Source organism: Myotis daubentonii, chromosome 8 (genome assembly GCF_963259705.1).
Source record: "Myotis daubentonii chromosome 8, mMyoDau2.1, whole genome shotgun sequence".
NCBI lineage: Eukaryota > Metazoa > Chordata > Mammalia > Chiroptera > Vespertilionidae > Myotis > Myotis daubentonii.
The window spans coordinates 75,699,380-75,842,121 of record NC_081847.1 but is presented as its reverse complement, the minus strand read 5'-3'; the positions used below and the strand labels follow the sequence as shown (position 1 = coordinate 75,842,121).

Genomic DNA, 142,742 nt, shown 5'->3' with positions numbered 1-142,742 from the left:
ACCAAGTCTCAGCAGAACAGGTTTATGGCATTCTATGAGCTTGGTTTGACAAATTAGTATGAAAGCTAAGAGAATGATTGACATTTTTATGATAGAGAAAGTATTAGAATGAAATGAGACCATAAAATAAAATTGTAGCAAATGACTAATAAAGAAGGGGCTCAAGTTAATAAACAGTCTTTCTATAATTCGTTTTATTCTGGTGAATTGTGGCAGTAATTGCTGATTTATGACAGGCGGATTCTGACCAAATCTAGCTCAGCTTGTGATAAAGAAATATAACTCAACGTTAGACACAAAATATAGTGTTGTGGTTTTTTTGCACCAAATGCCATTGAGGCATTCAGAAAAATGTTAAAATACCTTTCATAGATGATTTTTCTCCAGTAAATTTTAGTCACACCAAATATGCAATAAACAAAATACAGTTATTTCCTCCATAATTAAATTGACTAAATGCACAAGTTTGTCACATTAATTAAGTAGCACTCACCCAGATGCAAAATTACATATAGCTGGCTATCTCTTGGGCTTCAGGTGGTGCTTTTATTAGTTCATATATTTAAACATATACAGACTATAATTTGCCCTGAGCTGTTTCAGATTTCTTAATTCTGCAACAAATGCTGTGTTATAAAAAAGGAAAATTTAAGTATAATTTGACCTTTCGCTGGAGCTCATAATTAAGTCTGGTGTAGCATTTTTTCAGTCAAATGACAGCTCTGTCTGTATAAATAAAGCTAGATCCCAACTTCAAAGTAACAGATAACCTTGAACCTTCAGAGAAAAAGCATGTTTATTTTAATCTGTTTAAGCCTGGTTATAAATGATTTTTAGGACATAATGGTGCAAAGACCCAATATTCCCAGAGACTGATTATATTTGACTCTAATGACTCAATGATAATACAACATAATTAAACACACGGGGCATGGATGTCTTTGAAATACACTCTCTGCAGGGTAGATTAAGAGAAAAATGAAATTTCTCTTTTTCTTTGAGGTGTGATGCTGGGGTCCAACCCCAGCAGGTCCAGGGGTCCCCAAAGGTGTGGACGGAGTCGGCAAAGAAGGAATGACATGGAGACAGCGTTCAGTTGATCAGCAGCCTAGCCAGGATCTCTAGCCAAGTTCTGGTCAGGATCTCCAGCCAGGTTCTGTGTCCACATTCTCTTGCTAGGTTCTCCAGCCAGGTTCTCCAGGTTCTCCAGCCAGGTTCTGTAGCCATGTTCCTCGCTAGGTTCTCCAGCCACGTTCTGTTCAGGTTCTCCAGCCAGGTTCAGTCACCAGGTTCTAGTCATGTTCTCTTGCCATGTTCTATCCAGGTTCTGTAGCCAGTTTCTGTCTCTAGGTTCTTCAGCCAGGTTCTCTCGCTAGGTTCTGTCTCTAGGTTCTGTGGCCAGTTTCTGTCCAGGATCTTTTGCCATGTTCTCTCCAGCGAAGTTCTTCTGTCTCTAGGTTCTGTGTAGGTTCTGTCTTCTAAGTTCTGTCTCCTGTTGTCTTGTTGCATCTGTATTTATACCAGTTGATTCAATCCTATCAATCTCTATTACAAATGTTAGGGCGTTTCTTATCTCCATTCCAGGGAGTAAAGATTATGTAGCTTAAGCATGATTGTTCATAGTTAAAGTGATTAATTACCCGCCTGGCACTTAGATGAGGGGTTTTATTCCCTCCCTAACTTCAGGGGAAAATCCCTACCTGGGGAAACAACCTTTCTCAGAGAGGAGACCTTGGTTAAAACACATAGTGCCAAGAAGGTGAGCAAACATTTTAAGAACAGTATGCCATATATGCCAGGTCCTTTGAAACAGCAAGGATGGACCGGCTCCCGGCAGTGTGATTTTAAGAATGTAAGTCTGGTTTTGAAATGTTTGGCGAAACCATCCCCTTATCTCTCTCTCAAATCCCACAGGAAGTGAGTTTTCTCACAGACTCCGAGTTGGAGGTTCTGGAGTCTAATTCCTGACTCAGTGGGATCTCCTCTGTGTTGCTCTAAGCTCCTGCAGCCGCCGAGGCCGCCCTCTCTGTGTGTGAAGAGCTGGCTGCTGAGAGCAGCGTCCTGATGTTGTTAGTGTCTGAAACCATGTCTCTGTGGTAACCTGCTTCACAGTTCTTGTTCAGCCCCGTTTCTGTGATACAGCCCCTCTCACCCCTAAACATTACTCAAATCCTGCAACTGTTGCTCATATTACACGTTTTTCAGATGTCTCCCCATTCTGGATACCCTATCCGTGGCTGATTCAAATTTGTCAATACCAGTTTTAAAAGATAAATTATAACTCTTGGCCAATGTGTCTCAGTTGGTTGGGTGTCGTCCCCAGACCAAAGGGTTACCAGTTCAATTCCCGTTCAGGGCTCATGCCCAGGTTGCGGGCTTGATCCCTGGTGGGGGGTGTGCAGGAGGCAGCCAATCAATGTTCTGCTCTCACATCGATGTTTCTCTCTCCTTCTCCCTCTCCCTTTCTGTCTCTCTAAATAAAAAATCTTTAAAAAGATTAAATCTGTACTAATAAAAGGGTAATATGCTAATTAGACCAGACATCTTCCAGACGACCACCCGGACATCCTTCCTGACAAAGCTGGGCCCAAGCGAAGCCTCCGGACCATGGTCCTGAGCACCAGCAACTGCGGCTGTGGCCCGGGAGAGGGAGAAGTCACCTGCCTGTGGTCCTGGGCACCATCGCCTGTGGCCCAGGCAAAGCTGCCCACCCACAGTCCCCTGCAGCTACGGCCGGCCTGGGTCCCGGATGCCTGTGGCCGGCCAGAGGGAGGGAAGCCTGGGTCCTGAGTGCCTGTGGTCGGCCAGAGGAGGTAATCCTGGGTCCCAGGTGTGGGGCCAAGGCAGAGGTGGTTAGGGGCCATCAGGCCAGCAGGGGAGCAATTAGGGGCGATCGATCAGGCAGGCAGGCAGAGGTGGTTAGGGGTGATCAGGCAGGCAGAAGTGGTTAGGGGGCAATCATTCAGGCATGCAGATGGGTTAGGGGCTATCAGGCAGGCAGGCAGGTGAGCAGTTAGGAGCCAGCGGTCCCGGATTGCAGTCGGACATCCCTGGAGGGGTCCCAGATTGGAGAGGGTGCAGGCAGGGCTGAGGAACATCTCCCCCTGCACGAATATAAAAATTATAAATTTGAGTCAATAAACATTTATTGAACACCATGTGTTAGGTACATGCTAGGAATCAGGTATTATAAATAGATAGTTCATACATGTATAAAACAATAGCCCTGTCCTACAGAAGTCTCCAGTCAGGAATAGAACAATTCTGCACCTCTCCATGCTTCTCTTTCTGCCCCACCCCAGTCTCCCTTTAAAGGGGAGATTGCACCTGTGGTTGGGCAAATCCAGGACAGTCATTGGGCCACGTTTTACTAGAGGACTGAGTGGCTGAGCCTTAAGAAGATCACCACCCATTTGTGGTGCCCTTTCCACCTTCCTGTTTTATACCAAGGCAAGACTTGGAGCCTAGAGATAGGTCAGCCACCCACTGTTTTACTTTAAGTGTCTGTTCAGGTTCAGTGGACTCAGTGCCCACCTGGGCCCTCTTCTCTCTCTCTCTCTCTCTCTCTCTCTCTCTCTCTCTCTCTCTCTCTCTCTCTCTCTCCCTCCCTTCCTCCCTCCCTCTCTCCACTGGAGGTAGAGGTGGGAAGAGTAAGAGTCCCACTTTGACTTTAAGCCAAAGCTGCCAATTCCAACTTAATTTTCCTAGTTGATTCTACTCTGTAGATTGTGGATCAAGGGCATTGGTCCAGATTTAATCCTGGCACTTTATTTTCATTTCTTATTGTTCTTTACACACAGATTCCTCAGTCTGAGCCCCACGAGGAGGGGGAAGAGGATAAGCATGATACAGGCATTCTTGGGACCCTGTGCCTAATTCCAGCAGATGAACACAGACATGGAGTTTCATGGGTGGGAAATTAGGGGCGAGGAGATGGTGAGGCAGGTGCAGTAAGGACTGAAATTTTCAGCAGGTGCAGTGGGAAGACTATGGAGGGAGATCGTGTCCCATGAGGAAGATATTCTGGGGAAACAGGAATATGTTCTGGAAATGGGGAGATCTCAAATTTGGTTCAATCATGTAGGAGAGGGCATGGGGAGAAGAATGCTGGAAAAGAAGCAGGCCGATATGGAAATCTTTGACTACCAAGCCAAGGTTTTACACATGACTTGGTAGGCAATGAGGAGTGGATGAGGGTTGGGGCACAGGGATGTGGAAGTGGTCCCTGTACATACAATGACGGAGCTGTCTGTATGGGTAAGGAAGAAGGGAAAGGAAGGCTGGAGTTATTGGACTGAAGTGGTCTGTTTGCATGCATGCATCAAAGCCCAATAAGACACAAACAGGAGTTTGCAGCCAAGAGTATAAGAACTTATTAAGGAGGTGGCACCATGCCCAGAGAGAGTCACAGGTGAGTTAATGCTCAAAGACCTGGTTCCCCAATGGCTTCCAAGGGATGGATTATGTAGAGGGGGATTCATTAATCATGGTGACTAAAGGAGTTAGGGCTGTGGTCTCTACTGATTGTTTGGTTCTAGGACAGGGAGTAGTGGATCATTGCAGCTGGTCTTGATGTCAGCCACGGTGTTGTTCTTTCTGACTTTGCAAGGATTTGTTTGGTGAGGTCATTCCGCTGTCCTGTTCTGGAGCTAAACACAACTGAGGCCTTGGTGTTATCTTTAGTTTTACTGAAAACTTTGTCTCTGTGGTCACTAGGCCCAGGATCTTGTTCCTAAGACTACGGGATACTAACTAGAGCCTCACTGTCCTAAGGGCTTAATAATTAAGCAAAGGAGAGGGAGGTGGGTGAGTCAGGGCACTATTGAGACGATTTGAGTCCAAGGAGGGGGAAAAAATAAAAAGAAAAGTCTAGATGAAAGAAAATAGGATTTCGGAGCAGTTACACCGGCACTGCCAGGCCAGAGAGGAGACTGGAGCGTAACACCAGAGGTGGTGGTCCATGAGAGGCAGTGCAGTCCCGACTTCCTGCTCTCTGGAAAGGATTGATTCAAACCCAGGTTAGATTCAATTTTTTAGCTGCTGCGTCAAACTCTTGGTTGACATGGGGCCTGGCATTGACTGAGATTACCAGGTCTTCCCACACACACTCAGGAATCCTTCAGACCTCCCCACACTCACAATTTACAATTCATTTGGAGGATATCTGTGTAAAGCCTGACCTTCATCCTTGCGCAAATCAATCATTTTTAGTGTTAACTTGACATTACTGACTCCCAGCATAATTGTAAATCTTCACCTTGTTGTCTATCACTTTATTTCTTTTTCCCAGCTCTGTTTTGCCATACATGAAATAACCACCAAAGTTATTGCTAAAAATGTTGACAAGATAAGGATGAAGACAGACCCCTAGAGCTCTAATTGGAAGACCCACAAATAGCATCACAGCCATTGATCAGCAGACTGCAGAAACATTGCTCCCCTGGAGGCAGATCCACCCAGCAGCCTCATCCTGCCCCTCAGTTAATCGTTTCACTCCATATAGACCTCACAGCGATATCAAGGACTAAGCCTTCCCCTGGCTGCAGTCTCTCTAGAACAGTGGTTCTCAGCCTTGGCTGCACATTAGAATCACCTGGGAATCTTTTTAAAATCCTGATTTCTGGGCCTCATCCTCCGGAAATTCTCTTTCTTTGTTATGGGGTGGGGCCACAGCGGCAGCAGCAGTCAATCAAGCTACCAAGGACAGGGGTGTCGGAGTGAGCACCTCCTGCCAACCCAGAACCTCTTGGGTGGGGCCACAACATTAGTAACAAAGAAACAGAGTTTCCGGAGGATGAGGCCCAGAAATCAGGATTTTAAAAAGATTCCCAGGTGATTCTAATGTGCAGCCAAGGTTGAGAACCACTGCTCTAGAATGAGCAAGATCAGAAGGAGATTCATGGGACACCATTGTTCTGCTACTTTTGCAAAGACTGTTCTTTCTTATTCGTATTTATTCTTTTTTTTTTTTTTACATCACCGCCCACCCTGTGTACTCGCTTTGCTTTTGTGCTTTTGGGGTGCAGTGTCGCTGGGGGCGGGGTGGGAGTGAGGGAGTCTTATTTTTATTTTAAAGATATTTTTCCTTTTCTTATACAAATACTAGGGGCCCGGTGCACGAAATTTGTGCACTGGGTGTGTGTGTGGGGGGGAGTGTCCCTCAGCCCAGCCTGCCCCCTCTCACATACTGGGAGCCCTCAGGCGTTGACCCCCATCACCCTCCAATCGCAGGATCGGCTCCTTGCCCAGGCCTGACGCCTCTGGCCTGGGCGTCCGGCCTGGGCAGTGGGGACCCGCAGCTGCAGCGGCCCCGCGATCATGGGCTTTGCTTTAGGCCCAGGCAAGGGGCCCCTAGCTCCTGGGACTGCCAGCTTCGACTGTGCCCAGCTCCCATCAGTGGCTCCACCCCTACTTCCTGCTATCACTGGCCAGGGCGGAAAAGGCACCTGATTCTCCGATCATGGCTGGGGGGCAGGGCAAAGGCGGCCCCAGGGCCACCTTTGCCCTGCCCCCCAGCTCTTAGCTCCCCCCTGGGTTTCCAATCACTGTCAGTGGCAGGGGGCTTCTTCCTGCTTTCCCTTTCGCCTCCCAGCATTGTGCCTACATATGCAAATTAACCGCCATCTTGTTGGCAGTTAACTGCCAATCTTAGTTGGCAGTTAATTTGCATATAGCCCTGATTAGCCAATGAAAAGGGTATCGTCGTACGCCAATTACCATTTTTCTCTTTTATTAGTGTTGACAAGAAGAGGAATTGCTGCCCTGACCGGTGGCTCAGTTGGTTGAAGCAGCATCTTGTACGCTGAGAAGTTGTGGGCTCAATTCCAGGTCAGGGCACATACCTAAGTTGTGGGTTCCATCCCCATGGGGGCGTACGAGAGGAGACCAATCGGTATTTCTTTCTCACATCAATTCATTCTTCTCTCTCTCTCTCTCCCCCCCCCTCTAAAACCAAAACCAATAAACATATCCTCAGGTGAGGATTAAAAGGGGAAAAAGGAGGAATTGCTGAATGGTATAGTAGTTTTCCATAGAGGCTACATCAATTTACATTCCCACCAACAGTGCACGTGCATTCTCTCTTCTCCAAATTCTCACCAGCACTTGTTATTTCCTGCCTTTTTGATAACTGCTATTCTAACAGGTGGGAGGTGGTATCTCATTGTGGTTTTGATTTGCATTTCCCTGATGATTAGTGTGGTTGAGGAACTTTTCATATGGCTGTTGCCATTTATTTCGTCTTTTTTGGAAAACTCTCTATTAGGTTCCTTTGTTCATTTTTAAATCAGATTCTTCTTTTTTTTTTTTTTTGCTATTGAGTTGTGTGAGTTCTTTATATATTTTGGATATTAACTTATCAGATATATGATTTGAAAATATTTTCTCTACCCTGATGGTTGCTTTTGCTGCAGAAACTTTTTACTTTGATGCAGTTCTACTAGTTTATTTTTGAACTAGTGTTGCCTTTGCTTCTGGTGTCAAATCCAAAAAGTCATCGCTAAGACCAGTGTCAAGGAACTTACCCCCTATGCTTTCTTCTAGGAGTCTTATGGTTTTGGGTCTTATGTGTAAGTCTTTTCTCCATTGTGAGTTAATTTTTGTGCATGTGTAAGACAGTGGTCCAGTTTCCTTCTCTTGCATGTGGGAAAGCTATCCAGTTTTCCCAACACCATTTATTGAAGGGACTGTCTTGATTCTATTGTATGCTCTTGCCTCCTTTGTCAAATATTAATTGAGCGTAATGGACATGACCTAATCAGGCGAGCTCTTTAAAAAGACACACAGAGCAACAGAGATTCTCTTCTGTGGGCCCTGATGAAGCCGGCAGCCATGCTGTGAATGGCCTGAGGAGCGTGGCCGCCAATAGGAGAGCACACCTCCATCCTACAACTGCCAGGAACTGATTTTGCCAGCAACCTGGGTGAGGCTGGAAGTTCATTCTTCCCAAGTTGAGCCTGTAGATGGGAATGAAACCCAGCTGATGATACCTTTATTGTCATCTTGTGAGACCCTGAGCAGAGAACCCAGCTAAGTATTTCTGGACTCTTAACCTGTGGAAACTGAGAGATAAACGCATGTTGTTTTAAACGGAATCCATTATGCAGTAGCAGAAAGCAGATACACAAAAGCAGAGTGAACAGTACAATGTCTTGCTACTCAAACTACAGTCCATGGACCCACGGTGCCCCCAGTATGTTCATTCTGATCCATGAAGAGTTCAGTACGGGACTTGAGAGTAACATTGGGAAAGTTTCATAGCGGTTTGACATTGCCACGACCTCCAACTGCACATCACTGGCCTCATCTCAAGGAGCAGGATGTAGACCAGCTTGGATTTGTCCAGTTTACATGATCAGTTGTGAATGGTGTGACCTGTGTATACCAGACACACGTTACAACACATACAATTTTAAGTTTAGTTTGGTGGCTGAAATCCAAAAGAATAAAAATGCAAGAAATGTAAGCATTTTTAAATCTTTATAACTTGTTATTTTTAATCATGCTTTCTTTTAATTTAGCAAATTATTAGCTAAATTAGGAAAATAACAATCCAATGATTTCTTTTTAACCCTAAGTTATTTTGACCCCATATTTCAATGACCATGGCTTAATGTAGCAGAAAACCAACCCATAGGACAAATAAAGCCAGTAAAGAAGTTTTCTTTGTAGCTTAAAGAATGCACAAATCTGTTAATGTGGCAATTCTCATATGTGTGCAGTTTGGACATGATGGTGATATGAAGAATTCTTTTTGATTTTGCCAATAAACACAGCTAGCTCTGAATAATATACAATTATGAAAGAGTACTTCATTAACAAACGTGGTTTGGAGTTTAAGTTTTATGTAGAAGAAGTTGTTCTGATGGGAGAATTTCTGGAGCAGTCACCTGGATGGAGGAGCTTGTGAATTGATGCCCTGCTTCCTTCATTGACAAAATCTTGCTACAAAAATAAAATAAAATAAATAAATAAATCAGGTGAACTAAATAGTGCCCTTAGTGATGAATTAAGACTCTGTGAATAACATAAAGGCAAATGCATTAAATTAAGGGCCCTTCTACTTTTATGAGCTATATGTGGAGTCGAGTGGAGCATAATGATCTCTTGGTGCCTGGTGGGGCACAATGCTTGTTGGGGGAGAATTCTGTTGGTAAAAATGCAGAACAAGCCCTAGCTGGTTTGGCTCAGTGGATAGAGGGTTGGCCCATGGACTGAAGGGTTCTGGGTTCATTCCGGTCAAGGGCATGTACCTTGGTTGCAGGCTTGATCCCTAGCCCTGGTCCATGCAGGAGACAACCAATCGATGTGTCTCTCTCACATCTATGTTTTTCTCTTTCTGTCTCTCCTCCTCCCTTCTACTCTCTCTAAAAATTAATGGAAAAAATATCCTTGGGTGAGGATTAACAAAACAAAACAAAATGCAGAACAAATTCATCATGTTTTTGTAAGATAAGAAATCAATACTTAAAGATGTGAATTGGACATCCGGACTTGCTGCTTTGTCTGATATCTTAGATATTTTTAAGGATGTTAAAACTTCCACTTAAGGGAGGAAAGCAACAAAGATCAAAAAAGGCAAAAACAAAAAAAGGGAATGTCGACAGATTTCTATGACGTGTCTCAACAATAATCAGGAATGTAGGTGCTAGCCTGTTGCTGTACACTTATACACCTGTGACTTCGGATTTTATTTTCCATCAAAAGATAATGCACATGTAAGAGATCTATGGCTCTGGAATCTATTCTTTTCATAAAAAATAGGTCTAATTCAAATTGAACGACAGCTTTACAGGGTACATTGATGGCACTGGCTACTGGTCAAGGACTGAAGACGAATTTTGAAAATGCAGCATTATTTGCTTCACTTTGGAGAGAAGTTAAAAATGAATATCCTGAGCTTGCTGAAATCACTTTAAAGTCTCTTCTGCTATTCCAGTCATCACACCTCTGTGAGGCTGATTTCTCTACTAGAAGAGTCATGACAAGGAAACAAAGGACTGTTTAGGGGAACATTGTCCCTGTGAGCAGTGTTGGCATCAATCCACACTAGGTCAGATCAGTTAACAAGCAAGAAGCAAGTTCATTTGTCACATTAAAAGCTTTAAATATTGATGTACATGGTTTTTGTTGAAACTTTGTGCAGAGGCATTTAATATGAGGAAAAAAATGCTTATGCCTTCTCTCTGATGAGTTATGATTGTGGGATGACACAAAGTTACAAATATAACAGCAATTATCCTATTCATCACTTATATACGCACATTCAAAGCCACATGTGGTTGAAAGATTTTCTTTTTCCACGAGATATGTTGTTCTGATTATTTTTATTTTTAAAAAATTTTACTTATTTTTTAAAAGAGAGAGAGACAGAAACATCAATTCATTGTTCTGCTCATTTATGCATTCATTGGTTGATTCCTGAATGTGCCCTGATGGGGGATGAAATCCACAACCTTAGCATGTCAGGACAATGATCCAACCAACCAAGCTACCCAGCCAGAGCCTGATTATATTTATTGAAATATAATTTATGTGTTGAATCCAATAAATATTAGATTATATATTGTATGTCTGTTTTTTTCATCGTTTCTTGGCAATTCACTTTTATTGTATTTTATAAAAGTACTAGAGGCCCGGCACCCAAAATTCCTGCATGGGTATGGTCCCTAGGCCCAGCCTGTGATCAGGGCCATTTTCCCCGGCTACCGACAGCCGGCCCCGCCCCCCGCCACTACCCAAGCCCGGTTCCCCATTCACCATCGATTGATGGGAGCCTGCTGGCCGGGGGAAGGGACCAAGAGGTGGTCAGTGTGCCTCATAGTGACTGGTCAAGCAGTCATTCTGGTCGTTCTGCCCTTAGGGTCAATTTGCATTTTACCCTTTCATTATATAGGATTGGTGTATAATAAATTGGAAATTAAAAAAAAAATCAAACCAGTCCTTTCCCAAATAGATGAGCAGCTACCTGGGTATAAAACTGCAGGGAGTATGCCCTGGCTGATGTGGCTCAGTTGGTTAGAGCATTATCGATACACCAAGATTGTGGGTTTCATCTCAAATCAGTGCACATACAAGAATCAACCAATGAATGCATAAATAAATGGAACAACAAATAGATGTTTCTCTCTCCCTTCCTCGCTTTCTAAAATTAATAAATTAAAAACAACAACAACAACAACTGCAGGGATCAACTTCTCCTCTACAAAGGCCTACCATTCAGAGTCCTTGTCTGCGCTGTTCGCCCACTTCTATGTTTGCTGGAGTAAATCCCAGACATCATATCATTTTACATGCAAGTACTTTAATACTTATCTCTAAAAGTAACGACTTAAAAACACGAACCATAATATCATCACATTCAACAAAATAAGGAACTCCTTGTGATATCCAATATCTAGTTTATATTTATTCTTCCCTGATTATCTCAAAAACATATTTGTATTTTTTCCAAATCAGGATGCAAATAAATGCCACCCATGGCATTTGGTTGTGACTTAGCACATCTCTTTTCATCTGAAGTTGCTGCCTCTCTTTTTTTAAAGCGTTGTTGGTTGAACCGGCGACATTTGTCCTGTGGAATTTCATTTCTGGATTTATTTCTTCCTAGAACTGTCTGTGAACCTGTTTTTCTATCCTTAATAGTTCCCTTTCCTGGACATTAAAGGCTTGATTAGATTCAGGCTTGTTTTTCTTTAAAATTGCTTCCTAGGCATGTGGGGTACGTCCTATCGCATCACCCCAATGGGCATGTGCATGTGATTGCCCACCTGTAGTGACGCTAACTAACCTGGATCAGTGGGTTTACTTTTCCACCTTGATCCATTCATTATTTATTCCATTGACTTTTACTGAATGGTTAGCAGCCTTTAATAATTGCTACCTAGATCCATTTTTCATTGGGGATTTGCAAAATGGTGATTTTCTAATGATCTCATTGCTTCATTTATTAGCTTGAATACTTTGTATGGAAAGAAACATTCCTTCTTCATTTGGTTATTTTGAAATATAATCTGCAGAGGAAAACAGGATAAAGATATTAAATTCTTCCCCTTCCATTATCAATTTTCAGAATAACAAATTTGTGCCTTATCTAAGGTGATCAATTAATTTAGTTTTGGATTTTTTTTTTTACTATCACTATGAACTCATGGTTTTTAATATATTTGATATGTTTCAAAACATATGTTTTCAAACAAATGACATGTTTATTATTACTCAAATGGTCCCATCTTTGGGCAATGAGAGCCCCTTCAAGGTGGCTCCTGGTTCTCTTTTTGTCATCACCCGGTCATCTTGGAGAGCTCCTTGTTTTCAGACATGACAAGCTGTCCCAAGTTCATCTGATACACTTTTGGCCCCAGGCCTAGAATCAGCCATTTCTCTAAGGAACCCTGGTTCTGTTTAGAGGGAGTTGGCATTTATGGGCTACAGTCTGTGTTCTACATGTCTAATTTCTTTTTTTTTTTTCTTACTCCTCACCTCAGGATATGCTTATTGATTTGAGAGAGGGAGAGAAAGGGAAGGAGGGAGGGAGGAAGGTAAGGAGAGAGGTAGGGAGAGAGGGGGAGAAACATCGATGTAAGAGAGAAACCTTGATCAGTTGCCTCCCATATGCACCCCAACTGGGGATCAAACCTGAAACTGGGTATGTTCCTTGACCAGGAATCAAACCCACAAACTTTTGGTGCGTGGGACGATGCTCCCACCTGGCCGGGGCTACATGTCTAATGCCTTTAGTCCCTGTTCTCCTGGACTAGAAGAATTCACCAAGGACTGACTATATTAGAGTTTGGGGCTAAGGCCATTGCTTTGCTTTGAGAGTCCATGTATGTGTCACCAGAAAATGACACTTGTACCACCCCTGAAACATCTAAGTGACTTCATTCAGTCACTCAACAAATACTTAAGGATTGCCTATCATATCTGTTGTCAGGCCTCAGGGCATCCTAGTCCTGCTGTCATGGAGATAGCACACACATGCGATGGGGTTCCGGGGCTGCCTTTCTATAGAGGGTGGTCTGATGCACTTGGACACAGAGGCCGGCCTGCAGGAGGTGAGGAAGGATGCCCGTCTGAAGTCTGTGGGGCAGAGGGAGTGGCCGGTGCAGGGGCCCTGAGTCAGGAATATGTGATGTGATTCTAACACTGGAGAGACGAACAAATTCTTTACTCCCCAAAGTTTCATCTTTTTTACCAGTTACAAAATATTTTCTCACAGTAAAAATTTTAAGCTTATGGCTTGCCTTTCAATGGTGATCTTTTATATGGTGACTTTTAGGCCATTACTTCCTGATGTCTTGCAAGATATCCCATCTTCTCCCCTCCACCCCCAATCCTCATATTCTTAAAAATAGTTTTATAATTCCAGAAGTCATAGGCCTTTAATGCAGAGCGCTTGCAAAGCACAGAGGGACAAACAAAACAAAACATAGAACAAAATAAAATTCAAACAAAACAGAAGCCATCTGTTGCCCGGCCACGCAGAATTACCCTCTGTAATATGGCAGTTGGTAGCCTTCCATTCTTCCACAAAATGCTGCCCAGCTGGGACTCTGGACCCTGCTTTCCGGCTTTCAGCGCGGTCCTCAGCGGCTGCGAGTTCTAGCTTTTATCTGCTCAGTACTTCTTTGTCAGAGCAGGGGTTTCTTGCCGAGCTATGGCTTACACCTGCTGACTTGAATTGTCCCTTTAGACTTAGGGGGCACCCCCAGAGTGCCCTGTATCCCCATCTTTCTCTGTCTCCAGGGGACACGCCACTGGGTCCTGCCATTTTCACATCACTAACCAGTGCTTGCTTCCTGGTCAGAAGTGACAAGGAGAGTCTGTCCTCACTGTCACCATTTCTCCTTCGAGCTGAGAGTGAGGGGGTGGGGACAGGGGAGAGGAGGCAAGCAGGACTTCAAAGGCAACAGTGGAGCCAGAAATTAATCAATTCTTCTTAAAGAAAGAATTTAATCAATTCTTCTTAAAGGAAGAATTAATTTTAGTGTAAAGCGGAATTTCATTGACTGAGTTTGCTTCTCTCCCCGGAGGCTGTGTGTGGTGTTATCACAGAGGATGGTCTTTTGGTCAGTCTCATCACCAGTCCTCTGAACACTTGCATATGTGAAACATTCTTTTTTAAAATATGTTTTTATAGATTTCAGAGAGGGAGGGAGAGGGAGAGAGAGAGATAGAAACATCAATGAGCCCTGGCCGGTTTGGCTCAGTGGATAGAGCTTCGGCCTGTGGAGCAAAGGATTCTGGGTTCAATTCCGGTCAAGGGCACGTACCTCAGTTACAGGCTCCTCCCCAGCCTGGACCCTGGTGCAGGAGGCAACCAGTCAATGTGTTTCTCTCACATTGATGTTTCTCTCTGTCTTTCCCTCTCTCTACTACTCTGCCTAAAAGTCAATGGAAAAATATCCTCGGGTGAGGATTAACACACACACACAAAAAAAAAGAGAAGAAAAAAGAAACATTAATGATGAGAGAGAATCATTGATTGTCTGCCTCCTGCATGCCCCCTACTGGAGATCAAGCCCACAACCTGGGCATGTGCCCTGATGGGGAATCAAACCATAACCTCCTGGTTCATAGGTCAATATTCAACCATTGAGCCACACTGGCCTGGCTGTGAAACATTCTTAACAAATTTAGACACATGAGGGAAAAATGACCAAATGAGAACAAATAGGTACCAGGTGTTAGGGGAAACAATTCAACATACAACAGGTACCTTGATACTAACAAAAATATCTGGGCATTGCCCCAGCCGAGTGGCTCAGTTGGTTGTAATATCATCCCGTATGCCAAAAGGTTGTGGGTTTGATTCCCAGTAGGGCACATACCTGGATTGCGTGTTTGATCCCTGGTTGGGGTGTATGCAGGAGGCAGCCAATCAATGTTTTTTTTCTCTTTCTCTCTCTACTTCTCTCTCTCTACCTCTCTCTCAAAAAAGAATTAAGGAAGGAAGGAAGGAAGGAAGGAAGGAAGGAAGGAAGGAAGGAAGGAAGGAAGGGAGGAAACCTTGGTCTTTTTGAGAGGCAACACAGCACAGTGGTTAGGAGAAGATTCTGGCATCACCGTGTCAAGCTTCAACCCTTAGCTTGGCCGCTTCTGAGCTGTGTGATCTTGGGAAAGACAGTAGGCAATCTGTACCTTAGTTTCTGCATCTGGGAAATGGGGACAAAGCCATAGAAGCACCGGCTCCTCTGGGGTTACACAGGAATCCTGTGAGTTGACAGGTGTCCAGCACTTAGCACAGTGCTGGCCCATGGCGGGCGCCCTCCTGCATTAGCTGTGTTTATTGACCGTGGTGTTTACCTTCCTAATCTTCACAACAACCCAGTTAACTATGTATGGTCATCACCCCCATTTTACAGAGGGCTTAACTGAGGCACAGACTGGTTGATAACTAGTCCAAGTCACATGCTGGAAACTGGCACAGCTGGCATCCAAACCTGGGTGGTCCCGGCTCAGAGCCTGCTCTTCACGGTGATGCCTGCAAGAGGAAGTGCCAGGCTGCTTTTGTGGGGGCGGATGCTGGGCAGGTCCTGGGGTACAACACAAGTGCCACAGTGGAGCACGGTGTGTGGAGGTCAGAGAAGGCTTCCTGGAGGAGGGGACCCTGAGCTGAGTCAGGCCAAGGGAGTTAAATGGAGGCAGCCTCGCTCCCTGACAGTGTAGCCTTCTCTCCTCACTGGCTAAAGAGGGCTGCTGTGGAAAGGAAACCTTCACCGCAAGTGGAAGCGCCAGCGTTAGCATTACACACACTCCTGATAACAGGGGCTGCTTTCGAATCACACACCCGCCTCGTGTTATTATTATATTCACTCCCAGGAGCAAATACAGCACTTTAAAAATACAACTACACAGATGGTGACTAGACTTAGTGTGATGATCACATTGTTAGGTATATAAATGTCGAATCACTATGTTGTACATCTGAAACTAATATAATATTGTATTCCAACTATACATTAATCAGATATTATTTAAAAAGTGAAAATAGCCCAGCCAGCATGGCTCAGTGGTTAAGTGTCGACCTATGAATCAGGAGGTCAGGGCACATGCCCAAGTTGTGGGCTTGATCCCCAGTGTGGGGCTGCAGGAGGCAGCCCATCAATGATTCTTTCTCATCATTGATGTTTCTTTCGCTCTCTCCTTCTCCCTTCCTCTCCGAAATCAATAAAAATATATATTTTTTTTAAATGAAAATACACGGACACAGGAAAGAACAAGGTTTCTAAAGGTGCTGCGGGCGGTTTCATCACCGCCTGTTTCCTGCAGCTCCAGCCGCGCCGTCTCCCTCTTTCCCCCCGGACTCGCCTGCCACAAGCCTCATTAAACGTTTGGAGATTTGCAGAACCGCAACCAGATTTGCCGTCCCCAGTGCGGCCTTCCTTCTTGAGCGATAGCAGCAACGATGTTTCCCTCACGCTGAGCACACAACCCAGGCCGTGTGATTAGGGCCGTGGGGGAACTCGGCTCCCGGGATCACGGCCGGGGAATGATGCCGCGGGAAGACGGCGGAATTTCTCCGCCGAGTGCCACTGAGCCGGGCGGGTTGCTGAGACGAGTGCTATCAGCATGTCATTGCATAAAGTGGACGTTTCCCCCCGCGGTATTTAATAATTTATACTGTAAAAAGACAAGTAGCTGTCCAACGAGCTAATTAAAAACACCGGCTGGCACAGATGAGCAGTGCGGTTCTTAGGAAAGTGTCCGTTTGTTACCCTGACAGCTTCTAAGAAGAGAATGTGTCTGTGCCCCAGGTTCGCAGACACGACGCGGCCGCCGCGGGAAGTCCACTGCGGAGAACAGATGCGTCCATGAGCCTCTCCCATGACCACACAGCCCTCAGCACAGAATCAGACGATAGATGAAGCGAGTGCCTGCAGAAAAAATGCAGTTCCCACTAAACAAGGGAATTGGAACCTTTTTTAAAAATATTTTTTTTATTGGTTTCAGAGAGGGAGGGAGAGGGAGAGAGAAACATCAACGATGAGAGAGAATCATTGATCAGCTGCCTCCTGCAGGGGGGCTGAGCCCGAGACCCAGGCATGTGCCCTGAGGGAATGGACCTATGACCTCTGAACTGTGACCTCCTGGTTCATAGGTCAATGCTCAACCACTGAGCCACACCGCTGGGTGGAAACTGGAACCTTTTTGATCCCAATATCAGCCTGTGGGCCACACGTTTCCCCAGCTCAGCAAGGAGGGGATGTGTTGGGCATCAGTACCAGGCACCCCTCAGGGGGACGAGGACCTCGCCGAGGAGCAGCTCTCCGACAAGGTGGCCCAGGCGAAGGCTCCACAGGACTGCCAGGTCCCCGGGCTGTGGGGTGCAGACCCAGCCTCTGCTCTCTCCCCACGGTCCTCTAAACCAGCGGTCGCCAACCTTTCGGACCTCCCGTACCACCAGTGGTCCACGGGTCACCGGTTGGTGACCGCTGCTCTAAACGACAGTAAATGGACAAAAGCAAAAACAGAACAGGCAGAAGTCCCCGCCGGTGAAGAGACTAGGCCAGAGGCATCACGGGACTGAGAGCAGGTGCAGTCAGGACCCGAGGAAAAAAAAACAACGGGCCCTCCTGGCTGGGAGCTGCCTGATATGTACAGCCAGGCCGTGGTGTTCTCCTCAAACAAAGACAGTCACATAGAACACCTGCGTCACACGAGGCCGCTCGGTGACGTGAGATGAAGATAGAAACAAGACCACCCCACGAGCATGCCTGTGCCTCAAGGAGAACGGGAATATTGCCCAGACCTGCAGAATGGCCCTGACCCCTTCCCTGGATCAGACAATGACTGAGGCTTCTTTACTGATTGCAGCCTTTCCCCCGACTCCTGGAAGAGATACAGCATCCCAGGGCCACTCCTCATCCAGACAGCACCCAATCCAGAGAAAACCGCCACTTCGCTGAACCTCCTCCAAATCACCCAACTCATGTCCAAATCATACCCTAAGTCCTTCCCCACACTCTTCCAGGGCACCCACAGTTCTCATTGCAACAAGACAATAAGCCCCATTTTGTTTGACTATAGGTGTGCTCCTGTGGGCTGTGACTAATGAACATCAAAAGGCCCAGCTCCCCTCCTACCCCCCTGCCCCCATTGCCCCAGTTTAGACAGCCAGGGATGGCAGGGTACCCTAGAGAGACTGGGCCGGGGACTGAGGCAGGGGCGCACCAGGCCCTGCTGGAGGAAAGGGTGTATTCTCCAGAAAGGGGCATTAAGTGACTGATGACATCACAGCAAGGCTCCCAACCCTCTCCCCCACCTGGCTCTCAGAAAAGACAAAGGAATAAACAAGAATCACACAGGAAGCAGAGACAATGGCTAGAAATGGAGAGAATATCTAAAGCAGAAGCATATTCTTCAACACATAAGTAACAAGAAAAAAAAGAGTTGGAAGGAAAATTATACATTAAAAGAGACTTCAGAGCTTAATTAATAGCAAAGTGTAGACTTTGCTTGGATTCTGATGTAAACACAGCCATTAAAAAAAACAAAACATCATTTAGGAAACCATCAGAGAAAGATGAATATTGCCTGCATATTTGATGATATGAGGGAATGATCATCAAACGGTTTTAGATGTGATCAATGTATTGTGGTTATGTTTACATAGAAGATTCCTCATGTCTCAGCAATATATACGGGAATATTGATAAGTGAAATGCTTTGAATTATGGAATTTGCTTCAAAAGAATCCTTGGGGGGGAGGGGGTGAAGATGAATGAACCAAGGCTGGCAGAAGTGGAATCGTCAAAGCTGGGTGGGGGGTATAGAGAGGCTTATCATCTATTAGCTCATTTTGTATGTTTGAAATTTTCCACAAGGGAAAGTGAACAAAAACAAGGAAAACAAAACAAAAATCTATCAATTAAAAACACACACACACACCTTTGAGACTGAAAATTGTTCTGAAAGAAAGGGATTATTGAGCCCCGTGCTAGCAGAGGAAGGACCACATCCTAGGGCGCGTGGTCTGAACCAGCAGCGGGGCTGGGTAGAGAGTCCTCTGCCCTGGGGGTGATGGACAGCGTTTGGGGACGAAAAATGTAAGTTGTTTTGCATTTACTTTCCCTGTTGATGGGGAGCGGGCGGGAGAAGGCGAAGCAGGGAAAGTTCTGGGATAAGTGAATCTACTTGCTGCTTCTGGACTGGTTGTGGGCAATGTCCGGACGGCCCATGTGGAAGCAGGACTGGAGGTCTGGGGCGTCCAGACGATTGCTGGAATAGCTGCCTGGAAATTGATCAGAGCTTCAGCATACATTCAGGAATGCAATCGGTCTGTTTACTGATGAACTCTCGGTGTCTCTTCCTCTCACCCTCCCGCCTGCTGTAATTGATTGAGAACATCTGGGCATGCTTTCTCGCCTAAACTCCCGAAGTATCACTTTCTGTAACCGCCACCAAATTCCTCGGCTTATTCAGACCCTGCCCTAGACCCCAAGCCCGGAAGATGTCAGGGCAGTCTGTCCTCAAAGATTGCAGACACAGGAAGAAAGCTTTGGAAAGCAATTTGAAAATGGCAGAAACTTTATCCAGGATCATGAGGCAGGGAGGTAAGAGACAGCCCCAAGCACATTGTACATCGTGGTCTTTTCTCTTCTTCACTTCTCTGGCCCCACCCCTAGGAAGAATAGTATCTGCCCACAAGGCCCCTTTCGTATCCCAGCTACCACCTTACTGGGCAGCTTGGCTGGGGGATTCTGGAGGGCAAAATGCAGGTGGCAGCTATGGGGTCAGATTTGGCCCTGGATGAAGGAAAGGGGGTGGTTGCCTTTGGTGAAAGGGAGGAGATGAAAATGCCCTCACTGACCTGGTGGCAGGTGGGAGGTGAGCGTCAGGACTGGAGGATGACCTGGTGGCACCTGATTGTTGGCAGATGGAGGTTGTGGTGACTCCTGGAGGCAAGGAGCTGGAGGTCTGGGGGGCGTTTGTAAGGGTTGCTGCATAAGGGGCTGATTCCTAAAAATCCCCTCTACAATGTTAATCTTGGGAGAAGAATTCTATGTCTCAGACTGAGTACAGTTCACTTGGAGACCCATAGTAGCTTGAAAAGGAGTTTTCTTTTTTTCTTTATCAAGAAACTCCAAGGGCTCTCCTGCTTTTGAGCAACTTACCTAGCTTTTCATATATTTTTGAGACTTGTTTTCAGCCTTATTGAAATACAAATAAAAAATGTTTTTTTCTATCTTTGTAACAAAAGGTACCTTTATGCTTTACATATAAGGATTTTCACCAACTGTGTGGAACTGGGGATTCAGTTAATGACGGCTAGATGGAAATTTGTGGCTAATACAGAGCTATTTCTAAAAATAGGCAGTTATCAGTGAAATTCATTCACCCGGAAAGGGCCCATCAAAACAGTCCTGAAAAACAGGCACAGGCCAGAGCCATGTGTCGTGACCTCTTTGGGATAATGCACCCCCCCAAGAGTCTAATGGAAGATGGGAACGCCTCAGCATGCGTGTGCACACATTTTGCATATAATTTTAGAGGGTTCACTGAACCCTCTTGAGCAAGAACAACAAAGAACTGGGAGGAAGCGATGAACCATTTACATTTCAAAAGGATTCTTTGCTCCAAAAAAAAGAGAGGATTTACTAAGGCTCAAATGCCTTCCAGTAAATTCCAGTTGGTTTATTTGATTTGCAAATATTCTATTTCTGTAAGACTTTACAGCTAAGACACTGTTTAATCTGTTCAAGCCTAGTCCCTACACAAACCCATTAATGACACAAACAAGAAATGCTTTAAACAGATGTTTATGTCCCTCTTCTCTGCGCTGGCCAGACCTGTGGGCAGCAGAACAGACACTGTTTCGTGTGGAGCGTGGAGCTAACAGAGGGTTGGCCGAGGAGGAGAGCAGGTCTGGGTTGTGCCTGGCTGAGGCTTCAGCACCTAGGACAGCTCTCAGTACCAGCGATTGGTTCAGTGTGTGACGAACCCAAAGTAAGCTGAGGACTGTGCTGTGAAGAAAGCCGAGTGCTGTAAAGGGTGGGGCGATGGGGAGAAACTTCCATGGAAGGAGGCGGGGAGGTTCAGGGAAGATGTCCGCAGGGAGGAGAGATTTACGCTGAGCATTGAAGGATGCGACCTGGGGAACAGTGTTTCAGAAGGGAAGACCAGTGTGTGCAAAACCCCAAGTCCAGAGGGGTGCGCCATGGCGAGGCGTAGGATGAGCGTGGGAGGAACCAGACACCAGGCCTCTAGACCCGGTTAAAATCGGCTTCTTTAGTTCTGGATACTACGGGAAGCAATCGGAAGGTTTAAGCCATGGAGTGAGATGATTTGATCTACATTTTCAAAAAAATTGCTCTGGCAGCTGTGTAAAGAATAAACTATTGGGCCCTATCTGGTTTGGCTCAGTGGATAGAGCATCGGCCTGTGGACTGAAGGGTCCCAGGTTCGTTTCTGGTCAAGGGCACATGCCCGGTTGCAGCTCGATCCCCAGTAGGGGGCGTGCAGGAGGCAGCCAATCAATGATTCCCTCTCATCATTGATGTTTCTCTCTCTCCCTCTCCCTTCCTCTCTGAAATCAATAAAAATATATATTAAAAAAAATAAACTATTGGGAGTGGATGACAAAGGGGACAGCTGAAGGCTGGTCATCTGGACAAGAGATAATGGTGGGTAGGGGGAGAGTTGGGGGTGTCAAGAAGTGGTTGGGGTAAGGACCCCTGGAAGGAAAGTCAGCCATCCAGGTGGGGAGCGGGAACTTTGAGGTGTCCTCAGGAGAGGACCTGCGGGGTCTGGGGGCCCGGTGTCTCCCAGGAGAGGTGGGCACAGGGCTGAGGAGGGGATGGGGTAGAGGGCCCTTTAGGGCATTTCCTAGAGGAGGGGAGGGAGTGCACAGAGAACAGGGCAGACTCTTCACAGTGTCCTTTGCTGCTTTTGTTTGATGTTTACGGGGGCTGGTTTGTAAATGTTCCCAGCAGGGCCCCTATCCAGCCACCAGCTTAACCTTACTGAACATCACTATATAATCCTTCCACCATGGATGCGAATGACCTCAAGGACATAGATAGTAATAAAATAGTAATGAAGAAATGAGTTTTGAGTATGTCTACCTTCATTTTTAATATAATCTGTTTCCTTGTAAGTTTACATAATTTAATTTTAATAATGACTGTTGAAGAACTGGCTAGGACTATTCCTGAAAATTTAATAATCAGCTCTCCAGGGGTAGTACAAGCCAGGTCCGGAGGCCATGGCTGATGCCCAGGGCGGGTTCCAGCTCCAGTGCTGGGGGCCCTTTCCCACCGAGCTCTCCTGCTGCTGGGAGCCCTTGTTCCCGCCCCAGGAAACTGCAGGGCAGGACACATGACTGGCTGACTTCTTTTTTCTTTCCAGTGTAGAATCAGGTATTCTTTTTTTAAAACAATATATTTTTTATTGATTTCAGAGAGGGAGAAGGAGAGAGAGATAGAAACATCAATGATGAGAGAGAATCATTGATCAGCTGCCTCTTGCATGCCCCACACTGGGGACCGAGCCTGCAACCTGGGCCTGTGCCCTGACCAGGAATCGAACCATGACCTCCTGGTTCATAGGTCGATGCTCAACCATTGAGCCATGCTGGCCAGACTATAAGTATGTATTCTTTTCTAAGAAAAGTTATTAAAGTATAGCTGGCATGCAATAATGTATTAGTTTCAGGTGTACAGCACAGTGATTCAACATTTATACACCCTTCGATGTGATCACATCACTAAGTCTATTGGTCATCTATCACCATGTAGTTTTAGGATGGAATTGACTAGACTCCCTGTGTGGCGCTAAGAAGAGCTCAGAGCTGGGACAGCTGAGCCAGCCTGTGAGATGAGCACCTTTCCTGTAATGCAGGTCCAGGAACCGTCTGATTTTTGACCCCAAAAGAACAAAACACATTTAAAACGTGCATTTACAAGTGTCATCTGAGCTGGAATGGCTATAATAAGAAATGTATCAGTGTTAAATGAGAGCGAAGATGAAGCACCCGCCGCGCTATTAGTCAGCGCTTTAAGGCTATATTATTGTGAAGTTCAGAAAGAGAGTTAAAGGCTCTATTTAAATGCAAATGTGCCATAAACCTGACTAAGAGCAGTGCATCTTGGGAATGCTCTCTCCCTTCTTTCAGCAGGCTCTGCCCAGAACAGTGTTGCTATTTTTCACCTTAGAGAATAAATCTGAGAAGTCCTGTATGGTTGCAGTGCAGCTGCTGTGATCACCTGGGGTTGGGGAGGCACTTGGGGCATATCTGGGGCTTCTTCTGGGGCAGGTATGGTACCTGTGCCCCTGGGCCTTCTGGGACTGGCCAAGCAGCTCAGAAGCCCGGGGCATCCACTGGACAGGGCTTGGGCTAAGGGGGAGCTGTCCTCTGCCAGGAGCTGGCCTGCCCTGACCCATCTGGTTACAATGTACAGAGGAGCCGAAACTGGTCTTGCCCATAGCCCAGGGCACATGTGGTTTCCTGAGCCAAGGCCTGAATGACACACTCCTCGCTTGAAAGGAGGCAAAGACAGTGTCTGACTCAGGGGATGTGCCCTGCCAGTGCTGACCACCGAACCCTCCTGCCTCGTGCAGGAAGAGGCGGGGAGGTGACCAACCCTTACTGAGCCCCATGCTGTGCCAGATGCCATGTCACCTTTCAAGGGCCCTGGGGAGGAAGTATTATTGCCCTGACTTGATGGAGAGGCTGGAAAGGAGGGGCGTGGAACAGTGATGGCTGTTGGCATAACGGCTCTGTAGGAGGCTGACCCTAGTCCCAAGCCTGTGTGTGGAGAGAACTGGGCACCAGGCAGCTGGGGCAGAGCTTGGCAGGCAGCCTGGCCTGGTGCTGGGTGAAGCCATCTGCTCTCAGAGGCATCAGGGTCTCCATCCCCACCAAGGCCTGGCCCACTCTGAGAGCAGTCAGGGACCCAGGGTATGTTCAAGGCCCACAGGTATCCTTAGGCCTATGCCCTTGACTAAGAGGAGACTGTGCGCTTGAAAGCCCCCCAAACCCACAGACCAGTCTAAGAAGCAACTGATTCAAGGTGAACTCTGTCAGGGAGCAGGCAAAGCCACCCAGCACAGCGCACCCCATCTCTGTCACCGCACTGGGCACCTTAGGTGGGGCCAGGGTCTCAGCACCAGGAGGAGGGCCCAGCTCATGTGAGCAAGCAATAAATATGCTGAGTTTTTGGAAACTATTATATAGGTGTGTAATAGGTAAGGTGCAGAATGTCTATTTAAAATACTATATATTAAAAAAATTTTAAATATATTTTATTGATTTTTTAGAGAGGAAGGGAGAGGGATAGAGAGTTAGAAACATTGATAAGAGAGAAACATCAATCAGCTGCCTCCTACACACTCCCTACTGGGTATGTGCCTGCAACCAAGGCACATGCCCTTGACCAGAATCGAACCTGGGACCCTTGAGTCCACAGGCCGACGGTCTATCCACTGAGCCAAATGGGTTAGGGCTACACTAAAATTTTTAACAGAAAATGAGCACTTATGTAGCTCTCCTTACTTCCGTTTATTTGGAGCAATTGAGGATTTGGTTTGAAGGACCCTAAGCTAAGGTGGGTTACTCTCACATCCAAGTACTAACCAGGCCCAACCCTGCTTAGCTTATGAGATCGGGCGCGTTCAGGATTTTATGGCCATAGACAAAGGTGGGTTACTCTCGCCTACCTTCCTCCCCTTCCCAAATGACCCCCTCTCTCCAGGACCCACAGGAAGAAGAACTCCAGGGCCTTCCAGGGTTGTGAAAACCTCCACTCCCTTTTTCTTTCTCTATTTTGGGGACACCAAGGGAGTGGGCACATTTTGGGTCTGGGGTTGCTTTCTGCCTGGGAGAAGGGGCTGGAGCCAGGGTCAGTGATGGGGCTGAAGGAGGTGCTCAGGGCTTAGAGCAAACTGGTTCAGGCAGGGCGGTGCCCACGCAGCTCACCTCCTGGGAGTCCTGCCTGGCAGGGTCTGCCTTCGGAGGACTGACTGCGGAGGAGAGAGGCCCCCACCTCTGGGAGCAAGAGAAGAGTAGCACCTACCAAGGGCGAATGAGACAAGCCATCATGTTTGGAGGGCTCACCATGCACTGTCTTATGTGATCTTCCCTCAGGCTACCTGTCTGTAGGTGACATGATCTTTTTTTTAGTTAATCATTTTTTATTGAGGTAACACTGCTTAATAACATTATATAAGTTTTGGGTGTACAACATTAAATTTGGTATCTGGATGCTCTATTGCGTGTTCACCACCAAAAGTCTAGTTTCCATCTGATACTATGTATTTGACCCCCGTTTCCCCATTCATCCTCCCCACACCTCTTCCCTTTTGGTAACCACCATTCTGTTGTCTGTATCTATAAGTTTGGTTTTTTTTATTCACTTGTTACATTTTTGTTTTATGTTCTACACGTGAGAGAAATCGTATGGTTTTTGTCCTTTCGCTCTGACTTATGTCACTTAGTAGAATACCCTCAAGATCCATCCATGTTGTAGCAAATAACAATATTTCATCTTTTTTATGGCAGAGTAGTGTTCCATTGTGTGTGTGTGTATAAACAGATGATTGGATAAAGATGTGACCTATGTATGGATACTCATCCATTAATGGACACTTAAGTTGTTTCCATATATTGGTTAGGGTAAATAATGCTGCAATAAACATTGGGGTCCATATATATTCTAGAATTAGCGTTTTCATATTCTTTGGGCAAATATCCAGAAGTGGGATTGCTGGGTCATATGGTCGGTCTAGTCTTAATTTCTTGAGGATGCTTCATACTGTTTTCCATGGTGGCAGCACCAGTTTACATTCCCACCAGCAGTGCAAGAGGGCTCCCTTTCCCCACATCTGCTCCAACCCTTGTTATTTTTTGTCATTTTGATGACGCCCATTCTAACAGGTGTGAGATGATAGCTCATCATGGTTTTAATTTGCATCTCCCTAATAATTAGTGATGTGGAACATCTTCTCATGTGCCTGTTGACCATATATATGTCTTCCTTGGAAAAATGTTTATTCCAGATCCTCTGCCTATTTTTTTAGTGGAGTTGTTTGTTTTTTAAGTTATGTAAGTTCTTTTATATTTTGGGTATCAACCTCTTATCATTTTGTATCATTTCCAAGTATCGTCTCCAATTTGATTGGTTGCCTTTTTTTGTTTTGTTGATGGTTTCCTTTGCTGTGCAGAAGCTTTTTAGTTTGATGTAGTCCCATTTGTTAATTTTTGGTTTTGTTTCCCTGGAGTCAAATTCACAAAAAAACCACTGATACTACCACTGCAGATGATATGATCTTGAATAGAGAAAATCCTCAGGAATGCACTACAAAACAATTAAAATGAATAAATGTGGTCAGCAAAGTTGCAGAACTCAAGATCAATATACAAAATATATACACTTGCATTAAATAATTCAAAAGTGAAATTAAGAAAATAATTCCATTTATAATAGCACCAGAAAAGTGAAACAGGAATACATTTACCTAAACAAGGGTAAGCCCTGAACACTGAAAACTATAAAACATTGATGAAAAAAATTAAAGAAGACCTAAATAAATAAAGGCAATCCATGTTCATAGATTGGAAGACAATTATTTTAAGATGGTAACACTCCCTAATTAATGAACAGATTCAGCACAATCCCTGTAAAATCCCAGATGCCTTTTTGGCTGAGATCGACAGTATTTATATTCTTAATTTTCATATGGAAATGCAAGGAACCCAGAATAGCCACAATATCTTGAAAAAGAAGAACAAAGTTGCAGGACTACACTAGCCTATTTCACATTTACTACAAAGCTACAGTGTCAATAAAATGTGGTAGTGGCATAAGGGTAGACTATAGACCAATACAATAGAATTTAAAGTCTGGAAATAAATTATATATATTTAGATATCAATTTTTAAAATGTTTTTGTTGACGAGAGAGAGAGAGAGAGAGAGAGAGAGAGAGAGAAATATAGATATGAGAAGCATTGATCAGTTGCCTCCTGTACACACCCCAACTGGGGATGGAACCCGATCAGGGGCATATGCCCTGATCAGGAATTGAACCAGTGACCTTTCAGTTCATGGGGAAGATGCTCAACCCACTGAGCAACACTGGTCAGAGCTAAACTATTATATTTAAAGTCAATTGGTTTTCAACAAGGATACCAAGACAATTCAATAGGGAAAAAATAATCTTTTCAACAAATGGTACTGAGACAAATGGACATTCACATACAAAAGATCCCTTCTTCAAACATAAAAATTAACTCTAATGGATCCTAAACCTAAATGTTAGAGCCAAAACTATAAAACTCATAGAAAAAAAAAGGCATAAACATTTATAACCTCGGATTAGAAGCATCCTATCTAATAAAAGAGAAAAATGGTAATTGGCGTACGACGATACCCTTTTCATTGGCTAATCAGGGCTATATGCAAATTAACTGCCAACTATGATTGGCAGTTAACTGCCAACTATGATTGGCAGTTAACTGCCAGCTATGATTGGCAGTTAACTGCCAGCTATGATTGGCAGTTAACTGCCAGCTATGATTGGCAGTTAACTGCCAGCTATGATTGGCAGTTAACTGCCAACTAAGATTGGCAGTTAACTGCCAACAAGATGGCGGTTAATTTGCATATGTAGGCATAATGCAGGGAGGTGAAAGGGAAAGCAGGAAGAAGCCACCTGCCACTGACAGTGATCGGAAACCCAGGGGGGAGCTAAGAGCTGCCCCCCAGCCATGATCGGAGAATCAGGCGCCTTTGCTGCCCTGGCCAGTGATAGCAGGAAGTAGGGGTGGAGCCAGCGATGGGAGCTGGGCACAGTCGAAGCTGGCAGTCCCAGGAGCTAGGGGTCCCTTGCCTGGGCCTAAAGCGGAGCCCACGATCGCGGGGCCGCTGCAGCTGCGGGTCCCCGCTGCCCGGGCCGGACGCCTAGGCCAGAGGTGTTAGGCCTGGGCAGGGGCGGAGCCTGCAACCGCGGGGAGCTGGGGGTGCCCTGCCCAGGCCTGACACCTCTGCCAGAGGCCTCAGGCCTGGTCAAGGGGCCGATCCGGTGATTGGTGATCGGAGGGTGATGAGGGTCAACTCCTCTGGCCGAGGCATCAGGCCTGGGTGGGGGGCGGAGCCAGGGATTGGGGGGAAATGATGGTCCCCTTGCCCAGGCCTGAAGCCTGGGTCAGAGGGGTCAGGCTTGGGCGGGGGGTGGAGCAAGCGATCAGAGGGAGATGGGGGTCCCCTGGCCAGGCATGATTCCTGGGCCAGAGGCCTCAGGCCTGGGCGGGGGCCAGAGCCAGTGATCAGGGGGAGATGGGGGTCCCCTGTCCAAGCCTGACACCTCTGGCGGAGGCGTCAGGCCTGGGCAAGGGGCCGATCAGGTGATCGGAGGGTGATGGGGGTCTATGCCTCTGGCCGAGGCATCAGGCCTGGGCAAGGGGCCGATCCTGCTATTGGAGGGTGATGGGGGTCAACACCTGAGGGCTCCCAGTATGTGAGAGGGGGCAGGCTGGGCTGAGGGACACTCCCCTCCCCACACACACCCAGTGCACGAATTTCGTGCACCGGGCCCCTAGTTCTTAAATATAATACCAAGAGCACAAACAACAAAATAAAAAAAATAAAATGGACTTCATCAAAATTACTTTTGTGCTTTAAAAGATACCACCAAGAAAATGAAAAGACAACTTATAGAATAGGAGAAAATATTTGCAAATCATATAGTGATAAGGGACTTGTATCTAGAGTATACAGAGAATACTTACAAAACAATAATAAAAAAGACAACATTAATTTAAAAATAAGCAAAGGATCTGAATAGACATTTCCCAAAAGAAGATATACAAATGGCTAATAAGCAGATGAAAAGATGCCTCAAGATCATTAGCAATTGGGGAAATGCAAATTAAAACCATAATGAGCCCTAGCTGGCTTGGCTCAGTGGACAGAGCGTCGGCCTGCAGACTGAAGGGTCCCAGGTTCAATTCCGGTCAAGGACACATGCCTGGGTTGTGGGCTTGATCCCCAGTAGGAGCCATGCATGAGGAGCTGATCAATGATTCTCCTCATTGATGTTTCTATCTCTCTCTCCCTCTCCCTTCCCCTCTGAAATCAATAAAAATATAGTATAAAAAAACCACATTGAGATATTAATTCATACTCAAAAGGGTGGCTAGGATTTTTTAAAAAACAGATAATAGCAACTTTTATAAAAATAACACCTCTCATACCCTGGTAGTGGGAATGTAAATGGTATAGCTGGTTTGGAAAAGCGGCAGTTCCTCAAAAAGATAAACATAGAGTTACCATTTGACCCAGCAATTTCATGCTAAATGTATACCCAAAAGAAATGAAAACATTAAGTCCACATAAAAGTGTGTACACAGATGTTTGTAGCTATATCATGCCACAAAAAGTGGAAACAGCCCAGATATCTATCAACTGGTGAATGGATCAATCAAAGGTGGTGTATCCATACAATGTAATATTACTTGACCATAAAAAGAAATGATGCAGCATGGGTGAACCTTGAAAATACGGTAAGAGAAATAAATCAGTCAAAAGGACCATATGTAATATTATTCCATTCATATGAAATGTCCAGAATAGGCAAATCCTTAGAGAATGAAATTAGATTAGTTGCCTAGGGCTGGGAGGTTGGGAGAAATGGGGAGTGGCTATTAATGGGTACCGGGTTTCTTTCTGGGTTGATAAAAATGTTCTGAAATGTGGTGAATGTTTGCACAACTCTGAATATACATAAAAGAATTGAATTGTGTGGTATGTGAATTATATTCCAAGAAGGCACTTAAAGAAAAGAATGGCCTGGGCTGGGTGGCTCAATTGGTTGGCGTGACGTCCCATATACCTCAAAGGTTGCAGGTTTGATTCCTGGTCCGGGTGTGTATGTGAGGCAACAGCCTATCAATGCTTCTCTCTCTCTCTGTCTCTCTCTCTCTCTCTCTCTCTCTCTCTCTCTCTGTCTTTCTCTATCTCTCTGTCAAATCAATAAACATATTCTTAGGTGAGGATTTAAAAAAAATAATAAAAGAATGAATGCATCAACAAAAGCTTTAGTGCTTGGAGATTTTTAAAACTACAAATCCAATTTTTAAAATTGTTACAAGGACTATTTGAGTTATTTATTTCACATCGGGTGAGTTTTTATAGTTTGTGGGTTTTGAGGATTTGGTCCATTTCATTTGCAAGTAGATGCTATTATTGTTTTAATGCCTTGTGATCTGTAGTTATATTCCCTTTTGCACTCCTAATTTGGCTATTTCTGTCCTCTCTATTTGTCAGTCTGACTAGAGGTACGTCAATTATATTGGTCTTTCAAAAAACCACCTTTTGTTTTCATTGATTTTCTCTGTTTTTCTATTTTGGGTTTCATTAATAACTGTTCTTGATTATTTTCTTCCTCCTAATTGATTTGGAGGAAGAAACACCCAATGCCTCACTTTCTTAGGAGGCAAGCTTAGATGTTTGCTTTGAGACTTTTCTCATTTGGTAATATATATAACAATAGAATTGTTTACATAAATGTGGTCAGCAAAGTTGCAGAATTCAAGATCAATATACAAAATATATACACTTGCAGTAAATAATACAGAAGTGAAATTAAGAAAATAATTCCATTTATAATAACACAAGAAAAGTGAAACAGGTATACATTTACCTAAAGAAGGGTAAGCCTTGAACACTGAAAACTATACAACATTGTATAATTCTATTGTATTGTATATTTCATGGTTTAATGCAGTAAATTCTCCTTCCACTTTAGCTATATCCCATAAATTTGGATATTATATAGAATTTTCTTTCACTTTGATACACTTATTTTATTAAACGATTGGGGTGACATTGGTTAATAGGGTTATATAGGTTTCAAGCGTACATTTCTATGATACATGATCTGTATATTGCATTGTGTCGCCACCATCCAAAGTCAAATCATCTTCTGTCACCATCTATCTGGCCCTCTTACCCTCTACAATCCCTTCCACCCCTTTCCCTCTGGTGACCACCATACTGTTGTCTGTCTGTGTCCATGAGTTCCACGTATGAGTGAAATCATATGGTTCTTAGCTTTTTCTGACTGACTTATTTCGCTTGGCATAATATTCTCAAGGTCCATCCACATTGTTGCAAGTGGCAGTACATTTTAATACATTTAAAAATTTCCTTTGAGAGTTCCTTTTTTAAAAGTGTGTTTTTTCTTAGTGTTTGGAGATTCCCCAGTTATCCTCCTGTTATTAATTTCTAGTTTAATTCCATTATAGTCAAAAAGCATATTTTGTATGATTTCAATCCTTTTAAATTTGTTAAGATTTAATTTATGACTCATGATATGGTCTATCTTGGTAAATGCTCCGTGTGCACTTGGAAAGAACGTGTAGTCTGCTGTTGTGTGGAGTGTTCTATAAATATAAACTAATTCCAGTGAGTTGATGGTGTTGTTCAATTCCATTCGTGCTAATGTTCTGTCTACTATTTCTGTATATTACATAGAGAGGAATGTTACTGTTTCCAAGTATAATTGTGGACATATCTACTTATTTTCTGCTTGAACAATATTTTTGGTTCTTACATTGTGAGGCTCTATTCTCAGGTGCTTATAGATTCAGGATTGTTATGGATTCTTGGTGAATTGATTCTTCCCTCAATATGTAATGTCTCTCTCTAACTGTGGTAATTTTCTTTACTCCGAAGTTTACTTTGATGTTAATGTCACTCTTGCTTTGGTTTTTCAGGGCTTCCATAGTATAATTTTTTCCACATACATATATTTTTTTTACCCTACCTATCTATCCTATCTAATAAAAGGGTAATATGCAAATTAACCATCACTCCATCACAAATATGGCAGCACCCATAGCCATAAGATGGCAGCACCCAGTCCTCTCAGCCCTGCTGGAGTCCCCCAGTCCCGGGGGGTGGCTGCTGAGAGCGGGCAGTGTGAGCGGCCTGGTGGAATGCTTGCTTTGTTGCCACGGCAGCGAGGCAAGCATTCCGCGCCCAGCTGTAGGGGGCCTCTGGCCAGGCCGGGCAGGCACAGAACGCTTGCGTTGTTGCAGGCCAGGCTGAGGGACTCCCCCCCCCCCCCCTGCACGAATTTTGTGCACCAGATCACTAGTATATATATAAAAGCCTAAGCGACTGTTCAACTGTTGACCTGTAGCTATGCTGCTCACTGACTACCAGAGGGGAGATGCTCAATGCACAGGCATGGAAACATGGAACAGACTGATGAATCTTAGAGGGAAGGGAGGAGGGGGAAGGATGGGAAGAGATTAACCAAAGATCTTATATGGCCTGCGGGGACTGGGCCGAACCTCAGATTGCGAGAGGGTGCAGGCCAGGCCGAGGGACCCCACTGGTGCATGAATCTGTGCACCAGGCCTCTAGTACCATAATATTTGAAGAGAGTTTCTTGTAGACAGCATGTACTTGGGTCATTTTTAAAAATCCATTCTGCCAATCTCTATCTTTTAATTGATGCATTTACTTCACTTACATTTAAGGTAAATGATGTTTGGATACAGGCCTCCCGATGTATTATTTGTTTTCTATTTGTTCCCTCTGTTTTTCATTCCTGTTTCCCCTCTCCTACCTTTGATTACTTAAGCTTTTAAAAAGTATTCCTTTTCAGTTATCCAATACATTCTTGACATTCTCTCTGCATAGCTTGCTCAGTGCTGGGAGAGACAGTTCTGGAGCTTCTTGCTTTCCTTTATCTCCCACTGTGTGGGCCAGCACTGCGAAGCCCTGGCCACTCTTTGGTCCGGGCCATTTCTCAGTACTGGGCATGGGCTGGGGGCCCCCCAAAGCACTGAGACCTGCAGGTTGAAAAGGTGTTTATTGGCACAGATGCCCCTGATCTCACACCCCAGACACTGAAGGAAGAACTGTCCCTGCTCATGTGCAGACCCGGAGGAAGGGAGAAAACCAGCCCGCGTTGTTTTCTTCCCGCAGCTTCCACTGTCCCCGCGCTGTTCTACACCCCCACCCCCACCCCCCAGCGCTTCCTGAGCTCCCAGCCAGGGCGTGGCCTGGCCTCCTGGTGTGCGGGACTCTAGCACTGTAGTCCCTGACTTGTGTGACTCCTTGGTTCACGTCTCATGGAGAAAAAGAGCTCAACTTCAATGGATGGGTTTGGGTGAAGTTTGTGGAAGGAAACCGAAGTGGCCTGTGGGCGGGGCCCTGGGCAGATTCCTGCCTTGTAGCTGCGGCTTCCAGGGCTGGACCGATAGTAAGACCTGAGGGGTTCCATGTCCCACCCTATGGGAGGGGATTCTCCCATCCGGGTCGCTGCTTATAGGGCCTTCTAGAGGCACATGCGGAGTGCAGCTTCCCCTCCATCCTTTCCTTTCCAAACCACCCCTGGGGGGCAGCAGAAACAATACAGAATTCTAGCAAGAGAAAGAGAAATCCGTTTTAGTTAAAAATGCAATGGCTGCCCGGCTACTGAGAGGCATTTCCTGGGATGCTGGCGCCACCTGCCGGACAAGCCACTTCTCTGTTTGTTCTGAGGAAGTTGTTCCCAAGCTCCTGTTGGAACCACATGCCTGATTCATGAATGCCTTGGGACTCTGACCAGACATCCCCACTGTGGGTGGATCAACTCAGACTCAATGACTATCAAGGTGAAAAGAGCCCAACAGCCCTCTGTTCAAAAGGAAAAGGCATTTTCTCCCCCCCCCCCCCCCCATTGATCCCTCCAGCTTGCTTCCCCTCCTCCTTCCCCCAGACCTTCCCTCCCATGCTTCCATGTCTCTGGATCCATTTCATCAGTTTATTTTGTTAATTAGATTCCACACGAGTGAGATCATGTGATACTTGTCTTTCTCTGACTGACTTACCTCACTTAGCATGATACTCTCCAGGTCCCTCCATGCTGTCTCAAAGGATAAGAGATCCTTCTTTTTCACTGCTGCATAGTATTCCATGGTGTAAAGGTACCACAGCTTTTCCACCCACTCATCTACTGATAGGCACTTGGGATGTTTCCACATCTTAGCTATGGAAAATTGTGCCACTGTGAACATAGGGGTGCATATATCCTTTCTGATTGGTGTTTCGGGTTTCTTAGGATATATTCCTAGAAGTGGGGTCACTGGGTCAAACGGCAGTTCCATATTTAATTTTTTGAGGAACTCCATACTGTTTTCCATAATGGCTGCACCAGTCTTCATTCCTACCAGCAGTGTACTAAGGTTCCCTTTTCTCCACATCCTCACCAACACTTGTCATTTGTTGATTTGTTGATGATAGCCATTCTGACAGGTGTGAGGTGATACCACATTGTCATTTTAATTTGCATCTCTCTGATGATCAGTGACTTTGAGCATTTTTTCAGGTCTCTTGGCCACCTGTATGTCTACTTTGGAGAAGTATCTATTTAGGTCCTTTGCCCATTTTTAATTGGATTGTTTGTCTTCTTTTTGTGAAGTTGTATGAGTTCCTTATATATTTTGGATATTAACCCTTTATCAGATGTATCATTGCCAAATATGTTCTCCCATACAGTGGGCTCCCTTAGCAAAAGGCATTTTCAAGAGCCAATTGGCCTGGCCCCACCAGTCCCTCAGCTTTACATTAAAAAGTGACAGCAACCCCTTTAGGGAAATAGTACCCTCAGCCTGCCCCCTAGAGCAAAGCCACCGACTCAGGGGGTCCTCGACTCACAAAGACTCCCCTGAATTCCTGGGCCCGGTGTACTGGTGGTTTAGCAAAGTTGATGACATCGATGACACTGTTGCAGAGAGTGACCATGAGTATTTGCTCTGGGACAGAACTCACCGCTGGCCTAGTCACCCTGGCCAACTCCCCTTGATGAGCCTTGCTACATCTGGCCCTCCATAGGAAGACCTGGACTGGCAGATTGCAGACTCTGCCAGCAAGCTGTGGGAATAAATCACCACCGCTGATGAGACAGTTGAGTCACTGGTGCAGATGTCCTCGTAAGGATTCTCTTGATAAGACCGACTGGAGTCACACTGCTCAGCTAGCTGGCACTGCCCAGATCACAGCCACAGCTACCCTGGATCCACTTGCAGACTCCAGCTGCCTCAAGCCCAGGCAATGGGTGCTGGAGGACAGACACGGTGAACTCACTGCTGGGGCTGGCGTGTTTCAAATTTCGCTCTTCTACCCCTTCACCTGCTACTGTGCACTTCTGAGTCCTCAGAGAGCAACTCCGTGAATGCTGGCAGGTATATAGACAGGGTGCAGGTGCTTTCTCCATCCCACCCAGAACCAGGACTGCGGGGAAGGTGTGCCCAGGTGGAGATGAGAGGGAAGGGCAGTCCCAGGGAGCCCCAGAGGATGTGTCTCTCTCGCATCGATGTTTCTCTCTCTCTGGCTCTCCCTCTCCCACTCTCTCTAAAAAAAATCAATGGGAAAATATCCTCAGGTAAGGATTAACAACAACAAAAACAAAGAACTTGACTGAATTTTTGACTCCTGAATCAGGGTCCTAAACTTGAAAGGAGGGGATTGGCCATAGGTGTTTGGATTGCATCCATCGGTGTTTCCCCCAGAGGGCGCTCCGGTACCTTCATGATTGCATCCCTGGCTGGAGTCACCTCTGGGGAGAAAGACTCAGGGAAACCAGAGGCTTGCCTCAAGTTGTCTAACCTACAGTCTCCCAGACCCGTGTAACTGGGGTATCTAGTTTCCACAGAGCACCTCTTAAGGTTCCATGGAACCCAGACTGAGAAACTCCTGGATGACCTTTTGCTATTTTAGCCTTGTATGTAGTAGGTGTTTAATATATACATTTACTAAACAAATGAAGGCCTGAACGGGGTTGCACCCTACCCCCACTCCCTTGCCACTCCTCTGGCCCGAAGTCCCTGTCCCCGGGACCTGTGTGCAGGCTGCACTGAGCCTGACCCACAGTCACCTCCCCAGGAGCCCCGGCTGCCCCTTGTAAAGCTCAGGGTTTCCTAAGAGCAGGGCAGAGTGAATGCCAGCAGGACTGAGGACCTACTGTGTGCCAGGCACTGTGTGGCCACTTTAGGGCAGCTTTTCTGCTCCAAGAAGTTCTCAGTGCTTTGGGGGCATCATATGATCCAGGAATGACATTGGCCCCCACCTGCTTGCCCTGCTCTGGCTCAGAGAGTACCGTTTCCACAGATAAACCACACCTGGGCCTCATTCCCCGGCTCCCTCCCACCTCAGTCGTGCACCTTGAGCTGGGGCAGAGGTGACTGCCGCTCCTGTGGACTGCCCGGCCCGGCCATGCCCCGTGCCTGACTCTCACTCAGGCCCTGCTCAGTGACAGCATCTTTCACAAAAGCTGGGTTCCTCCAGCAGCCCTGACTCCTTGCACCCTGCCTTTGAAAACAGGTGCTGAGCCGGGAAAACCCAGCCTCGAGGTGTTAGACGGAGGCGGTTCTAGTCATTTCGGTAGATATTTGTTCTGAAGATTGGCAATGTCCGGCAGTAACTAAAGCCAGGTATTTCCTGGCAAACGCATTCCTTTTGGAAGCAAATTATTTGACAGATGCCAGTCAAGTAAGCTGCTTATCCCAGCGTGTTTGGGGCATTCGGAGGTAACTCTGAAGGTGTGATGGTCTGCACTGTGGGAATCCGAGGTCCTTGTCAAGGTGCAACATGCAGCTTAAGAGGCTGTCCGAGCCGCTCTGGTTCCCCTGGAAGGGCGATGAGGCTGGGTTTCCAGGGTTAACTAAGAGCCTTGGACCTCCCTCAGGGTGTGGTCCCAGCTCGCCAAATTTCCCAGTGTGGGAAAAAATATGCTTCAAGGACAGCAATTGTGTCGATACCACCCTTTGGTGGTATCTGATTCTGGCCTTTTATTGCCAAAGTGCTGTTTTATAACTCTAAGTTGCAGATGACTGATAGCAATGCCAAACGATCTATGGAAGTAAAGGGATTTTGCTGGAGGCACAACCCTCCCCCATGTGGAAAAGCCAATGCTGGATTCATTTGCAGGTTCCATGCATCTGTTTGGGGGATTCTCCTTTACATTGTAATAGCCTACAGGCGTCCTCATGAATAACGAGTTAAATGAAATCTTTTACACGTGTTCATTTCATATCTGTTAGAGTTAGAGTTTTACTTTTTGCTGAACATTATCCTTTTAACACAAACTTTAGCACATCAGTGTCAACCCCAGAGCTTCTCACACATTCGGCCTGGGTGGGGCCTGAGAATTTGATTTCTAACAGGTACATGGGTCACATTTTGAGAACTCTGCTTTAGGCTTCCTCCAGGGCATCCCTGGGGGTGACAGGGGCTCAGTTGTTGAGGGGACAGGGGGTATCTAACCTTGGGATGTGCAGGGTGCCTCCCAGAACCCCACAGGGACTCCACTCCACAGACACCTAGGAGGGAGCCAGGTTGGGGGAAGAGGCACGAGTTGGCCAGCTGTGTGCTTTCATCCGTGTGCAACTACCACTGAACCCTGAAGGCGGGGATGTTCCCAGGTGGACGTGGCCCAGGAGGCTGAGTGGGGGTGAGTTGGCACCCCCTGGCTACCTCCCCTGGATGTTCTTGCTCTTCCTCAGGGCAGTGCCAGCCTCCATACAGCCCTCCCTAGCCAGGGGGCACACCATGGGCTGGTCTCTAGGACCTGGGACCCTGGGAGGGGCAGGGAGGTACCACTGTGGCTCCTCATTAGCGGGTGAGGCATTAATGAGAACAGGGGTTTGGTTGATAGGTGGCCTGAGCAGACTCTTTAAGGAGGAGTCTGAGAGGAGGGCCCTCAGCACCTGGGGCACCAGGTGTTTCTCATCCCGGGACCCCTCCCAGGCTCGTGGGTCTCTCGAGATCCTACGAGACCTGACTTTCCCTGGGAAGCATGGTCGAGGCTGCAGCCTCCGGGCCTGGGTGCACCCTTCTCGGAGCCTCCCCGGCGCCCCGCTGGGTGGAAGGGGGAGCTGTGCGCTGAGTGGCTCTCCAGGGGAAAAGCTAGAGGTGCTGGCAGCCATGGGCTCCTGGGAGGAATTCCAGACACCTCGCTGCCCGCAGGGACAGCTGGCCCAGGATGTGTGTGAGTAGGCCGGGTTTTGTTTTTTGTGTGTGTTTGTGAATAAAGGAGTGTGGGTTATGTGTTTCCATATTTGTCTCTCCCCCGGGCCCCCATAAAACTTACTGAGTGAGGTGCACTAAATTGAGGAAGCCTGCTCTCTCGGGATGGGTAGTTCAAGGTGCGTTTGCAGCAGCCGAGGCCTGTGCGCCGGGTTCTGGGGGCCAGGGCTGGGTTTTTGTTGTTGTTGTTTGCTTGCTTGTTTTCACCCAGCTTGTGCGGTGATAACGAGGAGACTGGCCATGGTGAAGGTGTCCAAGGCTGGCAGCACTGGACACCATCTGGTGGGCTTCCATTCAGTTCTGCCCTCCTGACGGGTCTTATTTTCTGATGTGATCATGTAACCTTGCTGTGACCTTGGCCCTGGTGAGAGTAGGCTTGGTGACCCTGGAGCCTGTGCGGGTATCTTGGGGCTTTGGTCCCCTGGGCTCTGGGCATCCTGGGAAGTGAGAGACTCCTGGTACTTACAGGCCAGGTTCTCTCCTCTGATGGGGCAGAACCTGGTTCCCCCTGCTTGCCGGGCCCCTGGAATGAGCCTCATTCCTTGCAAGGCTCCTCAATGAGCTACTCTCACAGTGTGACTGACCGTTGGATTAGGGCAGTGGTCGGCAAACTCATTAGTCAACAGAGCCAAATAGCAACAGTACAACGACTGAAATTTCTTTTGAGAGCCAAACTTTTTAAACTTAAACTATATAGGTAGGTACATTGTTATTAACTTAATTAGGGTACTCCTAAGCTGGCCTTTGCTAAAAACGTCCTCAATCTGATTGAGGTACGTTCGCTGAGGTCGACCCCTTCCAACTCTTCCATCCACACTCGTCTTGTATACTTGTTTCGTCTATCTCCTTTCCGAAAACTGACTTCTGCGCACGGGCACGAAGTTTTAATTACACTGTACGTGTGCGCCCGCACGTGGTATTTTGTGGAAGAGCCACACTCAAGGGGCCAAAGAGCCACATGTGGCTTGTGAGCCGCGGTTTGCCGACCACTGGGTTAGGGGAAGTTTCAAAGAGGATTTGAGTTTGCTTGATAGGTGGCAAGAGCCAGACTCAATACTGAAGGGTCTGGGGAAAGGCGACAGGACCTTTTTGCTAGCTGTCCATTGGTGCTGCCCTGTACCGAGCTTCTTGCTTTGAGATGCCAGGTTGAGAGGTCGTCTTGTTGACGTGGCTGTGGTGAAATTGCTTTGAGATGGCCTCCTGAGATTAGCAGACATGGGGGAAGGTGGGAGAGCAAGTATGGGAGGGTGGTGGAATCTGTTTAGAGGTGATAGGAAAAGCCCGAATGGGCACATGGGCATCAAATAGAGAATCATTATTTGGGAAGGGATGGGCGGGGGTGGGGGGGTGTCCTTAGATTTACAGGCAAATAATTATTGTAAATATTTATTTGTACATATAAATTAAGAATCTCAAATATAAAACATAGACAATAATTTATACATCTATATAAAAATAAATAAACATGTAAGCAATTTTAAAAAAAACACAGGAAAAATTACCCAACCCAAACAATAGAGAAAAAACAGGTTAAAAAACCAAGAACAATTAGAAAATTAGCAAGGATATAGAATTCATCATCATCATCATCATCAAAAAACAGAATCTAACATTTTTAGAACAGTCTACCCAACAATAGCACATTCTTTTTAAGTGCCCAAGATATACTTACCAAGATAGATCATATCCTCGGTCATAGAGTAAACTCCAACAAATTTAAAAGAATGGAAATCATACAGATTATGGGTGGTTGTTGTTGTTTTTCACCATAATGGATTCAAACTGGAAATAAATAATAGAAAAAATAGAAATGTCCTAAAACACTTAGAAACTAAACAACACACTTCTAAATAAACCATGTGTTAAAGAGGAAATCTCAAGGGTAATTAAAAACAAAATGAACTAAATGACAGTGAAAATACAAACATATCAAAATGTGAGATACAGCCAAGGCAGTCCTGAGAGGGAAATTTGTAGCACCAGTTATATAAGAAAGAATGTTTCAAATCAATGTAAACTCCCATCTTGAGAAACTAGACCAAAATAAGCTCAAAGCAAGCAGAACAGAGGAAATAAAGATGAGGGCAGAAATCAATGAAACTGAAAATAGAAAAATAATATAAAAGCATCAGTGAAACCAAAACAAATTCTTTGAAAAGATCAATAATATTGATAAACCTCTAGCAAGACTGCCAAATTTTTAAAAAGAGAGGGATGAAAAATTAACCAATATCAGGAATGAAACAGGAGCTACCACTACAGACCCTGCAGACATCAAAAGAATAATAAGGGAGTACTACGCACTCCTCTGTACACAAAAGTTTGACAACTTAGATGAAGTGAACTAATTCCTCGAAAAATACAAACTGCTAAGTCTGCCCAATATGAAACAGATAATTAGCCCTACAACTATTAGAGCTATTGAATCTGTAGTTTAAATTCTAGAAAAGAAATTTCCAGGATGAAATGGCTTAACTGGATACTTTTACCAAACAGCTGAAGAATTCTATTCTAGTGCTGCACAGTCTCTTTCAGGAACACATCTCAGTAATTTTTATGAACTGAGCTTTCTCCTGCTTCCAAACTGCGTGATGATAGCACAACAAAGACATCTACAGACCAGTATCCCTCGTGACTATAAGTGCAAACACTCTTCACCATACATTAGTAAACAATTTATCAGTCTATAAAGCAACTACACACCATGACTAAATGGGGTTTATTCCACGCATGTAGTGCTGGCTCATTATTTGAAAATAGATCAATGTAATCCACCATTATAAGTGGCTGCGGTAACAAATTAACACAAACTAGTAGCTTAAAAACACACATTTATTATCGTCGCATTCTGGACGTCTAAAATGGGTTTCACTGGCCTAACATCAGGGTGTCAATAGGGCCCTATTCCTTTCTGGAGATGTTAGGGAGCATCTCTTTTCTCACTATTTCCAGCTGTAGAGGCTGCTGGTTCGGTGGCTCGTGGCCTCCATCGTCTTCAGGGCCAGCAGTGGCCACCTGAGTCTCTGTTACAGTGCACCACTCTGGCGCGGCTCTTCTGCCTTTCTCTGTTACATTAAGGACACCCGGGATTGTGTTGGAACCGCCCAGATAACCCAGGATAATTTCCCCATCTCCGTGTCTGCTGATTAGCAACCTTATTTCCATCTGCAACCTTACCTCTCCTTTGCTGAGTAACCCAATATAGTCACAGGTTCCAGGGATTAGGGCCTGGCCATTTTAGGGAGCCACTATTCTGCCTATAACATCTGACCCCCAGGGCCTTTGCCCTTGCAGCGCCCCCACCTGGAGCACTGCCCTATTGCCTCATGGCCTGCTCCTGTACCTGTCAGGGTCTGGTCAAAATCCCTTCTGCAGCTAGGCGTCCACCTCCCCTCTGACGCTTTGTTTTCTCCAAGGCACATTCTTTATTGTGTCCTTGCTTTTTGTTTACTTGGCTTTTCATCTGTCTCTCTGCCCCTGCCCCCCGCATTCTGAGTCCTTGAATGGTGTGGGACATAGAGGAGGCTCTCAGGGTATATTTGGTGAATTAGTGAACAAATAAATGACAATCATCTGCAAATAATGACAGCAAATTGTTGATTTTTATTTATTTTATTTATTTTTTAAATACATCTGTCTTGTGTTTTTTTTAAAATATATTTTTATTGATTTCAGAGAGGAAGGAAGAGGGAGAGAGAGATAGAAACATCCATGATGAGAGAGAATCATGGATTGGCTGCCTCTTGCAAGTTCCCCACTGGGGATCGAGCCCACAACCCGGGCATGTGCCCTTGACTGGAATCGAACCTGGGACCTTTCAGTTCGCAGGCTGACGCTCTATCCACTGAGCCAAACCAGCCGGGGCTTGATTTTTATTTTTATGTTTGCCCCTCCTTTCTGTTTCATGTCCTAATGCATTGCCCAGAGCTTCCTGAGCACTGTTAAGGGGTAATGGTGCTCACAGGCATCCTTGTTTTGTTTGATTTAAATAGCATAGTCCCTAGGGTTTTATCTCTAAATATAACTTTCACTTTTGGTTTGAAATATTAATTAAAGCACAAGGGTGCTTTTAAGAAATATATATTAAGCACATGCTTTTGCAACAAGTTTTTACTAGTAATGTTTTACCAAACATCTACTGGTCCAATACAGTCATAGATTTTTCTGCTGACCCTTAGTTACATTTTGAGACAATCCCAACTTGGTTGCCGTGAATTATACTTTTTTTTAATGAATTATACTTTTAATCCAGTGTTGAATACTCTCTGTTGGTACTGTATCTAGGGGTCTTGAGTCTTCAGTCCTGAGGGAGATTGGGACTTTCCTTTTCCCTCCTTTGTCCCTCCTTCTCCAGCCAGCGCTTTATCCCTTCGGCTGCCTGTGGTCTGCTGACCAGCCTTCCCTGGTGCAGGGTGGAGTCAGGTGGGCTGGGCTGAGTCACAATGGAAATATGGAAGAGTAAACACTCTGCTGTTTCGTTTCCGTTTTTTGCGGTTTCAAATGTTTCTTTGCTAGAGTCAGATCACGTCATAGATTGGCCAAGCACCAGATTTACACTCTTGGTTGGTCTGGCACACCCTGGGTACAGCGGCCCCACACAGGCACCAGCCTAGCAGAGGCAGATGATGGGGAATCGCTTGCTAATGCCATCCGTCAAGGTGTTATAACTGCCCGAAGAGCCAGGCATTTGAGAGATGACGAGACAGGGTCCAGAGAGATTGAGGGCCTTGCTAAAGGTGTCTCAGCTGACAAGTGTGTTTGAACGGGTGACTGACCTCAAAGCCTCTGTTCTTCCCACAATGCCAGACTTCTCCTTTCATCGCCCACCCCGCCCGCCCTCTGGCTGTTCAAATGGCACAGCTATGAAAAGAGACAGTCTCCCCCTCTCCCTCCCGCAGGCTGTGCAGGGCCGCGTTGCCTGGCAAAGGCCCACCGCAGGGGCAGGAAGCGAAGATTCTTTCTGGCCCATGAGCAGGGGCTGGAGCAGTCAGGGCAGCCCGTCTGCCTTCGTTTCATCAGAATGGAACAAAGGAAGTGGCTAAAAGTTGCGGAATTGGAAAAGTTGTGTTCTTAAGGGAGCCCCTTCCAAATGCAGGAGGCCCCAAAAGATGGCTGGCGGACAGGTATGGGAATGAGCAGAGCCACTTCCGGTGGAGCTGCTCAGTGAGTGGGTTCCACACTCTTGGATGACAGTGGATTCCTGACCCTGCCTCACCCGACACCACCACCTCCAGGAAGGGAAATCCTGGACTCCACAGGCACTTGTGGGAACTAGAGGCTCCATCACTCTTACTTAACACCCCCTTTAGTTTGATTCTTTTGCTGTGACCCGCTTTGCGCAAACAAGCAGCATCCCCACAGGCCTTCGGAGATGCCGGGTCATCTGCTTGCAGCTTCCTGGCGACCCGGTCTCTGCAGCCAGTCAGGGCCTCCTAAAGCACAGGGCTCTTCTCCTTGGTGACCTTGCTGAGGAGGCTGTTCTATTTCTGCCTAAAAAAATGCTCCTGGAATTTTGATGGGTATTGTGTTGAACTTATAGATTGCTTTGAGTAGTATAAACATCTTAACAATATTAAATCACTCGATTAATATAGGCTTATCTTTCCACTTAATTTTAATTTCTTTCAGCTAGGTTTTGTAGTTTTCATTATATAAGTCTTCTATCTCCTTGGTTGGGTTTATTCCTAAGTATTTTATTCTTTTTGATGTTGTCATAAATGGAATTGTTTCCATAATTTCCTTTTGAGATTGTTCATGTTTACTAGTAGTGTATAGAAATGCTGCCATTTTGTGTGTTGATTTTGTATCCAGCAGTCTTGCTGAATTTGTTTATTCTAACAGGGTTGTGTGTGTGTGTATGTGTGTAATCTTGAGGAGTTTCTACATATAAGATCATGTCATCTGCAAACAGAGATAATTTACTTCTTCCATTCGTATTTGGATTTTTGTTGTTGTTGCCGAAGTGTTCTGGCTAAGACTCCCATTACTTCGTTGAACAGAAATGGCAAGAGAAGGCATCCTTGTCTTGTTCCTGATCCTCGAGGAAAAACTTCATCTTTCATGATAATATCTGTGGGCCTTTCATGTATGGCCTTATTATGTTGTGATAGTTTCTATTTTCAGTTTGTTGATTGGGTTTTTAAAAAATATTTTTATTGATTTCAGAGAAAGAGGGAGAGATAGAAACATCAATGATGAGAGGGAATCATTGGTTGGCTGCCTCCTGCACGCCCCCTACTGGGGATCGAGCTGCAACCCGGGCATGTGCCCTTGACCAGAATCGAACTCAGGACCCTTCAGTCCGCAGGCCGATGCTCTATCCACTGAGCCAAACCAGCTAGGGCAGTTTGTTGATTGTTTTTAAATCATTAAAAGGTATTGAATCTTCTCATATGCTTTTCTGTATCAACTGAGATGATTAGGTGGTTTTGTCCTTCATTTCTGTTAATGTGGTATATTACAGCAATTGATTTTTGTAGGTTGAGCCTAGCATTCCAGGAATAAATCCCGCTTGGTCATGGTGTAGAATCCTTTTAATGTTTTGTTGAATTATACATTTGCTAGTATTTTGTTAAGAATTTTTGCATCAAAATTTATCAGAGACATTGGTCTATTGTTTTATTTTCTTGTTGTCTTTGTCTGGCTTTGGTATCAGGGTAATGCTAGCCTGAAAGAAGGAGCTTTGAAGTGTACCCTCTTCTTAAACTTTGTGGAAGAGTTTCAGGATTGGTGTTACATCTTTAAATGTTTGGTAGAATTCACTTGTGAAGTCATCCGGTCTTGGGCTTTTCTTTGTTGGGAACATTTTATTGTTATTACTGACTCAATCTTCTCACTCATCAGTGGTCTCTTCTGATTTTCTGTTATTTCATTATTTAGTCTTGGCATGTTATGTGTTTCCAGGACTTTATCCATTTCTTCTGTTATCCAATTTGTTGGTGTATAATTGTTCATAGTATTCTTGGTTGTAACGCCCCCCCCACCCCCCTTTCATTTCTGCTTTGTTATTTGAATCTTTTTTTTTCTTAATCTAGCTAAGGATTTGTCTTTTAGTTTGTCTTTTAAAAATCTTAGTTTTGCTTATTTTTTTTCTATTTTTTATTTAGTTTATCTCCGCTCTAATATTTATTATTTCCTTCCTCTTACTATATTTGGTTTTAGGTTTTTTTCTTCTTCCTTTTTTCTGGTTTCTTGAGGTGTAAATTTCGGTTGTTAACTTGAAGTCTTTCTGGTTTTTTATAGTACTCATTTACAGGTACACACTTCCCTCTTTGCACTGCTTTCAGGCATCCGGTAGGCTTGGTATGTTGTTTTGATTTTTACTTGTCTCAAAGGTATTTTCTAGTTTTCCTCGTGAGTTCTTTGACCCATTGGTTAAGAGAGTATAATTTAATTTCCACATATTTGTGGATTTTCCAGTTTTCCTTGAGCTATTGATTTCTAGCTTTCTTCCATTGTAATAGGAAAACATGCCTTGTTTGATCTGTCTTCTTGAATTTGACTTGTTTTGTGGCCTAGCAGGGGTGGGTAAACTTTTTGACTCGAGGGCCACAATGGGTTCTTAAACTGGACCGGAGGGCCGGAACAAAAGCATGGATGGAGTGTTTGTGTGAACTAATATAAATTCAAAGTAAACATCATTACATAAAAGGGTACGGTCTTTTTTTTTTTTTAGTTTTATTCATTTCAAACAGGCCGGATCCGGCCCGCGGGCCAGTTTACCCACGGCTGCTCTAGAGCGTACCATGTGCACTTGAGAAGAATGTGCCTTCCACCATAATTGGATGGAGTGTTCTGTATCTATGTCAAATTACTCTGTAGTGTTAATTTCTCTACCTGCTTACTGATCTTCTATCTGGTTGTTCTATCCACTATTGTAAGTGAGGAATTGAAATCTCTTATATTGTGTTGCTTTTGCAATGGCTTTTTAGTTGTTTTTCTGCATACAAATCCTTTGTCAGTTCCATGGATTGCAAACATTTTCTCCTTGCCTGTGGCTTGCCATTTCATTTTAAAAGTATCACTTTTAGAAAAAGGGTTTAATATTGGTGACATTTATCATTTTTTTCTTTTATGGTTAATGTCTTTTGTGTCCCAAAGATATCTTTGCCTACCCCAAGAGTCATGAAAATACTGTGTTCATCTAGACTGTTTTGCCCTTCACATTTAGGCCTGTGATCCATTTTGAATAAATTGTGTACTGTGTGAAAGCAGAAATGTTTTTTTTTCCTCATACAGATAACCCAGTTACTCCAGCTCCAACTAAAAAAACTTTCCCTATTGAATTGCTTGGTGTTTTGTTGAAAAGCCAATGACCATACACATGTGTGGGTCTATTTCTGGACTCTCTTCTATCTCCTGATGTGTTTGTCCTAACTTTAGTACTACACTCTCTTAATCACTATAGCTTTTAAAGCAAGTCATGAAATTGAGTAGTCTAAGTCTTCCAATTTTTTCTTCAAGATTATCTTGCCTATCCTGGGTCTGGTGCATTTCCATATAGACTAGGATTTGCTAATTGATACAAGACAGTCTCGTTAAGACTTTGATTTCACTGAATCTATAGCTTAATTTGTGCAAAATTGAGATCTTAACATTATGCAGTCTTTCAATCCATGAGCATAATGTATTAGTGTTCTATAGTTTCTCAGCAACATTTTATAGTTTTCATGATATAAGTTGCATACATCTTACTTCCTTTTGAGTTATGCAACTTATATGATGCTATTGTTTTCTAATTTCCCTTGTGAATTCTTTGCTAGTGTACAGACAGTACATCTAGAGTTGTGCCTCATTTCCTGCAAAATGTGTAGTCCTGGTAGATTTATCAAGCAAACACTCAGTAATCTTCAAGAAATCAAATGGGAGCTGTGTCATATAATTAGAAATACATCTAATTTCCCAAACAGTGTAAAAAGTGATTGTTTGTATTCCTCCTTTCATGGTTATCCCTCAGGAATATTACCTTCTGATTTTCTTTCTCCTTTGAATAACATGTAGTTCTGGAATTAACTTGCTCTTGGTATTCTTCTTGGGAGATGAGAAGAGCACCACATCTTGACAGAGGAACCTGTTTTTCAGTGAATGTCAAATAGGGAAAGGAAGACATGGCCTACGTGCTGCCCTGTTTTTCAGAATGGTGAACAAAACAAAGTACTTTTTTTTTTCTTCAAGAATGCAAATAAGAGAGAAACCAAGATGGCGGCATAGGTTAACGCCGGAGATTGCTGCCTCGAACAACCACTTCAGAGATATAACTAAAGGACAGAACAGACATCATCCAGAACCACAGGAAGGCTGGCTGAGTGGAAATTCTACAACTAGGAGGAAAGAGAATATCATACCCAGACTCAGAGGAGGCGCAGTGCTGAAGTGAAATACTCAGGTGCGGAGTGCGCGCGCAGAGAGGACTGGCGGCGGAGGGCGCGGTTGTTGTTTTCAATCGGGAGGGAGTTTCAGACTCTGAGCTCCAGATCTGGGCGAGTCTATGGGGACCCAGACTCAAACAGGAGAAGCGGGACTGTCTGGCTTTGGTCGGAACTCAAAGGCAGCTTTCTCTCCGAGGTTTGCAGCAGTTGCTGGGACTCTTGAGAGGCAGAGCCCCTAGGGACGGAACTGAGAGCAGCCATAACTGCTCGCTCTGGCCCGCCCTGTAGATCCCCCGGGACCCGCCCCGCCCAAGCCCTGGGCAGAGCCATTTGCCAGAGAGCCTCAGGCAAAGGCTAGATTAGCACCGCCCTAGAGATCCAGCACAGAAGCTCTCCCACTGCAGACACAGCGGACTCTCATAGCCAGTTAGCCTGGAGGTCAAATCACCCCTGGTATTACCGACAACAATCAAGGCTTAACTACAAGACTGCGCACAAAGACCACTAGGGGGTGCACCAAGAAAAGATAAAAAAATGCGGAGACAAAGAAACAGGACACAAATGTCAGAAATGGAAGATATAGAGCTCAAAACCACACTTTTAAGGTCTCTCAAGAACTGTCTAGAAGCTGCCGATAAAGTTAGTAAGGCCCTCGAAAAGACTGGTGAGACCGCCGATAAATGTAGTGAGATCCTCAAGAAATCTAATGAGACCCTCGATGTTGTGATAAAGAACCAACTAGAAATTAAGCATACACTGACTGAAATAAAGAATATTATACAGACACCCAACAGCAGACCAGAGGAGCGCAAGAATCAAGTCAAAGATTCAAAACGCGAAGAAGCAAAACACACCCAACTGGAAAAGCAAAATGAAAAAAGAATCCGAAAACACGAAGATAGTGTAAGGAGCCTCTGGGACAGCTTCAAGCGTACCAACATCAGAATTATAGGGGTGCCAGAAGATGAGAGAGAGTAAAATATTGAAAACCTATTTGAAGAAATAATGACAGAAAACTTCCCCCACCTGGTGAAAGAAATAGACTTACAGGTCCAGGAAGCGCAGAGAACCCCAAACAAAAGGAATCCAAAGAGGACCACACCAAGACACATCATAATTAAAATGCCAAGAGCAAAAGACAAAGAGAGAATCTTAAAAGCAGCAAGAGAAAGAAACCCAGTTACCTACAAGGGAATACCCGTACGACTGTCAGCTGATTTCTCAACAGAAACTTTGCAGGCCAGAAGGGAATGGCAAGAAATATTCAAAGTGATGAATACCAAGAACCTACAACCACGATTACTTTATCCAGCAAAGCTATCATTCAGAACTGAAGGTCAGATAAAGAGCTTCACAGATAAGGAAAAGCTAAAGGAGTTCATCACCACCAAACCAGTATTATATGAAATGCTGAAAGGTATCCTTTAAGAAGAGGAAGAAGAAGGAAAAGGTAAAGATACAAATTATGAACAACAAATATGCATCTATCAACAAGTGAATCTAAGAATCAAGTGAATAACTAATCTGGTGTTCATAATAGAATCAGGGACATAGAAAGGGAATGGACTGACTATTCTTGGGGGGGAGAGGGGTGTGGGAGATGCGGAAAGAGACTGGACAAAAATCGTCCACCTATGGAAGAGGACAGTGGGTGGGGAGTGAGGGCGGAGGGTGGGGCGGGAACTGGGAGGAGGGGAGTTATGGGGGGAAAAAAGAGGAACAAATGTAATAATCTGAACAATAAAGATTTAATTAAAAAAAAAGAATGCAAATAAGAACAGAAAGACATTAAAATGGATTGGAATTGGAGTAGGGTGGATAGATTTGTGATATTTAAATTATCCCGGTCACATTTATGAATTCTTCACTGGTCAAATAATAATCCCATCTTTTCATCCTTTGCCTTCTTTTTCATTTATTCTTTTCTTCTCAGTTTGATTTATAACGGAGTAATTAGCATATTGCCTAACCTACAAATGGATATAATGATCAGGGACTCATTTTAACTTCAAATAACATCAATGTAAGGCACAACTATTCAGGAATATTTTATATTTTCAAAGTATTTAGGAATTCTTTAATTAGAAAAATAAAGGCAATGGGGTTATCGAACAGGTTCTAAAAGTACCCATGAATTAATCACTCATACCCCCCTCTTAAAAAACAAAAAACAAAACAAAACCTTAAATCACACTGTTATTAAGCTTTCTTACAGTAAGGAAGAAAACCAAGCTATGCTTGAGTACAAAAGCTGAAATTCTGAGCATGAAAATAATTTTTGATTAGACATCTGGTTTACTCAAGCATTAGGCCTACATGAAGCAGGAAAAATAATTCCATCAGTACTGCTGAATTGCAAATTTCCTGGGGACAAAATGTTTGCAGTCTGTACTACAGACTCACCTTAAAGCATCCACGTGCGCTTGACATTGATGAACTTGAAATGAGAACTTTCTGTAACTGGACTTGGGAGTATCTAATGATGCAACTTTTAGAAACATTCTTAGGCACAAGAAATAGCAGTGCCTGCAGTGAAAGTCTTTGATAATCAAAGAAAAGAGTATCACTTAAATAAAATCTTATAAATAAAGGAAAACATATGCACTTTTGCCAATGGATTGCTTTACTTATCAGGAAAAATGTCACAATGAGATTTTCTATGAGATTTAAAACTTAATTGATATTCAACTTTTAATTGATACTCAGGTTATTTTGCAGTATTAGAAAACAAAAAGGAAGCCAATTTAATCTAAATTAAATTTAGGGAAGAAGTACAGGATTAATAATATGGAATAATAACTGCACTTCTTTGGCTAACTCATTTAAAAAATGCCAATTAAACATTTTCCATAAAATTTTATTATTTTTTAAAAAAAGCAGCAGTTCATTACAATTCAAGAACCTAATCTAAATATGCACTTGACAATGAAGCACATCTGAATATGGAGTGAAAACTGTTTTCCAAAAAACCATCAAATGCATCATCTCCAAATACCCAAATAATAAATCACTTCCGCAGGCCTTTTGTTGAGTGGAGTCATAAACCAAAAACTGAAGATTTATTGCTGTGAAAACAAACCTGTAGTACAGTAGATGAATCTTGGGTATTAAGCATAATCGGTTGAATCAAGTTAAGTTGAAAATCTATTAAGAAATCTGTGTGTGAGAGAAAGTCTGTAAGCCAGCTGACCCAAGAGCAACTGAGATATCTAACTGTTCAGTGAGACCAGACATTATTTTAAATCTCCATTTTTGGAAGGCAATTAAAAATTACAATTCCAACAGCCCACAAACCAAATTTTAAAAATTGTAGAAAGCAATTAAAACTACGTTCAAAGAGCCTTTCCCCCCAGCTCAATTTCAGCACCCCAAGGAGAAATAAAAAAGCATCCATGACTATCACAGATGAAAACAAAATGAATGTCACTGGAATCAGTTTTTCCCCACCGAGGTATAAAATCTATATAGAAATTTGATACTATACTATAACAAATTGTACTTCTCATAGTTCTGTTTTAATTTCCTTTAAACCCTGTTTAATATAGTTTTTTTTTTTTGTAAAAATGTTATTTTCATGATTTTGAACCTGGTTCCAGTTCTTCTCATGTATTTTTGTATCAATATTAATATACTGGCTACCAGTTCTATCTTGGAAATTCTTCACTGTGACAGCATGTCCAGCGGAAACCACTGCTGTGCAAGCAGACCCTCCGAGGCGCAGCTTTCCGGAAGCACATGTCGCTGATTGTTTCACTGTCTGAATAGTCTTTACAATGACTCTTGACGAAAGCCTCTTTGACCTTGTAAACATCAGTGTGCACAGTCTCGCTACGTGGCAGGAGGCTGGTTCACGGTGCGTGAGGAGTGAGTCTAGTCTTACTGGCTGAGAACCCTCACGTCCCGCAGGAGGGAGCACTGTCCCTTTTTTGCTACGTAAGAATGTGGCAGAAATGTATGCTGAGGTAGCCCAGTCAACCCTTATTTTTTTTCTTGTGTAAATTTGGTCTCAGAATATTTCTGGAAGGGTGACGTTGCGGAGAAGCCACTGCTGGGACCGGCCTCCGCTGCAGTCTCTGATGCTGGGCACCTGGCTGTCCTCCTCCGTGGCTTTATCCAGGCACTGGTTACTGTTCACATGCTGCAGGGTCAATTTCTGAAAAGCACAGAAAAAGAGTCTTACCATGAAAGTGGAAAACAACAAAAACATCTCAGCCATCATTTCTGGTGATTATTGAATTCTTCAGTAGAAAAGGGATTTTTTGTAATATACATTATGTAAATAATAATGGAGAAAGGCATCTATGTAAAGATATCATTAGGAACTGTGGGAGGGAGAAAGGCACTGGGGTACAGTGGATTCTACTGGACTTGCAGTAAGATGACCTACATTCTAAGTCCTATTCTCCCATAAGCTCTGTGAGAAATTTTACTTTTTTGTGCTTCAGTTTCCTAAGAATATGATTGGATTAGCTGTTCTTAATTTAGGATCCTTAACCTATTTTCAAAAAGCTATTTCAAAATTGCTTCATTTCCCTATGATAAGGCTGTTCAAATGCATCCTGTGCTCCCATGCAGGTCCTTTGTAAGATTCAAAATCATAAGGAATCCTAAGATTTATAAACAGTTCTTAGTAAGTGGCCAATAGATACAGCTATGTATCTTCTGTCATGCTGGTTTTGGGGATACTTTTAAAAGGACAGGCCAGAGGAGAGCTAGCAGGCACACTGACTCACAGTACTGCATCTGATTCTCAGCAGCCCTGGTCAGGGTAAGGACGCCAAAGCAACTGTGTAGGAATCTGTATTGAGCATTACCCTATAAGGGTTTATACATGTAAAGGAAATGTGAAAATGTTTACTGATATAAATTTATCTCACTTTTTACTTATGGCACTATTTTAATGTAATTAACATTATAGTGGAGCTCAAAAATTCCTATTGCAACCTAGTGATTGAATATAATACAACTATTTTAGCTTACAGTCATTTATTCTGTATTGTGGTCAAAGTAGAAATTGGCCAAAGGCAGTACACATGTGCAGATGTCATAGTTTACTACCGACGCTGACTGTAGGTTCAGTATTACATACGTTAATTCTTACAGAACCTGGACCAGAGTCAGCATGGTTGTGGTGGTTTTTTATGCAGAGATTCTATAGTTTACTTGTTGAGAGAAAGGGCTTTGCAGTCAGACATTTCTAGAATAAATTCCAGATTTATCACATACCAACTACTGCCACAGACTGTTTTATGATGGAGATATGTTCTGAGCAATGTGTCATCAGGCAATTCCATCACTGTGTGAACGTCATAGAGTGACTTACACAAACCTAGATGTTACAGCCTATTGCTCCTACGCTACAAGCCCGTACAGCACATCACTACAGAAACAGTACAAGATTAAGTCAAGCACAAGAGAAACTGATGCAATCAAGAAAATGCCGTAAACACAGGATGTATGAGGCTGCTGCCAGTTTAAACACGGCATGCTGTTTTACAGCAAACCTTTTTTGTTTGTAAGTAGAAAGAGTAGACTCTACTATATTTCGTTATTTTTAAATACATAAACCAGTAACACAGTCATTATCAAGTATTATGTACTGTACGTAATTGTCTGTGTTGTAGTATCAAACCACTTGGCAGCGCAGAAGGTTTATACCAGCATCACCACAAATAGGTGAGAGATGTGCTGTAATGCCGGGTCACGCAATTGGAATTTTTCAGCTCCATTGTAATACATGGTCTGTTGTATGTGGTGCTTGACTGCCCCTGAACAAAAACCTCTCTGAGCCCCAGGTTCATCATCTATAAAATGGGGACAAAAATACTTGAAACGGTTAAGAGGAAAGATTAAGATAATGTACAGAAAGTGCTAGCTCAGAGGAAGCTCCTGATAAATGGCACTCACGCTGGAAAAACTCAATAGCCTAGAACACCCCCAGCAGCCAGGAACGCGATCTGGCAGAACAGAGAGCTGAAGGTCCCCGTGCACACCGCTTGCTGCCCAGGCCTTGGGTCACGTGTAAGACAAAACCCTCAGACATTCCAGAAGGCCCTGAAAAGCTTCTCTGAGTGTCAACTGTTAGTGTTAATAAAAATATACAAATTGGACACAACAAAAAATTTAGTTGGGGAATTGGTCCTCTCATCCCAATTTCTAAAATTATTTCACTTATTTAGGTTTATTAAAATGAACTCCTAACACAGACACCGGTTACTGGTCCACGCTGGGTGCAGCTGAATCCACATGGGAAGCCACTTACCTCCAGGCTTACTAAGACAAGTCGACCCCTGTTTATGTTACCTAACTGACAGGCTGTCCTTTTTTAATGAACATTAATTGGGAGGCTTTTAATTTTTAAAACACTTGGGTTGTCACGATGACTCTGGGATGCCACTGGCATTTACGGTCTGGGGTCAGAGACTGCACATTGCAGTATGCAGTACTACCCAAAATGGCAGTAGCATGTACCACGAAAAACCCTGGAACTGAATATTCAGGCTGTTTCCAATGGTAATTTTAACGTGGCTATTGCTATATTTAATGTTATTTTTACTATAGTTTACATGGTGAAGGGAGACCCAGGAATTATAAAACATGGTGTTTGCCCTCTAGGATCTAACCATCTATAGTCCAGAAAAGACTGGTAGATAAAAAATAAACACTACAGCCCTAACCGGTTTGGCTCAGTGGATAGAGCGTCGGCCTTTGGACTCAAGGGTCCCAGGTTCGATTCAGGTCAAGGGCATGTACCTCGGTTGCGGGCACGTACCCAGTGGGGAGTGTGCAGGAGGCAGCTGATCGATGTTTCTCTCTCATCGATGTTTCTGACTCTCTCTATCCCTCTCCCTTCCTCTCTGTAAAAAAATCAATAAAATATATTTTAAAAAATAAATAAATAAACACTACAAAGAAGCAAAGCATTAGAGGGGTCAGAGACAATTATAACTAAATTATGACAGAGCTAATTTCTGGTAGGGATTCATGCAAGTGATGGTCAAAGATGGGCCCTCAAGAATGGGTAGGATTTGTTAGGTAGAGGGAAGTGTATGATCTTAAACGTAAAGTGGGAAAGTACAGGGCAAGTTCAGAAAATAGCAGGTTAGTGATGAAAGTGGACCACGGTTTGTATATGGCAACATATAGGGAGAAAAGATGGGCAAAGTCATGACTTTGGACATCTCCATAAGGGAAAGAATAAAAAAGCAGAGTGAGCCAAGCACACAAAAGGAAATAGAAAGAAAGTAAAGAGAAGACACTAAACAGTAGTGTATCTAAAGTCAGCGGATAAGATGCTTCTAAACTATCATCATCAGCTCAGCAACAGCCACGAGGAGCTCCACATCCAGAGCCCCTGAGAAGCCAGGTGGAGGCAGGAGCCGGGGCTGGGAAGCAGAGGCGCGAGCTGGCCATTCACTCGCCATTGATCAATGCGCATAGAAAGTAAAGTCTTTTACTTCAGGAACAAGTCTTTCCTTACAGAGAGAAGAACACTAGGGCTTGTAAACAGAAAAAGAAGAACCAGAGAAAAGACATCTTGATGCTGATTCCAGAACCGTAGAGCAAAACCACAAGTTGGGAGGTTGGTCAGACAGGAGGTGAGGGGGCGTTGTCACTGAACTATCCTCGTGAGCCAGAGTTTCATTAACTGGGGCTACCTTTACCTAAGTGTTTAATGCAGGATTTACAGAGCCTACTTACCGCTCCATTCCCCCTTGCAAGCCTGTGAGCCTGAGGACATACAGAGGGATGGGAGCTACTTGGTGACAAGGACCCAGGGACTGGAGGCAAGGCCAGTTTAATTTCAGGGAGATTAAAACATGCTTATTTTATGCATATTGTTTTTCCCACCTGTCAATCTTTAGAGCAGGGGTCCTCAAACTACGGCCCGTGGGCCACATGCAAATACAAATGTTGTATTTGTTCCCGTTTTGTTTTTTTACTTTAAAATAAGATATGTGCAGTGTGCATAGGAATTTGTTCATAGTTTTTTTTTTAAACTATAGTCCGGCCCTCCAACGGTCTGAGGGACAGTGAACTGGCCCCCTGTTTAAAAAGTTTGAGGACCCCTGCTTTAGAGTATAAGAACAATTTGACCTATATTCAGATTCCCCAAGAGTTCATTTTTTAGCGATAAAGTCTATAAACATACCCAACAGCACATATCATTTAATATATTTTATCTTATTCATGTACATATAACTTACCACGGGATCATACTCCCAAAGTTGGTTGCCTTTTAGGTGGTGGCATTTGAGCATTGTGACTGGGCCGTTGAGTTTGGAGACATCCAAGCAAAGGTCATCCGTCCTAATTTCTTTGTTGGCAGTGTAAGAGAAAACCTGAAAAACAAGCATGCCCCCATGTAAGCCGTCACAGTACAGCCAGTGTTTTATACACCCAATATCTGGAGGGGAAAAAACAAATAATTCAAGAAAAACAATTTTGAACTTTATTAATGTAATAGAGAGTAAGTGACTCAAAAAAGCTACCACTAACTTTACACAGAGGAAAGAAAAAATTCCTATGTACACAATGAGTGTATTGTCAAGGACTGTCATCTGTTTGCGAAAAAGGGCAAAATAAACCTCACGCACAGCAACGTAAATACAGTTCTCACAAGGGGCCTTTTACAAATGTTTCACTTAAAAATAATCATTAGATTGAAGGCTCCCTTTTCCTAAAGGTCTTTATTATTTTCTACTTAAATGTAGGAAAGTATTTCCTGAATGACATCATGAGATTAAATGAACAGAAAAATCTGAAAATTATCCCTTTAAAGCTTTACTAAAATACTCACCTGATTGCCTCCCATACCGTGACAGTTAAAGATTCCAACTTTTTCATTCTCTTTTCTAGCCATGTTATCAAGACACTGATTTGTTTCTACATTGCGTATCTATGGGACAGAGAATAACGCAAACATCAGAAGGGAAAGAGATTAACCAGACGCATAGGTACAGATACGCACACATTAAAATCAATCTAAACTTTACTATAAAACAACCTCAGACGCATGACAAGGGCTATGAGTTTGGGGGGGTGGAGGAGCAGCAGCAGCGGAATTCACTGTCTACCTAAAATTTTGGGGTCTAGAGAGGTCTTACTCATGTTTGTGTTTCAGAGAGAAATCCTTAAAATTCTTATTTCTTTCCCCCCCCAAGCTTTTCTTCTGGGATTTGTATTTAGTTCAATAAGCTCTATTTTGCCTAATAATTTAAAGCAATTTAACAACTCCCGTGGATACAATAATTTTGACGACTACTCTGATGAGCTCTTAGGCTACTCAATGGGGATACTTTCTAATCAGAGTTTGGAGCTTGGCTTCACGGGGAGTATAATCATGGTGTGGTGCAAACACCACTCTTTCGTTAGATGACCATCAGTTACATAAAAGGAATTTAAGCCAGTTATCAAAATCAGGAAGAGTATTTTAAGCAATGCCCCTTGATATGTTTGTTTCTCTGAATTGCTGCAGTTTAAAAGCATATTGTGAATAGACATTTGAAAGTCCTCAATCTATTCCTATGGATGTTAGCAGGTAGGCCAAAGGGAGATACAGTGGGGCCTTGACTTACGAGTGTCCCGACTAACGAGTTTTTCAAGACACGAGGCGTCTCTCGGCCGATTTTTTGCTTTGAGTTGCGAGCTAAAATTCAGGTTACGAGCCAGCTTCAGATACCCCACCGCTAGTTGGCGCAGCGAACGTCACAGTGAACCCCACATCAGCAGCCCAGCATCACGTGTCTCACTCGTTCACTTTAATGATTTGACATACAAGTAATTTGAGTTTCGAGCTTGGTCACGGAACGACTTAAACTCGTAAGTCAAGGCCCCACTGTATATGACAAACCACACCTGTCATGTCGTGTAGACAGAAAAAAATGTAACTAGTTTTGTGTGGTAGATGAAGTGGGGATAAAGTTAAAACCACAAATAAGCCATTTTTTATAAACAAATGTACAGTCTACATATTATTCCAATATTGTGTAAGGCACTAACAAGCCCATATGCATTATTATAAAGATGCAAAGACATAGGTGTGAAAAACTATTATTCACGGCTGTCAGGAATAGGAACTGGGATTTTGGCATAAGTGGGACCTGGGCTTCAATCCAAATGACCCAAACCTTCTGAGATCAATTTCCTAACAGTACCTGGGAGGTACCTGGCTCTGTGCTGGGATAGGTAATACAATGCACATCCACGTATCTATTCAGAGTCTAGCTCAGAAATAGTAACAATCTGCTATTCCTCCCATCTCAAAGTCAGTTCATATAAGACAGGATTTTCCCAAGTATAATGCTGATAGTTGGAAAATACAGACTGACATAAAATGTACAGGCATGTTATCAGGAAGAAGAGAAATTATAGGAAAGAATTTAAGAGTGGTTAATGTAAGGATGTTCTAGTCCAGTGGTCAGCAAACTGCGGCTCGCGAGCCACATGCGGCTCTTTGGCCCCTTGAGTGTGGCTTTTCCACAAAATACCGACTTCTGCGCATGGGCCACAAAGTTTCAATCGCACTGTACGTGTGCGCCTGCACGTGGTATTTTGTGGAAGAGCCACACTCAAGGGGCCAAAGAGCCGCATGTGGCTCACGAGCCGTGGTTTGCCGACCACGGTTCTAGTCAAATATTGCCTTTGTTGGATTTCTAAAAAAAAAAAAAAAAAAAAAGACAAAAACTAGAAAAAAAAAGTGAGAACCTCCTGACAAGTTAGGATTTTGAAGTGTAATCTAAGGAAAAGATGGGCTAGCTTCTGGGTTCTCCCGCGCTTAGAGGGCTCTGTCCCATCTCTGGTTTACATACAGATAGATCCACAAGAAGTGCTCAGTAGTCTTATTACACTATGAATTTCTTCTGGTTTATTCACATTTCAAGTGATATTTTGATGACTATCTTGGAAAGAGAAACAAGAGAAGTCCCCTTCTTTGGTAACACAGTACTTGAAGATTACTAGGATTTCCAATACCAACTGAGATTCTAAATTATTGAGTCACCTCAAACTAAAAGACCGATTTGCTATAGAAAAAGAAGGGAGCTCTTCTCATTGGGAGTAGATACTCCTGAATATAAATGTTCTCCTGATGTTCTCCTTAATGGAGCAGAAAATAACTACTGACAGGATGGTTGGGAATTTGATGTAATACATCCCTAAGAAAGTTGTTTTAGGATGTACATTTTCTAAATCACTTGAGAGTAAAGATGATTATGGAAGATATACAGCAGTTATGAGTTTTTAATTCGCTGGGTTTGACAAGCAAATATGAACAACTCAACTTTAGGGCCTGGGAAGGGTGAAATTTATGGAATGATGGCAAGATCGATGAACAGCCTCCTGTATTGGCTATTGTGTTAATGTCCCCACCTTTGTCCAACAGAACTTTCTATGATGATGGAAATGCTTTATATCTGTGCCACCCAATATGGAGCCACCAGCCACAGGTGCCTAGTGTGACTGAGGCATTGATTTTGAATTTAATTTAAACAGCCACATGTGGCTACTGGCTACAACACTGGCTGTGCAGGACTACATGCTGACACACAGGAAAAAGTCTTCCACCTTTTGTGAGGGCTACTTGTCAATGAGAGAAACGGTGCACAAGCTGGCTAGGAAGCTGCTACCACAGCCTGGGCCCTCTGTGGAGGCACTTGGAAGGCCCAAGTTAGTAGACATCCTAGGGCAGCCATGGGCAAACTACGGCCCGCGGGCCGGATCCGGCCCATTTGAAATGAATGAAACTAAAAAAAAAAGACCGTACCCTTTTATGTAATGATGATTACTTTGAATTTATATTAGTTCACACAAACACTCCATCCATGCTTTTGTTCCGGCCCTCCAGTCCAGTTTAAGAACCCATTGTGGCCCTCAAGTCAAAAAGTTTGCCCACCCCTGTCCTAGGGGATCTAAATTATGTCAAAGGGGAAGGTTTGTAGACGAATGGTCCTTTTTATAGGATTTCTTTATGACTGAATAATACCAGTCATAGAACCAGAACTGCCAATGAGCCAAACCAAAACAGTTGTAGGCACCATGTACAACTAATTGTGACACTGCCTGGAGAAGTTACGGTCAGTCTAGAGGCTGGCTAACCCACTAGGGGTCTGAATTCCTTGCTTTTTGTGGTGGTTGTTTAGAATATTCATCTCCTGGATTAACAGCTATTAGATATCACAATGGAACACATTTATTCAGTTCCAGGCCCTACAGGAGCTTAGGAGAGTTGGGCTCAGTGAAATCAGAGATGAAGTTTACACTTTCCAATTTCCCTTCCTACTCTGAAAGCCTGTGATTCCAGGTCTCCCGGGCCCGAGTCTGACAAAAGACCCGTGAAGGCTAGGTTCCAGGCTGTCGTGAAGGAGGCTCACGCAGGCAGAGCTCTGATCACAAGCTTGAGAACGCCTGGCCCCGGCCCGGTAATCAGCTTTCATCTGCGTAGTGTGGCTTGCCATGAAGGGTACACAAGAGTAAGCCAGCTGCTTAGCTAAGAACAAGCAGGCCACAGAGGGTTAAATCTGTTCCTTATAGAGAAAGCCAGCTGGCAAGAGGCAGGTAAAAGACAAGTTTGCTTTGGCAATCGTCTGCTATGGGTTAGACAAGTGGCTCTTTGTAATACACCTATATTCTGGCTCAGCTAACAACGCCCAGGTGTTGTCCAAAACTGGGTCAGTTGAAAGGGAAAGAACACCTTTTCATTCTTTATTCTAAAGGCAAGTGACAGGAGCAACTGCTATGAATCTTCCCATGGCACATCACCTTCCCCGGGCCTTTCTCGACCTGAATGAGGCTACAGCAAAGGGAACAGATGCTCATTAATGAGGCAACACACTCCACATCACTTATTTGAGGGTGAATTCCTTAAAGCACAACGACATTCAGAGGTAGGGAACTTTCAGCCCCGAAGCAGCCTCAGTAACTACTAAGGACGACACGGGAGAAAACACAACCAGGTTGAAACTGCTCTAGCTCACCACCATCGGCTCCCTCTGGGATCTATTTGCTCCCACATCCTGTTTCTAATTGACATCTTTTCCCCAATCCCCATCCCCAATACCACCTCTTCCCTCTTATATGAGCACACAAGTCATTAGAACTTCCTCACACTTCCACCACAAACCACCAGCTTCTTCTCCCCCCAAATCTACAACTGGCCGGCACTAGCCCATTCCCTCTACCTTCTTCCCAGTTCCAATGGATGAACTGCCTTCTCCCCTGCCCCCACCTCTCCCTCCCCTGTGCACTGCAGGTATCCCTCCCATCCCTCCCACATAACTCCTGCAATCAGTGGCTTGATTTGAGCATATTCACATTTTCTTTTTTGGGTCATTTGCATTAGCACAGTTTCATCATAGCAAAAATAAACAACAACAAAAATTCTTCCTTAACCTCATATTCCCCTCCAGCAACCACCCATCACTCTGCTCTTTTTTCTGTAACAAAATTTCTTCCAAGACTTGTCCACTCATGATCTCCACTTCCTTTTCTCCCTCAATCCCTTGAAGCCATCAGGGACTTTGTCCCTACCAATCTCCATGGGACCCCTCCTGACACAGATTCCTTGATTTGACCAGACCTCTCAGTTAAAGAAAAGGACCTGGATTTCCCATCCACAGAGCACAGTTTGGGCTGGAGGCAGAATGGGACACTTTAAGAATACTGTGGATTAGGGCACATGTCTCTCTCACATCAAACCCTATACTATGGGCACCCATAAAGATACAAAGGCCAAACTCCAAAGCACAACTAACTGTGTTAATTATAAGCATCAAGAAGCACATTATTTCAGGTTTAAAGAAAACTTGTTGCCGAATTCTAAGAGCAATGACTAAAGGCATCATCAGAAACAAACATGCTACCAACATTCTTTCCATCGCCCCACCCAAAATGAGATTTAGAACTCACAAAGGAAAAATAATGAGTATTAAAAATACAATTAATTATCAATGGCCTTGCAAGTTTCCTTGTCAGTTCTTTATAATTTATTATATTTACTTTGAAGTTCTTCAAGTTTTGATTCAGGCTAATTAACATTAGGACATTAGCTTTAGGAATATATGGTTTCAACTAAATGGGTCAGTTTGTTAAAATTAGAAGTCTATGGAAGACACTAATATGTTGTAACAAGAGTCCAACTATGGAAGGCTAGGGGTAGAGCATTCTTATTTTAAGGAAATACAATAAAAAAACAATAAGGTTTCAAGTTATGAGGTAGACTGTCAACTAATAAGAATTTCCCCACACCTATGATTATGTAATTTTAATATGAAGGTACTTCTTGTTGGACGTTTAACCTCTATTGATTTTGATGTGAGAATATAATAACCACATAGAACACTTTTTTTTTTTTTACCTCTCCCAAAGAGAAATAGTGACGTGGAATCTGCGAATCAGGATAAATATTCTCTAGGTACCAAGAGAAAGGTTTGCATTGGAGTTTGTGTCTTAGACCAAGTCTTGATGCTATATCTCCATAATCTACCTTCGTAACACCTGTTAAAAGAAATGAGTGATTGAATTATTGATGTTCTATCGGTAGCATATTTCTATTTATGTATTACATCTAACTAAGCCAGATGATGGGGAAAGTGGCACCATTTTGGTGATGTGTGACTATTCAAGTGATATACCATAGATCCACTTCCCAAAGTATAAAATGAGGAAATAAATTTAATTTTTCTTTGGAAAAAATGTACTAATATATGTGAGAATGGTATACTTGCTAATAATAATACAAATGTAAGTTATATGGGATCAGAAAACTTTACTATGTTAAGGCAAAAACAAAAATCAAGATTTATTTTGCCCAAATAAATGTCGAGGAGGGAATGGTAACACTGCCAGGCAGATTCCCAGCTCATCGAACAGCTACTCACACACAACTGAAGGTGAGACAAACGTCTGGAGAAAAGTCCCCGGAGGCATGCTACCACTGGGCTCGGACTGGCTTGGAGTTCTCAGCACTTCACATCAACGTTCAATGTCGCAGTTAGGTAACAACACACCTAACACCTGGACTACCAGTAATTTCTACAATACTGACCTGGATAACTTATTATTGTTAATAATATACCAGGCATTCTGCTAAACACTCTATTTTCTTTATTCCTCACTCGAGGATATGCTTTTATTGATTTTGAAAGAAACAGTGATGTGAGAGAAACCACTGATTGGTGCCTCCTGTATGTACTCCAACCAAAGACCAAACCCACAACCTTTTTTGGTGTACGGGACAATGCTCCAACCAACCAAGCCACCCAGCCAGGGCTGCTACGTGCTTTTTATACTGTGTGATTTCATTTATTTCTTACAATGATTTATGTAGGTAAGTGTTTCACCTCTGCTCAAAGCTTTTTCTACCTCTTCTTACCTCTCCTCAGAAGGAAGATCAGGGACAAGCAAGTTAGTCTTGTATTTCTAATGTAAAATAATGCTAACCTGGAGAAATTATATAGAAGAAATTCTTGAATTCATCCATCCACACTTCTGCAAGGCGTCTGTTATTTTTGTTGATAATCTGTCCTGTGCCTCCCGGAAACGTGTAAGGTGTAGCTTTCCGAAACACGTGTCCAACATGTGAGCAAGTAACGATCTCCAGGGTGCCTCCACATTGCCAAATCTGAACACAACACCAGAGAAGACTCGTTTTAAACAGTGATTGTTGAAAAAGAAATCTGTTCGCATCTGCTGAATCTCATGCTTGAAATTTCACAGGCGTATAGTAGAGCACCAGTGACATGATCCTTTTAAAACCATGCTTCCTCGGGAGCAAATCTTTCTCTAATTTTTGGTTCTGATTAAACCAGAAGGTGAAGGTTAAATTCAAAAAAGATAGGCTAAAGGCTAAATACAGAAACGATAATGAGCTCTAGAGCAGTATTTTCCTAACTGCAGACCATGACTCATAAAAGGATCATAAATTCAAATTTGATGAATTGCAACTAGTACTTGCTAACAAGGACATACTGTTTCATTAAATGTTTATGTGCCATGTGTGTATAATGAATAATGTATTTATTAATATGGTTCATGGTCAAAAACACTTTTGACCACAGAATATTTAGCCAGAGTCCTGTCTGTTCCTCCTCCTCCAAACCTGTGTCACAGCCTGCACATTAAACACAGCCCAGGAATCTCATGAGTTATCCAGGGAGACCGTGACAACACACTCTGTTGTCCTTGTAAGCAAAAACAAAAAGGGGCTAAAAGACAGATCAAGTATGGTTTCCCATGCTTATTTAACCCCTTGAGTGCCAGGGAGCGCGATTGCGCTCCTCCTGTCTTTCGCCAAAAGTGCTGGGAGCGCTATCGCACTCCTTCTGCAGTGTCCAGTTCTAAGTCTGCTTTTATTAGTGATGATGATATTGCTAAATATGTCAATTCTTGCTGTGAAGATGACCGTTTTGTGGAAGATAATGAATATGTAACTTCATTTACTTGCGATTCACAATTTTTTTCCTAAACTGCTGTAAAATCAGCAAAAACGCCTTGGCAATTTTAGCATAGTTCCTAGGATATTGGTTGGCACTCAAAGGGTTAATGAAATTATCCTTTTGCTCCTTTCAAAAAAGTTTCCATAAATTAAAAATCTACCAACTGCTTACAATTTAAATATTCAGTGTGTGTACTTTCACTTTTTCCCAGGATCATAAAGTGAGAGCTGACTAGGATCTCCAAGAGGATCGGAGTCCGAGCCTCCCCTTATATAAGCGGCAGATGGCCACTAAGGAGCGAGCGGGTTCAGATTACAGTGCAGTTGGTGTGGTTTCCACCGTAAGCTGTGTGTCTAAAACTAGGTTATTTGCAGAAATACACAATGTCATTTGAATAACATGTTGACTATTTTTAGAGCTAGCTTGAATTACTTCAGTAACAGAAATTATAAACAAATAGGGAATCTTGTATAAGTTTTATAGGTAGACTATTAAAATAACTGAATTACTTGCTTAAAATAGTTTACAATGAACGCTTAATAGTATAGCCAACTTTTTTATGAAGTCTGGTTGAACTCATACAAGATTAATTTTTTTATTTAGCAATAACATGAATAATTAAACCATATCCATACTTAAGGTTAAGTAGATGACTTTTTCAAAGGGAACTTACCCTAAAGGAAATTTCTAGGTTTTCTCCTCCCCAGATATCCATTCCAGCATCATATGTTCCAATCTCCTGAAAGTAATCTCTGTCTATTGAAAACAGTCCTCCGGCCATGGTAGGTGTTCTGAAATTCAATCATAATACTATACTGTTAATTACAATTTAAATTGACAATCAGTTTTTGTTTTAAAAAGTTGTTTTATAACTGCTTATAATGACAGAATAAATGCTTATTCTCACACTCTTGGGGATTTTCATAGCAGCCTCCAGGGGCTTGCTCTGTTTCTTGCTGTGCTATTTGGTTTTCAGACATGACCTGCACCCTGGTCAGGCCGTCACAGTCCTCCTCTCCACTCCCACAGGCTCATCCTCAGCATCCACCTGGAAACTCCTTAAACTGAAGCTATTTTTCAAAATTCTCTCCACTTGAAAGTGCACCTACACCACAGTTCCTAGCAACTCTAAAAGCGGCTATGGCAACCCACTAGACTCGTGTGAGCAACTCTAACATACCAGGTTCTAAAGCAGTGGTTCTCAACTTTCCTAATGCCACGACTCTTACACAGTTCCTCATGTTGTGGTGACCCCCAATTTCATTGTTACAAATTGAACATAATTAAAGCATAGTGATTAATCACAAAAACACATATATGTGTTTTCCGATCGTCTTAGGCGACCCCTGTGAAAGGGTCGTTCGACCCCCAGGTTGAGAACTGCTGTTCTAAAGGAAGGCAAATACTGCAAAGACATAAGACTAAACAGGCTGAAATACACGGGACCCTTTCCCTATACCTGACTGGAACCATTAAGGAAAGAAGATGAAGTACAGAATAAAATCTATACATCCTTCAAGGATCATCATCCTGACCACCAAGTATGGTATATCCTTGGCAAGAGAGGAGCTTTGTTCCGCAAAACACGGCCCCCATATGCAGAACAGGTGGGAATATGGAATTAAGCAGAGACATGATAAGAAGGAGGTTTAACTAAATGACTACCAAACATTTGATTTCCTTGAAGAATGAGTGTAAAGAAAAACTAGGCTCTGACTAGAAGAAAACTATGAAGTTTTAGGGAGAAAGACACCATGGAGGTCAAATTTCAGGATGAATTGGGCCGCCTCTGTAACTCCAAAATGTACTCAATCCATGCCCTAGTGAGGTTGGCATATTTGTTTTTCCAGTAGGAATAGTTGTTTCCACACACACACAAAAATATAGGACTTGGTTTGATTTTAGAAGAGAAAAAGAAAGTCTAGTATGGTAGGAGTCAAAGGGAATAGGCCAGCACCCAGAGTGAGTATTTAGTTCAGGGGTTTCTTGACCTGGGTTTGGGGCATCTGTAAGTTTCCTAGAATTATATACTGTATCTTCGGTTTGTATATGTGCACTCCCCTCCTTAGAGGAGACATAGCATTCATTAGATTTTGCAGAGAAGTCCATCATTTACCAAGTGTTTAGGAACCCTTGGCTTAGATGGTGATTTGACTCGTCAGTGTAGGAGTGGAAAATTCCTTTACTAGGAAAGAACTCCAGCAGGCCAGGGGAAGGAGGTCAGAATCATTGACACCTCTTGTGTACTCTGCCAGGACAGGGCTTGAATTCAAGGGGAGGCAGATCTGAGAAGCCCAGGATGGGGAAACCTAAAAGCCTGCTTGTGATGGCACTCTCGATGACTACGGCAACAGCATGTGGATGCAGCTGGGATCAATCCTAGGAAGGCTCAGAAAGCTCAGGCTCTCAGGTTAAAGAGTGTGAATAGCAGGACGGTTATTATCCCTTTCTGGAAAAAAAAAGTCTATATATGACCAAATGTAGAACAAAAGAAAATTCAGAAGTGCACTAATGAAAATTCATTTTTACACATATGTCAATTCTAGTCCTTTTTATATTTAAAACAAGCTTTCTAAACTTTACCAGTCAGTAAATATCATCCAGATGGTGCTAGTCTGAATTTAAAATCTTATTATTTTGGTACAAGAACCCAGTTTTAAGTAATATTTTCACATATTAACACGTATAATTAAGGGGTAGTTTGATTTAAGATCAATATTATTATCCTTAACAACTCAATTAAAGCATAAATTCTGACTTATAGATTTGCAAAATGTTCATATAGGAAAGAGAGAATATATGTATGTCACCATTTTTTGTGTGCACTAGATTTGTATAAGCAAAAAATTCTAATTTTATTAATTGATCAAGGGGAAAATACCTCTTTAAAGTAATAATATATGTGAAAGATGGCTCTTAAATACATATAAGGTACCCATATGTTTCATGTCTCTGAAAATACACTTATAATCCTTATAATTCCCAAAGCTTCACACTCCCCTGCCAATAACACTCTAGGGAAAATGTTTGACAAATTAATTACCTGACAGGAAGAGTCCGGTCACCTTTCCTTCTGTCCATTTCTCTTTGGGGAACAGGGTACCAGCGAAAATTGAGCTTCCAATTGAATCCCCCATAGGTCATATCAGAACCTGCCATGTACTCAAAAGTATCATCACTGATCACGTCGATGATGGGACACACCACTGTTTTCCTGAAATCAGAAAGGCAAATTTAAAAATCTTCCAAAGCTTCCCTTTTTGAGGCCTACTATAACAATAGTACACTAACTGTTTTTAAAATAAGAACATTTCAGAGGGAAGGGGGTGGGGGGGGGAGGTTAACCAAAGAACTTACATGCATATATGGACACAGACAATAGTGCAGTGAAGGCCTGGGGAGGAGGTGAGAGCAGGATGGAGGAGGTCAATGGGGAAGAAAAGGGGATACCTGCTATATATATCCTACCAATGTAACATCATAACTATTTATTTATAATGTTGTGATAACCGTCTATCCCTTTTTCATTCATACTTTTACATTATTTGCCACCAAACCACCACCATTTAGTATTTTTGCTGTGAGCACTGCTAAAAACGTTGCCTCAGGCATTTTCAATGTATAACGAATTGGCCATAAAAATAAAATCACAAGAAAGAGATGTTAAAACATAAGACAAACATGAAAGTGTGGATACAAAAATTAAAACATTTTGTTTAAAATGTGTGTAGTTTCATGGCAATACTGTGCAAATAACTGGGTTTATGTTGTGGATTTGACTCAGGGGAAATGTGGGTTCAACCCTGCGACCTCCAAGAGGGCCCTCGGCCTCTCTCCTGCTGCAGTGTGCACTGGATTGGTATGAACAGAACATTCTCAGATGCTCTAGCTTTGTATAAGGATGCCCTGAATTACTGCTGTGCTTGAAAATAAGAAACCAACTCTTGGGGCAAATCACTGTCATCTGAAAGAAATGTTAACTATTTTTTTAATCTTTATTGTTGAAAGTATTAAAGATGTCCCCTTTCCGCCATTGACCCCTTCTAGCCCACACTTGGCCCTAGCCCCAGGTGAAATGCTAACTATTTTAAGACCACCATGTCTACTTGTCACTGTACAGACATGTGAGGGCTAGCTAAAAGTTATATAAAAATGGGAGTTACTGCAAGAACTTTGTCAATAAGGAAATGACACCAACCAACCAAACCAAAACTGGCAAGCAGTTATCTTTTTTACTACAGTTGATTGATTTGTCAATGGAGAAATGAAATCAAACAAAAATACTCCAAACTGTCAACCAGTTATTTCATCTTTTTTATGGCAAAATTGCCTCACAGCCAATTAGTTACGCAGCAAAATTATTTTTCTTAACAGAAAAAAATCCTCTACAACTCAGCACACTGATTTTTTCTTTGCCAACCCTGACACCTTTTACTTACTTCTTGTATCACTATAAAATCTACAGCTTCTTAATAATCCTGAGGAACAGTACTAATTCATGGCATCCTTATCTTGTTCCACATCTTTTAAAAAACACTTTCAACATTTCTCCATTAACATGATGTTTGCTTGCTAAGGTTTTGTTGTTTTTAAGTTGTCCTTTCTCAGATTAGTAAATTTCCATTCTATAACCGTTTGCTAAGTAATTTTAATTATAAATGGACCCTTATTCTGTACCTACTGAAGTGGTCCCAGAGTTTTAATCAGTTTCAGAAATGTGTTAATGGGGTGTACTATATAAATTGGCTTTATATTAAACTAAATGAATTGATCATGCTATGATATATATGTATGTGTTCATATAAAATATTGTACATATTAATATATATGTGCATATATAATATATATAATTGTCTCCCTCTAAGTTGGACTCAAGTTTGCTGGTATTGTGATATTTTTGTATTAGCATTCCTGAGTAGGTTTGAATATTTTTCAACATATATCTTTTCTGGTTTTCCTGTTAAGGTTATACTAGTTCCATAAAACGAGTTGAGTTGGTTCTCTATTTTCCATATTCTGTGTATAAATTCTTAGGAGAGATCTGTTTCCCCTCTGCCACCCATGCCAAGGTTGAAGCAGGCACATTTTCTCTGGGGTGGTGGGATTTATTTCCCCTCCTCACTTACGCTGAGGTACAGATGACAGGGTCCTCGCTCTAGACAGGTGTTTCCTACTCAGGCAGGGCCAGGCTTTGTCTCCTGTCCTGTCTTTCAAGGCAGAGGCTCAGTGTCCCCAAGTTCAGCGGAAACCGTACAAGTGAAAGCTGGCTTTTGTGTCTGAACTACTCACTTGTTCTCACTTTGAGACCTGCAAAATTTCTTACTTCGCTGCCAAGTCAGTGATGCATTTAAAACTGATTTTTGTATTTACCCAGCATTTAGCTTTCCAGCTGGGAAACTTTCTTGGGATCCTAATCTACCACACAGCCTGAACTGGAAGCTGCTGTGATGATTTCAGCCAATCCCCTTTCTTATTTCGGTTGTCACTTCACAGTGCTTCTCTCCATGGATCCCGTCTCCTGCTTCATCAAGGCTATGTGTTGTCTTTATGCAAGCAAGTATTTCCTAAGTCAGTCACCTATTACTTCCTAAAGCTGTTGTATCTCCTCATGGCCAATGTAGGTACTTCCTGTTCATCTTTGAATGGGTAGAGATTGAGGTCCAGCAATTGCTAACAAACAGAATAGATGTAATGGCTGTGACATGCCCTACGCTCCACGTGACCAGTAAAAGTTTAGCCTGCTAAAATCTAAACCTCAATGTTAAGTTGACACAGACAGGCTCTAGCTCAAACTGCGAGGACAAGCAGAAATTCAACTAATAGAGGTCTAGTAAACTGAAGAGTCAGGTGCTCTCCTGATACACAGAACCAAGTCAGAGCCCAATAATAGACATTCTTTAACAAATGTGCATTAAGAAAGAAGACAATCATGGGCACCCACAGCACCCAATGCTGCTCCTGTGTTATCTAAGGCTAGAGGCCCAGTGCACAAAATGCATGTGGGGGCGGGGGTGTTTCCTCAGTCCAGCCTGCACCCTCTCCAATCCGTGATCCCTCGGGGGATGTCCAACTGCTGGTTTTGGCCTAAACTGGCAGTTGGACATCTCTCTCACAATCCTGGACCGCTGGCTCCTAATTGCTTACCTGCCTGCCTGGTCGCCCCTAACTGTCCCCCCGTTGCCAGCCTGGTCACCCCTAACTGCCACCCCTGTCACCCCTAACTGCCCCCCCGTCACCCCTTACTGCCCTCCCTGCCAGCCTGGTTGCTCCTAAAGCCCCCCTCCCCCACCAGCCTGGTCACCCCTTACTACCCCCCTACTAGCCTGGTTGCCCCCAACATCCCCCCGCCCCCGCCAGCCTAATTGCCCCCAACTGCACACCCCCTTCCCCCCTGCCAGCCTGGTCGCCCCACGCAGCCTGCTTGTTCAGTCGTTTGGTAGTCCCTCACTAACCCCCCTGCTGGCCTAGTCATAGGCAGGCATATTGTGAGGGCGTGAGGGATAATTTGCATATTACCTATTTATTGTATGGGATTATAGTGCTTTTCAGCATTTCAGGATGTAACACGTATCTCCCCATCCTCTTCTACTTCTTCCTGTCCTACATTTCCAGGAAACATGTAGACCAAGTATGTCAAACTCCTGGCCGGCAGGTTGCATGCCTCATTTAATGAGTTTGACATGCCAGCAGTGAGTTTGACATGCCTAAACCAAGATGGGATATCCTGCCTGCTCCAGTGTTGGCTTCACAGAGTAGAGACAAGCAAAGGGTTTTACCCTACTCTTCCTGACTTCACTGTCCATCTCTTCTGCCCCCGCTCAGTGAACAGAGTATATACACAGTATACATCTTAACAGCATGCTTCCTAATCCAGCCTCATTAATAAGAGTTTGCAAACATTCCTTTCAGACTTTAGAATGTGGTCTTCATAATTAGCTTCAGAGGAAAGTGTTATTGTATTATTCACAAATACAGAATTTTGCAACTTACCATGTAGTTTAGGACAAACACACTGAAAACATGTTTACAGACTCCAGAAAATTACCTGTCCTGTTTGATCCTGGCTAAGAGAGGCTCCAGCCACCCCACTGTGCACTCACAGTGAGCATCTAAGAATGTGATCACTTGGCCTTTGGACACAGCGGCTCCTTTTAACCTGGCTCTGATTAATCCAGAACGCTGTTCCATTCGAATTACATGAACTGGTACTTTTAATTTTTTCACATAACTCTCCAGAGGTCTTTTCAAAAAGTCTGAAAAATTAAAGCAAAAATAACATGAAAAACTGAACTGGCGTTATCTAGATGTAAAGCAATTTTGATCTGCAATATTCATTCAACAAATATTTCCTGAGCACTTCAGTGAGGCTCCCTGACTCACAAACCCACTTTGCTAGAGGGTACCAAACCCTTTATCTCCCAAGAGAAAGTACCAGGGCTGCCTCTCCCTTTTTACACAAGGCATCAGGAGGGAGCCTTGGAATTCAGGCTCAAAGACAGGCACGTTACCACATTTCTCTAAGCAGTTCTTAGTCAGGCTCAGTGCTACTTCTTCTAGTTGTGCTTAAGGATCAGGAATAGAAAGAATATAGTTCGAGAGCATTAAATCCAGACCACAATAGAGAACAGGAACGCATATGCAATAGCTGTTAGAGTTCAGAAAATTTTGGGATTTCTTCCAAGGTAGAACTAATTGTCATATTGGTTACTGCAGTCTTTTATTAGTAGTTCTTTTATCCGGAGATAATAATGAAGTCAAGCTCGGAAGGAAAATGGTGGACTGTAATTGCAAGACCAAACAGAGATCCTTAACAGACAAGTAGGCATCAGTAAAAGTGGTTTTAAGAGGAAAGGGCAAGTGAGGAGAAAACGGGGGAAAGAGAAAGGGAAAGGAAGTGGCATATGAAATTAATAGCTATCCTAGAGCCATGCAGACAGAGTTATGACCCTGAGCTAAGGATGTCCTGCCTCCAAAGTACATAATTGACTTTAGAAAGCAAAGAGGATTTTTCAGATCAGGTTATTTTGTGGTATTCATGCTGGAGAAGCTATTGATGGTGGAATGGCCCAATGTCCTTCCAAGTAGCCCCCGCACAGTAGGTATGAGGATAATCTCTCTAGGGAAGGAAACATCTGAGCTGGAACTACTGGAACTCCGATGACTAGCTTTGTCCCATAGGACTCTAATAATGGGAAGGTCACAGGTCAATCAAGGTGTATCATAAGGGGTTCTCTAAGTATTCAAAGTGGGGATCCTAAGGGATTCCTACATAATGGAGAGGGAAAGACAAATAGGAGTGAAATGATCTTGTCTGTTTAACTAGTAAGAAGACCAGAATGACTCAATATGGAAATAAATAGGGATATGCCCCACTGCACCAGACGAGCCATCATTTCCATTGCTGCTAATATATTTCCTGATATATTTGGGCTAAAAGAGTATCTGAAAAATATTTGGAATAGAACTCCTATCTGATCAATACTGTGATTTTCTGAATCAAGTCTTATAGTCAAAAAGATATACTTTGAGTAAAAACGTAAGGGTAGTGCCAATCCCAGAGATTGTCACAAATTTTAGATTCGGAAATCTAAGGCTCAGAATATTAAATGAACGGATCAAGGTGGCACAGCTTGTCAAGAGGTTAATTTAAGATTTAAAGCCATGTCTGCCTAACTTTGAAGCCCATCTTTTCATCCATAGCAAGAAATCCCAGCAGGAAGCTACAGAGAGAACTTAGGACTGTGGACTTGCCTGATCTGACACACATTTGAATTACTGTATGTCCAGAGTCTGACAGACTCTCCTGTGGAAGGGTGTGAGCTCTGTCCTGTCTACAAATAAAATGAAAAATAAATGACTCTTTGGTCTGGCAGCTCAAAAAAGTTACTATTCCACAAATTTTCTTGACATCTTAGTTTGACATGTTTGTGGCTTTCATGCAATAATGTTAAGAAATAGATGTCTTCCTAACAGTTGACATTGAGTATGGACTCAGGGCTGAGCAGGGGACTAGTAACTATTCAAGCCTCATTTTACAAAAATGAGCACAGGGGGTGGAGGGTGGGGGTGTTAGGTGACTGTGATTAGAAGCTACTATTGTCATCTAAAAATAAGAGAATCTTGTTGATTAGAATATCTTTATAGCTGTTAGCCTACAAATGGATGCCTAGGCATCTCTCCACCAGGGAGTGTGAGGTTGTCAGAGAATGGGAGTGGCAGGGGAAATTTCACTGCTCATAGCAAAATATGAGAAAGCTTATTAGCCAGAACTTTAGAAAGAGCAAGGAATTTAAAGTCTAATAAATCTGACTCCTAATCCCTACTAAATAAGAACCTCCCTTTCCTTTTGTGTAAATGAGAAAAACACAATAGTCATCTTGGAGGAGGAACATTCTAGCAGTTCTGAATCTTAAGATAACCTGAAATGACAATTACATTAACTTCTGACATGAACTAGGGATTCATCTAGACCAGCGGTTCTCAACCTGTGGGTCGCGACCCCTCTGGGGGTCGAACGACCCTTTCACAGGGGTCGCCTAAGACCATCGGAAAACACATATATAATTACATATTGTTTTTGTGATTAATCACTATGCTTTAATTATGTTCAATTTGTAACAATAAAAATACATCCTGCATATCAGATATTTACATTACGATTCATAACAGTAGCGAAATTACAGTTATGAAGTAGCAACGAAAATAATTTTATGGTTGGGGGTCACCACAACATGAGGAACTGTATTAAAGGGTCGTGGCATTAGGAAGGTTGAGAACCACTGATCTAGACTGTCTTTACTAGAGACCCTGTAACAGTAAAGTTGTAACAGATGGGATGTACAGAGCAGTTCAGAGGTCAAGCCCTTGGTTTATAAAGCTAAGCCTCATTTTCCTCATCAATAGAATAGAAATAATGATAGAGTCTACTTCAGTGATGGCGAACCTTTTGAGCTCAGCGTGTCAGCATATTGAAAAACCCTAGCTTAACTCTGGTGCCGTGTCACATATAGAAATTTTTTGATATTTGCAACCATAGTAAAACAAAGACATATTTTTGATATTTATTTTATATATTTAAATGCCATTTAACAAAGAAAAATCAGCCAAAAAAATGGGTTCGCGTGTCACCTCTGACACGCATGTCATAGGTTCGCCATCACTGGTCTACTTCATACTTCTTTAATAAATGGAGCTACTATCAACTCAGCAGGTTAGCTATGCAATCAAGTGTCCTGAGGCCATGAACAGACTATGCATGCTACACAATAGGAAGCTTGTACAGACAGGCTATAAAAGCAAGGATTAACGGACTGGCAGATTACTCATTCATTCATTAAATAAATCTGTGCACTAAGTAATAGGCACTGTGAGCAATGAGGAGATCATGGTGTACAGACAGACCTGGAGTGTGGAGTCTAATTAGAGGACAAGTGGGGGAACAGGAGACAAGTAAACAATTAAATCTCTGGTGAGAGCTGTGGGGGAGGACAGTCTTCCAAGACATGTTCAGAATAGAACCTGATCTTGGGAGGTCAAGGAGGCCTCTCTAAAAATAACTTGATTCTGAGTAAACATCGGAACTGTGCTGTGGGGATGGGTGGGCAGGGAATGGTTAAGATATGACTGAAGATGCAGGAAGAAGCCAGTCATAAAGGCCTTTGAGGAAAGATTCTCAGAGAAGTGACATGATCAGATGTGCATGTCTGAAGGCTCGCTCTGCATGCAGCACAGCATGGGGAGCGGATGGGGGCGGGGGTATGAGTGTATGTGAGAAGACTAGTCTATTTCACCAATCCAGGTGAGAAATGACGGTGCCTGGATATGCTTTATGAAGAGGAAAAAGCAAACTTAGAGAGTTACTTAAAATAAAGAGCTTGCTCTGGGGTTCCTGGTCCCAACAGTTACCACCTAAACAAGAGAGCCAAAGGAAATTATCCTATATAATAAAAGCCTAATATGCTAAGTGTCTGGTCTTCCGTGCAACCAATCAAAGCATAATATGCTAATGATATGCTAAGGCCACTCAACCACTCGCTATGACATGCACTGACCACCAGGAGGCAGACATTCTGACTGGTAGGTTAGCTTGCTGCTGGGGTCCAGCGATTGGGAATGAGCGAGAGGGGCCGGACATGCCCTGGAGCCCTCCCATGGCCCCTCCCCAGCCCTGCTCGTGCACCAGTGGGGTCCCTCGGCCTGGCCTGCACCCTCTGCAAACATGGCTGAGGGAACCCTCCTCCCCCGACTACATGAATTTTATGCACCAGACTTCTAGTATTAGATAATTCTCAATCTGAATAGCAAGACCACAGTTATAACCACAAAAACACAATGCCTAGCAGTTCCCAAATATCAGAAATGGTGACCTAAGCTCCTGAGCTTTTTAGGCAGGATGATAAAGGAGAAGCAGATCCCTGCTGGGGGCGCTGGTAACAATTAGGGACCCCGCTGAATGACTAAGAGCTCAGGTACAGCAGTGAGGAAAAGCCGCCCCCTCACCCATGTTTTCTCCTACAGATGAGGAAGGGGAAACAATAACTGATATATGTGACTTTCTTTGTCACTTTATAGAGTTGTGGGCAAGTCTTCCTAATTAGGCCACATCCTACAGAGACTTACTATTCCATACAGCCTTCTCAGGCACCTAATAGAGTAACAGAGAAACCAAAGGAGGGAATGGGAAAGTCAGTCATTTCATCTGAAGAAAAATATCTCTCCTTGAGGAATATTTAATTTAGCAAATATCAACATATGAGTAAACCAAATACAAGTCACTGTCAGTAAAGATGTTTGTGTAGATCACTGCTTAAATGAACTTCAGTTAATTTTCTTAAAGGATTAATTAACTCCTAGCAAACAATTATCCACCTGAGGTTTATACTTCATCAACAGTAATTATTTGTTTTAAGTGTATTCTTAATTTATAATAGCTCTCATTAATTTTTACATTAATCACATTATATATTATACTATTATTGCATGATTATAAACTGTCTCCTTAATTGGATTAGGCAGATAAACTATAAGGTATGTGAGAAGGTAGGGCTATAACTTATTCTTTCTTTATACCACTATAATCTAGCAAACTAAATAAGCTTTAAATTGTTATTAATGGGTAAATTGCTCCCAATAATTAGGGTATGAAATGATTAAATTTAATCATGGTTATATATACATATTTAGTGTGAGCACAGGAAGGAGAAGGTATAATATGTGACTAAACTATCTTTGCAGATGCAATGAAAGATTAGGCAAGAGAGTAGAAGTGGTAGATCATGAAGTTTAAGGCTAATCAAGGAAGGAAGGGAAGCCATTTTTGGTAGTTCCCTCCAAGTTTTTCTCATGTGAGTTTAGGAATATTGGGGGAATACATGACAATAATAATCCCAAATAGATGTGCGTGGGGGGCAGGGGTTGTGGGGGGAGTCTGGGAAAGGCCAGATAACTCTGAACTTAACAGGTTGTTTTAATGATGGACTAAGCCAAGCCTTTCCTACATTAGCTTGTAGTGTGAAATCTCTAAGAAGGATGCAGAATAAATAATGTTGGGCCAAAAAAAATAAATAAATAAAAAAAATAATGTTGGGCCAAGGTACTTTTAATTAACATACCTTTCCAAAAGAGTACTTCATGAAACAGTTTGAGGGATTCTAAGTTTGTGGAAAATTCTGAGATTCTTGGAAGAATATAGTCTTATTATGAGATCAGAGTCATATACCACTTTTTCTCAGGCTCCTTCCTCATCCCTTTCTGCACCTCGCTACAGGTAATGAACTTGGAAATGGAGTGAAATGGGAAAGCCTAAGCGGGATCTGGGGAACTAAGGCTCACCGCTAGGGCTTCATTTTGCCACCTGGGATACTTCCCACTGGACACAGAACCGACGCTTCCCAGTCATGGTTCTAAGTAAGACCCAGTTTCTCTCCAATAACCCGGGGCTGCAGCTTCTCACAGAGAAAATCCTAAAATTATGTGGATTTATTCACTATTCTGCATAAATGTCTATATTATATAGCATTATTTCTTTTTTAAAACAAGATTAAGAGACACAAATTAAAAGTTAATTAAAGTAATGTTTAAAGTTTCACAGTGTGTAATTCTTTTTGCATATCTGAATAAGTCCAAATGCCACAACTATTTTTAGGATAAATTAGAAGTGTATAAAGTTACTGGGTTGAAAATGATAGCAACTAGTTTTTTTAATCATTAATGACAAACGGTGTAGGATATTATTGGTGTCACAATTTAAAATTTACCTCTTTCACTGGCATCATCTACTAGAACAATTTCTTCTAGCATGTGTCTTGGTGAGCGATTTATGACACTATGGACAGTTCGCAGAAGTGTGCTCCAGGCCTCATTGTGGAAAACAATCACCACACTTGTTGTAGGAAGATTATCTGGATACACCTTTGTTTTACACCTAGAGACAAAGCAAATGCCTTTATAGAAAGTGACTGTTACGATAGCATAATGAATGAATCTAGACTAGAATGGGCAATAGAACAAAAACAGTGTGCTCTGGTGGTGGGACTCTTGGTAACTTTTCATTTATTTAGATTTTGGTTAATGTTGCATATTTAAAGAATAGTGCCTATTTAAAGCTATATATTTAAATTAAAATTATTTTAAAGAGGTCAACTGTATGCTTACAATTAGGCACCTCTTCCTGATGAATGTCTTCTGTTGATTCAGTTTAACGGAGAATGTACTTAAGCTGTGTCATCATCCCAAACTGAATTTATCTCAAGAATCCAATTGGACCAAAAAAACAAAACAAAAAAACAACAGAATCACTAGGATCTACACAAATATATACCTTCCACAAAGGGGAGAACTAGTATTTACAGAATATCTATGGTGTACTAGGCATTAGGCTTCCTAATAATTCTGTGAGGTACTTGGAGCTACATTTCACAGCCAGCGGACAGACACAGCCAGGGAATAGCAGGGCCTGGCTGAGGACTCCACAGTCCATGCTCTGCTGGCCAAGCTCACAATGCTGCCTCCTCAATACTGAAATACTAACATGCATCTTGTTTAGTAAAGACAATGTCTAGAAATGCAATTATCAGAAAGACCAAACACACTAAAAAATATATGCACACAGAATCACTACCACAGTGGGCTGATGCTATTAATGGGAGTGAGTTATATACTGGAGTGGAGTTGGAGTTGACTGAAAATCCCTGTTTTTAAAGAATGAGTCAAAACACAAGTGATTTCACTTATGGCCCCTATGTACAACACTGATTAAAAGGTGGCCTATACAATGAGCACACTCGTTATATGTGAATGAAAGTATTACTGAGTAAACTCTAATGCAGGAAATCCACTGTATGGTCTGAGAGTTAGCTTGAGCGCTTGCCGGAGTGTTTTAGGGAATAAAGAGTTAAATTTGCTTAGGATAGTGTTCCATCTCAGCAAGACTGGGCTTACCAGAGAATCCACGCAAATACCTAATAATTCAGGAATGTAGAACAACAGAAGTCCCTTGATAATTATTTTTTCTATTATTTTTCAACTGTTCAAGTCCCGCTCTACTTATCCTAACCATCTTATAGCCTGAAATGGCACTAAGAGTTGCATATACATCATCCCACTTTATCCTTACAACAACACATAAGACAGAGGTATTATGCCAATTTTACAGATGAGGAAACAGGCTTAGCGAAGTGAATAAGCACATGTAATCCATCCTCTACTCATGTCCCTTTGAGCTAAGACTTTCAAGGTATTCTTTGCCATCCACTAAATTTAGTCTGTCACTACCACTCACCAAGGCTAAGTCTGTATTTCTTAAGATGTCTGGCTACCTGCCTGACAGTGTTTTGCAATGTTACATAATTTCTCTTCTGTGTACACTCATTCAGGCAAGAGCTAACCCAAAAAGAGTGAAGGCAAAGCGCACTGGTTAAGAGTGCATTTTTGTCACAGACAGATTTCACGTGGGTCACATATTAACCATCATTGGTACAAATCATTTAATCTCTCCAAGTTTCCCCACCGGCAAACTGGGCACGCTACTACCGTTTTGCTCAACTGCTTAAATATGATGTGTATGGTGCCTAGAACATAAACATTCAATAAATGGTATCACTTTTTAAACATATGAGACTAATTATATAGAATAAAATTGCCCTATTAAGTGACTTGGAATTTGTCTTAAACCTGCTTTGCGAGGATCACACATTAGAAAAGTTATTCTTTGATTGTTACTTCTATTTAATGCTTCTTAACACTGGAGCAGTGTTATTTTTTCCTTCGGGAAATATGCCCTCGGAGACCCTGCAAGCAGTAAAGGTTCTTGGCAGGCACAGGGTGACCTGGACATGGCCGGCTACACCACAGGTCCAGGCCAGGCTGAGAACAAGTGAGGCTTTTCTGGATTCAGAAAAGAGGTGAAGAGCTGCACTCTAGGGGCTGTCCCACACTCTTCATCTTTCTATCCCTGGGAACTAGTCTGAAAATCACCTGCTGGCCAGCTCTGTCCAGCTTAAACAGAGGGATAGTTAAGTATTAATCTATTTCTCGGTTAACATTTCATCGTGAATACACTTCAGAAGTCAGACAGCGCTTAGTAAAAGAGAGTGGAGATGGGAAAGCATGCTTGGAGTCAGCTGCTCCTGAGAACTGCAGCTCACTCCCTGAATGGAGGCCTATATTGCAGGTGCCAGGAAGTATTCAAAGTACTACAAATCCGCACACAACCCTTGTTATTTTCCTTAGGGTACACATCAGGATCATGAGGTACAGAAAAGTCAAGCAACTTGTTCAAAGCCATGGAGCCAGTAAACAGCAGAGCCAGACCTAGACCTTGCCACTATCAAGATAGTAATAAGACACTCATCTAGATACAATTCAAAAAGTGAGACAAGAATAACAATGGGTTAAGAGGCTCTAGTACAGGGGTGGGCAAACTTTTTGACTCGAGGGCCACAATGGGTTTTTAAACTGGACCGGGCCGGAACAAAAGCATGGATGGAGTGTTTGTGTGAACTAATATAAATTTCAAAGTAAACATTATTACATAAAAGGGTACGGTCTTTTTTTTTTTTTTTTTTTAGTTTTATTCATTTCAAACGGGCCAGATCCGGCCTGCGGGCCGTAGTTTGCCCATGGCTGCTCTAGTATATACATAGGAATAGTTCCAGGTGAATAGATCGGAGGAAACAGTGATGTGGCAACATCTGAGATTATTACTAGAACTGTTCTAGAACTGAAGAATAATACGCCTGCTCGGATCAAAAGTACACTATGTGCACAAGCATGTAGCTAAAGATAAAGCTAGGTTCCAAACTAAGAGACAGAAAAACACAAATACTAGCAGAATGGAAAATGAAAAAGGTGGTAAGCAGAAAACAAGACTTATTAGGTTGAACTTTATGAAACTGTCACTTTCATAGATAAAAAAAAGATGAATATCAACTTTGTATGGTTCAACCTAAAAGGAAACGATATCAATAGTCACAATAATTGTAGATGCATCAAATTCAACCCATTATAAACAATGACTATTAGAGTGAATTAAAAGTATAAATCCAGCCATTTAGTAGAGCTACACCTGAAACAAAATCATACAGATGGCTGAAAGTAAAAAAAATAGAAAAAAAATAGACATACCAGAAAAATATTAAACAAACTAAAAGTGGTATAGCACTATGAAAACCAGGGGGAAAGGAAGTTAATAAAGATACAGCGAACACGGGGTTAAAAAAACCCAACACCATGAATTGTCTTAAATGCATTCAATGATGCAGCCTTGAAAGATAAACTAACAGAATGACTTAGAGATACTGTCAAATCCACAATAAGGAAAGAGAAGGCTACTTTTTCCAAAAAAATTTCTGATTAGTAAAAAAAAAAAAAGAAGAAGAAGAAAAAGATACAAGACACTCTACCTGGTCTTCAAATAATAAACTATAAGGGGAAAAAGAAGATGAGAGGGAACCTGCAGATTTAAGAGACCTATCTACCAGCTGTAGATATGTGTAGATCTTATTTGGATCCTGATACAAACACTATAAAATAAAGGTACACGACATCACCAGGGAAACTTGAACACTAACTAGGTATTTGATGTTATGAAGGAATCACGGTTAATATTTTTTAGGTATGAAAATGGTACCATGATTTTTCTTTTTTTCTTTAATAAGTCCCTATCTTTCAGAGACACATACTGTAATATTTACAATGCTAGGCCCTTGGCCTGGGACTGGGGAGTCTACTTCTAACCTCACTCACCTGGCTGATCACAAAAGGCCACACACCAGAGGGCTGCTCTGGTCATGTCAGGAAGCTTACCCCAGAACCAGTGACCCAAGTGAGAGTAAAAGACCAAATTGGAACCCACAGTGCATTTTATAACCTAATCCCGAAAGTGATACTCTATCACTGGTTCTGTGTTCTACTGGTCATACAGACCAACCCTAGTACGACATGGAGAGATAGGCACAGGTATCAATACCAAGAGATGGAGATTGTCAGAGGACATCTTAGAGGGTATAATATAAGACTGTTAGGATGGTTGAAGCAGGGTAATGAATATATGAGGGTTCATTACACTATTATCTCTATTTTTGTACCCATTTGATATTTTCCATGATAAAATATTTAAAACGAGTATAAAAACACAGAGATGGAGCAAGAAGGTATAAAAGGGCTACTTAGAGGTAGCAGTGACTGTGTGCTCTCTTCTCTCCCATAAGCACCCAATGGTTGGCCAGGACTGTGTATTAGCAGCTTGCATGAAACAGACTCTTTTTAAGTATGAGGGGTCCTCAGCAAGCCCAAAATTCAGTGCACCAGCTTATGTATCATACCATTTAAACACTGTTCTCAACAGCTTAATTAATAATAGTCAAAAGTGGAAGCAGCCCAAATGTCTACCAATGTGTAAATACACTATGGTATATTCACATTAACAAACCCCTACACTGCCATGAAAAAGAATAAACTTCTGATATATACAACAACATGGATTTCAAAGACACAAAAGAATATATACTATATGGATCCATTTATGAAAAGTACCAGAAAAGGACAAAAATCATCTATGGTTAGAAAGGTCAAGACAAAGGCTGCCTCTCGGGGTGGGAGCACTGGAAAGGAACATGGGAGAACTCTCAGGTGATAGAAATGTTCTGCTTCTTGATTTGGAAGACAGAAAGGTATATGCATATGTAAAGATTCAGTAAACTGTACACTTCCAACTGCATAATTCACTGTTTTAAATTGCAGAAAACTTAATAGAATCTTTTTTAGAAAGTTGATACTATGACTGTTTTGGTAATAATGAAGTTTAAAACCCCCTACCACCTTAATCTATTAAGATAAACAATTATTTTCCAAAGCCTAAAATATATGGTCCTAATGATCACTAGTAACTTGAGGTATTATCTTATCAGCGTTTAATTATTTTTAAGTGGGGTAAGTAGTAAGTTAGTGATATAGCATTCACTCTAGGAGCAGTCAACACTAATGTGCAACTGATTAGGAATTCAGAACCTACTTTTCATTCAAATTAAACACTATCAGGACCATCCTGGATACTTACCCTTCTAGCCTAACATCAGGTAAAGATCTGTTGAGTGCAATCATCTCGCTTGCCATTAAGTTGAACTGATTGATTTTAAACATTTCTTTCATCTTTTCTTGATCCTCTTTAGGAATGACGACTGGTTTTCCCATTTCTCCAGGACCTTCATGAGGCTTTTGTACTGGCTCTAAAACTAAGAATAAGGAGGAAACTTAACTAACAATTTTAGAACAATCAATTCGTGCTTCTTTTTAATAACATCTGAGCTTAAACAGTGCCTTCAACAACGAGAGCCATTTCTGAGCTCAGGTCTCCCAGCCTGCAACACCTCCTGGGAGCTGCCCTGTCCTCCACTTCATGCCAGGGTTATGACTTGAGACCTTCTCACCTGCACTACTCACCTGAATCACTGCATTGCTGTGTCACATCCATTCAAATATTGTTACCACATTAACCTCCCTAAAAGCATAGGCTTCACTATTATTCTCATGGTCTTCAAAAGTCCAATCTTTTCAATGTGAAATTTAACCTAACCTGCCAAACAAACCACTTGCTAGGCTCTCCACCCACTTCTCCCCAGTACTTCATCCTCAGTCAAATAGCAATTCACTACTCTCCCCCCGACCCCCAATGCCTCATGTTTTCTTGCTTTGGTGCCTTTGCTCACACAGGTCCCCCTCCATTGGCATCTCCTTCCCACCCTATCTCTGCAACACCTTGTCTTTCAAGGCCCAGCTAAAGTGGCTTCCCTAGCTTCTAGCTTTTCTGAATCTGTGCATTTACTACTCTTGGCTACCACATCATTTCATCTAAGAGTTCTTATGTCTCTAACCAACTGCTACTACTTTATTTTCTTACTAGAGGTCCAGTACACGGCATTCATGCATGGGGGGGGGGGGGAGAGCAAGGTCCCTCAGCCCAGCCTGCACCCTCTCACAGTCCGAGACCCCTCGGGGGATGTCGAGGGAAGCATGGGCCTAAGCCAGCAGTCAGACATCCCCAGAGGGGTCCTTAGCACTACTGGCGGAGGCAGGAGAGGCTCCCGCCACCATTGCTGCATTCACCAGCAGTGAGACCAGCTTCTGGCTGAGCGGCGCTCCCCCTGTGGGAGTACACTGACCACCAGGGGGCAGCTCCTGCGTTGAGCACCTGCCCCCTGGTGGTCATTGTGCGTCATAACGACCGGTCTTTCTGCCGTTTGGTTGATTCGCGTATTAGCCTTTTATTATATAGGATTTTTAGTAATTTTTTATTTATTAAAGCTGGGGACAGTGAAACAAGGAATGGCTTAGGATAGAAACAATAGGAGAGACCTATGCAGGGCTGCTTTGGCTCTAGAAATGCCACAGTAAAGAAGTGAGCCAAGCCCTAACTGGTTTGGCTCAGTGGCTAGAGCATTGGCCTGCAGACTGAAAGGTCCCAGGTTCAATTCCGGTCAAGGGAATGTACCATGGTTGCAGGCACATCCCCAGTGGGGGGTGTGCAGGAGGCAGCTGATCAATGTTTCTCTCTCACTGATGTTTCTGACTCTCTATCCCTCTCCCTTCCTCTCTGTAAAAAAGAAAATAAAATATATTAAAAAAAAAAAAAAAAGACGTGAGCCAATAGGGCGCTGCTTTAGCTCACTGAAAAGTCAGAAAAAGGGGGCCGTGGAGACAGGTTCAGGGGGGTGGCCTGAGATGGGCTGCCGCTGCTCCGCCAGTTACAGGTTTCATGAAGACCCTTAGAGTTTAGGAGAGAAAAGTAAAGATGTGCACCTGAGAGGGAAGAAAGTTGTGGGTGTGCTTCCAAAAGAGAGAGGGCCCAATTGCTATTTCTTACTACAATGATTGCTTAACCTGCCTTATCATACCCCACAAGGTTATGATCTCTTTTTAGCTGGGTTTTTAAAATTAATTTGTACCTTCTGTGGAATTTAGCAGTGTCTTATAGGAGTTTTATAACTGTATTCTGAACTAATATGTGAGTAAAAGTGAAATCCTATAATTGATAACAGTAGACATTATATAAGCACCATGCAAGGTGGAGCATCATGAAAGATAATTCTTATCAGAAGTAATGTTACACCTTGATATATACATAAAGAGTAGTATTTCAGATCCATAATCCCACAATCTTATTCTTTGTTATATGCTTTTGAGATGTTAAAAACATTCTAAGAATAGGTTCTACTATGTATTAAATTTGGATACAAGGGTGTTAAACTTCCCACCTAAAAGGGATGGATACACAATGAAGTGAGGACAATAATGGGATGAAAATCCTGTCTGGGGCATTACTTTTTTAATTACTTTTTATTAATTCTTAGAATCAATTCTGCTTACTTACCTGTCTCCAAAAATGAAGAGCAATCAGCAGGTTTGGGGACTGGGATGTTCAGGGGTCAAGAGTACACAGCAGAGCTCTGGACCTGATAATCTTTAGTGCATGGCATAGGCAACAAAGAGTAAGTGGGAGACATCTAGTGGCCCTGATTATAAATATCCTGTGCCCTGTTCTAATTTAAGATGATGCTTTATAGAAAAGTTAAAATGGGAACGTTTTCATGCTGCTCAGTGTTGGAGTATTGTTACACAGAACCCCATCTATAACATATTCTTCCGGGGGACGAAGAGGAGCTCTTGAATCTGATCAAGCCTCTGAACCTACTACAAATTCACAGGAAACAGAGGCACAGAAGGACATGATAAAAAACATCAAAGGATACAATTCCTGACTCTGGGAAACAAGAAAAAGAGAACCCAATTTCTTCTTCAATAATAACCAACAGGGGGAGAGGGAGCAAAGAGAAAGAGTTATCCATGTATCCAAGCCACAAGCCTAGCCTTGAAGTGACAACTGTTGAAGCCAAATGATGGGCATCTGGGAATTAAAATTTCAAATTAAATTGTTTATTTTTTTTCTACTTTTATTTCCCATCATTATGAGTAAAAAAACTCTGGCCTTGAGATAGTAAAGAATCAGGCAAAACTGTACAACATATATAATCCTGCTGCTGCAGTATTTTTACAAACTTGATCATCTGATACTTATAGTGCCCACATTACATATTTTAACTTATTGGTAACTTGAGATTTCACAGCCACATTTAAAATTACTATTAATCAAAAGTTACATGACTACTATATGACTTACAGAATCTACCAGATAAATTAAATGGAGTAATTACTTTTCTTTGGCAAAAAGGCCAGGATAAAATGTGTGTAGTTAGTGAATATTTTTACTATGAATGCATTTGCAGTATTAAAAAATCAACTTAACAAAAAAGATGGTAAGCATTAACTTTCTATGTATTCTACTTACCAGTCTTTTATGTAAATTTAAAGTGATTTCAGTGAAATTTTTGTTTGAAAGTAACTAAAATGGGGTTTGGATACCATCAATTTTCTGAACTAAAAAAAAAAAAAAATTATTTTCTTGGCATACAATTTTATATGCCAATCATTTATAAAAATCAAATCAATGTTGATAAGGGAGTGACTAAGGTGTTATTCCAAAGTATTATATGAGAACGAAGATATTTTATACTTCTGTTAAACTTCATTTACATGACAATGTAGAAATGTTTCATGTTTTAGAAAACTTAATTATCAAGAAAACTATAGGTTCCCTCTGTATGACATCAAATAAAATTAATGTATATAAGCCAGATGACATAATTTTGAATGTACTTTAATAAATCTTACAAATGACTAATTTATGTTTTTCTTATGGGAGTAGAATAAAGGGGTATAAGTTTATACAATAGCTATTTAGCCATTCTATGTATGATACTTTAACATTTTTAACTGTTGGAAGAACCATCAAAGAGTTTTTGGAAATATGATTATCATATATAGGAAAGCAGGGATCACTATTAATCTAAAAATGTTAAAATTATATAGCACCCAAATTAGTTAACAAAAAACCCCACAAAAAACAAAACAGTGACATACTTATCAAAATGAGTGTTTTATTATAAAATGTCACTCACCATCCCCAGCAGGAAGTCCTCTCTCCTTTTTTTCATCACATTTGTTGCATTCACTGAAGTAAAGCAGCAGGAACATATCCAAGAGTACCCAAACCAAGGAGGTGGCTAGGACCACCTTGCAATATGCAAATTTTCTCATGGCACTTTAAGTCAAATGCAAAATTTTAAAATACATATATATAAATATACAAAGATCATGAAAATGTTTCCAATCCAGTTTCATCAAAAATCACGTTCATAACCTATAGAGAGAAAAAGAAAAAACCACATCAACTTAAAAATTCAGAATGTAGAGAATTGTAAGAATAATATGCATATGAAATTTTACTATGGAGAATAAGTTTATAGATCAGACTTAGAAAAAATATTTGTAAACATTAAAATTGTATCAAAAATAACTCCTACAGATCAATATACAACAACCCAGCAGGAAAATAAGTAAAGGATATAACAGGCACTTTGTAGGAAGTAAATCTGAATAGCCAATAAACATGTAGAAAAGTGTTCAATTCACTTTAATTAGGAAAATGCAAATGAAAAGTGAGCTATTATATCATGTCCATCAAACACAGGAGGCTTAACTGTCTTCTATTCAATTACTATATTAAATGCTAAGGCAAAGCTAAGCCATTGATTGCCACAGGAGTTTAAGAAACCAGTGATGCCCAGTTCATTTCAACTACTCACATTCAGTTCCCAAGGCCCAAAGACATATGCGTTCTCCTAGGAACCTATACTATAGCAGTTTATTGAGCTAATTATTGTCCCTCTGTGCCACTGAGTCCCATCCCAAAAATGCTACAGTCACCAGCCATTCAGAAACAGATTCATGGAAATTATATTGAAAAAGAAGAGTATCATAAAATCTGAGGCCTAGTGTTGGCTCTGACAGTAATTTTATAGACTTCCCTGATCTTTAGTTTCTATTTCTCACCCAAACTCCACACCCCTATCTGTTAAAATATGACAAAATGACTCTGTTAAAATATGACAAAATGACTTGAGGAACTGTCACCAAATTTGAAAGTCTTTTGGGATAGTTTGACTAGAAAGATTTCTGGCACATAAGGAGTTCACCTTGGGGAGCTCTGGAGCAGTCTGGGGTTCCTCAGAGAGGTATAGAGTCACCCACTGAGCAGCTGATACCAGGCTCAAAGGCCTGTGTCACTACTGATTAGGAGACTGGCCAAGTGCATTCAGATGAGGTGTGCATTCAGAGGAGGTAGATGGAGGAAACACACACTTAGCACATATGACCCACATGAAAGCCACATGAGCATATGCTCTGAAGGCCCAGGCTGAGGTTAATGCTCCAGCCCCTTACAAGGGCAACTTTATGTAGCATGTTCCATGGCGGGCAGCACAGATGTATTTACCTGAACTATGTATGGTGTCACATGTGTACTAGATTTATCAGGAAAATGACTTCATAAATTATATAAATGTCTAATCACTGGGTTGTACAACTGAAACGAATATAATATTGTATGTCAACTGTAATTGAAAAATAAAAAATTAAGAAAAAACAGCCCTACCTGGTTTGGCTCAGTGGATAGAGCAGGGGTGGGCAAACTTTTTGACTCGAGGGCCACAATGGGTTCTTAAACTGGACCGGAGGGCCGGAACAAAAGCATGGATGGAGTGTTTGTGTGAACTAATATAAATTCAAAGTAAACATCATTACATAAAAGGGTACGGTCTTTTTTTTCAATAGTTTTATTCATTTCAAACGGGCCGGATCCGGCCCGCGGGCCATAGTTTGCCCACGGCTGGGATAGAGCATAGGCCTGAGCACTGAAGTGTGCTGGGTTTGATTACAGTCAAGGGCACAGGCCCGGGTTGCGGGTTCGATCCCCAGTGGGGGCGAGCAGGAGGCAGCCAATCAATGATTCTCTCTCATCCTTGATGTTTCTATCTCTCCCTCTCCCTTCCTCTCTGAAATCAGTAAAATAAATATTTTTTTAAAAAAAAAGGAAAGAAAAAAAAACAGCCCTGGCCAGTGTGACTCAGTTAGTTGGGCGTCATCTAAGTGCACCGAGAGGTTGCTGATTCAATTCCCGGTGAAGGCATATGCCCTGGTTACAGGCTCGGTCCCCAGTAGGGGGCATGAATGTTTCTCTCTTTTTCCTTCCTCTCTCTCTAAAAATCAATAAACTATTCTTTAACAAAACAAAACCCAGCACTCTCAGACACCTAGACCTAAGGTCACTAACTTTGTATCTACTGACCAGGCAGAGGTCTGAGATAGGAGACCTTTCAGTAGATCTATTTATTTAATTTATAGCTGGACTCTCTTCCAGGAGAACTGAAAGACTCAAAAAGATTATAGTTATCCTCTAACACAGTAAGGAGAGCCTAGGATATTTTATTTATATACTAATTATATACTTCATTTGCTCCATTTCTCAAACAGAACTTATTCATTCACTTATTAGTTCACTCAATAAACACAAACTCTATAAATGTAGGGAATGTTTCAAATGCAAGGAATACAAAAGTGAACAAAATACACACACCCCCTGCCCTTGGTAAAGTTTAGAGTTGGCTATAGAAAAGCAGGCATTAGTCAAACAGTCACATAGATGTTTTAACTGTGAAAATGCTTTGAAGGGATGTATACAGTATTATAAACATCTGTAATCGACCTGACTTTGTCAAAAAGGATTCCCTAAGGAAGACATGATTTAAGGGGAAAATAAGCATTTCAGACAGTGGGTAGCAAAGGCTCTATCGATAGCAAGAGGAGCCCAACACTGAAAGGTCAGTGGACCGAAAACAAAAGAGGAAACTGAGATGGAGCTGGAGTTGGATAAAAGTGGACAGATGTTAAGATATTAAGGGACAAACTAAATGGGATCAAGGATGATTACTGAGGGAAAAGAAATCCTGGCTTGTACAACTAGATACAGAGTGGTGCCGATCACAGAAATGAGCTAGTAAATGAGGACCAATTTGGGGAAGGAGGAGAATCAAGATGGGAAGAAACCTAAGTTTGACTTTGGGCTTGTTGAATATGAGGTGCCTTTGATACCTTCAAGGAGAGATGTTAACCACAGCTGCTGAATACAAAAGTTTGGGGCTCAAAGGAGGGGTCTAAGGCAAAGATATACAGACTGAAACCTCTACTCTCATGCAACTTTGTAGGGGCAAAGAGGCTAAAAAAAATCCACACACAAAAGAACTTTCGTGGAGCATTATTTCCCTCCTACTGTGTGGGCTGGACTTAGTAACTTACTTCTACCCAACAATCTATGGTGGAAGTAACAGGTTGTGATTTGAAGGCTTGTCATGAAACATTCTCCTAGCTCTCCCTCAGATCACACGCTCTGGGGAAAGCCAGCGCCTTGTCAGGAGGACACACAAGGAACCCTACTGTGAGGTCCACGTAGTGAGAAACTGAAGCCTGCCAACAACCAGCACTATCTTGCCAGGCATGGAAATGAACACTTTGGAAGCAGGCCCAGGCAAGCCTTCAGGTACCTGCAGCTTTGGCCAACATCTTGACTGCAACATCCTGAAAGATCCCGAGTCAATACCACTCTGCTAAGCTGTTCCTGATTCCTGATCCAAAAAATATGAGAAAATAAATATTTATTGTTTAAAGCCATTGAGTTTATCAACAGAGAATTTCAAGAGCAAACTAGGACTAGAAAGGAAATTCTTTAAACTATAGTAAACATTTAATGATGGAATTTCTGCAACATAAATATGATGACTTAGGCACTCTCAGTTCAATCTGACATTGTACTGGAGGTCTAAGCAATAAGAAAAAAAAAGTAAGAATTAGAAAGTAAAGAGACAAAATTATCTCAGCAGATAGCATGATTTCTATACAAAAATTTTAAAAGAATCAATAGCTAAACCATTAGAGCTAATTTATGATTTCATTAATGTTGCTGAACACAAGATGAACATAACATTAACCATGCTCCTGTATGGTCATAACTAATGAGACTATAAAAAACAAATCACATTCCAAATAACTATAAAAACTATTAAGGTATTTGGAAATAAATTTAAACTATGTGCAAGACATGAAGAAAATTATGACGCTCTTATCAAAAGATATAAAACAATATTTGACTAATGGATATACCATGTTCAGGAAAAAAAAAACCCCAGCCTCTTCCAATAATTAATCTATAAATTTAGTATAATTCTTTTTTTATTGAGGTAAAATTGACATGTAACATTATAAATTAATGTAATTCAAATGAAACACAAATGAAGCTTTGGGGGACTGGATTTATTATAAAGCAGAAGTATCTAAAACCACGTGGTACTCAAAAATAAGCCCGTATGTGTGTGGAATACTGAAAAGGTGCTACAACAAAGCAGAGTAGAAAACTGGCACAGGGACAAACGGCTTTCCATATGGTAAAACATAAATTTAGATCCCACCTTGTACCAACAAAAGTAAATCTGTGCATAGACCATAACTGAAGCCAATCATGTTCAAACAAAGGAGCAACTATTTTTGGCCAATTACCTACTGGCTGGCTAAGGTCAGAATGGCAACAACCCCCTAGGTTTCAATAGTATGTAGGGTGTCCCCAAAAAATGTACACACACTTTAACAGCTGATAAGTTACTTCATTTTCAGTTCTTTTCCAGTTTAACTGATTTGAAATAATGGGTGAAGCCAAACTAAGTTTTGAACAAAGAAAATTAATCCTAAAGTGCCACTAGACTTTTCGTGGGTTTACATAAAAGATAAAGTTTACGGTACAAAACCAGCAACAGTCAACTAACTGAGGGCACCCAAATACCAAACGAAATGATTCTTGATGTTTGCTATTCCATTGCTTCGAGTTAGCAGTGCCAGAACAATCATCAGTTTGAAAACAGGCATTGATAATGAAAATTATTCATTTCTGTAGTTTCTTTTAAATTTTGAAAATGAACTGTATGTTAATAAACACTGACTTTATAATCATTCAAAGTGCATATACATTTTGGGGGCACACCTGTATTCTCCACTTCCTATAAAGTATTTAGGCCAACATTTCTGCCACTGTCTTTGAGTCAAGTGATTATTAAAATTTAGTACTGAGGTGGCTTATTCACTAGCAAAAAAAAAAAAAAATCTTCAAATATTAGCATATTCTTATTCTACCACAAAGACTTAGTAAAAACCAATCCCAAACCCCTGCACAAGATGATGTCCACATTCCATATAAACATGGATCTTCTCTAACTCTATTTCTCAGGTGTTACCCCAAGTTTAGTGGTTGGGGGAACAGGCTTATCATTTTGGATACTAATGGTATAGACTCCTACAAAATTTATTGGCTTGAATGTTTCAATGTAGAGCATTCAATGTTTGGTATCTTAAGTGGAATGTCACTTTCTAAGGTAATAAAAATGACTTAATTTCTAGCAATACCTTTAAAAGTTTATATTTTTTCCTAGTTATAAAAGTAATACATGTTCAATACAAAGAACTTAGGAAACACAGAAAACCACCTATAAACCCTAATAAACACTACTACTACCAATGGGTTAAGTGTCCATTCAGTCATTCAGAATAGATAGTAGAAATATTATGTTTTAAAGTAAGTCTGTAATATCTATTTTGTCTCATTTTTGTGTCTTAAAAGCCTTTATCAGGGCGAAAAGGGATGGGTGTGACTATAAAGGGTTAGCATAAGAGATTTTCATGGTGATGCTGTATTTTGATGTTTTGTGGGGGTTTTTTTAATTAAAGTAATATGCTCAACAGACATTTCTAACCCCTCTTCCCACCCCTGCCACTGAGAATCATGTCTTAGGCAACATCAAATATCTTAATGGTCGCTTCAAATTAGTACTGATATTCACAGTCTATGTCAAAATGCCACATATTGTTTAACACTTAAAGAATAGACATAAATGGATACAAACTGAGGTGGCTCCCTGTCTCTCATGATTCTGACCTTTGCTCTCTATGTCCTCCCCGAAGGGTTCTTCTGGTAACAGACTCAACCCCCTGACCACAAAACAAATGACCCAGCCAGGCCAACCACAGAACCTCACCCCTGGCTTCTCGAGTCACAGAGCTAGGAGCCTGTGCATCTAGGACTGCCAACACTGCCCAGCACACAGAGAAAGTCTAAGAGTATACAGGGTGTCCCAAAAAATGTATACACACTTTTCTTCAGGTTTCTGTTATTACAAGCAGTACTGCTATGAACATTCCTGAACACTCTGCAGTCCAAGAGGAGCAGGACAAGCAGAGGCATACAGATCAAGAGGCAGAGGGTCTGGACTCTTCCTTGGCTTTTGTGAATACCCAGGAGTCCTTCCTTTAATCCCCTTTTCTGCTTATGAGGGTTTCCACTGGATTCCTGACATAGCCAGAACATCTGGGGTGGTGGGGGTGGGGAAGTGGAACTTACTAGTATAGGTAAAACCAAGCAGGTCCTGGTTCATCCTTTTAGTGCCCCAAATCACAAAAACATATCAATCCTAAGTATGTAAAAAACTCATCATAGAAACAAAGGATCACAACACAACACAACACAACACAGATCCACCAGCTGGCTGAAGAATAAAGAACATAACCTTTAGTTCCCTCTCCAATCCCATCTCTTCCCCAGCTCCTCACTGCCAACCTTTATTCAGAACTTATCACTCTACTTGTTCCTGATAGTTTTACCTCACAGCATCTCTTAACAATGCCTTGTTTACATTTATTTCTGAACTACTTATAAATAGAAAAAAATCTGAGACTTGCTTTTTTTCTAACACTGTGTTCCCAAGACCCATCCATATGTTGCACACAGTTGTAGTTACTTCATTTTCATTGGCTTAGCATACCCGTTTATCCATTCTACTTTAAATGGACATTTGGTTCTTTTTAGGTTTCTGTTATTACAGGCAGTACTGCTATGAACATTCCTGAACATATTTCCTGGTACACACATGCAAATATATTTATTTAGGGCAGGGGCCAGCAAATTTCTTCTGCAAAAGGTCAAATAGTAAATATTTTAGGTTCTGTGGGACATCTCTGTCACAACCATCCTAATCTGGTACCACAAAAGCAGCATAAATGATATGTAAACAAGTAAATGCAACAGTATTTCAATAAAACTTTATTTAGGAACACTGAAATGTGAATGTCATATAATTTTCATATCACAAATTACAAAATTATTTTAATTTTTTTAACCATTTAAAAATTGTTAGAAACCTTTAACTATGAGCCCTGATCTAGAGAATATCCTTAGGGGTACTGGGTCACAAGATATGCATTTTTTTAAAATATATTTTATTGATTTTTTACAGAGAGGAAGGGAGAGGGATAGAGAGTTAGAAACATCAATGAGAGAGAAACATCGATCAGCTGCCTCCTGCACACTCCCCACTGGGGATGTGCCCGCATCCAAGGGACATGCCCTTGACCGGAATTGAACCTGGGACCCTTCAATCCTCAGTCCAATGCTCTATCCAGTGAGCCAAAATGGTTAGGGCAGGATATGCATATTTTAAATATGATCAATTTGTTTTCCCCGATGGCTGAAGCAAAACAATGCAAAATGAAAGCTCTGGATGTATTATATCCTTGGCAACACTTATTGATGTCAAACTTTTATTTTTTTTACAATCTGATGGGTGTGAAGTTGGTATCTTATGCTTTTAATTTGCATTTCCCCACCATCTCTGACCTTCTTGGCCATCCCATTTCCTCTGCCTACTGAAGCCTAATTAGTATTTCTTCTTATTAATTTTTCAAAATATGTTTTTATTGGTTTCAGAGAGAGGAAGGGAGAGGGAGAGAGACAGAAATATCAATGATGAGAGAGAATCATCCATCGGCTGCCTCCTGCACATCCCCCACTGGGGATCAAGCCCACTACCGGGGCACATGCCCTGACCGGGAATTAAACTGTGACCTCCTGGTTCATAGGTCGACGCTCAACCACTGACCACACTGGTCAGGCTATAGCTTATCTTCTTAATAAGAACTGTCTTTTATGGTTCACATTTTCTAAGTCTAAAATTCTTCTCTATGTAGAGACCATTTTAAAGTTTTACGCTTTAGGTTTCAGTAGAGATTCAATGTGGATAACCAACTGTCGAGTACCATTTATGGAAAGTTCATCCTTTCCCTAATGGCATGCAATGCCAACTTTGTTACAAACCTGGTTTCTAGGGTTCTATTTTCTGTTTCATTGGTCTGTCTATCCCTACACCACATTGATGTCTTATTACAGCTTTAAAATAATTTTTTTAAATTTTATTTTACTGTTTAAAGTATTACAGATAGTAGTACATATATCTCCTCCCCCCCCCCCACCATTGACCTTCCCCCGGCCTCCCCTACCCACCAGCACATGCCCTCACCCTCCCGCCCCCCAACCAGTGTCTTGTGTCCATTGGTTATGCTTATATGCATGCATACAAGTCCTTCGGTTGATCTCTTACCTCCCCCCTAACCCCCGCTCCCAACACTCCCCAGCCTTTCCACTGTAGTTTGACAGTCTGTTCAATGCTTCTCTGACTCTGTATCTATCTTTTTGCTCATCAGGTTATAATGTTCTTTATTATCCATAAATGAGTGAGATCGTGTGGTGTTTTTCTTTCGCTTCCTGGCTTATTTCACTTAGCATAATGCTCTCCAGTTCCATCCATGCTGCTGCAAATGGTAAGAATTCCTTCTTTTTTATAGCAGCATAGTATTCCATTGTGTAGATGTATCATAGTTTTCTAATCCACTCATCTGCTGATGGGCATTTAGGCTGTTTGCAAATCTTGGCTATTGTAAATTGTGCTGCTATGAACATAGGGGTGCATATATCCTTTCTGATTGGTGTTTCCGTTTTCTTGGGATATATTCTTAGAAATGGTATTACTGGGTCAAATAGCTGTTCCATTTTTAAAGGAATGCCATACTGTTTTCCACAATGGCTGCACCAGTCTACATTCCCACCAGCAGTGAAGGAGGGTTCCTTTTTCTCCGCATCCTCTCCAGCACTTGTCATTTGTTGATTTGTTGATGTAGCCATTCTGACAGGTGTGAGGTGGTACCTCACTGTCGTTTTGATTTGCATCTCTCGGATGATTAGTGATTTTGAGCATGTTTTCATGTGTCTCTTGGCTTTCTGAGTGTCCTCTTTTGAAAAGATTCTATTTAGGTTCTTTGCCCATTTTTTGATTGGATTGTTCATTTTCCTTTTGTTGAGTTGTATGAGTTCCCTGTAAATGTTGGAGATTAAACCCTTATTAGAGATAACATTAGCAAATATGTTCTCCCATGCAGTAGGCTTTCTTGTTGTTTTGTTGATGGTTTCTTTTGCTGTGCAGAAGCTTTTTATTTTGATGTAATCCCATTTATTTTCTCCTTAGTCTCTCTTGCCCTAGGATCTATATCTGTAAAGATATTGCTACAACATATGTCTGCAATTTTGCTGCCTATGCAGTCTTGTAGGATTTTTATGGTTTTCCCGTCTTACATTCAAGTCCTTTAGCCATTTTGAGTTTGTTTTTGTGTATGGTGTAAGTTGGTGATTTGGTTTCATTTTTTTGCATGTATCTGACCAAATTTCCCAGCACCATTTATTAAAGAGGCTGTTTTGACTCCATTGTATGCTCTTGCCTCCTTTGTCGAGTATTAATTGAGTATAATGGCTTGGGTCAATTTCTGGGCACTCTATTCTGTTCCATTGGTCAATATGTCTGTTCTTGTGCCAGTACCAGGCAGTTTTGAGAACTGTGGCTTGGTAATATAGTTTGATGTCTGGTATTGTGATCCCTCCAACTTTGTTCTCCTTTCTCAGGATAGCTGTGGCTATTCGGGGTCTTTTTTTATTCCAGATGAATTTTTGGCGAGTTTGTTCTATATCTTTGAAATATGCCATTGGTATTGTAATAGGTACTGCACTGAATCTATAGATTGCTTTAGGTAGTATGGACATTTTAATGATGTTGATTCTACCAATCCATGAACATGGTATGTTTTTCCATTTGTTTAGGTCTTCCTCTATCTCTTTTTTCAATGTCCTGTAATTTTCTGAGTACAGGTCTTTTACGTCCTTGGTTAAGTTTATTCCTAGGTATCTTAATTTTTTTGGTGCAATGGTAAATGGGATTTTTTTTTCATTTCTCTTTCTGTGAGTTCATTATTGGTGTATAAAAAGGCCATAGATTTCTGGGTGTTAATTTTGTATCCTGCTACAATGCCTAAAATAATTCTTGATATATGGTAAAGCAAGCCTTGTCACCTTTCACTACTTCTTGAGGAATGCCTTGGCTACTCTTGACTCATTGGCCTTCCTTAGCTATGCTGACCACTCAATTACTTAAAATTCCATCCATTGCAAAAGAAACCTAGTAGTTAAAACTGTTTACATGACTATGGTGGAACAATTCTACTGTTTTGAGAAAGTACATTTAATAAATCACAAAGACCATAAAAAAGAAGTTGGCATTGAAGGAGGGATTAAACTCAAGACTAATAGTTAAGTTCCAAAAATTTTACAAAATGACATGATTTTCAAAATAACTTTTATGTCTACTATATTTTGTTTCTTAAAAAAAAAGTTTCAGTCTTTTAGAGTCACAACTCATTACATGCTTTCCGGATATTTACTGAGTCTTGGCCAACTATGTTCTTCATACCATGTCAGGTACTGTGTATGGTACAAGCATAAAGGCAATGATCCACACCACAGAAGCTCTTATCACGCTGCTAATCACCAGTCTAAGAGACATGCCATTCACATTGTAAGAGAAACATCAATTCAGCTAACTTGGCAGGGAAAAGACACCCAGACAGGGAAGTTTCTAAACAGGTTTTCTCAGAAAGCAATATAAGACACTAAACCTTCTGCAATAAGATTTTCTTTAAAGTAAATTTTTTCTGTAATTGTTTTCTGTCTTTCCTCTACCTAAAACCATTTATGGATTCCCCTGTTCTTCTAAAGAATACTGTTATTGCAGGACTCAAACCTAAGAGTCCTTGCTAAAGAAAGTCTATGGTCAAATAAATAGGGGAATGCTACGTGCTCTCTTTGCCCTGGGAGATTCATACTGTATATCATGGCACTCTGTGAATTTCTGCAATAAGGGAACCTACTTAACTTTACTAACTTAGAACTTCTCATTTTCAAGCATGGAACTTTCTCCATATACTTTGTCTTTCTTTTTTGCATAATATAAAGCAGGTTTCAAATAGCAATAAATAAAGTAGTAGAGATTGGTTTCAAATGCTGGAATCAGGAAATTTTTAAACTATGGGTTACTTTCTTTTTGCAAAACTGCTATATCTGTATATCTGCAAATTCTGTAAAAAAGAAATCCCATTCTGTTTAAAAGTCCCTCACAAAAAAGGCCTTCATGAAGTAAAGGTTAATTCTAACATCTTGATTTAACCATTTTAACTTCATTATTTCTGTTTTGTTCCTTAACATACCTGGATATAATATAAATAGTTGTGGACAAAAATGAGAAATCCAAAAGTCACCATTATATAAATCCCTAAAAGAAAATATTCTACAAACTTCTCAGAGAAGTGAAATTTGTCCAATATTTCTACTGTCAATTCTTTTCTTAAAATTTAGAATATCATAGTCTAAAGACTGTATATCAGCGCAAATACAGCCTTATCTCAGGTAGGATGCTGTGAGGAAGGAGTTAATACGGCATTCCTGTTTTACTCAGTCCTTGCTAATCCTGGGGGGAATGCCTAGAGCCATAGCAACTAACCCTGGCCAGACTGAGAACTGAACTCCTGAAAAGTTCAGTCACTGGTTAAGGATGTTAGAGGCAGTGGGTCAGGATGTACCAGGATGTTAGCAATGTGTAAAGTAATCATCAAGATTTATGATGTGTGCCTGGTATCTCTTCTGGGTTCTAAGTTTCAGTTACCAGGCTGGCCAGATGGCAGAAATGTGCCTGTGTGACCAGCTTCCTGTAAGAACTCTGGACTGTCATACTCATGTGCTTCCCTTGCCAGAGACATATTATATATGTCTCAATCATTCACAGCTACAGAGGAAATTGTGTCCATGTAACTCTTATAGCAGAAAGACTTGGAAGTCTGTGCCAGATCTCTGGAGCATTCACCCATACATCTTTTTCCTGCTGTTCCTGCACTGTAGCCTTTGCTGTATTAAACTTGAACCTGAGTACATGATGTTGAGTTGTGTGAGTCCTTACAGCAAATCATGGGATCCACAAAACAAACACCATTAAAGAATTTGGTTGGCCATTACTTACTTCTCTCATTTTTCAGAAGCTAAATGATCATAATTAAAATCTCCTTAAATGAATGAATCGGTGTACAGGATAAAAGTTAACAGAGTAGGCCTGAGACTGCTATCCTCAGAAAGACTTGGTTGTAGGTTGGTCCTTGGCTGGTGTCTGGGAACTTGAATGATAAACAGTTCCCTACACTGACATAAAACTCACCTTAAAGGACAAGTGTGCCCTACTGTGCCCGGAGCCGGTCCATCCTTGCTGTTTCAAAGGACCTGGCATATATGGCATACCGTTCTTAAAATGTTTGCTCACCTTCTTGGCACTATGTGTTTTAACCAAGGTCTCCTCTCTGAGAAAGATTGTTTCCTCAGGTAGGGAGGGAATAAAACCCCTCAACTAAGTGCCAGGCGGGTAATTAATCATTTTAACTATGAACAATCATGCTTATGCTACATAATCTTTACTCCCTGGAATGGAGATAAGAAACGCCCTAACCTTTGGAGTAGAGATTGATAGGATTGGAATCAACTGGTATAAATACAGATGCAACAAGACAACAACAGACAGAATTCAGAAGACAGAACCTACACGGAGCCTGGAGACAGAAGAACTTCGCTGGAGAGAACATGGCAATAGATCCTGGACTGAACCTGACTACAGAACATGGCAAGAGAACCTGACTAGAACCTGGTGACTGAACCTGGCTGGAGATCTGAAGCAGAACCTCTCTGGAGATCCAGACCAGAACTTGGCTGGAGATCCTGGCTGGAGATCCTGGCTAGGCTGCTGATCAACTGAACACTGTCTCCGTGTCCTTCCTTCTTCGCCGACTCCGTCTACGCCTTTGGGGACCCCTGGACCTGCTGGGGTTGGACCCCGGCATATGGCGCCCGAACAGGGACCCCTAGGTAAGCGCCCCACACTCGGGACGGATAGGACTCCACCATAGGAAAAGGGTGGATAGTCTTCGCCGACTCCGTCCACACCTTTGGGAACCCCTGGAAAAGGATTCCCCCCCCCCACTGAGAACCCCCACACTCGGGACGGATAGGACTCCACCAGGTGCTACAGACCCCCCTATAGAGGATAAGTAGGGTAAGAAGGTGGATAGTACAGAACTTAGATTGAGAAGATGTGCCTTACTGAGTCCAAAGAAAGAAGACTCTGTATTGATTCTTAGATTGAGAAGATGTGCCATACTGAGTCTAAAGAAATAAGACTCTGTATTGATCTTTTAACACATATGCTTGCTAGCAGAGGAGTTAAGGTTACTCCCAGTCAGATGGAACATTTTATACAAGAAATACGTCCATGCTTTTCTGAGGAAGGAAAGGTGCTGGAAAGGTAAATGTAGAGGCATGGGAGAAGGTAGGCCCAAGGAGCCTTATCCTTAACCCCACTGCAGCCTTTCCACCCCGGGAAAGTGCAGGATTTTCAAGCTCTCCCTGGGGTGATAGATCAGGACTCAGGTAATAGCGGAAAGCGCCAATCCTACTCTTAAAATGGATACAAGAGAGCATTTGTGGTTTTTCTTTTTAATGCCTGCTTTTAAAAAATAAAAAAGGGGGAATTTGCCGGGAGCCGGTCCATCCTTGCTGTTTCAAAGGACCTGGCATATATGGCATACTGTTCTTAAAATGTTTGCTCACCTTCTTGGCACTATGTGTTTTAACCAAGGTCTCCTCTCTGAGAAAGATTGTTTCCCCAGGTAGGGATTTTCCCCTGAAGTTAGGGAGGGAATAAAACCCCTCAACTAAGTGCCAGGTGGGTAATTAATCACTTTAACTACGAACAATCATGCTTAAGCTACATAATCTTTACTCCCTGGAATGGAGATAAGAAACGCCCTAACCTTTGTAATAGAGACTGATAGGATTGAATCAACTGGTATAAATATAGATGTAACAAGACAGCAAGAGACAGAACTTCAGAGACAGAACTTAGGAGACAGAACCTAGGCACAGAACCTACACAGAACATTCTCTAGAGACAGAAGAACTTCGCTGGAGAGAGCATGGCAAAAGATCCTGGACTGAACCTGACTACAGAAATTGGCAAGAGAACCTGACTAGAACCTGGTGACTGAACCTGGCTGGAGAACCTAGCGAGGGAACATGGCTACAGAACCTGGCTGGAGAACCTGGAGAGCCTAGCAAGAGAACATGGACACAGAACCTGGCTGGAGATTCTAAGCAGAACCTCTCTGGAGATCCAGACCAGAACTTGGCTGGAGATCCTGGCTAGGCTGCTGGTCAACTGAATGCTGTCCCCGTGTCATTCCTTCTTCGCCAACTCCGTCCACACCTTTGGGAACCCCTGGACCTGCTGGGGTTGGACCCCGGCACTACTGTGCCTAAACTATTTGTACAAACAGTGGTTTATGCAAAACACCTGCTTTCCCTCTGGGAGCCTGAAGTTTTGGTACATGCTAGGCAGAGGATGCCTCCATCACGAGCCCCAATAAAACATTGGCAAAGAGTCTATCGAGTTTCCCTAGTTGACAGCACTTCACTGCTGTCACAGCTCATTGCTGGAGGAATGAAGCAAACCTGAGCGACTCCACAGAAGAGTGAGGGCTCTTGGAAGCCTGTGCCTGGTTCCCCCAGACTTCACCCCCCAATCCCCGCCCCCGCACTTAATATTGCTTTGTTAATATTAAGTTCCCTTGTTAATATTGCTTTGTATCTTCTCACTGTAATGAATCTTAGCCATTATTATGATATATGCTGAATCCTGTGAGTCCCCTAGCGAATCACTGAACGTGAGGGTGATCTTGGGAACCCCCAACACAATCAGCATATTAAAACTTGGTTTCAATTCCAACACGTATTATGATTCTATAAATGTGGGCCTCTTTATGCTTCTAAATGAAAAAAACATAACCACCTTATAGTCCCATTACACAAAATCAAATGAAGTAATGCACAACACACTCAGATATCATAGTATACAGTCAATAAATGTGAAATTGTATTTTAAGCACTTTCTTAGATAAAACAAAAATTGGGAACCTTTTCTATTTGTACGGATGCAATGAGAATTCAAACAGCCACTTGGATTATTGAAAAGGGACACTCTAAGACAAACTTTAACCCTCTATCTTCAACACTGGTTCTATGAGTGATTACCAGTCCGCATGGCAGGATTACTGGGTAAGATCAAGCAGGTTAAACCCTATATAATCAATATCTTTTCATTTCTAAACCTGGTCTTCATTTAGTCTTCAAATTAACCTCCCTACTGAAAAGTGAATGCACTAATTAATTAGTACTGAGCTATGCTTGGTGGCTCAACTTCTCAAATTACTAAACTAGAATTTTAGCACAACCCATTTTCTTGTGTGTATATGCAGCATAAAGTACAATCAACAAAAGTTTGAAACCTTTGGAGCTAAAAGAACAAACCCTAATGTAAAAAGAAGTGGAATCCTGAAGTCATTCACTCCTAGCTATCAACTTACCCCAAAGTGGTTTTTCAAATGAATTCATATCCCAAATCCATATGTCCCACATCTCCTGTTAAAAAATAAATTTCCTATAATCAGTTTATTAAAGAATAACTCTACCCTTCCCCCTTACCTCAGCCACCCTATTCCACTGGACTATACCAGCTGCACCTCCCAATGCTGAGCATGATGCCTAGCACACAATGCATTCATTCAGTTACTGTCCAGTCCATGAATGAGTGAGTCAATGGATAAAGTATTATTACTGGAACCAACACCAAGCTCAGTGGAAATACTTGACTCCTCTTACAAATCTATGAGGATATTAACATTCCAGATGGGCAAGCCAAAGACACATAAACAGCACGTGTGGCAGATATTGTTTATGCCTTATCCCACCCTCAGACCCTATGTTTTTCAAGGCACGAGACCCCCAACTGAATTCAAGTGATCAATCTTCTCGCCAGTTAAGTGACCAAATTTCAACCCATGGCACCTGAGGGGAAGTCTGTTGGGAAGCTTTCAGAAACAGTTACGCTCCGTCATAGAGATGCTGGAGGAAAACCTATCCGTTTCCGCCTTTGGGAATTGTTTGCATTGGATACACCGAGGTGCTGCAGCCATCTGAGGTCATGAGGGAAACAACACGCTGAGGATGGCAAAGTGAAATATGGAAAGCGTATGGGGACCTGATGACATGGAGTCACTGAGCAGACAAACCCTGAAATCTCTATGTCTGGACCTCTTGTTAGGTGAGTTGATAAAGCCTGCATTGTTTAACCATAGTCAAAAACATCCTAAGACACCACTCTGTAACCGACAATTACTTATTTAGACAGACATCTATTCTGTGAAGGAAAAATATAAGATGTGAATCAGTGGAGAACCCAAATTAAGGAGTCTACTTTTACAGGAGATTACTTAGAGGCAGAATTTCAATAAAAATTTAATAGCTACAAACCAGAACTTGGTATATAACATGCCCATCTTAGACACAGCATTAATCTATCACAATCACATATCCCTAATTTACTCAAACTTTAATAAATATCAAGCATGTGTAAGCACTATGCCAAGTAAAATCTGATGTAGATAAATGTGAAAAAATACTCAGTCCTGCCCTGGCTGGTGCGGCTCAGTTGGCTGAGTGTCATCCCATGTACCAAAAGGTCACTGGTTCAATCCCGACCAGGGCACATGCTGGGGTTGCGGGCTTATCCCTGGTAGGGAGCATGCATGAGGCAGCCAATCGGTGATTCTTTTCTCCCTCTCCCTCTCTCTCTCTCAAGTCAATTTTAAAAACATATTAAAGACTCAGTCCCTGTCCTCAACAAGCTTGCCATTGAGGGGGAGAGATAACAAGGCAAGTTTGTGTGGCACTTCACTATTTACAAAATACTTTCCTATCTTTGCAACAGGTGCCAAGTGATGAGAGGCTATAGTGCACAAAGGAGTGAAAGTGGTAGGGAGAATGAATGGGGAATTGATTTCAGTTATGAAAAGACAAAAGGATATTGCAAGTGGAAAAAACAATGTGAGCTAAAATAAACAGGGAGGCAGGAAAATGCATGGAGTGTCTAGGGGACCACAAACAGACAAACACGGCAGATATGGTTGAGGGGGTGAGTTCAGAACAGGACAAATCTTGACTATCACGCTAAGGAGTTTGAAGAGCAACCGTCAGGGGGAGTTTACCCATGTTTGTACTTTTATCTCTTGAATATGTTGAAATAATTACAACAGAATTCTGTGGTTTCAGTATTCAGTTCAACCACCAACTCAGACACTAGGAAATATATTGCCACTATCAACAATGGAAACCCCCAGGGATCCTGGGGAGCAGTTTCTGGCAAGTAAAGGACCCGGCAGGAACTTCCTCCAGGCCAGGGGCCCACGCTCTTTTCTGGCCATGAAGTCCTCAAAATCTCCAAGGTTTTTGTTCTGTATTTTTGTCAAAACACCAACTTCAGCCCTGAGTTCTAATGGAGTTCTCTTCTTCTCAAACTATCTCTCTCTTCTTTCCTTTACCATCTTCTGAACAAGTAGTCTTTATTCTATCTCTAATTTCTCAACTCCACAACCCAGTGTAGTCTGGCTTCACTTCAAAAAAACCGTTTGTTGATCAGTCCCTGCAATGTCCTAACTACCAAAACCAATCTCCTTTTCAGACTCATTCTACTTGAAATCTCAGCCTCCTCGATTACTTTTGGAATAAGAAGGCTATAAATAAAATATAATCTCTTCTTTTCCTGGCTCCCGGCGTCACTTCTTGTCCCTCAACTTTTCTAACCATGCTTCTGTCTTCTTTACCGGCTCATTCCACTCTGTCCTGACACTCTACACACCCTCCATGGAAATTCGCCAGTTGTAAAGCTTCACCCGCCATGCACTAATGGCTCCCATATCTGTATCTTCTTCCTGGAACTCTCTGGTTAGACTATAAGCTCCTCCAGAATGAGAATTATGTTTTTCATACTTGAATCCTAAAAACTTTATGGAATGTCTGAAGATAGCAGACACTCATATATAAAACAACATCTCCATCCCAACATTATTCTTTCTAGTTTCCTAATGTTTTCCTTTCCATTCTAACACCAAACACTAATTTGTATCATAACATATGAATCAGTTTGTGAATTATCTTGTAAGCCTCATGAGTGCAGAGACTTTATTTTGTTCAATGCTACTTCTACGGCTTCTGGAATAGTACCTGACAGACACATGGTAGAAGAGTTTAAAAATTATTTGTTAAATGAACAAAAACACCAGAAAACAATGCCATGTAAGAAGGAATAATGGTGATTGAAATTAAAGTATTTTAAGGTTGCTGTGTTTAGGTATAGGTAGAAATATTTAATTTATTTTAGACTTTTTAAGATCAAGTATTAAAAGTTAACTAATTAAGCAAAGACAATGTGAACTTAAAAAATCAAAGTTGAAAAAAGAAGGAATAAAAAGAACAATAAAAAACAAATTTAAAATCAGAAAACCCCACAAATATAGAAAGCTCAAAATGAAATGGTAGGACTAAATCTCAAAACGTAATTAAAACTTATTAATATAAAGATGTGATACACATGAAATTAGAGCAAAGGATAGAGGTGGCAGGTAAGTGGAACTACATAGTTGTAAGAGACTTAAATTTTATTGAAATAGGACAACCCAGGGCCCATTCATGAAATTAAAACAAAAACAAAGAATTCCTTGCAAATTAGAAATAGGAATGAACTTTGTTAACCTGATAAAGGATAGGGACCCTAAGCCTACAGTAAACTAAATACATACTGGTGAAGCGTAACCACAGAACCAGTTCAAAATTGTCCTATCCTGTTTCTAACAAGATACTGAGTTGCCTTTCACAGCCAACAGACCAAAACCTCCTCATACAGCTAAAGCATGTGCAGAAGAGGGAATGCTGACCTCCAGCTGCCCCGGGAACCAGTCTAGTCCCGCCCCCCCCCCCCCCTCCCCACACACATAATCCCTAATCCCAGTCATGGATACAAAAGACCAGGACATGACTGAAACTTGAACACCAGAACCTGTTCTTGAAGTGAAGGGTTCCTGGTGCTGGAAGACCTGGTGCTGAAGCCCCTTATTATATCTTACCAAAAATGGCCCAGTTCCAAAGCCCTCCAATTAAAAACTGCACAACCAACGCTTCCACATATTGGCCTGTTCCCCCTAGTTCTCAAGCTTTGCCTTTAAAAAAACAATTAATTAAAAGCCATCAGGAAGTTTGGGTTTTAAGATAACTTCCTGTCTACTTGCTTGGCGATCTGCAAATAAAACAGCTTAAAATTTCTTCACTGCAAACCTCAATGTTCAGTGTTTGGCTTTGCTGTTCATTGGGTGAGTGGAAACCTTGTTCATTTTGGTAATAGAAGTATTCCTATAAAGTTAGAAAAAAGGGAAAAGCTGCCTTCTATCATTTCTTCCTGTCAAGAAGTCCTATGCAGAACAGTAAAACAAGAAAAAGAAACACACTTAAGAACCAAAAAGGGGGGTGGAGGGGATAGAAAATCCAATAAAATAAAGACAATCAGAACTAATGCAAATGTTTAGCAAGGTTGCTGGATACAAGATTAACACACAAAATCCAATGGAATTCTTTTGCCAATAGTAACTAGAAATTTGTTTAGAAAGACCTAAAAAAAAAAAAATGAAGAGAGGGTGTGTTCACATATGGAAGGTTTACTACAGAAAGAAGTAAATTCTCTCAATACCGATCTACCTTAATATAGTTCCAATCAAAATCTCAATGTATTTTTTAATTGAACTTAAAGTTTAAAACTTAACGTTGTATTGAACTTAAAGCAGATCCTAAAAATCACATGGAAGAGCAAAGAGAAAAAAACACACAATATAATTTTGAACAAGGTGAAAGAGCAGTGTCTCCCATAAATCAAACTATGTAATTAAGTCAGTGTGATAAAAAATGGCAAAGATAGATTAAAAGATGAATGAAACTGAGAGTCCAGAATCAGACCCACATGAATATACAGACTGGATATATAGATACCACTGTAATGAACCCAGTTATTAATTAACAGAAAAAGGGCAAAGGGAAGGCTGGGTAATAAAGGCATGCCATTTGTACAGCTTTGCCAGAAAGTTGCAGTTTAACACTCTCCAGGTCTTTTCTCATAGATCCTAGGGAAAGGGACTAGACAAAAAAAGACTATATACATGCCCAGGGAAGTCTAAGTGACATCACACCTACAAGCAGGCCATTGGCCAGACCAGGCGTGGCCACTGCAAGGGTGTGAACTCTGAGATACATAAACTCCTGAATGAAGGGAGATCCCTCTCTTGACCCTTTTGCTCTCTTGGGACTCTTGCTGCAGGGAGTGGGGCTGTCACACTCCCGCATTCGCCCACGTGGCTCACGGCCACATGGACCCCACACACAATGGACTGATGAACTAAAATTAGCCTGATGCTCTGCTGGACCCCGCTCTACCATGGACTGGAAACCTGGGACACCGGCTTTGCTTTTAACTCTGCTGAATCCCAGGCTGCACCCTTTCCAGGACTGTTTTAAGGGAAATGGGGACTTTGGAAATGGAGGGATATAATTCCACGCAATAAAGCTTTCTGCCACATCTCATCCTCCCATGGGGTCCTCCGGAAATACTTATTCCTTCAGTAGCCCAAGAACCCCACTCCCACTAGCAATGGAGAACGGCAGTCCACTCAATTCTCCGATAACAATATGTCAGAGATGGCACAACAAATTAATGTGAAAAGGATAAACTATTTAATAAATGTTTATCCATATGTAAGAATAAAATAAAATTCCCACTTCACACCATACAAAACACCAATTTAAAATTTTAAAATAATATATAGGCAAATATCTTCATGTCCTTGAGTAGGGAAGAATTTCTTAAATACTCAAAATGCAAAAACCATAAAAAAAATGAGTAATTTCTAGTTTAATTGAAAATTAAAAAGTTTTTATACAACCCAAGACATCATAGCGAGCCAAAGGTTCTAGGAAAATATCCACAATAAAAATAATCAACCAAAAAATCAGAATGTATTAAAAACTTCTCCAAATCAAAACGAACAACACACAAGTAAAAATGGCCAAAAGATATGAATAGGCAAACCACAAATAACTAATGAACATGTAAATATATGCTCAACCTCAGTAGTATTCAGGGAAATGAATCTGACCTCATCAAATTGGCCAAAACACAAGTGTTAATGTTACCCTAGGTCAGTGATGGCGAACCTATGACACGTGTGTCAGAGGTGACACTCGAACTCATTTTTTTGATTTTTCTTTGTTAAATGACATTTAAATATATAAAATAAATATCAAAAATATGTCTTTGTTTTACTATGGTTGCAAATGTTAAAAAATTTCTATATGTGACACGGCACCAGAGTTAAGTTAGGGTTTTTCAAAATGCTGACACGCTCAGCTCAAAAGGTTCGCCATCACTGCCCTAGGTAGCTAGATATCAGTAAAGGGAGGAAACAAAGGGGATCAGATATTATTAAACATAATCAATAGGGAGCACAAGCCTGTTTGCTACACCAGGAAGCTACAGCTTCACACACACTCAGGGGATCACAGTATTGCCCCACCTAGGATTAACACCCCTCCCCTTCCCCGCCCTTCTGTGGGGGGGAGAGGGGAGCAGAGGGAGATAAGCACATGCACAACAGAAGCCAAATTGGCACAGGGAGGTGCTTGACCACAGAGGCCTGTCAGTCTAACCTGGGAAGGGATTATTGGTTAGGGGGTGGACCCATCAGAAGCCAGGAAAGATTGGTAAGTTGATTGGTTATTTTAAAAAAACACCTCCTGGTTCTTCCCAAACCCGAGATAATATAATTCCCAGGGAACAAAGAAGAGTTCTCTTTCTCTCTTATTGGGTAACCTGTAAAAGATACATATGTTTAACTTTATTTAAAAATATCTGTTACATCTCTGATTTCAAACAAATTCTAAAATGTTACCCATAGACAACTGTTAGCCAACAGATAAAGTCAAAAAGGCAACACGTATACTTCATGAGGTGGGTAACCATTAGTGAGGGACCATAGTTTGCTAAAATATGCTTTTCGGAATATTGATTTTAAGCTGGGCATTAAAACACAAGACTCAGAAAGAACCTTTGACCTCCCCCCTTACCTGCCTTCAGGAATTCAGATAGAAAAGCCTGCTTAAAGAAGGCAGCATCACCCTAAGGGTACCAGAGGGGAGAAGTAGGACAAAGCCTGTTTGTAGGACTCCCCTCTGTGTCCTATTGTTTCAGGTGGCCCAGTAAGAACTTGTTTACCACATGTGTTCGCTTTCTCGTTTACCCGTGCATTCCCTACTTTCCTTTTTAACTTCCAGTTCCAGACCTCAATTGCCCAATCTGTCCTCCAGTCTCATGTGCTGATGGAACCTCCACATACAATATGTATGTAACTAATTTGGACATTTTCTCTTGTTAACCTAACTCATGTTAATCTGACTATTAGTCCAGCCAGAAGAACTTAGAAAGATGGAAGGGAAACTTATTTTTCACCCCCACACTACAAACTGGCCAACCGCACCGGGAGAGAGCAGTCACTATACTATCGCCTCCAGCATTGCTGCTGCCAGTTGGGATAACAAGCAAGACGGCAAGACACCACAGTCTCCTGGCTCTGGCCTAGGGATGAAAAGACCAAAAACAATCTGCAGACTAAATGGAAACTCTGTTGTCATTCCCTTTCCCCCATTTTCCCTTCTCCTTGCATTCCCATGAGTTCAGTGCCATACTTTTTCTCCTCCACAGCTGAATCATCTGGGGGGAGCGAAGAAAAAATATCAAAGGACAGTAAGTACCTAAGAGGAAGGTTACTTGTCTTTTACAATTGCAAGCTTGAAGGTTCTTTTGAGAATTATTTCACTTAAAACATTATGTGATGTTACTTGGCTATTAACTGAAGCGGTATTTTGAAATCTAAAAAGTTTTAAATTTTGCTTGACAGACCAAATAAAAATAGAAATTTGGGATGGGGTAGATTTTGGCCTATGGTAATAATCTGAAATATTTAATTACCCTGTGAAAAAAACAAATCCTTATTCATTTATTAGTATATTACAGAGATTGGGCTCCAGTTAATCATGAATTCTACTGAATAGATTTATCACAGGTACCACACTGCAAAACACATATATTCTTTGTTTTCTTCTTAACTAGTCAGCAATTTGGTACATCCATTTTTGTTTTGTGGTTTTTTATTTCCTAATTTGGTTTCTTTCTTACTTGCTTTCATCCTAATGGCATTTAACTTATTTTCTTAGCTTACAACTTTAGTGGTTGTTCTGCATTCTCTCCTGCTGATTTGATTCAACTTTCTGGTCCATTACCTTTTATTTCTGTGAATGGCTCTTCTAGGCTCCACTCCCTCAATTCAGTCTTCCCCTAGTCTCAGATTGCTTCTGCACTGCTACTAGTTAAGATCCACACTAAATGTACCATCCCAAGTGCCTTTTTCTTGGAACTTTTTCTGCTCTTTGGAGGCAGATTATAGGATTTATTTACTGATCTCAGAACCCAAAACACCACTGTGATTAGGATGTTAATAATAGAAAATTAACAAGAAAATTGTTTTTAAAGTCCCTAAAATAATACTGCTATTTAATTCACATCAATAACTCAAAACATTTCTTCTCCATTATTTTTTAAAATTCTACCTAATTCTCAAAATTGTAATCTGCTAAAACCTCTAAACACCTGGGTTATCCCTCCTTTCCTCCTTACATAGACTAAACAGTTGCACATTTGTCTTTATTACCAATAGAACTATAACTAAAAGATAATTTTTTTTGCAAATGACATTTTTCCATTTTAGCTTTAGAAAATTTAAAAATTAAGTTCATGAGCAAAATTTTCCAACACACATACTGTGTTATAGCTTCCTGTTCATAACCATAAATTCAAGAGGAATAATTATAAAATATGATACATTTAATATTAATGAAGAGCATACACTTTTTAATGAATATAAAATAATTTTACAGCTTTAATGAAAAGTCCTAACAGTACTGAGGGGATAGTTAATTTTAACTGTAACTGTCATTCCGCTGTGCTGTTAACTGTAGTACTGCTCTACAAATGTTAACTGCTTGATTACTAAGATAAAAAGAGAATCCAGCAAAGCAGTCTTAAAGGAGATGAAACCTTTATCTGATATAGCAAAATTTACTGTCTTATTATAAAGAACCATAATCTTCAGGGAGGGAGAGGTATTTTTAAAAACCGGAAAATAGGAAAAGGGAGAGAAATAACAAAATCTAGTTATTGCTGTATTTCTTCATAAGATTTTTTTCATAGAAACCAAACGTAATGTGTAGATTTGTTTGAGTTTTGAATCTACAAACCAAGTCAAATGACACTTTGGGGACTCTTGGGGAAATCTGACTATAGACTGGGTATTAGATGATATTAAGGAGTTAGTTTTATCAAAATTAATATATTGTGGCTACATTAAAAAAAGATCTCATTTTTATTTTATTATTATTTTTTAATCCTCACCCAAGGACATGTTTATTTGTGGGCTTTTGTTTTTGTTTTTAGTGAGGGGATGGGAGGGGAGAGGAAGAGGGAAGAAGAGGGAGGAAAGGGACAGAAAGGGAGAAGGAGGGAGAGAGACATTCGCTGACTGCCTCCTGCACAAGCCATGTGTGTATGTTAGTGACTAAAAAAATCCTTTGCCAACTGTCTCTCCTTGCCCTAATACTACACTAATTCAATTAAAGTTTACATTAACTTAAAATCTTCGGAAATATCTTGGTTATTCTTGGCCCTTTGCTTTTCCAAATAAATTTTAGAATTAACTTGTCAAGTTCCACAAAAACAAATAAAACTATACTCTTCAGGGTTTTTACTAAAATAGCAATAAATTTATTAATGACAGGTAAATTGACATATTTACAAGAGATAGTCTTTCTCCCTATAACCATGATATGCCCCACATTTACTTAGGTCTTTAGTGTCTTTCAATACATCTTTACAATTTTCTATAAAAAGATCTTGGTACCTCTTTTTATATTTATTCCTAGGTAGCTTTTTTTTTACACTGTTGTGAAATATTTTTATTACAGTTTTTATTGTGAACTGCTAGGTTAGAGTAATGGAACTGATTTTACTGTATTGATCTTATAGTCAGTAACTTGCTAACTACTATAAATCCTAACAATGTATGTATGAACTTGAATTTTCTATGCAAGTGTTAATACTGACTCTTTTTGCTCATTCCTTACAGCCAATCCAGCCTCATAACTTTTCTTGCTGTGTACTAACTGGTAAGTAGCTCTAGTGCAATGCTGCAGAGATGGGGTAGCAAGGAATATATGTATAATCTTGCTGAGTTTTGAAGGAATATTTTTATTGTTTCATTATCAAGTATGATGTTTGCTGTATGTTTTTTTTGTAGCTGTCCTTTGTCAGATTATGAAATTTCTCTCCTTAGTGTGGGTGAGTCTGTATCCTAAAAGAGTGAATTTTAATCAATGCTTTTTCTGCATCTTTTTGGGTGATATGGGTTTTTTGGGTTTTGTTTTGATGCAGAAACAAGCTTGCCTGCCTAGAAGAAACCCTTTGTTCAATATGTAGTATTTCCTTTATATTCACTGAATTCAGCTTGCCTTAATTTTTTGGTGTTTTTTTCCCCAATTACAATTGACATTCAATATCAGCTTGCCTAATTATTTTTGAAAGCCTCTTGCCCCATTGCCATATTTCTCTCTCATCAATGTTTCTTTCTCTCACTCTCCCTTTCTCTCTCTCTAAAATCAAGAAAAACATTTAAAAAATAAATAAATAGATAGATAAATAAATAAAGAGGATGAGGGGAAAGTCATCCTCTAATGGGAAATAAAGAAGCTAAATTATTCTGCCCTCCCCTAGTACACTGCCTCACCTCAGAGAAATGAAAAGTCTGTATCTTCCAGAAAAAAACCAGATCCAATCTAGAAACTGGCATTGCTTCTCCTGAGGACTTTTTCTAATTAACTGGTCTAAAAGTGGCTTTTAAATAAACAAGAGCTACAAAAACAATGAGGTTAATTTTAACACCTGCATTTGTTCCATGAGAGTGTTAACAAGTCTTGAAGCCTTCGCTGTTACACATAAAGGTGAAAGGCAGATGAGACTTTCCATTTGGTCATGATAGTGTGAGTCATTAGTGTTATCCACCAACCATATGGTGCCCCCCAAAAATGTACACACCCATTTTGAATAATTATAAAGGCAATGTTTATTAAAATATATTTCATTTTCAAAATTGAGCTATCAGCTGTTACAGTGTGTATACATTTTTGGGGGACACCCTGTATTTCTGGTTCTCTTTGCAGGCACATGGTAGATTTACACTTTTCCATCCCATTGAAGAATAGGTTAGCCTTGTGATTTGCTCTGGCCAATGACATGTGAACAAAATGGCATGCCTTACTTCATACAGAAGCTTAAGAGACTGCACAATTTGCCCCGCTCTGTTTCACTCTGGGGCAGTGCTGGCAACCTTCAAGACAGTCACAGCTCCCTCGTCGTGGGTCCCAGCTGGGTCTGAGGCAGAGCAGAGTCCACAGCCAACCAGTAACAGAGCCAACAAGCTGTGTTGCTTTAAACCACTGAGATTTGGGGAATGTATGTTAGGACAGTATAACTCATCCACCTTGACATGTACAAATATGAATGCCTAAATATTCATAACTAGAGGCCCGGTGCACGAAATTCATGCATGGGAGAGGGAGGTCCCTCAGCCTGGCCTGCACCCTCTCCAATCCGGGACCCCTCGGGGGATGTCCAACTGCCTCTCGCAATCCGGGACTGCTGGCTCCTAACCGCTTGCCTGCCTGCCTGATTGCCCCTAACTGCTCCCCTGCTGGCCTGATCACCCCAAACTGCCTCTGCCTCACCCTGCACCCGGGACCCAGGATTCCCTCCTCCAGGCAGTCACAAGCACCCAGGACCCAGGCTTCCCTCCGTATGGCCAGCCACAGGCATCCAGGACCCGGGCCAACTTCGCCCGGGCCGGCCACAGCCACAGGGGACTGTGGGCGGGCAGCTTCGCTCGGGCCGCAGCTGCAGGCGCCCAGGACTGCGGGGCAGGCAGCTTGTTCCTCTCCTGGGCTGCAGCCTGGCCGGTCCCCATTCCTCTCTTGCGAGCTCATTTGTGCCTGGCTGGTCCCCATTCCTCTCTCCCCAGTGTTGAGTGTCTGAGCTGTGATGGTGTGACAGCATGAGGGCATGATGACCATTTGCATATTAGCTCTTTATTATACAGGAGGAATGTTTGACCACACCTACTAATATAAAGACTTGTTTTCAGTGTTGCAACTTCTTTTGATGTTAAAAAAGATAGCATTAAATAAAGTGAAACTTTAAAACAAGGGAGACCTACTTTAGCTCTGAAGTTTAGCTGGAAAAAAGCCTGCTGAGAAGAGCCGAATGTAAGCACTTACAGCCACTTGTTTAAAGATGGCCAAGTGTTGACAGTTACTGAGGTGAGAAGGTATGTGGGAGTTCATGACACAGTTCTCTCTACTTCTATATGTATTTGAAAATGTTCACAACAAAAAGTTAAAGGAACAGAGAGACAAAGAACAAAATCTGAAAAATCTTAATGAAACCAATTTTTTTTTAAGTGCTACTAGTTTTAAGCCCTTAGAAAGAAAAAAGTTTTAATAACACTGTTAAAAGACTTTACCAGACTCAGTGGTTAGAGTGTTGGCCCATGCACCAAAAGGTCACAAGTTCAATTCCCAGTTAAGGGCATGTATCTAGGTTGCAGGTTCGATCTCCAGCCCGTCAGAGCACATGCAGGAGGCAACCAATTGATGTCTCTCACTCACACCGATGTTTCTCTCCTCCCTCTCCCTCCTTCCCTTCCACTCTCTCTTAAAATCAATAGAAAACCCATTCTCGAGTGAGGATTAAAAAGACTTTACCAGTGTTACTTAGAGACAAGTTGTAGAAATGAAGTGTTTTGGGGCTACTAGATTATAGTAAAAAGCTGAGATGGCTCACTGGTTTTTAAAAACCATCTCCTTAAATCCTAATTAAGTTTACCAGATAGTTTTCATGGATTCCAAAATTAGAAAACATTTTAGAAGAAAAGTACATTACAGCTCATCCAGGGCAACCCTGTTATAACCGATACAAAATTTAGGTCTGGTGACCTAAGCCCAGGTCTTTTGACTCTAATTCTTCCAGGTTAGGCTACTAGCCTATTTAATGTTATATTGGTGATTTTACTTTAAACATCCAGCAGAAGAAACCTCTCTTCCCATTGCAATTCTGCTTTATGCCATCAGTTGGATGTCATAAAGTGAACAGAAATCACACCTCAAAATGGCTTAAACATATGGAAATTTACTGACTCACATAACTGTTAGTTCAGGAGTGGGGTGGAATTCAGGACTGGCTTAACCTAGCAGCTCCAGCTCCATCCCTCGGTGATTCTCTCAGTTCTGTCACCTTCCTGAGCTGGTTTCCTTTGTGGGTTTGATAACAAGATTACTGCAGCAGCTCAGAGCCTCACATTCATGTATGACAATGTCTACATGAGAGAGGTGGCCTTGGACAAGGAAAAAAGTCTTTTCCAGAAGCTTCTGCAAATTTTCTCAGTCTAAAATGGTAACATGCCTATTTCTAAATCAATTCTTAGCAAGGGGGATGGGACTACCATCATTACCTTAGATTACTCTGGTCTACCACTGATTGCCACACAGCAGGGAAGAAGAGAGGCCAGGACTGGGAGAGAACCACAGGGTACTACAAGGACAGGCAGTGATCGGTAATCGACAGCCGAAAGAGCCTAACTCTTTCTGAATTATATAATTTTGTGTGTTTGTGTGTGTGTGTGTGTGAGAGAGAGAGAGAGAGAGAGAGAGAGAGAGAGAGAGAGAGAGACATGGTACTACCATTTTAAAATATGCACAAATACTCTAAAATTAATAAAATCCAAACTTATTTAAAAGTATCAACTAATCCATAATAATTTTTTAAATGGCATAGGGCAATGCAGTACCAGATTACTACCTGGGTTTGTGCCTGGCTTTGATACCTACTATCAGGTAGTGGTTCACCAGAGTGGTTGCCTACAAACATCACAAGATTAGTGCAACAGAACAGGCAGCATGTAAAGGCATGAGACCAGGCAAGGTATAAATACTGAGCATAGCACTAAGTAAATTCTATCTATTACTTGTCTCACACAAGTAAATTACTTATGATGTGGAGAAATTTTTGATGTTGAAAAGGAGGCATTTCTTTTTAGCTGCCCAGCATTTATCTATCTATTCCCATTTCCTAATTTCCTTCTGGAGAATTACCTCTGCACTGCCTTATATAATCTTGCTGAGACTGTAAATTGATGAATCTCCCTTCCCACTAAGGAGGCCAAAAGGATTCCTGGAGGTTCTTTAAACTAAATCCCTGGTCTATCTACCATGACTTACATTCAGCCAATCAGATGTGCTCTCTAGGAGTCTCATGAGCAAGTAATTTGCAAAGGTGAAAGATACAGGGGACAGTCATTCATCCCAGGGGTGACCTTCTCATCAGATCATTCTTAAAATTATGCTTTGCAGCTCCCTGAAGCTGCCTTAAGTTTCCACCTGTCCCCTAGCAGTAGGGATAGTTCTGTAAGTTTCCAATTCCTTTCCAATAAATTACCCCCTACTTAAATTAGAGTTGGATTCTGCTGCCTCACCCAAAGAACCCAAGTAAGAAGTGAACTAAGATCAGTCCCTGGAGTACAGCATGAATGCACTGGGACTCAAGAATGGAAGTGGGGCTCTGTGAAGATGAGAAAGGTAAGTCTTAGAAAGATGTTTTAGAAAGTTCAAGAAGGCAGAAGGCTAAGATGTGATGAGAAACGGGATAAGGTTTATTCCTGTGCACGGATGTAAGAGACTGCCCCAGAGGTCTGGAGAACCTGGGCAAGTTACATGGGAGGAAGAGAGCCCACCTACTTCGCACTGAAACTTTCTGCTTGGTGAAATTCTAGGGTAAGTGTTTTTATGAGACCTCTTTCAGAGAGTTCTAAGATATAGAGTTCAAGTTCAATGCTGCTATCTATACAAGGATACAAAGGGGGAGGCCTTCCCCACCTTACTCAGTCTCTGGTAGAAATCCTTTTTCCTAGTTCACTACACTTTAGCACATAGAAGGTTCAAATTCATAATGAAATTCTATTACAATTCAATAGTATTTAAGGACAGAGATTAATCAGAGAACAGTATAAAAGTTATCCAGGTGGCTTATATGGGTTTAAGGTCCTCAACAATTTTTTCTAGGAATTCTATTTTTACTATCCCAGTCCACATCACTAGATCCTAGTCTACTTTGACTTGTCTGCCTATTTGTATCTTCACACCCAATCTGACCAAGCTACTGCTTTTAGCTCTCTGGTGAAGTTTTTCTAATTCAGGACTCAGATACACATGTTACCTGACTTCATACTTTTCTCTGCTGGCATAATCTACCCTAACCTCTCTCTATATCACACACCCAGTGTCCTACCTTCTCCCTAAACTCTCTCCTCTTTTCCCTGATCTTCACGGCACCCCCACTCTCCAAAATACACTTCCTTAGCTTCTTCCATTTCTCAAAATGCACTGCAAAATTAACTTTTAAAAAAATGACTAGCCGAAACCGGTTTGGCTCAGTGGATAGAGCGTCAGCCTGCGGACTGAAGGGTCCCAGGTTCGATTCCGGTCAAGGGCATGTACCTGGGTTGCGGGCATATCCCCAGGAGGAGATGTGCAGGAGGCAGCTGATCGATGTTTCTCTCTCATCGATGTTTCTAACTCTCTCTCTCTCCCTTCCTCTCTGTAAAAAATCAATAAAATATATTTAAAAAAAAAAATGACTACCAGCAAACCACATGATGGTTTCTTTCCCCTATAGCTCAGTAATCATATACCTTCGTAATATTCTAGTTCTCACATACACGCACTTGAAGCTACTTTCATCTGGCCCAAAACTACCTATGACTCCCATTTATGTTTAAGTAAATAAATACTAGGATAGAAGAATTACTTTTCACTGTATACCTTTTGATACTATCAGCATATTTTCCCACATACACATTACTTTTTCTATTTAAAAAAAATTCCCATTATTCAATAATGCAAAAAAAAAAGTTACACTCTACTTACTCTGTGGATAGTATTTTTATGCATGTGAACATCAGATGAGATGACAGCATCCCTAAATTCCTAATCATTTTTGTTTAGTTTTGTTAGGAGGGTGGTGAGTTAACAGCAGCAGCTTCTTGACATAGGTTTATGGTCAGTTTACTACACAAAATGATGCTCTTCCACTGCTGAAAGTTTAAGGGAAACCTAAAGACCTTTTCCAAGCCCCTGACTCCTCAGCAAGTGGTTCTGCATGTACTTCCAGTTCCCAGGTGACAGCATGACTGGGTTAGTCACTGCCATTTCTCACAGTCTGGGAGTTGCTGGTGAATCAGATCAGAATAGGTCAGGGCTGTAACTGAGCATCTCTGTGGGTGTGGCTGAAGTGAATCACACGGACTCCACCCTGCCTGCCCTAAGCAAAATGGATCACTCCAAATCTTCTCACGTATTATTTGATTATTTGTTAAGTATGGAGAGTGTTTTATGTAGGATATTTCCCATCTCTATATATAAGCCTAAGCGACCAAACGACTGGTAGACCGGTCACTATGATGCACACTGACCACCAGGGGGCAGATGCTCAATGCAGGAGCTGCCCCCTGGTGGTCAGTGCACTCCCACAGTGGGAGCGCCGCTCAGCTGACCTACGGGCACCAGATACAGGGCTCACTGCTGGTTAGCGCCGCTGTGGCAGCACGAGCCTCTCCTGCTTGGGACTGACTGTGCGTGAGCCCGCGGCAGGCGCACTGGGGCCAGGATGAGCGGAAGTGGCAGGCAAGAGCGTCAAGTGGTGTTTGTTTGCCTGTTTCGGCCCAATCCCCACAGGCCACGCCAAGGGCCCCCCCCCCCCCCATCGGTGCACAAATTCGTGCACTGGGCCTCTAGTAATGTTATAATAGCATGTTGTAATAGTTAAATTAGAATTATGGATTAGTCAAAATCTGCTACTTCATCTACATCACACTCCCAAAAGATGTATCGTTATATTCTGAGTCTGATGTTGAAGGCACCTTCCACCTTCCCAGTGTGTTGATGTCAGCACTAGATTCACCCTCTTCCTCCCCACTTCCACCCCCTACCCACCCTATTGGCTGCAACTCTTAAGCTGCCTTCTAACAGTTATTGTCTTCAGCAGCCCAGAACCTGGTGATGTCTTCTGTCCCGGGACCCAACACCAACTTGCCTATGGATATCTTAAACTGACGCTTCAATCAAAATCAAACCCAGACGCAAACCCAACCACAGTCTCTGACCATATGGTACTTAGATTCTCTCGCCCCGACAAACCTGCTCTTCTCCATCTGCTTCCTCATCACCTTCTGTTCTCCCACCTAAGCAGGTTTCTTGCTTCATGTGCTTAGCTACCAACTGAGAGGTTACACAAAAAAATCCCTTACCTGGAGGGGATTTCAGCCTTTCAATTTCTAACCCTAGACAAGTCCCACTAACTCACTTTTTCTGCTTCAATTTCCGGGACACTAACACCACAGAGAAAGTTTTGAAACAAGGCTGGCTGAGCCCACTGTAAACCTAAGCTAACTAGCCCGATGGAGCCCTTACTGCTCAGGACATTTCATTCTTCTCCTGTACTCCCCTCACACCCCACACACATGCACTCTCTCACTGACCACCTGACACAGTCCTGCCCTCTGACTCTACCAAGTCTCACCTCCTCAGACTCAAGTGCCCTCACCTCACTTTCACCTCAGTCCCGTGGCTCCTCTCGGAGTCTTTCCTCCTTCTCTAGAGGATGCTCTCCACTTGTGCATTTAATTGCATCCCTTCCCAGAGCCTTGGAAGTCTTGTTCCACAAATACTCCTCTCCTCCCTTCTCTCACCAACTCTACCAGCTCTTCCTCCCAGGGTCACTTTCAGGCCAAACTGTGCCCAGAGATGAAGGTTTTGTCCCTCTCCTCCCCCCAAAAAAGATTCATAGAACTTGGATATTCATAGAACAATTAAAAATCAGGACATTTCACTTGGATAATCAGGATTTCTGGCTTCTCTGATAAAACGAACAGAATCCTCTGCCAGTAGTGAGTGAGCACACCCAAAAAGCAAAATCCTAGGAGCTGATATGGTCAGCCCTACAGTGGGGCATCTGCCATCTCCAGGGCATCACCATACCCTCTCTCCTTGTCCCCTGTCAGACCCACACTGACTCTCATCCACCTGACTTCCCTGGCTCTCATTGGTCACACCCTACAGTTTACAAATAATTGGCTCTGATCCTTCCTACTCTAAAAAATATTTTCCTCAACTACCCACAATGCAAGCTATGCCCTACTCCTTCCTCCTCCCCACAATACTTTAAGGACCAGACTGTGGTCACCACTTGCCACCAGGCCCTCACTCCTGCCCCCTGTGGTAGATTTCTGCTGTTCCCTCTCTGCTAAAACTACAGGAGCAGAGGAAGCAGCACTGGATGGTAATTAGCCAGTCATTCCTCATAAGGTCTCCTCCCTTGGGGTTCCTGAGTTTGCCTCTTCTAATTCTCCTACTGAGGAAATCATGTAAACCCTCCAAAGGTCAGACATCTGAGAACACCTCTGAATGCCACGCGGCCCCAAGCAGTCATCATAATCCTCCCTGTAATACTGCTATTGGCCAACTCATGTCTTGAAGTTTGGGGGTGGGGGTGCAGGGTGGGGGAGAGAACAACAGGAAAAAGACTCGGTCTAAAACCTGACTAGAGTTCGTCCTGCATCTCTGAAGGTAAGTACACTGATTTATTCACCATTTACTGATCACTTCTCGGGTGGTAGTACTGGTGCTTAAGAGGCCAGTAAGAGATGGTCCCTGCCAAAGGAATTCACTGTCAGTCCAGAAGGGACACAGGTGGATAAATTGACAGTGTCAACATGATACCATGATTTGAGGGGAAAAACAGCAGCATGCCAGGGACAGCAGAGCAGCTTGCTGAGAGAAACACTGGAGCCTCCTCGGCCTCAGAGATCCACTGCCACCACTTTAGTCCAAGAGTCTCCTGATTGGTCTACATGCCTCCCTTCACCCATCCTACCCTCGCCCAAATCCATTCTCCATAGGGCAGAGGGGTGACCTGCTCAAAATTCCAAACAGGGCTCTCTGGTGCTCAGAACCTTTTGCTAGCACTGAGCATAGGTCCTGCATTATCTGCCCCATAATGACTTTTCTCCCTTCATCTGACTCCACCAGTGGCCTTTCAGCCTCACTGACCTCTCAGTTCCTTAAACAGAATCAGTTCTCTTCTGCCACGTGGCCTCTGCACATACCCTTCTTTTTATCTGGAACCCTCTTGCCCGCACTCTTTGTATTAATGCTTTAACCTCTGGTCTCTGTTGGAATGTCATTTCCCCCGTTTACGTAATTGTCTCTCCTTTCTCTGTTCCATTAGGTTGTATAATTAACAAGGCGGGCACTGGGTCTCTTTTGTTCACTGTGTATGAGGATGTAAAAGACTGTTTCCTCCTCTGTCCCAACCATAAACATCCCCTCAGGTCTACTTCTCAGCCCTCCTTACCACTCCCTATTTCCATCATCTCACTGCTGACTCCCAAGATCGAGTTCCACAACTATGATGCCTACAGGTTAGTTCCACCTACAGTCTCTCTCTCTGGCACCTGCAGCTGGACAAGTCTCAAGACACACGTTCATTAATATCCTTAAACAAACTCTCCTTTTTTATTCCATTGCTGCTAATGATGGCATTTTCTTGGAGGTCGAGTAACTGACTTCCCTCTTGACCCACTGAAAGGAAGATCTGATTCCATCTCTAAATATGCACATGTATGCTCTTGTACACACAGTCAACTGAACTAGTGCTTTAGACTCATTTCCTACACCTAGTCTTTCAAGATAACAATCATGTTATTTAAATGTACATTAAAGCTTAATTCTGATCATAATAATCAATATTCTTATCAAAACCCTTCAACGGCTCCCTACTGCCTTCCAAATAGCATCCATCCTCTTCTGCTTGTTATTCACAGCCTAGCAATCTTGCCAAAACTATCCTAGCAAGTCCATGTAGCTTGGTGGGTGAGACCATGGACTCTGGGACCAGACTGCCATGTTAATACACAGGGACAGGTGCAGATCTCAGCCTCACCACTTAGCCTCTCTGTGCTACATTTCCTTCATCTGGACAGCAAAGATAATGATAAGAGAATACTGTTACAAAGATTAAATTAATATAAGTAGAACACTACTCAGCACGGTGCCTGGCACTGGTCACTGCTATACACACTATTTTGTAACCCCATCTCCAATTACCAATAGCCTATATCCCAGCCTCTTAGACCCAGCTCACTGTTCTGTTACTCCTCCTCAAACTTTCCCTTCTGAAGCAACAGCCCACAGCAGGGGGAGCACCAGCTGATAAGCTGCCAGTATTGCATTCCCTCCACCAACTTAAGGGTGTTTCCAGTCAAAAGCTCTGCCACAAAGCTTTCTTCTCCAGGAGTGTTTTCCTATCTCAAGCACTGAAATGACCCAAAGGTTGCTCATCAAAGGATTTCCAGCCCTGTTCAAAGACTCTTAGATTACAATTAACCACCTCTTCTTCCCTCTACTTTCTTATTCCCCACCCAAGTTTTAGATCAGAGACCGTCTTACCACCATTTTCTAGTCCAGTTCTCTTATGCCCTTAATCTGGGTAAACGTTGAAATTCTCATGGGTCCTCTCCCTATAACAGCCCTAATTACTTCAGGTAGTGTTCCCTTTCATGGAAACACTCAAAATAATTAAAATTAATGCTGCAGTCTTATTATGAGCAAAATATGGACTTCAATCTCTGAAGTGGTCAGGCCTCCCACTGTGACAGTGCTACTACTTTCTTACCCTTGAAAAGTCACTGCTATGCATGGGGACTTGTAAAAATTGGTAAAGTGTTTATTGAGAGAAACATGCTAACTCCTATGAATGGAAAAATATGTTACAACCTTCCCAGAAAATTTTCATTCACTGTTTAACCTTAAGGTCCTGGGTTCGATTCGGGTCAAGGGCACATGCCCAGGCTGCGGGCTCAATCCATCTTCCTTCATCTCTCTCCCTCTTCCTTCATCTCTGAAATCAATTAAAATATATTTTTTTAAAAGGGGAAGAGAAGTAGTAGCTATGTCAACATCAGATAAAATGGAATTCAGAGCAAAGGAAATTACTAGAGACAGAGGACATTATATAATGATAAAAAGGGTCACTCCACCAAGACACAACAATCCTTAATGTGTACGCGCCAGAGACCTGCAAAATTATGTAAAGCTAAAAATGGATATAACTCAAAAGGAGAAACAGACAAATGCACAAATGTAGCTGAAAATTTCAAAACCCCTCCTCAACAACTGATGGACTGACTACCTGGGCAGAAAAGCAGCAAGGGTATAGAACTCAATACCATCAAGGATCTAACTGATCTTTACAGAATACTCCATTCAACAACAGCAGAAAACACATTCTAATCACGTGTCCATGGAACGTATACCAAGACAGGTCATACACTGAGCTTTACATAAAACAGGCTCACCAAATTTAAAAGAACTGAAATCATACAGTGTGTCCTCCAATCAGAATGGAATCAAACTGGAAACCAAAAACAGGAAAATAGGAAAATCTTCAAACATTTGGAAACTTAACAACTAAATTCTAATTACTCCATCAGTCTCAAGGGAAATAAAAATATACACTGAATTGAATGAAAATTAAAATAGAGCATATCAAAATCTGTGGGACAGAGCTGAAACAGTGCTGAGAAGGAAATTTATAGTGTAAATGCTCCCATAAATATAAATGCAAAAACTCCTTAACAAAGTATTAATAGAATTCAGCAATATATAAAAAGAGTTATAAACCATGATCAAGTGGGGTTCACTTCAGGGCTGCAAGACAGTCTCATTTAAAAAATAAATAATTCCATCATATAAATAGGCTAAAGAAAAATCATGCTGTTTCCATATGTTGGGAGCAACTGGGTAAAGGGTACATGGGATCTCTCTGAATTATTTCTTATAACTGCATGTGGATCTACAATTATGTCACAAAAAGATTTAAGAAAACAAAAACAAAAAAACTGGACCTTCCCCGACTGCTCTAAGATCCATCATCCAAATGTTAACACTTCAGAACAGATCGACGCTAACCTTTAATAATTCTGGCTTTGTGCTGGACTAAGTGAGGACACACAGATATAAACAGAAAATATCCCTACCCTCAAACACCATATGCTCAAACACCATAGACTGACAAACACAGGCACAAATCAACAGTGAAGACTTCATAAAGGAGATGGGATTTGAGTAAATCCTTGAGTAAGAGGTAGCACTTCCACAAGTGGAGGTGAAGAGGAGGGCATATTGGGAAGAAATCTATATATATAAAATCCTAAGCAACTGGAACATGTTGCTATGACATGCACTGCGGGCGGCAGGGCCAGCCGGCCATCTTCCCACAGCCCCTCCCCGCAGTGCATGAATTCATGCACTGGGCCTCTAGTCCTATATAATAAAGAGCTAATTTGCTAATTGGACCAAACAGCAGACCAACTGTCCAGACGACCTTCCGGACAAAGCTGGGGCTGCAAGGGGCAGAGCCCCTTGCACAAATTTCGTGCTCTGGGCCTCTAGTCATATATAAAGACCCAGAGCTAGAAATAAGCACAGTGCCTATGGAGAAAGAGGCACATGTGTGCTATGAAACAACAGACAGTGTGCAGGGTGCCCAAAAGCCAGAGAGACAGCTCAGTGTCACTCAGAGAAGCCTTCCTCACCATCCCAGCCAACCAAAAGCAACAGCTCCTCCCATTCATAATCTCTCCAGCACATTTTACTTTTTCTTTATAGAACTAACCACAAATTACAATTATGTACTTATCTGCATGTTCATTTGTTTAGTGCTGTCCTACCCCCAGTTATCTTGAGTACTTCTTAGCACAGGGTCTGCCACACCAGAAGCACTCAATAAAGTATTAATTAAAGTAATGAACAAATAAAAAGTATCCACTCCTACTTCTCTTCTATGCAGCTACCCCACTCCTCTTCCTCCATTATGTCATTTCATTCACCTTGGTCCCTCTCTGATCTACTGCGTCTTTTAGCTAATCTCTCCTTTTTCCTTACTCTTTCACCTCAGCCCAGCTCTTAACCCATTATAAAAATAAAAACTATATATATATATATATATATATATATATATATATATATATGCATACATACATACCGTGGTTCAGAATTGCAATGCTCTAACACTCTTCTGAATCACAACCACTTAGAAACTGGTACCCAAGAAATCTGTTATAGCAAAGTACTAAGGTTGTATGTTGTTACATAAGCATAATAGATGTAGGTATATATTACATGAACAAACAAGAGCAGATATAGAGGTCTTCCTGGCTGGTGTGGCTCAGCTGGGTGAGTGTTATCCCATGTACAGAGAGGTTGCCAGTTTGATTCCTGGTTAGGGCACATGTCTGAGTTATGGACTCGATCCCCAGTAGGGAGGGCATGCAGGAGACTGACTGATGTTTCTCATCAATGTTTCTCTCTCCCCCTCTCCCTAAAATCAATTAAAAAAAATTTTTTTAAAGATATAGAGTTATTCCTGTTGCCTTACTTTCCTGAATACAAGAGTCTTTCCCATAACTGGATGATCCTATCTGGCTGTACTCAAAGCTACTGAAGTCATGAAAAACAAGGAAAGACTGAGAAACTGTCACAGACTAAAGACTGGGAAGACACAATGACTAAATGCAATGTAGTACCTTGGACTGGATCCTGGAACAGAAAGTACATATTAATGGAAAAACTGGTGAAATCCAAAGAGTCTGGAATTTAGTTAAAAATATATATGGTACTAAAAAATGATTAGGATTCAAGTCTATTATTTTATCTATAATAATAAAAGAGTAATATGCTAATTAGACCAGACATCCTTCCGGACAACCTTCCAGACGAAGCCAGGGCTGTGAGGGAAGCCAGTGCCAGCAGCCGGGGGAAGGAAGGCCTACTCTTGCACGAATTTTGTGACTCAGGCCTCTAGTGTTATTATAAAAGAGAAAGAGATTGGGCAAGTCAGTCAGGAGTGCAACTCAGGCCAGGGTAGCTGAGGCCTGAAGCTGAAAAGCTACATATAGGTCTACTTTCATTTTGGCTCTTACCTAATGCCATGAGAATTACATAGCCTGCAACTGCTTGAAATTAACTACTTAGTTTTGACTTCCTTAGCATGCTCATTCATACAGTCATGTGTTAAGGACGGGGTCACATTCTGAGAAATGTGTCCTTAGGTGACTTTGTCATATGTGAGCATCATAGAGTGCACTTACACAACCCTAGGTGTTATAGCCTACTACACACCTATGCTATATGGTATAGTCTATTGCTCCTAGGCCACAAGCCTCTACAGCAGCGGTTCTCAACCTGTGGGTCGCGACCTTTTCACAGGGGTCGCCTAAGACCAGTGGAAAATACATATATAATTACATATTGTTCACAGTAGCAAAATTACAGCTATGAAGTAGCAACGACAATAATTTTATGGTTGGGGGGTCACCACAACGTGAGGAACTGTATTAAAGGGTCGCGGCATTAGGAAGGTTGAGACCCACTGTTCTACAGCATGTTACTATACAAAACACGAGATGAAAACAAGCACAAGAGAAAATGATGCAATCGAGAGATGCGGTGAACTGGAGATGTATGATGCTGCTACCGTCTTAACATTCCATGCTGTTTTACAGCAAACTTTTTATAAGCAGAAAGAGCACACGCTAAAATAACGATTAAAAAGATCAGTATAGTGGATACATAAGCCAGTAACATGGTCATTTATTATCAAGTACTATGTATTGTACATAATTGTATGTGCTATGCTTTTATACAACTGACAGCACAGGTTTCCTTATGCCAGCATCACCACAAACATATGAATAACGTGCTGTGCTACAATTTCCGAGGGCTATGGTAAAAGGAATCTTTCTGCTCCATTATAATCTTATGGGACCATCATCATATCTGTGGTCTGTTGTTGACTCAAACTTCCTTTGGCACATGACTGTACTCAACAAGCATTTATTGAGCGCCCCATTGCTTAACAGGCACCTTGAAGTGTAGGAAGACAATCTCTGCTCTCATAAAGCTTATACTCTATTGGAGAAGCCAGGCATTTAACAAGTATTTGCATAAATGGTGAAAGCTCCCAAGAGTCTTAAAAGCCCCACCAAACAATCCATCAGAACATTCCTCAACCAGTTATCACCGGTATTTTGCATAAAGTTTTCAATGTGGATGGATCTTCACTCTATCACCTGTGATCTGTTAAGTCACTTTAACAGATACTAATTCAGTTAATGTGGTTTGTGACCTGAGATTCTCCATTTCTTCCAAACTCCCAGATGACAGGGCTGCTGCTGCGAGTTTACAAACCACTTTGAATTAGCAAGGCTCCGAAATACCATGGAAACATCCCTCAACTATCATGTAAAGTGCAAGCGCCATAAAAACAAGGGCATGTTGTCTCTCTTTTTCACCACAGTATACCCAGGACTTAAGACTCTGCCTCCTAGAGAGGAGGCACTCAATAAATAATTTATTTACTGAGTAAATAAATGGATATGTAGTCTAGACAAGCACTGATCAATAGTAGGCACTGATCAAATTTGGCTACTGAACTATTGAAATGTAGCTAGTGCAAGTGAAGAGCTAAATTTTTTTCAATTTAATTAATTTAAGTAGCCACATGTGGTTAGTGCCTACCACAACAGACGATCCAGGTCTAGACACAGACGTGATGTAGAGAGTGCTGGATTAGTAAGGCCTGGGTGTGAATCCCAACTCTGCTGCTTAGTCTGTGACCTGGAAAGTTACAACTTCTTAGGACCCCCAACTTCTTCATCTGCGAAATGACGAAAGACACCGCTCCCCTGCCCTACCCACCCCCCCGCCCCCACCCCGCCATACACACACCTCTCAGGGTTCTTGAAGGAAGAATTATAAGTCAATGTATTAAGCATAAGGTGTGATGAAGGTACCATCCTCTGCCCTCCAGAAACAGTTCACAATCACCAAGACTACTTAGCCAGAAAATGCGAGGCGCGGCTTGGTTAGCTCCGGGGCTTAGCTCCATGGCTTTGAGAATCAGGCCAAGGTCATAAGTTTAGAGGAGGGGGGGACCCTCACTTCACAAGTTTGAACAGGTAAGAGCGGCAATGACGATGCACGTCATCACAGTTCCTGGCAAATCTTTAAGTGGGCATTGTATTGCTCAGAGAAGAGCAAGTGACATTTCATTCATTCATTCTTCCAGGAAGGACCGCCACATTCCCGAACGCCGGCTACTTCCCACCCACAGACCCGCGCTCCTCGGGGCCGGGTCCCCTTCGCGCGCAGCGGGCCGGGAAGCCCCCGCCCGGGGCCCGCGTGCCCTCCCCTCCCCTCCCCCGCGGCGCCGACCCGACCGGGGTCAGCCTGGCAGCGGGGCTCCAAGTCCCACACAACCCGGCCGAACCTAGGAGCCATATTTAGCTGTATTCTTGGTCAATAAAACAAACTTCCGTCTTCTAAAGAAAAACGGTTCTAACTCAATGTCAAACTAGGACGGAAACTCGCTGCTCGCCGCAGTTGCCAGAGACGCCGCGTGGCCGGCAGCCCTGGAGTCCCCGACCCGGACCCGGTGCCGAGCGCGCCCGCGTCCCGGCCCCGGCCCCGGCAGCGCCGGCCACAAAGGGACGCGGGACGCGAAAGCGGACGGGCCTCCCCACCACCCCCTCCAGCCCCGCGCAGGCGGCCGCGGCTCCGGGAGGGCCGGGCGCCGGGGGCACTCACCTCGGTCCGCGCGGCGGCGGCGCGGGCGTTCCTCCGGGCCAGCCCGGGCGGTGGCGGCGCGGTCCCGCGGGCCGAGCGCGGGCGCTCTTCTCGGGCCGCCGTCCGCCGCGCCGCCTCCTCGGCCACTGCCCGCGGCTCCCCCGGAGGGCGGGCGGGCCTGCCGCGGGCCCCGCCTCCCGCTCCCGCCCCCGCGCCGGCCTCGCAGGCTGGGCGCGCTACTCCGGGTCGCGCCGCATGCGGTCGCCGCCGCCGCCACTGCCGCTCGCTCGGGGCGCCTCCGCGCGGCGGGCTGGGACGCAGGGCCGCCCGCTCCGACCGCCCGGGCGTGGTCTTCTCGGCGCGGCGGGGCACGCGCGGGGGAGGCGGGGGCGCCGCGCTCACCCGGATGCGCCGCCCCCGCCCCTGCGGCGAGCCCACCTCGGGGCCGCGGCGCTTCCCCCCGGGACCGGAGAGGTTCCGGCGTCTCGGCGCCCCCACCCCAGCCTCCCTGAACCGCGGGAAGGCGCGGACCGGGGCGCCAGACTCCGTGTACGACGAGCTCGGCGTGCCGTCCGGGGCGGGGGGTCTGCACCTGAATCCGCGCCGGACAAAGAGGCCGCCGCAGCAAGAAAAACCGGACTCGCGCCGCTGCACGTCGAGTCGATCGCGGGTTGGGAGGAAATGAAGTGCCCTCACCGCGCGGAGGAGGCCCTCGGACCGGCCGCGGCGAGCTCAGGGCTGCTCCTGACTCGGGTGGGGCGGTCTGCAGCCGCACAGCGGACCTGGAGCCCGAGGACTGTCGGCGGCGCCGGGGCCGGCCCTGCTGAGCCCTGCACCCGGCGCCCGGGATGCTGGAGGTCCAGGACCCGGGTGGGCGGCCAGAGGGGAGGTCACGAGCGGCACTGGCACCGCCGGAAGGCGCAGCCAGGCCTCGGGGGACTAACACGCCCGGTTGCCTGCAGAGGGGGGCAGTTTGGGGAAGTGTTTCCTGCCCCGAGAGGAGCCTTTCGCTGTGCCCACGTGGGAAACGCTCCTTTTTGGTACTGATCCCATACCTAGTGCTGTCTTACCCTGATGAGAAGACCCAACCCTGGCCCTCATCACTCACACGAGCCATAACGACTGTTCTAATAAACTGTCTACTTAAGTCATTCAGTGGTTTATGTCTGCTTGCCAGCCAAGAGCTGGAATGGTAAGACTAGTGTTTAAAATGTTATTTAAATTTAATTAAATGTTATTTTATTTTTTAGATAAATGCTGTGGTTACCACACAGCCTGGCTGTAAGCAAAACATGTTACCAAAGATTATCTATGGAATTTTTCTATCCTGTTTTGTGCTTAATACATTTTTCAAGTATTCTAAAATAAAAATAAAAAGTTGCTTTTTAAAAGTACTTATATAATATTTTGAAACAAAATGAATCATTGACCTGTTAATATACCACAAGGAAACTTCACTTTGAAGTTTGTGTCTCTTAAAATTACCCATCTAAATAAAAAATACCATATCTCAGGGAGCAAGAAATTTGCAAATCACCTATCAGATAAAGGACTTGAATTCAGAACATATAAAGAACTCTTACAACTCAGTAAGACTAATCAATTGAAAAGGACAAAAGATTTGACTAGATATTTTTTAAAAAGCAAATATTTAAATGGCAAAAATAGCATGAAAAGATGCTCATCATATTAGTCACTAGGAAAATGCAAATCAGAACCACAGTGAGAAAGCTACTTACCCACTACAATGGCTGCAAAAAAAAAAGAGGCTGAAAATAAAAAGTTTTGGTGAGGAGGTAAATTAGAACCCTCATACATTGCTGATGGGAATATGAAATGGTACATCCACTTTGGAAAAATTTGTTAGGTTCTTAAAAAGTTATACATAGAAGTACCATATGATCCAACAATTCCACTCCTAAGTACCAGTATATACCCCAAAACATTGAAAATGTGCATAAAACACGTACATATGTATTCATAGCAGCATTATTCATAGTACCTCAAAAGTGGAAACAATCCAAATGACCAGCACCTGGTGAATGGGTAGATAAAATGTGATATATCCAGACAATGGAACGCTATTCAGCAATAAAACAATGAAATAGTAATAGAAGATACAACATAGAGGAACCTCAAAAACATTAAGCTAAGTGAAAGAAGCCCATTGCAGAGGAGATTGTGTTGTATGATTCTATTTATATGGAATGTCTAGAGAAAGCAAGTCTATACAGACAGTTGATTAGTGGTTGCCTAGGGCTGATGGGAATAGAGAGACTACAGAGGGACACAGAGAGTGATGGGAATACACTACAATTAGATTGTGGTAGTGGTGACAGGACTTAGATTGGCTAAACATCATTGAATTGTGTACTTGGAACTAGTGAATTTTATGGTATGTAAATTTTACTTCAAAATATTTGGGGAAGAGGAAGGGTCTGTATGCCATTAAGTAGCCCAGGATAATAGTACCTAAACTAGTTAGAACTAGTATTTTGCAATAAAAAATTTTAAATCCTTTTAAAACAAGTGGAAAATTGTGTGCTGGTAGCACAGTACAAGGTAATAAAATGTACTTTTTGCAACTGGTTGTATAACCAAGCACAATTACTCTTCCACCTCTCACTCAAGTCTATTCATATTTATTCGAAAGTGTGTCTTCACTTTACTAAAAGAATCGGAAAGGGGGTAGAAGTGGTAAGCATGTCTGAAAATAGGAAAAGAACTGAATGCCTTACAATGGGGAGTTGGGGGGGGGGGGTGTAAGGGCTCCGATTGGGAATCCAAAGTAAGGACAATGACATCATCTTTCCCAAAGTTATTCTAGTTTCCGTTGGCCCTGTGCCCTGACCCACCGGCTTCCTCTAGTGCAGGTGTGCTTCAGCGGGAGCACTACCTTTGGGCCGGGTAATGGTACGATTTATAATTTGTTCTCATGCCTGGATTTTTATATCTATGATTTTACCGTAGAAGAATTCAATCCCTTGAAAATTAATTATGGAGACACATTGAAGGTGGACTATCCCACAGGAAGTAATCAGCCGGCCCTGACACCTCTTCACTACAGCCCCTGAGAAGAGCAAGGGGCTCTTCTGGGTGAGCAATTGACTCCCTTCATTGTTTCTCTCAGGCCCTCTTTAAAATGATGGTTATCTGAGTAATACTAATATTCTTCTACCCTGTGAATAAGAACTGGTTGTTCTTCCACACTTAGCTAGAAAGCGAGAGAATAGTGCCTTGGCTTGGTTGGTTATAATGGGGGATGTGGGAGACTGCCCAGAGCAGGGTAAACTGCCCAAGAATAATTAACCCACCTGGTAGGCAGGAGGAGGAGAGAAGGGACCTGTTACGCAGAGCTGTGGGGCAAACATGCCAACCAGATGAGGAAGAACAGAAGAAGGTGACATTGAAAGAGGGACAGGCAAACACAAACCCACATAGGAGTCAGATGCCATGAAGCAGGTGGCCATCATGCAGAACGCACAGACGCTATTATTATATGATTTTTTTACTCCTTGTTTTTGCTTTTGCCAACCGAAGACCTGACAGCCCTGCCTTGTGGCAGAAGCCTCAGAAACCTGGGTGCCCTTCCGCCTCTCCCAGCTCTCCTGCCCACAACACAACATCATTGTCGTGACCACAGCACTGCTCTAACACCCAGCAGCAAGAGAGGCAAATTGAAGGGAGGCAGGCGCTTGGTCCACTCATCCATTGGGTGGTGATCATGGGTAAGGTCAGGCATGGAGGGTATATCAGCATAGGGAGGGCAGTCCTTGGGCTGGGGGCTGAAGGTGGATCAAAAACAGGAAGGTACCTTGCTTGGGATCTAGTGATAAGAGCAGTACATTGTAGGCATTTGTGAGGGGTGGGCAGGTAATGGTCACTAATAGCTGTAGTGCTATACAGGACAGTTATATCTAAAAGCCCCATGGCTGGTGTGGCTCAGTGGTTGAGCACCTACCTATGAACCAGGAGGTCAGGGTTGATTCCCCGTCAAGGCACATGCCTGGGTTGTGGGCTCGATGCCCAGCGTGAGATGTACAGAAGGCAGCTGATTGGTGATTCTCCCTCATCATTGATGTTTCTGACTATTTCTCCCTCTCCCTTCCTGTCTCTGAAAATATATTTTTTTTAAAAAAAATTTTTTTAAATAAAAGTTTTCTAGGAACCTCTTTCCAAACCCTTTGGTTCTAGAAAGCAAACCTTTCTTGGGGACTTTTTTTCCTTTTTATTTTATTCTTTTCTTTTTGTTGAGTTATTGGGGTGACACTGGTTAATAAGTTATACAGGTTCCAGGTGCTTAATACACCATCGTACACTGTATGGTGTGCTCACCACCCTGGAGATTTTTTTTATAAACACCTGTCCCCGTGGTGCTTCCAGTTGCCAGCTTCTCCAACAGTCAGTCCAGGAGGCAAAAAGAAAGCTCAGGGAACGTGTTGCCTTGTCATTCCTCAATCCTAAGATCCTTAGTCACTTGCCTTCTTCTCTCCACATTTCAGAGTCTTCTTATGTTTGCTTTATGCGCCATGTCCAGAACTTTTAGCAGTTCTTAAAATTGAAGGGTACTCCATCCATGATTCCATCTTGGTCTGGAACCAGAAGCTGCGAATAAAGTTTAAAAACAAATTAGATCAGATTGCAGATTATGCCTTAAAAACGTCCCTCCCTGTTTCTTGCATTCCAGTAGGTTTTCTTGAGACAGAAAGGAAAAGGAAGACCTATTGCAGTTCCTTGGAAATTTCACACATGTACTCTGAACATTTATATGGGCTATAATGTTTATCATATAGAAAAAATGGGGGGAATGCTGGGAACTGCTAGATCAGAGACACACTGGAGTCTGAAGCAGCAAGAATGGAGAATAGGCCTGAGGCAATGCAGGTGAACTGGCCTTGAACTGATGAGGCTCAGGGTACACAGTTCAGACCATGGCCAATGAATGGAAAAGGTAGTGTGCAGCCTGGTCATTGTGGCTCAACCAGGAGGTCATGGTTTGATTCCCGGTCAGGGCACATGCCCAGGTTGCAAGCTCATCCCCAGGATGGGGTATGCAGGAGGCTGCTGATCAATGATTCCCTTCCCCTCTGAAATCAATAACATATATATATACTAGAGGCCTGGTGCACAAAAATTTGTGCACTCAGGGGGGAGGGGTGGTCCCTCAGCCCGGCCTGTGCCCTCTCGCAGTCTGGGACCCCTCAGGAGATAACGACCTGCTGGCTTACGCCTGCTCCCGGGTGGCAGAGGGCAGGCCCAATCCCTAGGTGCAGCCCCTGGTCGGGCTCAGAGCAGGGCCGATTGCAGAGTTGGGGCGCCGCCCCGTCATGCACAGAGCAGGGCAGATTGGGAGGTTGTGATGCCACCCTCAGTCATGCTCAGGGTAGGGCCAATTGGGGGGTTGGGGCACCGTCCCCTGTCACACTCAAGGCAGGGTCAATGGGGAGGTTGCGGCGCCACCCCCTGTCACGCACAGAGCAGGGCCGATCAGGGTGTTGGGGTGCCGCCACTCTCACACTCAGGACAGGGCCGATGGGGAGGTTATGGCTCTACCCCATCACACACAGAGCAGGGCCCATGGGGTGGGGGGTGGTTGGGGAGCTCCCCCCTATCAGGCACAGAGCAGGGCTGCTCAGGGGGTTGGGGCCCCACCCCCTGTCACACACAGAGCCGCAGGGCGATCAGGGGGTTTGGGCGCTGCCCCCTGTCACGCTGATCCCAGTGCCAGGAGGCATATTACCCTTTTACTATATAGGGTAGAGGCCTGGTGCACGGGTGGGGGCTGGCTGGTTTGCCCTGAAGGGTGTCCTGGATCAGGGTGGGGGTCCCGCTTGGGTGCCTGGCCAGTCTGGGTGAGGGGCTGAGGGCTGTTTTCAGGCTGGGAGTGACTGAAGTTCCCAACCGCTCCTTTTTTTCTTTTTTTTTTTTTTTTTATTCTGGGCCAGCTTTACCTTGAGGCTTGGCTCCAGCTCTTAGGCCTCCGCAGCTGAAAGTAGGTTTCTGGCCTTTGCTTACAATGTTGCGAATCTGCTGGCTGAAGTCCGGCGGTATTTGTTACAATGTTTCTTAAACTGCCCACTCAGAGGCCTGCAGCCGCAGGCGGGGAACGTTGGTTTCCTCCAACGATCCTCTGTCACTGAGGCAAGCAAGCCTCATGTTAGTTTCAAGCTGCCTGGCTGCCGGCCACCATCTTGGCTGACAGTTAATTTGCATATCTTGCTGATTAGCCAATGAAAAGGGTAGCGGTCATATGCCAATTACCATGTTTCTCTTTTATTAGTGTAGATATATATATATATATATATATCTGTATATATATAGATATATATATATATACACATATGTATATATTTTGTTTGTTTGTTTTATATATATATTTTTTTTTTTAAAAAGAAGGTAGTTGGCAGAAATGAAAATAAAAGACAAGTCTTCACTACCAATTTTTTTATTTATTTATTTATTTTTGGTAATTTTAAGGAAAGCAGGAGTCAGAAGGAAAATCTAAGGTACAAAACTCCAGGACAATGGAAGAAAGTCTTGGTGGGCGTTAGATTTGGGCCGTCATTACTCAAAAGGAAATCAAATGGCATGGACCTAAAATAAAGAGAACTGGAGAGATGATAGGTTCTTGGTTCAAAAGAGATGCTATAGAGTAATCTGACCAAAAGTTTAACTCTGAGCGAACACAAATTAATGCTATCATTAGATGGCTTTTAGGGAGACTCAATAAAACCGTTCTAAGTAGCACAGGGCAGGGAGAAGACTGCAGGTCTTTTCCAGCTAACAGTGGCTTTTAGAGATTTATGAAATATGTTTTTTTAGCCTTTTCTTTCCTCAAGTCATATCTTTCTAGTCCTACAGGGCACCAGTCTACTGAAATAATGATTCTACATATTTCTAGTAAGGGAGCGAAATGCTGCTTTTTATAAACTTAGGCCCAAGGAATGTGGTAAGAGAAGTCACCTGACTAATAGCAATACCTTGGCAGATGCCAGGACACATGCCTAAATGACCCTTGAGATAGTTTCTGCTTTAGCTCTGAGGACTGTTTTTGTCCAGTGCAATCCGTCCTACACAGCCCTGTTATATTGGTCTTCCTAAAACACCTAGTTCATGAAGCCAATTTCTGTCTGCACACATTAGTCAAGCATTCCAGGCCCGTCACAGTCTGGTCCCATTCCACCAGTCCCAGACCTCTTGCCCACAGCTCACCTGTAAGAATTCTCTGCTCCAGCCACACCACCACTTCACTCTCCTACTTGTTATGCTATTTGTTTCTTCTTTGCCCACTTTTCTCCACCTATTTTAAGCCCTGAGGCTTCTGTTCTAGTGTAATTTTCTCTACCTACCACAACCTCTTCAGTCAGGTTGATCTTTTCCTCTAAATTCCTATAATTTAATCACCCGTAGCATTTTATTTTCCAACACAAATTAGCGGCCTTATCATATTGTTGTTATAATGCTTTATGTATTTAAGACTTATATTACCTCCTGGATGGTATGCACTTGTATATTTAAATATAAAAGTAATACATACATATGATTAAAAGAGTCAAATGGGACAGGAAGGTGTGAAACAAAAACTTTAGTTCTCCCCCCCAAGAATATCAACAAAACTACCTTTAACTAACTCTGTTTCGTGGTTGTCACCTTTACCTCTCTTGGTGGATATCTCCCTAACTCTAAATAATATACTTATAGTTCCAGTTTTTAATTTATCAACTTTAGAGAATGTGTTTGTCAATTTTGCTGCCATAAAAGAACACCCAATATGTGTTTATAACAATAAACACATATTGCAAGCACACAAGTCATTGGCTGCCTTGATGCTGACTTGGCTAGGTGTGGCTCCATGTGTCTTCTCATTTTGGACTTGGGCTAAAGAAGTGATCATTATTTGGGGTGTGTTCTCCCCATGGCAAAGGGCCATAGCTGAAGAGAAGCCACAGAAACACATGATACTTCTGGAAGCCTCTGTTCAGAACTAGCCTCTGTCACTTCCACCCACATTCCATTGTTCAAAATAATTCACACAGCCAAGTCCAGAATCAATGGGGGCAGGAATGACACTACAGATATAGGCCCCACCAGGAGGCATAGCAGAAATCATATGACAATGAGTGTGAATGTATAATCTATTACAATTACAGAGAGAGAGCAAAGAGTTGGGAACAATGATGCAATCTATCACATATGATTCTATTGATTCTCCCTTATCGAAAACTAGAGGCCCAGTGCATGAATTCATGCACTGGTGGGGGCCAGCCGGCCAGGGGTAGGGTGCCGGGGTCCAACCCCAGCAGGTCCAGGGGTCCCCAAAGGTGTGGACGGAGTCGGTGAAGAAGGAAAGACTCGGAGGCAGCGTTCAGTTGATCAACATCCTATCCAGGATCTCTAGCCAGGATCTCCAGCCAAGTTCTGGTCTGGATCTCCAGCGAAGTTCTGGTTAGGATCTCCAGTCAGGTTCTGTGTCCATGTTCTCTTGCTAGGTTCTCCAGGTTCTCCAGCCAGGTTCTGTAGCCATATTCCCTCGCTAGGTTCTCCAGCCAGGTTCTGTCCAGGTTCTCCAGCCAGGTTCAGTCACCAGGTTCTAGTCAGGTTCTCTTGCCAATTTCTGTAGTCAGGTTCAGTCCAGGATCTTTTGCCATGTTCTCTCCAGCAAAGTTCTTCTGTCTCTAGAAAACGTTCTGTGTAGGTTCTGTGCCTAGGTTCTGTGTTCTAAGTTCTGTCTCCTAAGTTCTGTGTCTTGCTGTCTTGTTACATCTGTATTTATACCAGTTGATTCAATCCTATCAATCTCTATTACAAAGGTTAGGGTGTTTCTTATCTCCATTCCAGGGAGTAAAGATTATGTAGCTTAAGCATGATTGTTCATAGTTAAAGTGATTAATTACCCGCCTGGCACTTAGTTGAAGGGTTTTATTCCCTCCCTAACTTCAGGGGGAAATCCCTACCTGGGGATTCAACCTTTCTCAGAGGTGACCTTGGTTAAAACACATAGTGCCAAGAAGGTGAGCAAACATATTAAGAACCGTATGCCATATATGCCAGGTCCCTTGAAACAGCAAGGATGGACCAGCTCCCGGCAGTAGGGGCTGCAGGAGGTTGGCCCGCCGGCCCTGCCCCCAATCGGGCTGGTTGGCTGACCGCAGTGCGCAACATAGCAACTGGTCATTCCAGTTGCTTGGCTTTTATATATATAGATAAGGAATTGAGACTATTAACACTACCTCTATCTCTCTCTTCTCAAAGTTTTGTTAGAGGCTTATATCATCTTATAAGTAGTTCTTCTGCTTATTTTATAACCTTAAATTATAGAGAAAGTACTTTCTTGATCATTCAACTTTAAACAGTATCTCTCAAACCTTTATAATAAAAAAAAAAAGATGTACACTCTTATACTTTCATACCCTCTCTTCCCTTTCTATCTCATAACTCATACATTGTGAAGGTTTATAACATTTCATTTCTGTTTTGGAACTATAATTAAGTCGTCTATGCTCTGTATATAAGTTGAGTCAAAAAACTAAATCCAATAAAGGACACTTAAAATACTATAATTATGTACTATTAAAACACTATTATTTTCTGCAGAATCAAGAAATATAGTTGGACTTGTAAAGAAGGAAATCAAACCCTTTTTCTAAATATATGTAGCTCAAAAACAAATATTTTGAAAACAAAGTTTGAATATGAAATCATTCATTACCCTCCATGTGCTATTCTGAACCATACTACATGTAATTTGTTTTATATAGGCCATGACTTTGCTATAGAGCTTTTTAGTTTTCATGGAGTTTCAAGGAACACAATTATTTCTGAGAGCTTCAATCTATAGGACATTTGCACTCTAGCTTAAAGAATGACTTCTTTTTTTAAAAAAACTACAGAGAAGAAGGGAAAGGGAGAGATAGAAACATCAACAATGAGAGAGAATCATTGATTGGCTGCCTCCTGCACAGCCCCTACTGGGGATAGAGCCCCCAACCCAGGCATGTGCCCTTGACTGGAATTGAACCTGGGACCCTTCAGTCCAAAGGCCAATGCTCTATCCACTGAGCCAAACCAGCTGGGGCTGAAGAATGAATTCTTAAATGGCTCTTACATAATAAAACAGATTGAACTCAGCCATTTGTTTTGTGTCTGATGGGATTATAAAGAGGAGACGTTATTTATTTTTGCACCTAGTGGATATATATATATATATATATATATATATATATATATATTATTAATGTTGCTTTTTAAAATTCTTTATTGTTTAAAGTATTACATATGTCTCCTTTTCCCCTCATTGACCTCTCCCCAGCCATTCCCAACACGCAGCACATGGTCTCACCCCTCTACTATCTGTGTTCATGGGTTATGCTTACTAGTATATGCATGCATACAAGTCCTTTGGTTGCTCTCTTACTACCCCCCCGCCCACACACACACACACACCCGCCTTCCCTCTGAGGTTGGACAGTCTGTTCAATGCTTCTATGTCTCTGGATCTATTTTTGTTCATCAGTTTTATGTTGTTCATTATTAGTGGTGAAAATATTAAGTTCTGTGACTGTGAGGAGGGAACAAAGTCAGCCATTTCATTGCTGTTGTCTCTTTAAAGTTACCTTTTCTACGAGCCCTTCTCCTGTCATTTAAAAACAATTTTTAAATAAATATTTCAAATTACATTATAAGAGGCCATTTATTTAGTAAATGACATAGAAGTTGAAATGAATTATTTTCATTTCTTCTTTCTGGCCTGCCCTGTACTTGATCACATCTACAATGAGCTACTTGTGGGCTTGGTTTGTCCTTTTGAGACCATTGCTATACTTTCCTTTAGGATCATAGAACGCACATCCCCTAACCTAGGTATCTACACCAGCAAGGAGAATAAAACCATGATCATTTTGTCTTTTTCTTATATGTACACTCGTAGATCACCTGGACTACTGGGGCCAGATTCCTGCTGTCACAGTGAGTAATGACACGATCTCCTTTCAAAGTGTATGAGAATAAATGAGAGATGATTGGGAATAAAGAGTCAAGATGGTCTAAAAAAAAAATAAAGTGAGAATACCATCTCCAAATGTCCTTATGATCTCTATGTCTACAATAAAATAAAACAAGATGACAGCTGTAGGGGTGGGGGAATTGAGCAAAAAAGAAAAGAGAGAAAACTCATGGACATAGACAACAGTGTGGTCATTGCCTGGGGAAGGGGGAAGAAGGGAGGAGGAGGAGCCTATAGGGGCAATAAATGTAATGGGCGGAGACTAGACTTAGAGTGGAGAACACACAACATAGTGTACAGATGATGTGTTGTAGAATTGTGCACCTGAAACCTGTATAATTTTGTCAGCCAGTGTCACCCCAATACATTCAATAAAAAAGGGGGAAAATAAATAAAATAAATTTTAAAAAAAACCACAAGGGATATTCTAGAGAAATTAATATTTTAAAGCACAGAAAAAGAGCCCTCTTCTTTTCTACTAAAGCCTTGAGATACCTAAATTCGTGTTCCTCAGTCCTTAGTATGATTCAGAATTCCTTGGAGATGCTTGTTAAAAATACTACTCTCTGAACCTCACCCTGGAAGTATCTCGGAACAGGTAGAACTGGCTCTCCTCACTTCAAGTCCCGAGAGCTTCCAGAAAAATTTTTGTGATTTTTGGATGGAATCATCCATCAGTTAAAAACCTGAGTATCTGTATTGCGAAACAACAGCTAAATTCTACTGCCAAATAGTTGCCACCCACCCCACCCTCAGAAGGTATTGCCATATTCTCAAGGCCTTGCACTATTTATCTTTCTTTGCGTATCTATTAGTAACTCAGACAGCTAACTGTTATTGACTAAGTTGGATGAGATAGCACAGTACAATTTCCTTTTGGGAGTTTTCTCAACATACCCTTCTCCAATAAATGGTTGGAACACAAATCTTACACCAGAGGAAATTGACGTCCTAACAATGGATGTTATTGTGTACGTATACACTCTAAACGATGCATACACTCTTACATATATATACACATATGTGCGCCAGACTTTTTACTTTAGACATAAGAAGTCTTAATGAGGTGGCAATGTCACAGCTTTCCTTCTGATACATGACTAGCCAGGAAATCTAGCCATGAGAGAAACTATGTTCATTAAGTCCTATCCTTCCTGTGGTGTTTTAATGTCCTCCCTGGACAATGGAAAAATATCCTCAGGTGAGGATTAAACAAACAAACAAACAAAAAGATCTGTTGGTAACAAACTGTTTCTGTTTGTCAGATCACATCTTTATTTCATCTTGATTCTTGATAGTTTCAATGCAAATACAATCCTAGATTAATAGTTGTTTCACCACATTAAAGATAGCATTCCACTATTTCCTGGCTTCCATTGCCACGATTGAGAAATTACTTTTAAGTCAAATTTCTATTTATTAATAAGTAACCTGCCTTTTGTTCCTGGCTGCTTTTTAAAGCACTTTTAATTGTGAAAGAATTACAAATTTACAGGAAGATGCAAAAATAGTACAGAAAGGCCCTTTATACCTTCCCCCAGTTTTCCCCAATGGTTACAGCTTACATAACTATAGTACAATATCAAAAGGAGGAAATTGATTGCCACAATAGGTTCAACTAACATCCATCTTCTCATATAGGTACAATAAGAATAAAAGAAAGAAGAAAATAAAAAAATAAAAGATATATTTTTTCCCTGTGATGAAAACTTTTAGGATTTATGAAGTGCAAGAATTTAGTGTTTCTTAGTATAGTTACAGAGTTGTGCATCTACCAGCATTATCAATGTCCAGAACATTGTCATCACCTCAGAAAGAAACTCCATACCATCAGCAGTCACTCTACTTTCCCCTTTCCTCCCAATTCCTGGGAACCACTAATCTACTTTCTGTCTCTACGGATTTGCCTGTTATGGGCATTTCATATGAATGGAATCCTTCAACATGTGGCCTTTTGTGTCTGACTTTTTTTCACTTAGCATAATTTTTTTCAAGGTTCATTCATGTTGTATCAGTACTTCATTCCATTTTATTGTGAAATAATATTTCATTGTACGTACCATATTCCACACCACCTTTTGTTAACCATTCACCAGTTGATAGACATTTGAGCAGTTTCCACTTTTTGGCTATTATGAATAATCCTGCTATGAAAATTCATGTACAAATTTTTGTGTGGACATATGTTTTCAATTCTCTTGGTTATATACCTAGGAATAGAGTTACTGGGTTATGTGGTAAGTCTTGTTTAATAATCTAAGGAACTACTGGACTGTTTTCCAAAGTAGCTGGATAATTTTATATTCCCACCAGCAATGCATGAGAGTTCCAATTTTCCTACATCCTTGCCAGCACCTTTTATTTCCATCTTTTTTATTATGGCCATCCTAATGGGTGTGGAGTGGTAGTATCTCCTTATGGTTTTGATTAAAAATTTCCTAATGACTAATGAGATTGAGAATCTTTATATGTGCTAGTTGGTACGTGTCTTCTTTTGGAAAAATGTCTAGTCAAATGCTTTGTCCTTTTTTTAAAAAATGGGTTATTTGTCTTTATTGTTGAGTTGTAAGAGATTTTTATATTTTCAAATATAAGTCCCTTATCAGATATACAATTTACAAATATATTTCCCATTCTGTGTGTTCTCTTTTCACTTTCTTAAGGGTGTCTGTTGAAGAATGAATTTCTTAGTTTTGGTGAAGTCCAATTTATCTCCTTTTTTCAGTTGTTGCTTATGCTTTTCACATCATATCTAAGAAACTATTGCCTAACCCAGGGTCACAAAAACTTGCTCCTATGTTTTCTTATAAGAGTTTTATAGTTTTAACTCTTACATTTAGGTATTAGATCCATTCTGAGTTAATTTGTGTATATGGTATGAAATAAAAGTCCAAATTCATTCTTTTACATGTAATATACAGTTGGCCCAGAACAAATTTCTGAAAAGATTATTCTTTCTTCCACTGAACTGTCTTAGTGTCTCTTATAGACTAAATGTTTGTGTTGCCCCCCACGCCTAAATTCATATGTTGAAATTCTAACCTCCAATGTGAGGTTAGAGACTCCAGAGAGCTTTTGAATCTGTAGGTTGCTTTGGGTAGTGTGAAGATAGGTCTTGAATTTTAGCTTTCTGTTCATTGTGTCCTGAAGTGGCACCCAATGAAAGCTCAAGGTCACCAGGGCTAGGCAGGTGCCCTCAAGAGGAAAGCCAACCCCAGGGCTATCTTTCCCTCTTGGATTTCAACTTTCATTTTACTTTTGGCTTGTGAGGCTTTTAAAAAAATCATTTTTAAAAATTGATTTGAGAAAGAGAGAAACATCAATTTGCTGTTCCACACATTCATGCATTCATTGGTTGACTCTA

The 142,742-nt window shown here is 42.2% G+C and overlaps 1 protein-coding gene across 5 annotated transcripts; it reads right to left on the bottom strand.

The window, feature by feature from the left end:
- Nucleotides 1–49,990: 49,990 nt before the first annotated feature.
- Nucleotides 49,991–128,537, bottom strand: GALNT1 (polypeptide N-acetylgalactosaminyltransferase 1). 5 transcript variants are annotated; one of them, XM_059707101.1, is made up of 14 exons: nucleotides 128,398–128,537; nucleotides 101,976–102,030; nucleotides 89,813–89,893; nucleotides 86,333–86,574; nucleotides 82,378–82,552; nucleotides 77,078–77,244; nucleotides 70,867–71,074; nucleotides 66,865–67,035; nucleotides 64,495–64,612; nucleotides 62,827–63,007; nucleotides 61,742–61,881; nucleotides 56,189–56,287; nucleotides 55,596–55,730; nucleotides 49,991–51,541 (listed from the first exon to the last, which is right to left on the bottom strand). In XM_059707101.1, exons 4-14 carry the CDS (start codon nucleotides 86,469–86,471, stop codon nucleotides 51,395–51,397), a joined length of 1,680 nt encoding a protein of 559 aa, XP_059563084.1. In that variant the 5' UTR covers nucleotides 86,472–86,574; nucleotides 89,813–89,893; nucleotides 101,976–102,030; nucleotides 128,398–128,537; the 3' UTR covers nucleotides 49,991–51,394. The 5 variants fall into 5 exon arrangements, with proteins under 5 accessions (XP_059563084.1, XP_059563082.1, XP_059563085.1 ...); XM_059707099.1 differs by lacking the exon at nucleotides 89,813–89,893; XM_059707102.1 differs by lacking the exons at nucleotides 56,189–56,287; nucleotides 89,813–89,893.
- Nucleotides 128,538–142,742: the final 14,205 nt, after the last annotated feature.

Bases quoted from the DNA above. Each gene is read 5' to 3' on its own strand.
- GALNT1 (XM_059707101.1), bottom strand. From the start codon at position 86,471: ATGAGAAAATTTGCATATTGCAAGGTGGTCCTAGCCACCTCCTTGGTT. The intron at 67,036-70,866 runs GTAATTTTCTGG...TTCTGATTTCAG, and splicing joins GCCAGGATCAAACAGGACAG to GAAAACAGTGGTGTGTCCCA. The intron at 55,731-56,188 runs GTGAGTATTTTA...CTTGTTTTTCAG, and splicing joins ACGGTATGGGAGGCAATCAG to GTTTTCTCTTACACTGCCAA.